The following is a 130,550-nucleotide window of genomic DNA, read 5'->3' as shown; positions in this document are numbered from 1 at the left end:
ATCATTTCATTAGTCAATCATAATCATATCCTTTGCAATACATAATCATACTGTATCGTTTAATCAGTCTATCATAACAATAACGTTTTTCTATACATAACCTTATCGTATCATTTTATCAATTTATCATAACCATAGTGTTTTCTATATATAAACTTATCGTTTCGTTTTATCAGTCTATCATGATCATAACGTTTTTCTAGCCTTATCGTATTGTTTTATCAGTTCATCATAACCATAACATTTTCTACACATAACCTTATCGTATCGTTTTATCAATTTATCAGGATCATATCCTCGTAGTCATATCGTTTCCATATGCATATCCTTAGTCATATCGTTTCCCAATGTATCCTAAATCATATCGTGTCATGAACATATACTAGTCTTATCATTGCAGGAACGTACCCTAATTATATTGTATCATGAACGTATCCTAGTCATACCGTTACAGGGATGTATCCTATTCATACCATTACAGGAATGTATTTTAACCATATCAATCTATCAATCTATCATAATCTTATCCTTTTCTATACATAACCGAACCATATCGTTATATCAATCATATCTTAGTCATATCATTACATTACGTTTATCGCATCCTTCTCGTATCCTATCTCACACATATCATTGAACACATCATAACGTAAAAGTTATCATATCATTCACATATCATAATACATACATAACATATCATAGTCATATTAATTCATAAACAATTCACACATATCAAATCTATGATACGTGCAGAACCACAAAGCACGTGTCAGCATCAAATATAACCATGTCGGTAGTAAGATCATTTACTTCGTTAGCTTAGGTTGGTGTCACCAATTTTTCCTTAATAAAAGTTCGATTTTGTCATTTGTATCAAAGTCAACATATGTGAACTTATGACATTAATTTCAAGTTCAATTCTCTCTATTTTACAATACTCCATGTGTTAGACTTCATAGGAGTACGGAAACTTTGTTTTGGAATATATATATATATATATATATATATTTTATTAAAGATTTCATTTTCTATAATTAGGGATGTTTGTTTAGAAGATATAATTATTATATTCTCTACTCTTGGCTCAAAAGTACCTTTTTTATGGCATATTATCTTAGATTCTTATTCTTATAAATTAATCACCAATATCATCTGTTGCTTGAATCACATAAAATTTTTAAAAAATAGTTTAATCATCTCAAAATCTTATATTTTGTGTAATTTTTTCCTTTCTATTTTGTGTTTACATTTTTTTTCCCTAATTTTTTTCTCTCTCGCATGACCATGACATTGTCGTTAGAGGAGGGGTTGAGGAGAGATATTTGGAGGAGTCGTGAGAAATGGGAGGGAGAGATGAGTTTATGAGCGATCCCAATATTTTTCTCCCCAAATAAATATGTAATTTTTTTTTGTCTATTTTTCTTTTATGTTTTTCTTAAGTTTATGAGCGATTTCCGAATATTTTTCTCTACTCAATCTTAAAATTCAACCGTTAAGACTCAATAAAATCTAGGGAGTTTTATCTCGATAGGAAAAATCATGTATTTAATACTTCTTTGGGAGTCGGGTATTACGAGTACGTATGGAAATATGATATAAAAAGCATGTTATGAAAGTTTTAGAATTGAAATGAGCTGATTTGAGGGATGAAAAACATATTAAACCGTTATAATGCTTAGTTGTCAAGAGTATGATAAAATAAACCTATAATTGAACGAAATTGAAAGTATGACTAGATATCCATATTTAGATTACTATACCATGTCCCCTTTTACGATAAGTTCGTGCATGTGATAATTATGTTTTAATATGGGGACGATTACGGATTTGCCAACTATCCTCAAATTGAATGACATTTTAGAACTGACTATGATTTTCTTGTTTGGGGGCTTGTAGGGGTTTATTAGTTAATTCCTAAAGTGAACCTATGTGGATCGATAGAGGTCTGTAATAGTATCCTTATGAGGTTGTTATGAGTTGGTAGGATTAGGATTAAGCCGTGCAAAATGCAAGAACCCTATGTGAACTTTATGAGCACTTTATGGGTATCGTTAAAGAATCTGACATCACCCTTTAATCCTGATCTTGTTTAGTGAGAATAAGGGACTACATAAGTAGATGAAAGCTGACTAGATTAAGGATTGCAACCTCCATTATGATGCTTACATTACAATACTAACTAAGGAGACGCCAACTAAATCCTACTAGAGAATTTGAGAACAATACATATGGAGGTATAATAAGAATGATATTGGAACTGATGTTGGGTCACACCTTGAGAACCTATGAGATCTGGTGGTGGTGGTGGTGATAATTTTCGTTTTTTTCCTAAGTTTACGTGAACCAATTAAACCAGGGAGATAGCTTAGGAAAGTTTATAACTTAAGAACAAACTCTTGAGTATGAACAAGACACCGAACGAATGAACAAATGAACAAATAAAAAAGAAAAAGATTTAAGAATAAACTATGAACTACAAATAAGCAACAGAGATGAAGTAGTCGAAGTGAGGGCTTAACGAATTACTACACTTCAGAGATCATAATAGATTGATATCTTGTAAAAATGGTAAAGACATTTTCTTTTATTGTATAACCTATTTAGGAAATAGAGAGAATTTTTTAATGGAAATCGAGCAAATTTTGGTTGAAAGTAAAGCATTTCCAAACGAGAATTGTAATTGAACTAGCGTTTAGACTATTACAAGGTCATTGAATTTTTCAAGGAAAATATTATCACACATAAAAGTTCAATGGTGCATAATCCTAGCTTGTTTGCTTCCGTTCATAATCTACCGTAAATCTTTTAAAAGAAAAGGTTGGAGGCACTCATTCAAGTGCTTTTGACATAGACGGTGAACAAATAACACAAATTTAAAGTTTAAATGATTGGCTCGTAGTCAATCACATATGTATTGTTTGTTATATACTTGTGCAATATGGAACACATCATGAACTCCTGAGGGGACTGAGGGTAATTATAATCGGTATGCTACCAGTTCAATCTACACTAGTTTCTCTCATAGGCTAATAAAGTAAAGATTTAACGTGACATGATTAATGAACAATGGAATGCAACATGAATATGAGAATATAATAGAAAACTACCATAAAATTTTGCACGATTTTATAAAATTCAATAACATAACGAAAATTAATGTAAAAACATATATATGTACATGTGTTCAATTTGTTCCTAAAGGAAGGAACATGACCGATGTACAAAAGATGTATATGATATGATAGACTACAAAAATAAATGGACCCGACATATGCCTTGAGTTAACACGCTTTTGTGGCTATTGAGCTCTCGAGTACTTCTCGCCTCATCCAACAATATCATACACCTGGAAGAAAAAATTGTCGAAAGGATGAGGATATAAATATACCCAGTAATCAATCTATTTGTAGATTCTTGTGGCATACATGGTCAGACCACTTCTAACTCAAAAATCGTTCATGAAACTAGTTAGAAAACTCATTTAGAAATTCTAGGAATTGGTTTGAGAGAAAATAGTGTATCATAACTCTCGAATTTAGAAGAAATTCGAGAAGAGAAATACAAATATTAAGAGTTTGAATCTTGAGTTCTAGGAACTCTCATCACTCATTCTTGTCTTTAAACATTCTCCACAACTTTTTATTTATAGATGAAACTTGCTCATCTTGGATCATTCTAGAGTCGTGCTAAATTTTAACTCGAAGTTTCTGAATTGTCTGTTGCAAATATCTACTCAGCTCACGGTACTACCTACCTTTATTTTAAATATTAGCAATTGGATCTAACGAACCTCGAGTCTTCTTTAATATACTCAAATTTCAGTTCAATCAAATAGTTAGATCTTATGATATGAGCAATTTTGTGCAGCTTGTCAATTCTAAAATCGAATATACGACAAATATAATGCAAGGGCCATTTTCATAATTATCTTGAACTTCATAGACATTTTTGTAATTTTATTTTTAATTTTTTTTTTTTGAACATTTTATTCTAAAACTCAGTTTTAGTATTTTTTTTCCTTCAACATTTTAAAATTCCTTCTCAAGGAAATTAAAATTCAATTCTTTCTCCATAAAATATTAAAAATCCAAGAAATTTCTTAAAAAATTAGAAAAATGATTTTTTTTTCTTTTTTTATTCTTATTCTTTAGGCTTATTATTTACTTTCCATTTCCAATTCCAATGTCTTTGGATCCTTAGGAAACTTTATTAAAGCATTGAAAATATCTTTCTTGGGCCGGTTGACCATCTGTGGGTCTCTTAATTCTTCATTTGGATCTCTCGCTCTTTCTCAAGTGCCTTAAATTACTCAGATGTTACAACTACCTTGTCTTCCTCCATTCATTCTATTCCAACTTCATATAACTTATTTGAATCTCCACCATAATTTAACATCATGTCATGTTCCCCACAGTGCTTGGTAGCCACAAAGGTAGTCTTAACTTAAAAGGAAATGACACAAAGTAAGGCTACACAAACACGAGAATAAAAGACCTTTCATATTGCACCAACGATTTTCCCCTTTTCTTACGACTTCATCGTGTACGACATACGAAGGGTTTTTCATCAAAGAGACATAAGAACAAGAATTTGGATGTTAATTAACTTATTCTCAATAGTGTTTATTCCTTAGAAAAGTCTTTAAAAATAGCTTCTTTGCCTTAGAGATTGTAACTAATCTATTGTTGAGAAGCTGGGTTCTGGGGGCTCAATTACTCTACAATTAGTTTATCACTTGCAAAAGAATGACCAATTGGAGTTAAGCCAAAGGAGTAAAGAACGTCCCGGTTCTGCTCTCTATAATCACCATTTATAAGCTGTCTTTTCTTTCCTTTCTTCTCTTGACTCTTCCATGAAATTACTATTGGGTTTGAATCTTGTGAAATCTCACTTTTTAGTTTTATTGTGAAATCCCACCTTGGTTGGATAGGAACAAACCATTCCTTATAGGTATGTCCAAGTGGTTAAGGAGGAATTCTGCTATTAACTACTTTTTAGCTTTATTCTGAGACCCCACATTATTGGGATAGAGAATAAATATTTCCTTATATAAGGGTGTAAATATGTCAAGTGTGAAACCACATCTCGAACCAATCATTCCTTATACTTATATAAGGGGTGTGCACAGGTTCAAATCTTGTTGTTAACGACTTTTTAGCTTTGGACAGGAAATGAATCATTCTTATACAAAGGGTATCAAGGGAATGAATTATTCTTATACAAGGGTTCTGAATATGTCTGAGTGGCTATTGAAAACTTTTTAGCTTTATTGTGAGATCTCACATATGTTGAATAGGGAACGAATCGTTCTTTATATAAAAGGTGTTAATATGTCTGGTTAAGGAGACATACTCGAAATCTATTGGCCTTTGCCTACACAGGTTTGAGTCCTCTTGTTGATGACTTTTTAGCTTTACTGTTAAATCTTTGATGACTTTTTAGCTTTATTCTTAAATCCCACATCTGTGGGAGAACAAGTCATTCCTTATATAAGGGGTGTTAATATGTTTGACGGGTTAAGGAGGAGATCCCACATCGATTAGATAGGGAACAAATCATTCCTTATATGAAGGTGTCACTACTAATCTTTTGAGCTATGCCTGCCCAGGTTAGAATCTTGTTGTTGATGACTTTTAGCTTTATTGTAAGATCCCACATTGGTTGAATAGAGAATGAATCATTCCTTATATGAGGGGTGTCAATATGTCCGAGTAGTTAAGGAGACAGACTTAAAATTTGTTGGGCTATGCCTGTGCAGGTTCGAATCCTGGTTGACGATTTTTTAACTTTATTTGAAATCTCACATGGAGACAGACTCGGGCTATGTACATTCTTTATGTACATTCTTTATATAAGGGTGTCAATATAGGTTTGAGTACATTCTTTATATAAGGGTGTCAATATAGGTTTGAGTACATTCTTTATGTAAGGGTGTCAATATAGGTTTGAGTCCTCTTGTTGATGACTTTGTTTTTAAATCCCAAATCGAGTGGTTAAGGAGACATATTTCAAATCTGTTGGGCTATGCCTACGTAGGTTCGACCCCACATCCCTTGAATAGGGAACAAATCATTCTTTATATATGGATGTCAATATGTCTGAGTGGTTAATGAGACATTCTTAACATGTAGGGTCCTCTTGCCGATGACTTTCAAATCGGTTGAATAGGGAACGAATCATTCTTTATATGAGGGAGTCAATATGTAGGTTTGAAATATGTAGGTTTGAGTCCTCTTGTTCATGACTTTTTTTTTTTTTTTAAATCCCAAATCGGTTGAATAGGGAACAAATCATTCTTTATATAAGGGTATCAATATGTCTGAGTGGTTGAGGAGACATTCTTTATAGTCAATATGTAGGTTTGAGTCCTCTTGTTGATGACTTTTTTTTTTTTTTTTTTTTTTTTTAAAATCCCGAATCGGTTGAATAGGGAACGAATTATTCTTTATACAAGGGTGTCAATATGTCTGAGTGGTTAAGGAGATAGACTTGAAATCTTTTGAGCTATGTCAGCCCATGTTTGAATCCTGTTGTTAGGAATAGGAATAAGTAGAAGCGAGAACCACCTAAATAGAGGAATCGATTGTATTTCGTCCTTTGTTCTCCACAGCAACTGGGGATAAAAAAGCACCAAATTTGATGACTTATTAAGGGAAAGACGAAGTAAGAGCATGCTATTAAAGACATTGCAAGATATGTAGGGAAGACCTCCGTTGATTGTGTACAAATAAAATACGAGTCCAAAGGTAGGGTAAGAAAGGGTTTAGCTAATGGAGATATTAACTCTTCCGGGAACCAGTAACGCGTAAACCATGTCAAACCAAGACCGATCAATATCCGAATGAAATGGATTCGAGTGTCAATATGTCTGAGTGGTTAAAGAGATAGACTTGAAATCTTTTGAGCTATGTCTGCCCAGGTTTGAATCCTGTTGTTGATGACTTTTTAGCTTTATTGTAAGATCTCACTTCGATTGAATAGAGAATGAATCATTCCTTATACGAGGGGTGTCAATATGTCCGAGTGGTTAAGGAGATAGACTTGAAATCTGTTGGGCCCTTTATTTGAAATCCGACATGGGTTGAACAAGAAACGAATCATTTTTTATATAAGGTGTGTTAATATGTCTGAGTGGTTATGTAGACAAACTCGAATTTGTTGTTGACGATTTTTTATCATTCTTTATTTGACCAATCCCACATGGGTTGAACAAGAAACGAATTAATATATTGAGATAGTTAGATCAACCTAGGGAATGAATCATTTCTTATATAAGGGGTGTCAATATGTCCGAGTGGTTAAGGGGATAGATTTGAAATCTGTTGGTCTATGCGCGTTCGAATCCTACTCTTGACAAGAATTTGGAACGCAAACCCTTTACCGTTTCCTAACTAGACATGACCGTATGATCTCATAACTCATTGCCATTTTTCGGAGGGTTGGTGGGTTGATCATTACGGATGTCATACTTGAGGTCTATTGCTAAGGAGATATTTGTTTTGTGTCAGATCCTAGATTAACATTTATGTAAATCACCAAAGGCTCGATCCACGATTAAAGAAGAAGAAAAATAAAACTGGCTGCTAGGATTCAAGCCTAGGTCTTCACGACCACAACATGGAATTCTCACCACTAGACTACAACCACTTTGTGTTTTTGCCCATCATTCATCGTAAACTAGCTCCAAAGAGCTCATTTATCAACTAGTCATTTAATAACAACGTTGATCTTATTTTGACTGTTCATGATTTAAGGATAAACCAGCCAACTTCTAATTGTCTCCACATCAAATTGTTCATACTGTGAGGCCCATCTTGACAGTTTATTCATACTGTGAGAGCCCATCTTGACAGTTTAAAGTTAAGCTTAAACTAGTAAACCTTTTATCATTTCATACATAGTAACATGGTCGTATTATCTCGTAACCCACTAACATGTGTAATTTTTAAGAAACAATTGCAAAAAAATTACTTCATTACGCTCAATTCACTTCCAAATGTTGGGATCCAAGCCTAGGTCTGCACGACCACAACTTGGATCCTCACCACTAAAATACTACATCTACTTTGATATTTAGTCCATCATTTAATATAAATGTTGATCTCGTCTTGAGGGTCCACGATTAAAAATAAGCTAGCAAGTCCCTAATTATCTCCACAATATGTTGTTCATTTTAACAATGAAAAACAAATATAGGTGCTGGGATTTGAGCACAAGTTTTACCATTATTCATTATAATCTAGGCCCTTCGGGCTCATTTGTCATCTCATAATTTAATACCAATGTTGATCTTATGGTGGCAGTTTACAATTAAGGATAAGCTAGCAAGCTCCTAATTGTCTCAACATTATATATTATTCATTTCATATAGGAATAGAATACTATGAGAGTCTAGGGCTTATTGTTTCTCTCGCTCTTTCTGGCCATCTTTCATCATAATCTAGCTCTTGGGAGGAAGCATCATGGAGGTACTTGGTCGATGGGGCGACATAGAGGTGACTTGGAGGGCAACATGGTAATGACTAAGAGGCTTGGAGGGGTTATATGTTAGTTACTTGGAGGAGGATCGAAGAAAAGACATGGTTCTAACTTAAAAGAGGTTGATGTGGCCACTTGGAGGACGTGACATGGAGGCAACTAGAAAGAAAGAGATATGATGGTGACTTAGAGTTGGGTTGGGGGATCCAACATGACTATGACTTAAGAAGTTGATGTGGTGATATGAATGTGACTCGTAGGAGGTTAATATGGTTGTGAAGAGAGGCGGGTTCTTATTCCAATCAGCTCATCTTCACCGTGACTCTTGATTCATGGAAGAAATTTAGACCATTCGTTATAAAAGCCTCCTCACTAGAGATAATTGCAAAAATGGGAAAGAAACTTCGATGATGCTTACATTTTCTCTTATTCTATAACCTATCTATTAGATTAATAATGTGATGAGACCCAACAAGTACGTTACTTATGGAGTATTTTTATACTCACCATTTCAATTTAAAATAATTGTATGTCAAACCCATTTGCCTATTAAGATTCCTTTTGTATTTAATTGTGGTGGTGTTTGTCTCTATTTTGATTTAAATTTTACCTCATTTTCTTTTATTTTCTTTTAATTTATCTTATATTTTCTTTTGGTCTTTGTATTTTTATCACGGTCCAAGTATGGAACCCTAAAAAATTGTGTTGTGACATTTCTCCACATAGATTAATCTTTCATTCAACTGGAGCGGCTCGTAGTCAATCACGTATGTATTCTTTGTTATATACTTGTGCAATATGGAATACATCATGAATTCCTAAAGGGACTAAGGGTAATTCTAATCGGTATGCTACCAGCTCAATCTACTCTAGTTTCTCTGATAGGCTAATAAAGTAAAGGCTTAACATGACATGATTAATGAACTATGCAATGCAACATGAATGTATTCTTTAAAAAACTAATGTAAAATTTTGCGAATACAATAGAAAACTACCATAAAATTTTGCGCGATTTTAAAAAAAATTCAAAAATATAACGAAAGTTAATGTAAAAACATATACATGTAAATGTGTTCAATTTGTTCCTAAAAGAAGGAACATGACCAATATACAAAAGATGGATATGATATGACAAACTACAAAAATAAATGGACAAAACATACGCCTTGGGTTAACACCCTTCTGTGGCTACTGAGCTCTCGAGTACTTCTCGCCTCATCCAACAACATCATACACGAGGAAGAAAAAATTGTCGAAAGGGATGAAGATATAAATATACCCAGTAATCCATCTATTTGTAGACTCTCATGGCATACATGTTCAAACCACTTTTAACTCAAAAATCCATCATGAAACTAGTTAAAAAACTCATTTACAAAGAGTCGGTACCCGCCTCGACTTTAGTACTGCCTTTCACCCCCAAACAGATGGACAAACGGAGCGTTTAAACCAATTCTAGAGGACATGCTACGCGCTTGCGTACTAGATTTAAGGAAAGTTGGGATTCCAAACTTCACCTGATGGAATTCTCGTATAACAATAGTTTCCAAGCAACTATTGGAATGGCACCGTTTGAGGCTCTGTACGGGAAACGGTGTAGGTCCCCACTATGTTGGGACGAGGTAGGAGAGAGAGAATTAGTAGGACCCGAGTTGGTTCGACTCACCAATGAGGCTGTCAAGAAAATTCGAGCGAGGATGCGTACCGCTCAAAGTAGACAGAAAAGCTACGCCGATGTAAGGCGTAAAAGCCTGGAGTTTGGGTGAGGGACCCAGTATTCCTCAAGGTGGCACTTATGAAAGGTGTGTTAAGATTCGGACATAAGGACAAGTTAAATCCTAAATTCATTGGACCATTTGAGATCCTAGAGCGAGTTGGTCCGGTAGCGTATAAGTTAGCCTTACCTCCAGCCCTCTCAGGAGTACATGATGTATTTCACGTGTCGATGCTGAGGAAGTACATCACGGATCCTATCCACGTAATAGACTACGAACCACTCCAACTCAATGAAGATCTGAGCTACGAGGAAAAACCAGTAATAATCTTAGCTAGAGAAGTAAAAACCTTACGCAACAGGAGCATTGCGTTCGTTAAGGTACTGTGGCGGAATCACCACAGTGAGGAAGCCACGTGGGAGCGTGAGGACGAAATAAGAGAGAAATACCCCGAGTTGGTACAAGAGTTTGAGACTTTCGAGGACGAAAGTTCTTTTTAGGGGTAGATAATGTAACGACCCGGGAAAGAAAGAAAAAAAATATATAATAAAAAATAAATAAAAAATAAAATAAATTAAAAAAATTAAAATTAAAAACTCAGTCGCCGGAAAACCCGCGAGTTTTCCGGCGACCGCCGAGTTTCGCAGAACCCATGCGAAACGATGGCCACAGCACGCCCAGCCCTCAGCCCACGACACCCAGCATCTTCAGAACACCTGCAAAGGGAGAAAAGATAGAAAATTTCTAGAGAGAGAGAGAGATTTCGGACAAACGTCGGCGAGTGTCCAGTTTCTCTGACGAGCCCTCAAACCACCCTCAAACCGACATCAAACGACTTGTTACCCTCATGAGAAGGATCCCTAACGAAAGCATAATAACTCAGGGTGTGCTTTGTGTTATTTCGTAAGCGTCGTCGTCGGTAACCGAGGTCGGAAAATTAGGTTTTCGTAATCGTTCTTAGATCTGTGGCTTTTAGGAGCTTTTAGGCCGCAAAACTCCTAGAAAAGAAAGAAGGACGACGAACAAAGAGAAAAAGGGTAGAAAGAGGACCGAAATCGGCAACGGAAATGCCGCGGGAAGGAGAGAGAAAGCTCACCGGAAAATCGGTCGAAGTCGGGTAAGGAAGACGAGATCCACGGATCCGGGTCAACCCGAACCCAAAACCCGAGAGAGCCAGCCCATTCCTCCCTTGGCCTCTGCCTTCGGCCCAGCCCAACTACAGCGGCCCAAACCTCAAACTAGCCCAAAAGCGCTACGGTTCAGTTGAACCAACCCAGACTAGACCCACGGTCCAATTGAGCCGGCCTGCAAACCAAACACTTGCGGCCCAGCCCAGTAAGCCGAGGCCCAATGATTAGTCTTGGCCCAGTAGCCTTCCACAGCCTGCGACCCGAACCACGAACCGAACCGGACTGCAACCCGCGCTTCGACCCGACACTACCGCTCGACGTGACTCTCTCTGCTGCCGCCACGTGTCACACAGCGGCGCAGGCAGTCCCTCGGCTTGACTCGGCGCAAACGGCTTGGGCTCCCTCCAGTGATGCTCCGGCGGCTCCTCCGGTGGCTCCAGTGGCTGTTCGGCTCGGCTCACCTGTTTTTAGCCCGGTTTCCACTATTTCGACCCTCCCGGATCTGTTTTCGGCCCCGATTAAGGTACCCGAGGCCATTTTAGAGCTGTATTTCACATTTATTAAATTATAGGTAAATTAATTGTGAAATACTAACAGAAAGTGGTGAACGGTGTGATAGGAAACAAACCCCAGCGATGTAGGAAGCAGCTCTCACGGAACGGGAGCTTACGTTTAGTTATTTAGGGAGTACTTCGGCCAAGGCCAACCAAGTAAGTGGCCTTACTATAGGATAGGCTAAATAAATTGCATGAGTTATGATGATGTGTGGATTATGATGCTTGATGACATGTGCAGTACATACATATTTTGTTGAGTGATGCTTGATATGATTTTGTTGAGTGATGCTTGATATGATTGACGCACGTTGTGGCATTATGATGAACATGATGATTGCATGATTGTTACCTTAATATGATGATGTTTTTCCATATTGAGCATGCTAGATGATGATGAGTGCCATATTGCATCATGTCGTTAGATCGACATAGGACACAACCCTAAGAGCATGAAAATGATATTAATATAAATATCCACGAGTATGCGTTACCTAGAGTAACAAAGAGATGAGACTAGAGGGTTGTGTCAGAAGAGACATTACGATGGATTTAGAGGGACCTCATGCATTTTGTATGTTCATAAGCATACGGCTACTTCCCCTAGAGATGAGGAGTGCGGACGCGCACCTTATGATGAGCGTGAATGCGCACAGGTGTGAAAGCACACAGATGAGGGTGTTCATGAGGCGCATGACACTATGGGGTTCCGCTGACCTCCGGACGTCGCTACAGATTAGCTTAACCAGAGGGTCCAGGGGGTGTGCGAGCCCCCTGGGGACTCACACTCGCACGTGTGAATCGTGTGTAGGGAAGTACTACACATCCAATTTGTCCAAGACTGGAGGCCACCCCTAAGATGATTAGAGATAGGTCCCTATTCATGATTGTATGTGTTTGCATTAGCATGGCCCCTATAGTGGGGTCACTTACTGAGTATTTCTGCTTAGTGCATAGGATAGTTGCATATTTAAAATTCCTAGTCTTGGTTAGGATAGGGCGTTTGCATTTTATTCATTTATATTAATTAATTTGTAATCGTTTTATTTTATAAAACTTCAGCACGATGTTTGAAACACGTAAGTCCGGCAGTGTTTTCCAATGTTTTAATGTATTCTGAAGTTTTAAATTTTTCTGCTAATAAAGATGAGCATGCTTAGATTTTTATTCTGCATTAGAAATGAGTATGAGACGTTAGTGGCGACTCTAGATATGTGGAAATTTAGGGTCGTTACAGGCTAATAAAGTAAAGGCTTAACATGGCATGATTAATAAACTATGCAATGCAACATGAATGTATTCTTTAAAAAACTAATGTAAAATTTTGCGAATACAATAGAAAACAACCATAAAATTTTGCGCGATTTTAAAAAAATTAAAAAATATAACGAAAGTTAATGTAAAAACATATACATGTAAATGTGTTCAATTTGTTCCTAAAAGAAGGAACATGACCGATATACAAAAGATGGATATGATATGACAGACTACAAAAATAAATGGACAAGACATACGCCTTGGGTTCACACCCTTCTGTGGCTACTGAGCTCTCGAGTACTACTCGCCTCATCCAACATCATACACGAGGAAGAAAAAATTGACAAAATGGATGAAGATATAAATATACTGAATGCATCTATTTGTAGACTCTCATGGCATACATGGTCAAACCACTTTTAACTCAAAAATCCTTCATGAAACTAGTTAGAAAACTCATTTACAAAGTGTGGGAATTGGTTTGAGAGAAAATAGTGTTTCAGAACCCTCCAATTTAGAAGAAATTAGAGAAGAAAAATACAAAAATTAAGAATTTGAATCTTGAGTTCTAGGAACTCTCATCACTCCATTCTTGTCCGTAAACATTGCCCACAACTTTTTATTTATAGATGAAACTTGCAACGTCTTGGATCATTCTAGAGTCGTACTAAATTTTAACTCGAAGTTTCTGAACTGTCTGTCGAAAATATCTACTCAGATGACGGTGCAACCTACCTTTATTTTAAATGTTAGCAGTTGGATCTAAGGAACCTCCCGTCTTCTTGAATATACTCAAATTTCCGTTCAATCCAATGGTTAGATCTTATAATATGAGCAATTTTGTGAGCATTTTCATAATTATCTTGAAATAATTTTATTTTTAATTTTTTTAAAATATTTTATTCTAAAACTCCTTAAAATTCCTTCTAAAAAAATTAAAAATTCAATTCTTTCTCCATAAAATATTAAAAATCCAAGAAATTTCTTTAAAAATTAGAAAAATGATTTTTTTTTATTCTTTATGCTTATTATTTATTTTCCAATGTCTTTGGAACCTTAGGAAACCTTATTAAAGAATTGAAAATATTTTCGGCGAGTTGAACCATCCTTGGATCTCTTAATTCTTCATTTGGATATCTCACTCTTTCTCGAGTGCCTTAAATTACTCAAATGTTACAACTACCTTGTTTTTTTATCTTGTACAACACACGAGGTCTCGAGTGCCTTAAATTGCCCGTTGAACCATCCTTGGGTTTCTTAATCCTTTCATATTGCACCAACGATTTTCTCCTTATCTTATGACTTCATTGTGTACAACATACGAAGGGTCTTTCATCAAAGAGACATAAGAACAAGAATTTGGATGTTAATTAACTTATTGTCTATAGTGTTTAATCTACAACTTCCTTAGAAAAGTCTTTAAAAATAGCCTCTTTGCCTTGGAGATTGTAACTCATCTATTGTTGAGAAGCTGGGTGCTCGGTGCTTAATTACTCTACAATTAGTTTATCACTTGCAAAATAATGACCAACTAGAGATAAGCCAAAAGAGTAAAGAACGTCCAGCTGCTGCTCTCGATAATCACCATTTATAAGTTGCATCACTTTCCTTTCTTCTCTTGACTCTTCCATGAAATTACTATTGGGTTTGAATCCTGTGAAATCTCACTCTTTAGCTTTATTATGAAATCCCACATCGGTTGGATAGAGAACGAATCATTCCTTATATAAGTATGTCCGAGTGGTTAAGAAGGAATTATGCTATTAACGACTTTTTAGCTTTATTGTGAGATCCCACATTAGTGGGATAAAGAATGATTCTTTCCTTATATAAGGGTGTCGATATGTCAATTGTGAAATCCCACATCTCGAACCAATCATTCCTTATACTTATATATGGGGTGTGCATAGGTTCAAATCTTGTTGTTGACGACTTTTTAGCTTTGGATAGGAAACGAATCATTCTTATACAAAGGGTATCAATATGTCCGAGTGGTTGACGAGACTTTTTAGCTTTATTGTAAAATCTCACATCAGTCATTCTTATACAAGAGGTGTGAATATGTCTGAGTGGCTATTGTGAGATCTCACATCGGTTAAATAGGGAACGAATCATTGTTTATATAAGGGGTGTCAATATGTTTGAGTGGTTAAGGAGACATACTCGAAATCTATTGAGCTTTTCCCACAAAGGTTTGAGTCCTGTTCTTGATGACTTTTTAGCTTTATTGTTAAATCTTTGATGAGTTTTTAACTTTATTTTTAAATCTCATATGGGTTGGAGAATGAGTCATTCCTACATAAATCAAACATATCTTTGGTTGAGCAAATACTTGAGTGAGAAACAGCATGGGGCTCATATGGAAGCCTCCCTGGTGATGTTTCTAGGTGAGGGCAAACGAGCAACAACATCTTCCTCAATCCCACACTCATTTGTTCCTCTTTTTAGAATTCCCTTTGTACCCGCCTGTTCAGTTAATTCAATAGCTTTTTTCATTGCGTTGCGAAATGAAACTCTATTATGTAATTGTCCGATTCAATAGAAGCCCAAAGAGATGAATAGGGTCCCAAATAACGAGAGATATGTAAAAAACAGGTCCGTACGCCTATTCCTAATCCTAAATGGCTTGAAGTAGTCATCCTAGAAGTTTAAATTTAAATGCATTGTAGACAGGATAGAAAAATGTTAATATGTCCGAGTGGGTAAGAAGGAGATCCCACATCAATTAAATAGGGAACGAATCATTCCTTATATAAGGGTGTCAATATGTTTGAGTGGTTAAGAAAATATACTTGAAATTTGTTGGGCTATGCCTGCGCAGGTTCGAAGCTGCTATTATGAGATCCCACATCGGTTGAATACGGAATGAATCATTTCTTATATAAGGGGTGTTAATATGTCTGGGTGGTTAAGAAGGAGATCCTTCCCACATCGGTTAGATACGGAACAAATCATTACTTATATAAGGGTGTCAATATAAACGAGTCATTCCTTATATAAGGGGTGTTAATATGTCTGAGTGGTTAAGGAGCAGATCCTTTCCACATCGGTTAGATAGGGAAAGAAGTAAATGGAATGACTTGGAATGAAATTCCACTAGTTGGGGAAGAAGTAAATGGAATGACTGGGGAAGAAGTATATGGAATGACTAGGGAAGTAATATGTCTGAGTGGTTAAGGAGCAGATCCTTTCCACATCGGTTAGATAGGGAAAGAAGTAAATGGAATGACTGGGGAAGAAGTAAATGGAATGACTAGGGAAGTAATATGTCTGAGTGGTTAAGGAGCAGATCCTTTCCACATCGGTTAGATAGGGAAAGAAGTAAATGGAATGACTAGGGAAGTAATATGTCTGAGTGGTTAAGGAGCAGATCCTTTCCACATCGGTTAGATAGGGAAAGAAGTAAATGGAATGACTAGGGAAGTAATATGTCTGAGTGGTTAAGGAGCAGATCCTTTCCACATCGGTTAGATAGGGAAAGAAGTAAATGGAATGACTGGGGAAGAAGTAAATGGAATGACTAGGGAAGTAATATGTCTGAGTGGTTAAGGAGCAGATCCTTTCCACATCGGTTAGATAGGGAAAGAAGTAAATGGAATGACTTGGAATGAAATTCCACTAGTTGGGGAAGAAGTAAATGGAATGACTTGGAATGAAATTCCACTAGTTGGGGAAGAAGTAAATGGAATGACTGGTGAAGAAGTAAATGGAATGACTTTCTGAGTGGTTAAGGAGCAGATCCTTTCCACATCGGTTAGATAGGGAAAGAAGTAAATGGAATGACTTGGAATGAAATTCCACTAGTTGGGGAAGAAGTAAATGGAATGACTAGTGAAGAATGACTGGAGAAGAAGTAAGTGGAATGACTGGAGAAGAAGTAAATGGAATGACTAGGGAAGAATGACTGGAGAAGAAGTAAATGGAATGACCAGTGAAATTCCACTAGTTGGGGAAGAAGTAAATGGAATGACTAGGGAAGAATGACTGGAGAAGAAGTAAATGGAATGACTAGGGAAGAATGACTGGAGAAGAAGTAAATGGAATGACTAGGGAAGAATGACTGGGGAAGAAGTAAATGGAATGACTTGGAATGAAATGACTGAGGAAGAAGTAAATGGAATGACTTGGAATGAAATGACTGGGGAAGAAGTAAATGGATGGGAATGCTAGGTGGGGAAGAAGTAAATGGAATGACTTGGAATGAAATGACTTGGGAAGAAGTAAATGAAATGAGAGGGGAAGAAGTAAATGGATGGGAATGCTAGGTGGGGAAGAAGTAAATGGAATGACTTGGAATGAAATGATTGGAGAAGAACTATGAAATTGTTAGATAAAACCTTTGTTTTTTCTTATTTAGATTCACACGTTTACATTTAATTCTCCGTTTAACCATTTGACAAACAAGTCGAATGGATTAGCGAATTCTTAGACGGCAATTTTCTAGGAAGTGGCACAGATTCAGTTGGCCACTCTCCACCCATTTTTAGGATAGGTTATATTTAGATAGGAAATCTGTTCACAAGATTTAACAACCTGATTTTGAAGAGCAGGCAAACTTTCCGTCCTTCTCTCTGTTATTTTACGCATTTTATCTTTCTTCCAACAACCTCTTGTCGACAATTTCCTGACCGAAAAGAAAGGATTTCCGATTATTGAAATCCAACAAGTGGTATCAGAGCCAAGTTGAAGCCATCGGTGTATATCATTGCGGAGGAGCCATCCTATCAACAATCAAGTTGAATAGCTCAAGTGGTTAGAGTGTCGACCTAACAACACACAGGTCTCAAGTTCGAGTAGAAGAAAATGCAAAGTGCAAAAATAAGCACATCGTGGGGTCCTCCATCCCGAGCAGGCTTGCTCACTCCTCCACGCCGCCGCCAAGTGCCGGCATCTCCATCACCACCACGAAGAGGCGGACGTCGTGATGACGGGCGTTGAGCGAGTGATCGGAAGACAACGACCGTCGTCGTTCAGTATCCGATATTGACAAGGTCCAACTAAAATGAGTGGACCTTGTTGATGTGCGTCAACCTACAGGCGCAAGGGTTATGGCACGCTATCGAGCCAGAGGAAGGAGAAATGATTGAGTATCGGGGAGGATTGATTGGCGTTTGTCGCCATATTTACGATCTGTGCCCCCAGAGATGCGTAAAATAACAGAAATTAGAATACCCCAAAGAAATCATCAACCTCGTAGCAAACTAGTATTAAGTGAGATTTCTAAAGAAGCTACTGATAAAACAACAAGAGTTATTGATCAAGCTGGTCCTTCAACAAGTTGTTGATGGAGCTGACACTTCTGGTCAATCACATCCTTCTCAAGAGTTGTTGACGTAGTGGGAGGGTTATAACTCAACCCGAATGATGAAGATATTGTCTACCAACACAATTCCAAATGAAAGATTTGGGAGAGGCTCAGCTTGTTCTTGGAATCCAAATTGTTCGGAATCGCAAGAACAAAACACTAGCATTGTCTCAGGCATCGTACATCGACAAAATGTTGATTCGATATAAGACGCAGGACTCCAAGAAAGGATTATTACCTTTGAGGCATGGAGTTCATTTGTCGAAGGAACAAAGTCCTAAGACACCTCAAGAAGTTGAGGATATGAGACACATTCCCTAGGCATCAGCGGTCGGCAGTCTGATGTATGCCATGCTATGTACCCAACCCGACATATGCTATGCTGTGGGAATTGTCAGCAGATATCAGTCCAATCCAGGACGTGCTCATTGGACTATCGTTAAGAATATCCTCAAGTATCTTATGAGAACGAGGGACTATATGCTAATGTACGATGCTAAGGATCTGATCCTTACAGGGTACACTGACTCAGATTTTCAGACCGATGTAGATTCGAGGAAATTCACATCAGGATCTGTCTTCACTCTGAACGGAGGAGCAATAATATGGAGAAGCATAAAGCAAGGTTGCATTGCTGATTCCACCATGGAGGCTGAGTATGTTGCTGCTTGTGAAGCAGCGAAAGAATCTGTATGGCTTAGGAAGTTCTTAACTGATTTGAAAGTCGTTCCAAATATGCATCTTCCCGTCACTCTTTATTGTGATAACAGTGGAGCAGGTGCAAATTCAAAAGAACCAAGTAGCCATAAGCGAGGAAAACATATTGAGCGCAAATACCATCTCATAAGGGAGATTGTGCAACGAGAAGATGTGATCGTCACACAGATAGCTTCAGAGCACAACATTGCTGATCCATTTAGCCCCTCACGGCTAAAGTGTTTGAAGGGCACCTAGTGAGTCTAGGACTACGAGTTATGTAATCTAGGGCAAGTGGGAGAAAAGACATGAGTATGTGATGCCCTAGTTCATTGTATTTCTCTCTACTCAATGTTATAAAACCCCACTAGAGTTTTAGTCCAAGTGGGAGTTTGTTGGGTTTTATGTCCTAAAACTCATAGTTTGTAAACAAAAACATATTCTATTTTCAATAAAGTTATTATTGTTATTTATTCAGTAAAGATTGTTATTGAATAAAGTGAACTTTACGATCATTAATCTAAATCCAATAAACTAAGAACACTCTGGCTATAGTATGATTACTTGAACTATATGTAGAGACATAAGAGTGGATCAAGTTCAAGTATATAGTCAAAATGATCTATAGTATAATGATAAGGCTGAGTACCTTATTCTGGGGACACTATGGATGCGGCCCACTTTTGTATATGATATAAACAATGTGATCACTAAATTGTACATGTGGAGACATGTGAGTGGGGGCGTCCTATGCAATGAGTATTGCATAAGATTGGACCATAAAGAAAACCACTCTCACTTTATAATGTCGTTTACTGTTGAGACTGATTTTCTTTTCATTCGATAACCTAGGTAACTCGGTTTTAATCCTGAGCTAACCATGAACTCCTGTTTATTCGGAATTATCCTTAGATTTGCATGGGTGAGAGTGGCTCTAGTTCGCCGACTCAATAGGCCTCCCATTTCAGGGGTAAGACTGGGTGAATGACTGGGGACGTGGGGTGCAAGATGGAATTCACTCCTACCCACTTTTAGGGATAGATGAAAGCTAGTTCCCTTAAGCACTGACTCCAGGTCTTGAACAAGGGGCCCCACCCTCTCATTGGCCTGAGAGGGATTCGGTTTACTGGTTGGACCACAAACCAATTGTTCATTAGAGGATCAGTGAGACATAAGGAACAAGAAGTAACTTTAGGGGTAAAACGGTAAATTGACCCAGCTCTAGTTACGAACACCTGTGAAGGATCGACTTACTAATCATGGTTATATCAAATGGACAAAAATATATCTATAGTGAGGGGAGTGCAACTACTAGGCTATAGTGGAGTGTCCTAGTAGTTAACGAATGTTGGTTAACAAGGTTAATGAGTTTAGCCGGTTAATCTTGGATCGTTGGAGCCTTGATCTATAGGTCCATTAGTTCCCTTTGGTAGCTCATATCGGACTAAACCATAGAATAGTGTAATGAGTGAGTTCGAAGTGTTCGAATTCAAATTAGGGAATATGCGCTACATATATACGATATATTTAACCGCAGTTTTGTTTTATTTACGAATTAAACAAAAGGAGAGAATCTGATATAATTAAATAAGATTTAAATATCTTAATCAATTATACGTGGGAATTGATTGGGATTGACATTTGAATTAATATTAAATATTAATTAAATAGTTTAATTAATCATTTAATGTTACTTTAATTTAAGATTCATTATTCAAATTAATTGTTGAATTAAAATGAAGAAAGTCAAAATGTTGACTTCATTTAATGGAAAAATCCATGTTTGAGTTAGTGGAATTTTGAGGTGTCAAAATTTAGTGAACTCAAACTTGCATGTTTGCCACATAATCCTAAGCATTTGAGTGGAATTTTGAGTGTCAAAATTTGGTGATCTCAAATTTGCATGAACATGCAAACATACTCTATAAATAGAGTGATCATGGTACATGGAAGGTCTCCCTTTGGAAAAAAAACCTTGAGAAAAACCTCTCACAAACTCTATCTATATATACTAAATCCCTCCCAAGTTTAGTCACTCACCCGATTCCACAATCTTGTTCTAAGGCTGGAGAATAGTGGAGAAGACACTAGTGGTGGTTTGAAACCAGTTCGTGAGGAAAAAGAAACTTGAGCGACAAAAGGTTAGTATTCAAACTCATTGAGTTTTAATGCTTTTGAACATGCTAGCTAATTTACTATAATTGATGTACTTAGAGCGCCTAAGATCCAAATTGCTTCCGCATGTGTTATATTAACACCAAGTTCTACGTCACCTTCATCAATGATTTTAGCAGGAAGGTGTTTATTTATTTCCTGAAACAAAAGTTAGATGTGTTTGCCACCTTTAAGAAGTGGAAAGCTGAAGTTGAAAATCAGACTGACTTGAAGATCAAATGCTTGAAGTCTGACAATGAAGAAGAATACGAAAAGTCAAAAGTATTTTGTGTAGTTGAGGGAATTAGATTAACGAGGATAGTTCCTAGGTAAAGCAAGACAATATGGTGTTGGTGAAAGGTGGAACAGAATATTGAATGAGCGAGCAAGGAGTCTGAGGTTCATTCTAGATTGTCAAAAACATTCTGAGCTGATGTTGTAAATACAATAGCCTACTTGATAAATAGAGGGTCGTCAGTACCCTTGCGGTTCAAGTTGCCAAAAGAGGTATAGATAGGAAAAGAACTCAAGTACTCTCACTTGAGAACTTTTCGTTGCACTGCGTATGTTTGTGTTGATCCAAAGAAGAGTTACAAGCTTGATGCTAAGGCTATTAAGTGCTATTTCATAGGCTATGATTTTAATATGTTCGGGTACAAGTTTTGAGACGTCAAGAACTAAAGAAAATCTTGAGACACTGTAACTTGACTTTTGATGAAAATGTCATGTACAAGGACAAAGACAAGAAAGGTTCTCGGAGAATAAAGCTGGGAATTGAGGTTGAGCTACAGAACAATTCACAGTGTTGTTGTAGTAGATACTTGAGAAACTGAGCTACGTGGATACTTTCTTGGATGATTTGTGGTTTTTTTTTTTTTTTTTTTTTTTTCTCCAAAATTCATAAAATTTCTCTAATAGGTCATAATTCAAATAAAATTAGGGTTAGTATCAAAATTGAGATGAAAAACAGACACATGGAGGTCTAACAGAGCAAAAGGAGGACACTAACACGACAACATGCATACAAAAGGCGTCACACACATGGCTCTCATGCGCAAGTACCACGCGGCCAAGGGAAGAAAAGTCATACTAGCTAGGCAACACAAGGCACGCGCTAATTCGACCATTCGACTCCTGTGCATGTGTTTGATCTTTGGTAGTGTAAGGATTTCTTGCAATTTTCCTAGTGGTGACATGGGGTGCGTTTACACTGTCACACCTGTGCGGTTTGGTTTCTATGATCAATTTGGTTAATGGGTCATGCTTACCTACCTACCTTGACACCTCAACTAGTCGTGCAATCACACAACACGTGGCGCACCATCTCTCACCGAGATAAATATGTCCTTTCTATCCCAATCAACTCCAAATTCCTTCACAAAACTTGTACAAAACCCCTCCAATAACAACATACTAAAACTTTAGAAAAGCTCTAGAATTCGAAGGAAAATCAAAATTTAGAAGTCAAAAAGCTTACCTTTGGTTCTTCGTTGATTATTGACAGATTTGAATAAATCAAAAGCCAGAATGGTTCTCCCAAAGCCACTAAGCATTTCTTGTGGAGGAACTCAGATAAAATTCTAAGCAATTTTCTCTTCTACCCCAAATTCAGCCTATTACACGATTCAAGGCCTATTACATGGTGTTCCAAATTCTGGCTCTCCCAAAGCCACTAAGCATTTCTTGTGGAGAAACTTAGATAAAATTCTAAGCAATTTTCTCTTTTACCCTATCTTGAAATTCAGCCTATTACACGATTCAAGGCCTATTACATGGTGTTCCAAATCTTCCAACTAGACCTATTACATGATCCAAGGCCAAGAAGATTCAATAAGCATTCCTTCTTCATCTACAAAATTGGATAGGCTAGGTTCAACCATCATTTAATGTGTTACGAGTTGATTCGATTGAGAAAGGATCATTTGGAGCTCCATAAGTGAATATTTGCATGGTTGTTTGAAAACTTTATTTATTATTTTTAATTTCATAAAGCGTCATTTCATGAGTTGTTTGAAAACTTTATTTATTACTTTTAATTTCATAAAGTTTGTAATGGTGAAATTGACATTGGAGATTTGAGGGGATTGAGATTAAACCACAGCCACTAACTTCTTTTATGGGAGACAATAAATACCCACAAATTATTATCTAAAAATTAGATTTATGATGAATGAAAATGATCTCTCAAGTTGAGACGTTCTCCCTTAGAAATCTGAGAATCATCTTTGTTATTTATAAGTTTCAAGCCATTCTTGTGATAGATTGCACCCAAGTCATTCAATCAAGCCTTAATCAAGTTTGATTGTAGAGTGGCTCAATTGAGGACAAGGTTCCAAATCTTGCTTCTACATCTTTGATTGTAAGAGGTAATCTAATTCTAGCCTTATCACTTGGTTGATTCGAATTTTGTATGAGGTGGTGTTAATTTCTTTGATCCAAGGATTCTTGCTTGAGCAAAAGCTTGGATTATTGGGCTGAGGAATAGGGTTGCCTTATCATCTTTCAAGCAAAACACAGAATGAATTCAAAAGCTGAGTATGAGATGGTGGAAACAAAAATAATACAAGTTGAGAATGTTTTATGCCCTGTATGGGGCACTAAAGTACTTGTTTGCTCTCTAGAAGAGAATGGAAGAAATAAAGAAGTCAGTGGAACATGGTCTTATATATGTCAAAGCTTGGATTAATCACAAAGCAGTCAGAAACATCATTGTTGACTTTAGAGCCACCCACAACTTCATGATGGAGATCAAAGCAAAATACTTGTACATCCTTTGGCATCGAGAGATAGAAAAGAGGAAGGTCCTCAATTCGACAACTTTACCTGTCTTAGGAGTTGTAAGTAGAACTCTTGATATGAACCAAGGCATCAATCATGCAATATTTACTACTTCAAGGAAGATTTTATGAAAATGTTTTTCAAATTATCACGGGTTGCAATATATGCCACACTAAAGAATAATCAAGCTTAATTTATTCTAAGATGCTTACAACTTTTGGGTAATTACTTCATGAAACTCCATTTCACTTTCAAATGGTTTGTGTTTCTTTTAAGAACATATTTAATTCGAAAATAAAAAATAAGTAAAACTAATATTTTTTTAGAATTAATAAATAAATGTGACTACTAAGATGGAAGCCCTAGCTCAACGTGAAATTCTCAACACTATATTGCAACTAGTTTGATATTTAGCCAATCATTCATCATTTGTTACCAACGTTGATCTTGTCTTGACGGCTAATGATTAAGAATAAACAAGAAAACTTCTTATTTTCTCCACATCATATTGTTCATAATGTGAGATCTCATCTTGACGGTTTAAAGTTAAGCACAAAAATTAGCAAATACTTTAACGTTTCCTACATAACTCATTGACATTTTTCAGAGGGTTGGGTGGGTTGTGAACTCTACTTGAGGTGGAACAAGGACCATAGTGTATCATTACAAATGTCATACTTTAGGTCTGATGTTTGTGTCAGATCCTAGATTAAAATTTATGTTAATGTTATTGATAATTAGAAAACAAATGTGGTTCTCACCATATTCACCCAAAAAAGAAAAAAGAAAAATAAATATGGCTACTGAGATTCGAGCCTAAGTCTCCAGAAACACAACAATTTATGTGAATGTTATTGATAATTAGAAAACAAACGTGGTTCTCACCATACTCACCCAAGGCTCCTGAAGAAAAAAGAAGAAAGAAAAATAAATATGGCTCGTGTCATTCCCTTAAATTAAGGGGTGTTAATGTTTTTAATTTTACTGTGAAATCACACATAGGTTGAACAAGGAACGAACCAATATGTCTGGGTTTTTAATTTTATTGTGAAATCACACATCTCTTGAACAAGGAAGGACTCATTCCTTAAGGTATCACGGGTGTCATTCCTTATATAAGGGGTGTTAATGTTTTTAATTTTATTGTGAAATCACATATCGGTTGAACATGGAACGAACCATTCCTTATTCCTTATATAAGGGGGTGTTAATATGTCTGAGTTTTTAATTTTATTGTGAACTCACACATTGGTTGAACAAGGAACGAATCATTCCTTATTCATTATAGAAGGGGTGTTAATATGTCTGAGTTTTTAATTTTATTGTGAAATCACACATCTCTTGAACAAGGAAGAACTCATCCCTTATTCCTTATATGAGGGGTGTCAATCATTCCTTATTCCTATTATAAGGGGTGTTAATATGTCGGAGTGGTTAAGGAGACAGACTTTAAATCTATTGGGCTATGCCTGCCATGTTTGAATCGAGTGGTTAAGGAGACAGACTCGAAATCTGTTGGGTTATGCCTGCGCAGGTTCAATTCTTGCTATTGACGAGTTTTGTTTAGTTTTATTGTGAAATCAAACATCCGTTGAACAAGAAACGAATCATTCTTTATATAAGGGTGTCAATATGTCCGAGTGGTTAAGGAGACACACTCGAAATCTGTTGGGCTGTGCACTTCTATTGAAATGTGAACAAGGAATGAATCGTTCTTTATATAAGGGTGTCAATATGTCCACTCCTATGCCTGCGCAGGTTCAAAAATGAACCTGCTGTTGATGAATTGTGAACAACGTGTGAATATGTCCACTCCTATGCCTGCGCAGGTTCAAATCCGATGAACAACGAATGAATCATTCTTTAAATAAGGGAGTCAATATGTTCGAGTGGTTAAGGAGACATTCTTTAAATAAGGGTGTCAGTATGTTCGAGTGGTTAAGCAGACAGACTCGAAATCTGTTGGGCTGTGCACTTCTATTGAAATCTGAACAAGGAATGAATCATTTTTTATATAAGGTGTCCGGTTTGATATCTCACATCGGCTGAACAAGGAAAGAATCATTCCTTATATAAGGTCGTTGTATGTCCGAGTCGTTAAGGAGATAGACTTAAAATCTGTTGGGCTATGCTTACGCAGGTTCGAATCCTGCTGTTCTCGAATTCTTAGTAGTTCGAGTACTGATTCTTTTAGCTGTATTGTGAAATCTCACATCATTTGAACAAGGTACGTTGAGCTATGCCTACGCAGGTTTGAATAATTCTATTGAAATCTCACATCGGTTGAAGAAGGAACAAAGAGAAGGAACAAATCATTCTTCATATAAGGGTGTCAATATGTTTGAGTGGTTAAGGAGACAGACTTGAAATCTGTTGGGCTATGCCTGTGTAGGTTCGAATCCTACTGTTGACGAGTTTTTAGTAGTCTGAGTGGTTAAGGAGATAAACTCAAAATGGGGCTATACACACAGACAGAAAGGAACAAAGAGAAGGAACAAATAAATCATTCTTCATATAAGGGTGTCAATATGTTTAAGTGGTTAAGGAGACACACTTGAAATCTGTTGGGCTATGACGCCTGTGTAGGTTCGAATCCTACTGTTGACGAGTTTTTAGTAGTCCGAGTGGTTAAGGAGATAAACTCGAAATGGGCTATACGCACACAATTTAAATCTTGCTGTGGGTTGGGTGGGTTATGAACTCTACTCAAGGTGGAACAAGGACCATAGTACATCGAATGTCATACTTGAGGTCTATTATTTGTATTTTTTGCTTTTGAGTACATTGAATGTCATACTTAGGTTTATTGTTTGTATTTTTTGCTTTTGAGTTATACTAACATGGTTGATTTGTAGCTAAAAGCTAAGGAGATAAATGTTTTTGTGTCAGATCCTAGATTTAACATTTATGTGAATATTATTAGAAAACAAATGTGGCTCTCACCACAAAACTCTGCCACTTTGATATCCACCCAAGGCTCAGTCCACGATTAAAGAATAAAAAAAAATAAATGTGGTTGTTGGAATTTGAGCCCAGGTCTCCACGGCCAGAACGTGGAATTCTCACAACTAAACTACATTCACCTTGTTTTCTATCCCATCATTTATCGTAAACAAGCCCCAAAGGGCTCATCTATCGACTAACAGTTCATGATTTAAGGATAAATCAACAAACTTTTAATTGTCTCCACATCAAATTGTTCATACTGTGAGAGCCCATCTCGAGGTTTTAAAGTTAAGCTTAAACTAGTAAACTCTTTATCATTTCATACATAGTAACATGATCGTATTATCTAGTAACCCACTGACATGTGTAATCCATTGAAAAAAAAAAAAAGGACATGTGTAATCCATTGAAAAAAAAAAAAAAAACTACTTCTTTCTGCTATTCACTTTCAATTGTTGGGATTCAAGCCTAGGTCTACACAACCACAACTTGGATCCTCACCACTAAACTATAACATCTACTTTGATATTTAGTCCATCATTTAATACCAAAATTGATATGGTCTTGAGGGTCCATGATTAAAGATAAGCTAGCAAGTCCCTAATTATCTCCATAATATATTATCCGTTATAATAATGAAAAGAAAAATATGTCTAGGATTCGAGTCCAAGTTTTACCATTATTTATTATAATCTAGGCCCCTGGGCTGATATGTCATCTCATCATTTAATACCAATGTTGATCTTATTCTGGCAGTTCACAATTGAAGAGAAGCTAGCAAACTCCTAATTGTCTCAACATTATGTTGTTCATTTCATATAGGAATAGAACACTATGAGAGCCTAGGGCTTCTTGTTTCTCTAGCTCTTTCTGGCCATCATTCTTGGGAGGAAGCATCATGGAGGTACTTGGTTAAGGGGGCAACATAGAGGTGACTTGGAGAGGCAACATGGTAATGACTAAGAGGCTTGGAGGGGTTATATGTCGGTTACTTGGAGGAGGATTGAAGAAGAGACATGGTTCTAACTTAAAACGGTTGATGTGGCAACTTGGAGGATGAGACATGGAGTCAACTAGGAGAAACAGATATGATGGTGACTTGGAGGAGGGTTGGATCCAACATGACTATGACTTAAAGAGGTTGATGTTGTGACATGACTGTGACTTGTAGGAGGTTGATGCGTCACTTAGAGAAGGAGATAATATGAAGGTGACTAAGAGGATGTGACATGTCGATTACTTAGAGAATGCTTAGGGGGAGGGTAGAGAAGAAAGAAGAAAGAAAGAAATAAAAAAAAAATAATAAAATAGTCGGCTGGCGAGCGGCGGAGGGCGGCGACAGGCGCCAAACACGCGTCGACCATCAGCTAGAGCAACGCAGCTCCAGCGAGGCGTTGACACGTGTCGCCTGCAAGCCGGGCCAAACCGCAACGCCAGTCGAGCCGACCGGACCGGCCGACCCGTGACTACGCGGAGGCGGGCGCGCGTGCAGCCTGCGACTGGCTCCTTCCCGCACGCGTGACCATGCACTCCCAGCGCGTTGCTGGCGCGTGAGCGTGCGTGGGACGGCCAATTTGGCCCGGTTTCTTTCTGCTTGGCCGATTTTTGTCCCGGTTCCAGTTCTAATACTATTTTTACGTGATAGGGACCTAATTAAAGAAATTAGTATTTTTGGACACCTCACGGGCAAAGAAACGGTAGAACAAGGGCACGTGTCAACCAAGTAAGTCACCACCCGGTATTTCGGAAGAAATACTTGTAGGATTCGCTTGGATTGCATGCATGCTAGTAGTTTTGCTTCAGATTAGCTCTCCATGTAAATTATTGGTCAGATTAACTGTTATGATTGTATTGAGTGAATTACATGAATGTTGCTATATGCTTTATGCTTCCGCTGTATGTATGCATGCATTTAATTTATGTTGGAATTGTGTATTCCGTGTTTCGGGTGCTTGATAGACGACTTCGCCCCATTGAGCGCGAACTTCGTGCTCTAGGTGCTTGATGGAGGTCATCGCGCCGTTGAGCCGGTATGTCTAGTTTGCGGGAATTATATAGTATGATGTTAGAAGACGGTTGCATGCACACTCTGTTAATTGCTAGGGCCCATTTCTATGATAAGCTTAGGGAATTATTGTTAGGAGCGATATGTCGCTCCAGCCAGATTTAATTTCCCCCTAGGAACTTAGCAGTTTACCATGGTAAGAAGGTACCTCGGAGTGTTCATAGATTCTAGCGTGAGAACGGTATCTATAGCTTCGTGGGAGGACCAAGGGTCCCTGATCAGTCCTTACTGCTCTTAGCCATTTGGCATGGAAAATGTGTCCCCACGTCGTACAGCCCATTAGCTGCCTGGGAACGGGTTGGGTCGCGCCCCCCATAGGGGCAAGCCCCAAGGGACTAAGATTAGAACCAGATGTCCTAGAACCGAAGTAGGAAACTGTTGGAATTCTGTTAAACTAAGATGCAAAGAGAGACTACAACTAGGTGGCTTACTTAGTATAATTTTTATACTCATTCCTTTCTACTTTTTTTGTCAGGTGCCGGTCTCAGTGGAGGAGCGTTCGAGAGCTGTGCGGTCACAGAGGGGGTCGTTCCGGAGCGTCAGTCCCTTTTCGGTCTTCTAGAGTCTTTTGCGAATTCCTTTTAGATTTGTATTTTATTTTCTTTTTGTAAACTTAAATCCTCTTTTGAAATATTTTAATTTTATTTGATTTTCATCTTTTTATTTCACTCTTCTTTTTATTTTATTTTCTTTTTGTTTGTTTTCGATTTTATCTTTTTAGTCATGATTCGGTTTTTCGAAGCCACGAAAATCGGGTCGTGACAAATTGTTCTAGTATAGAGAGTCGTACACCTCTGTGACTCATCTCGACGACACGCCTCGCCGCGACCAGGTATGCATTCTAACCCTGTTTAGTAGGATATGAGTGGTTGCAAGGCTGTAAAAATTTGATGTTTGTCTTGGGAAAGTGGTATCTATGATTACGCTTTAGAGTGTTTAATAGTGAATGTTCACTCTATTACTGTCGATGTTGGATTTCAGTTATTGTGAGGAGGCCGAGAGGGTTCACGTTATAACTTACTGGCCTTAGGAAGACAAAGGGGTGACTTCGCAAAGTGCGTGACGTCCAACCCATAGAAATGTATATCATACCTTCTAAGGTCTAGTAAGAGATGGTATACCTATGGCTCAGCCTCCCATGACCATAATTCTAGATGTCAAGCATGCTTCCTTTGTGACCACACTGTAGGCCTAGACAATATAGAATATGCCTTAAGCAGACCACATAGTAGACCCAGATAAAGTTCTTACAGACAAGGGTAACCACTATAGGAGTTATGCACCCTTCAAGCAACCCAATTTCATAAGTGAGTTTGGTTAAGTTGGAGGTCGAGAAATAAGATTCACCAACATTGAGAGTGAAGCTATGGAGGACATGGCTTCAAGGTCGGTTGGAATCTTCACGAGCTAAGTTTCAGTTATGGACTTCCAAAAGCATGATGTACGCTTAATGCCACTCAAGAGATATGGAGTGCAGGATATTCCTATTGATGGATCAACCAATAGAGAACAAGTCGCTTTGGACCTTGGTAGAATGGACAAAGTCTAAATGCAGAACGTGGTCATTAGAACCAAAAAAAAAAAAATAATAATAATAAAATAATAATGATGATAATAATAATAGTAATAATAATAAAGAAAGAGTTCTAATCTATCCTTTGGTCAGGATAGGCATGCTCACAAAGTAAAGGACGTAGAATCGTCAAGGTAGTCCGGTGAACCTCGGGGTCGAGAACAACAGAAAAAGAGGTCAAGCTATGGTCACGCTATCGCCATCTGGAGAGAGAAAATCTAGATGTGTGTTCGTGAGAACCTACCCTCGTATAGGTCACCCAAATTACAAAGAGCAGGATTTTAGCTACACACATGAGTGTGACGCCGTACTTATAAAGCATGCTCAGACAGAGGTAGAACTCCTAGACAACGGTATGCTAAAGACCACCAGAAGGTAGTGAGACGGTAACTAGTAACCAGGAAAGACTAGCAGAGACATGATACGTCTTAGAGAATACACTGACATAGCATCCTCAAAATCTGAGGGAGGCTAGCTACCTAACAAGAGTCTTCAGAGAGTTCCCTAAAATATGGTACAAGAACTTGAAAGGTTCACGTGATCGAAAAAACCAGTAATGAGAAATCATTACGAGAGGAGACGTGACTAGCTCAGTCATAAAGATACTGCAAACCCCTAGGCTAGGTACCACGTAGTCCAAGATAGTCGTGTATTGGTGGCGTCTCATAGAGAGATACCGACCATATTAGCTTGGCGTAAGAAACCTCTAGGCGTTTAATGAAAGTATGACGAACCGGTGAAACCCAAGGGGCAAGCCCCAAGGGACTAAGATTAGAACCAGATATCCTAGAACCGAAGTAGGAAACCGTGGGAATTCTGTTAAACTAAGATGCGAAGAGAGTCTACAAGTAGGTGACTTACTGAGTATAATTTTTATACTCATTCCTTTCTACTTTTTTTGTCAGGTGCCGGTCGAGGTGGAGGAGCTTTCGAGAGCTATGCGGTCATAGAGGGGGTCGTTCCGAAGCATTCGAGAGCTGTTCGGTCATAGAGGTGGTCGTTCCGGAGCGTCAGTCCCTTTTCGGTCTTTTGGAGTCTTTTGCGAATTCCTTTTAGATTTGTATTTTATTTTCTTTTTGTAAACTTAAATCCTCGTTTGAAATATTTTAATTTTATTTGATTTTCATCTTTTTATTTCACTCTTCTTTTTATTTTATTTTCTTTTTGTTTGTTTTCGATTTCATCTTGTTAGTCACGATTCGGTTTTTCGAAGCCTCGAAAATCGGGTCGTGACAGTTAAATTGGATTACTCTACATAACAGATCTATCTTGAGATTACTGATGGAAAGTTCACCTGCCAACCTCCCATGAATGATGAGTAGACAAGTACACATCATACTACACACAAGAGAGAGAATTCTACGACGTCATGCCTCAACCCAAGTCACCGTTTTTACACTACACAGGCAAAGCTAGCTACCTTAAGTCAAAGAACAGAAGAGTTCACCCTAAAGAGACTTGTCGCTTGACATATCCACGATGCCAGGAAAGGGTGAACCACCTCCTGTGAACCTAAAGTGGGTTCCTGGGCAACTTAAGTAACATTGAAACTTCAAGACAGCCCCAGATGCCTAGATAGCAGTAGAGACTAGGCCTGAACATTCTAGAGCTCCGAGTAAAACTCGTGCATACCTGCTAGATTAAGAATGTGTTGAGACCCAACAAGTAGGATGCTTACTGAGTATTTTTATACTCACCATTTCTCCATTCTTTTTCAGGTGTTCGTATGTTGTTAGTTGAGGTTGAGGGGTGTTCGAGAGTTGTGCGGTCACAGAGTGGGTAATTTTGGAGAATCGATCTATCTTTATGTTTTGAGTCATTTGTACTTCAATTTGTAATTGTATCTCAAACCCATTTCGATATTAAAATAAATTTGAACAGCACCATCCTCTAATGAGATTCGTTTTTTATTTAATTGTGGTGTTGTTTGTCTCTATTTTGATTTACATTCTACCTCATTTATCTTTTATTTTATTTTACTTTATCTTATACTTTCTTTTGGTCTTTGTCTTTTTATCCCCGTCGGAGTTTCGAAGCCTAAACAATTGGGTTGTGACATTTCTCCACATAGATTAATCTTACCTCCAACCGGAGCGGCTCCTAGTCAATCACGTGTGTATTGTTTGTTATATACTTGTGCAACATGGAACACATCATTTACTCTTGAGGGGACTCAGGGTAATGCTAATCGGTATGCTACCAGTTCAATCAACTCTATTTTCTTTAATAAGCTAATAAAGTAAAGGCTAAACATGACATGATTAATGAGCTATGCAACGCAACATGAATGTATTCCATGAATGTATGAGAATAGGACAGAAAACTACCATAAAATTTTGTGCCATTTTAAAACATTCAATAACACAACGAAAATTAATATAAAAACATATACATGTATATGTGTTCAATTTGTTCCTAAAAGAAGGAACGGGACCGAGATACAAAAGATGTATATGATATAACAGACTACAGAAATAAATGGACAAGACATACGCCTTGGGTCAACACCCTTCTGTGGCTACCTAGCTCTCAAGTACTTCTCCCTCATCCAACAACATCATACACCTCGAAGAAAAAATGGTCAGAAGGATGAGTATATAAATATAACCTGTAAGTAATTTATTTGTAGGCTCTCATTGCACACTCTCCCCACTTTTAATTCGAAAATCCTTCATGAAACTTGTTAGAAAACTCATTTTAGAAGATGTACAAATTGGTTGGAGAGGAAATAGTGTATCATATCCCTCGAATTCAGAAGAAATTCGAGAAGAAAAAAAAAAAAAAAAGAAGAGCTTGAATCTCGAGTTCTAGGAACTCTCAAAACTCATTCTTGTCCCAAAACATTGCCCACAACTTCTTATTTATAGATGAAGTTTGCATTGTCTTTGATCATTCTAGAGTCGTACTAAATTTTATCTCCAAGTTTCTGAACTGACTGTCGAAAATATCTATTCATATGACGGTGCTACCTACCTTTATTTTAAATATTCGTTCTTGGATCTAAGGAATCTCGAGTCTTCTTGAAAATATTCAAATTTCGGCTCAATCTAATGGTTAGATCTTATCATATGAGCGATTTTGTGCAGCTTATCAATTCTAAAATCGAATATGCTAGGAGCATTTTCATAATTATCTTTATCTTCATACCATTTTAGTATTTTTTTTATTTTAACATTTTATAATAAAACTCCAAACTTTTTGGTAATTTTTTTTACCCCTTTTAGTAATTTTTTCTTCTTCAACCTTTTAAAGTTCCTCCTCCAAAAAAACAAAAAAAAAAAAAAAAAAAAAAATTCAATTACTTCCCCACGAAATATTAAAATCGAAAAAGTTTCTTAAACGATTAGAAAATTGATTTTTTTATTCTTTATGCTTATTATTTTATTTTTTCCAATGTTTTTGGATCCTTATGAAACCTTATTAAAGGGTTGAAAATATTTTCGTTGGGCCCTTTGAACCATCCTTGAATCTCTTACTTCTTCTTTTTGATATTTCACTTTTTCTAGAGTGCCTTAACTTACTTGGATGTTATAACTACCTCGTCTTCCTCCCTCCCTTCTATTTTAACTTATTTATTGGAATCTCACCAATTTAACATCATGTCATGTTCCTCACATAGTGCTTGATAGCCACAAACCTAGTCATAACTTAAAGGAAATGATACAAAGTAAGGCGACGCAAACACAAGAATGAAAGAGACAGCGCAGGTTCGAATTCTGTTGTTGAATCATTCCTTATATAAGGATAGCCTACGAGGTGTCAATATGTTTGAGTGCTTAAAGAGACAGCGCAGGTTTGAATTCTGTTGTTGAATCATTCCTTATATAAGGATAGCCTGTGCATCATTCCTTATATAAGGGGTGTTAATATGTCTAGACTTGAAATCAGGTTTGAATCTTGCAACAAATTTTTAGCTTTATTGTGAAATCTCAAATCGGTTGAACAAGGAATGAATCATTCGTTATGTAAGGGGTGTTAAAATGTCTGATTGGTTAAGGAGGCAGACTCGAAACTGTTGGACTATGCCTGCTTAGGTTCGAATTGACGAATTTTTTAGCTTTATTGTGAAATCACACATCGGTTGAATAAGGAACGAATAATTCTTTATATAGGGGTGTCAATATGTCCGAGTGGTTAAGAAAACAGACTCGAAATTTGTTGGGCTATGCCTGCGTAGGTTCGAATCTTACTGTTGATGAAGTTTTGTTTAGTTTTATTGTGAAATCATACATCCGTTGAACAAGAAAAGAATCATTCTAATCGAGTTCTTTGTTCGATATTTGAGGATTTGAGGATTTATCAATCTATTGGCACGACTAAGTTTTTTGAGCATAAGCTCTCATGGCTTTGTTTTGGGCTCGTTTTTTGTTCGATATTTGAGGATTTGAGGATTTACCAATCTATTGGCACGACTAAGTTTTTTGAGCATGTTTTTTGTTCGATATTTGAGGATTTGAGGATTTACCAATCTATTGGCACGACTAAGTTTTTTGAGCATAAGCTCTCATGGCTTTGCTTTGGGCTTCCCTAAAAGGCCGTGCACTTCTATTGAAATCTGAACGAGGAAAGAACCATTCTTTATATAAGGTGTCCAGTTTGATATCTCACATCGGCTGAACAAGGAAAGAATCATTCCTTATATAAGGGTGTCAGTATGTCAGAGTGGTTAAGGAGATAGACTTGAAATTTGTTGAGTTATGCTTGCGCAGGTTCAAATCCTGCTGTTCTCAAATTCAAAGTAATCCGACTAGTTATTCTTTTAGCTTTATTGTGAGAATCGACGAATTTTTTTAGCTTTTAGTAGTCTGAGTAGTTAAGGATCTGTTGGGCTATGGTTGCTAAGGTTCGAATTCGTATAGTTGAATTTTTTTAGCTTTACTGTGAAATCACACATCGGTTGAACAACAAGGAACAAATAATTCTTTATATAAGTGTGTCAATATGTCCGAGTGGTTAAGGAGACAGACTCGAAATCTTTTGGGCTATGCTTACGCAGGTTTGAATAATTCTATTGAAATCTCACATCGATTGAATAAGGAACAAATCATTCTTCATATAAGGGTGTCAATATGTCCGAGTGGTTAAGGAGACAAATTTGAAATCTGTTGGGCTATGCTTGCGCGTAGGTTCGAATCCTACTGTTGACTTTTGTTGATGAGTTTTTAGTAGTCCAAGTGGTTAAGGAGACAAACTCGAAATCATCTAGTTTAAATTTTGTTGTGGGTTGGGTGGGTTATGAACTCTACTCGAGATGGAACAAGGACCATAGTACATCGTTATGAATGTCATACTTGAGGTTTATTGTTTGTATTTTTTGCTTTTGAGTTATACTAGCATGGTTGATTTGTAGCTAAAAGCTAAGGGTATAAATGTTTTTGTGTCAGATCCTAGATTTAACATTTATGTGAATGTTATTGAAAATTAGAAAACAAATGTGGCTCTCCTGCAAAACTCTGCCACTTTGATATCCACCCAAGGCTCAGTCCACGATTTAACATTTATGTGAATGTTATTGAAAATTAGAAAACAAAAGGCTCAGTCCACGATTTAACATTTATGTGAATGTTATTGAAAATTAGAAAACAAATGTGGCTTTCCTGCAAAACTCTGCCTTTGATATCCACCCAAGGCTCAGTCCACGATAAAAGAATAAAAAATAAAAAAAAATAAATGTGGCTGCTAGAATTCGAGCCCAAGTCTCCACAGCCACTATGTGGAATTCTCACCACTAAACTACAACCACCTTGTTTTCAAGTGCATCATTCATCGTAAACAAGCCCCAAAGGGCTCATCTATCGACTTACAATTTGTTGATTTATCCATGTTGAGGTTTTAAAGTTAAGCTTAAACTAGTAAACCCTTTATCATTTCATACATAGTAACATGATCGTATTATCTGGTAACTCGCTTAAACTAGTAAACCCTTTATCATTTCATACATAGTAACATGATCCTATTATCGGGTAACCCACTGACGTGTGTAATCTTTAAGAAACCATTGCAAAAAAAAAAAAAAAAAAAAAACAAAAAAAAAAAAAAAACAAAATTACTTCTTTCTGCTCAATTCACTTTCAATTGTTGGGATTCAGCCAAGGTCTACACAACCACAACTTGGATCCTCACCACTAAACTACAACATCTACTTTGATATTTAGTCCATCATTTAATACCAACATTGATCTGGTCTTGAGGGTCCATGATTAAAGATAAGCTAGCAAGTCCCTAATTATCTCCATAATATATTATTCGTTATAATAATGAAAAGAAAAATATGTCTAGGATTCGAGTCCAAGTTTTACCATTATTTATTATAATCTAGGCCCTTGGGTTGATATATCATCTCATCATTTAATACCAATGTTGATCTTATTCTGGCGGTTCACAATTGAAGAGAAGCTAGCAAACTCCTAATTGTCTCAACATTATATTGTTCATTTCATATAGGAATAGAACACTATGAGAGCATAGGGCTTCTTGTTTCTCTAGCTCTTTCTGGCCATCATTCTTGGGAGGAAGCATCATGGAGGTACTTGGTTAAGGGGGCGACATAGAGGTGACTTGGAGAGGAAACATGGTAATGACTAAGAGGCTTGGAGGGGTTATATGTCGGTTACTTGGAGGAGGATTGAAGAAGAGACATGGTTCTAACTTAAAATGGTTGATGTGGAAACTTGGAGGACGAGACATGGAGTCAACTAGGAGAAACAGATATGATGGTGACTTGGAGGAGGGTTGGATCCAACATGACTATGACTTAAAGAGGTTGATGTTGTGACATGATTGTGACTTGTAGGAGGTTGATGCGTCACTCAGAGAAGGAGATAATATGAAGGTGACTAAGAGGATGTGACATGTCGATTACTTAGAGAATACTTGGGGGGGAGGGTAGAGAAGAAAGAAGGAAGAAAGAAAAAAAGAGTCAGCCAGCGAGCGGCGGAGGGCGACGAGAGGCGCCAGACACGCGTAGACCATCGGCTGGAGCAACGCAGCTCCAGTGAGGCATCGACACGTGTCGCCTGCAAGCCGGGTCGAACCGCAATGCAAGCCGAGCTAACCACACCGACTCAGACCGGCCGACCCGCGACTACGCGGAGGCGGGCGCACGTGTAGCCTGCGACTGGAGCCTTCCCGCGCGCGTGACCACGCACTCCCAGTGCGCTGCTGGCGCGTGAGCGCGCATGGGACGGCCAATTTGGACCGGTTGCTTTTTGCTTGGCCGATTTTTGTCCCAGTTCTAGTTCTAATACTATTTTTACGTGAATAGGGACCTAATTTAAAGAAATCAGTATTTTTTGACACCTCACGAGCAAAGAAACGCTAGAAAAAGGGCACGCGTCAACCAAGTAAGTCACCACCCGATATTTCGGAAGAAATACTTGTAGAATTTGCTTGGATTGCATGCATGCTAGTAGTTTTGCTTCAGATTAGCTCTCCATGTAAATTATTGGTCAGATTAACTGCTTTGACTGTATTGGATGAATTACATGAGTGTTGCTGTATGCTTTATGCTTCGGCTGTATGTATGCATGCATTTAATTTATGTTGGAATTGTGTATTCCGTGTTCCGGGTGCTTGATGGACGAATTCGCCCCATTGAGCGCGAACTTCATGCTCTAGGTGCTTGATGAAGGTCATCGTCTTGTTGAGCCAGTATGCCTAGTTTGCGGGAATTATATAGTATGATGTTAGAAGACGATTGCATGCACACTCTGTTAATTGCTAGGGCCCATTTCTATGATAAGCTTAGGGAATTATTGTTAGGAGCGATATGTCACTCCAGCCAGATTTAATTTCCCCCTAGGAACTTAGCGGTTTACCACGGCAAGAAGGTACCTCGGAGTGTTCATAGATTGCTAGCGTGAGAACGGTATCTATAGCTTCGTGGGAGGACCAAGGGTCCCTGATCAGTCCTTACTGCTCTTAGCCATTTCCCATGAGAAATGTGTCCCCACGTCATACAGCCCATTAGCTGCATGGGAACGGGTTGGGTCGCACCCCCATAGGGGGACTATATGGGCATAGGGGTATTCAACACACCCCTAGGCTAGGTACCACGTAGTCCCAGATAGCCATGTAGAGGTAGCGTCTCATAGAGAGATACTGACCATATTAGCTTGGCGTAAGAAACCTCTAGGCGTTTAATGAAAGGACAACGAATCGTTGAAACCCAAGGGGCAAGCTCCAATGGACTAATATTAGAACTATATGTCCTAAAATCGAAGTAGGAAACCGTTGGAATTCTGTTAAACTAAGATGCGAAGAGAGCCTACAAGTATGTGGCTTACTGAGTATAATTTTTATACTCATTCCTTTCTACTTTTTTTGTCAGGTGCCGGTCGAGGTGGAGAAGCGTTCGAGAGCTGTGCGGTCACAGAGGGGGTCGTTCTGGAGCGTCAGTCCCTTTTCGGTCTTCTGGAGTCTTTTGCGAATTCCTTTTAGATTTGTATTTTATTTTCTTTTTGTAAACTTAAATCCTCTTTTGAAATATTTTAATTTTATTTGATTTTCATCTTTTTATTTTATTTTCTTTTTGTTTTTTTTCGATTTCATCTTTTTAGTCACGATTCGGTTTTTCGAAGCCTCGAAAATTGGGTCGTGACAGATTTTTATTAGAGCAGTCGGGTTTTAGATTCTGTAGACTTTTTCTAGGATAGAGAGTCATACACCTCTGTGACTCAGCTTGACGACACGCCTCGCCGTGACTAGGTATGCATTCTAACCCTGTTTAGTAGGATATGAGTGGTTGCAAGGCTCTAAAAATTTAATGTTTGTCTTGGGAAAGTGGTATCTATGATTACGCTTTAGAGTGTTTAATAGTGAATGTTCACTCTATTACTGTCGATGTTGGATTTGAGTTATTGTGAGAAGGCCGAGAGGGTTCACGTTATAACTTACTGGCCTTAGGAAGACAAAGGGGTGACTTCGCAAAGTGCGTGATGTCCAACCCATAGAAATGTATATCAGACCTTCTAAGGTCTAGTAAGAGATGGCATGCCTATGGCTCAACCTCCCATGACCATAATTCTAGATGTCAAGCATGCATCCTTTGTGACCACACTGTAGGCCTAGACAATATAGAATATGCCTTAGGGTAGACCACATAGTAGACCCAGACAAAATTCTTACAGACAAGGGTAACCACTATAGATGTTATGCACCCCTCAAGCAACCCAATTTCATAAGTGAGTTTGGTTAAGTTGGAGGTCGAGAAATAAGATTCACCAACACTGAGAGTGAAGCTATGGAGGACATGGCTTCAAGGTCGGTTGGAATCTTCACGAGCTAAGTTTCAGTTATGGACTTCCAAAAGCATGATGTACGCTTAATGCAATCAAGAGATATGGAGTGCAGGATATTCCTATTGATGGATCAAACAATAGAGAACAAGTCGCTTTGGACCTTGGTAGAAAGGACAAAGTCTAAATGCAGAACGTGGTTATTAGAACCAAAAAAAAAAAAATGATGATAATAATAATAGTAATAATAATAAAGAAAGAGTTCTAATCTATCCTTTGTTCAGGATAGGCATGCTCACAAAGTAAAGGACGTAGAACCGTCAAGGTAGTCTGGTTGACCTCGGGGTCGAGAACAACAGGAAAAGAGGTCAAGCTATGGTCACGCTATCGTCGTGTGGAGAGAGAAAATCTAGATGTGTGTTAGTGAGAACCTACCCTCGTATAGGTCACCCGGATTACAAAGAGCAGGATTTGAGCTACACACATGAGTGTGACGCCGTACTTGTAAAGCATGCTCAGACAGAGGTAGAACTCCTAGACAACGGGATGCTAAAGACCACAAGAAGGTAGTGAGACGGTAACTAGTAACCAGGAAAGACTAGCAGAGACATGATACGTCTTAGAGAATACACTGACATAGCATCCTCAAAATCTGAGGGAGGCTAGCTACAAAACAAGAGTCTTCAGAGAGTTCCCTAGAATATGGTAGAAGAACTTGAAAGGTTCACGTGATCGAAAAAACCAGTAATGAGAAATCATTACGAGAGGAGACGTGACTAGCTCAGTCATAATGATACAGCATGAGTTAGCCTGAGTGAACGCAAAGGACTCATGCAAGGATCCCTTACTACCAAAAGAGCCCGTACGCAAAGGACTCATGCAAGGATCCCTTACTACCAAAAGAGCCCGTACGTAGCTCAAATGAGTATTAATACTCAAACGAACTACGTGACGGGGCATCTCGTATGAGGAAAGACCTGTGTTAACCAAATGAGATGCAATTACGAGGCCATTTTTGGTGAAGTAGTAAGGACCGCAAGGGTCCCAACAAGGTTAGGATACCTCCTATGAGGATCAAAGAGAGGAACATGTTGAAGACTGCCTTCTAGAGTCATGAGGAAGGTGAGTTTACTGATAAGCCCTTTCGACCCGACCAATGCCTTGTGAAAGTGTAAGATTACAAAAGTCGAAGGTTCATAAGATTCTCTTGCTATCATCATTGTAGTCGTCTTTGACGATATGACAATGAACACTTGAGGAAGGTTCTGGTGGTGTTATGAACATATCAATCATGCGCTAAGATCTCCTAAGTGCTAGTGTTGGCTGTCTGAGATGACAACCGAAGTTATGTGGTGTCAAGCGGAGAATTCATCGTAGACACCAATAAGATTGAAGGAGCTATGAGGTGGCCAAAACTGACCACAGTCACTAAGGTACGAAGTTTTTTGAAATCTTTTGAAAGACTCGTACGTGATATTTCTAGGATCTCTGTAGCACCTACACGAATACCAGCAGACGAACAGAGTTTCCAGGAACTTAAGCAAAGGTTGGTGACTGCATCAATTCAAGGTGGGCTAGACAACCTTGTAACGTATAGAGATGCCTCATGTAAGGGCTTAGGGTGCATGCTTATGCAGAATGGTAAGGCAGTAGCTTATGCTTCAAGAAAGCGGAAAGAGTACGAACAAAATTACCCTACTCATGACCTTGAACTAGCAGCAGCCGTGCTTGCCATGAAGACATGGCAACATTACTTGCATGGAGAAAAGTGCAAGCATACACTGACTAAAGAGCCTCGAGTAGTTGGTCGTGCAGATGAATGACACAGACCGTTCATACATCTGCAATGATCACCAAGCAAGGGAAGTTACAAGATGAAATGAAGAACGCTAAAAAAAAAAAAAAAACTGGGGTTGGAGTTAATTGTGATATCGCTAAGATAGCACAGATGACCATGCAACCCACTTTATGAAAACGTGTCTTTGATGCCCAGAGATCTGATGAACACCTCAACAAAGTGTGGAGTCAGACTGGGGCGGAAAAAAAAAAAACAACTAGGTATTCTATCTCCTCAGACGGGGTCCTACAGTGGCAAGACATTTTAGCTGATGCCCACAATACATCTGATACGTTCCACCGAGGATGTACGAAGTTATCTGAAGAGATGCTATTGGTGGCTTGGGAATGAAGAGAGACATGGCGGGTTTCGTAAGACGATGCTGATAGCAGGTTAAGACATCAAGATAGGGCCCAACAAGATTGCTACAACCCTTAAATGGGAAGTAGTGAGTGTGGGTTTTATATCGGGTTTGCCAAAGACTAAACAGACTTGTAACGTGATTTGGATAGTTGGGGTAGACCAACCAAGACAACTCACCTCATCCCAAGTGAGACCACTTATCGAGTAGATCGATGAGATAAGTTATATGTCAAAGAGGTAGTACGCCTATACGGGTACTAGTCCCTATTGGGTCAGACCAAGACGCGAAGTGTTGGTATGAAAGAGCGACCACCTTACTAAAAGTCTCGTGGGAGTAACCACCTTAATGAAGAGGCAACCTGAGAACGTAAAGAAGACGGGAGAGGGGCCTGTCCCAAACTCTTCCAAGAGACGCCAACTTTCGGGGACGAAAGTTTCTAAGGGGGGGAGAGTTTGTAATACCCGAAGAAAGAGAAATAGAAATAGAAAAAGAAAAAAAAAAGGAAAAGTCGAGGGATATTTGCCCCTCCAACCACCTAAGGGGTCCAAATTAAAGCCCATCCAGAGTCCTGCAAAAGAAAAATAGTGAGAGAAAGGGTTAGAGAGAACCTAGAGAGAGGAAAAGGGATGAACCGCCGGAAGACTCACTGAAAACTACCGTCGGAGTCTATTCCGATGAAGATCATGATACAAGGAGGTGAAGATCATGATGCAGGGAGACTTTCTTGGAAGGGAAAAGAGAATGTGGGTGGCCGGAGTCCCATTTTTCATCAAGAAATTGGAAAACCCGCAAGGTAAGGATCTTGAACGTTTTCTCAGATCTACGGTTTTTCTTTGTGAATCAAGATCTGAATCTTGATATATTCATCTAGGAACAACTCTTTGCATGTTCTGTGAAGAAGTATGGCCGAGATCTCAACCTGAAGGTGGAGATCTGAGAGTCGTTTGAGAACGGTGAGCGAACTATCGACGTTCTTAACTCGTCCGGTAGTCAAGCAAAATTTAAAAAAAATACGAGGACGTAGCCCGTACCACGATCTAAAACATTACCGAAGGAATTATGTCGATCTAATTTACGGATCAAAAGATATGAAAATCGGAAAAGAGGACTGTGTTTCGGTTTTCAGAGGGCAGAGAAGAAAGAAGAAAGAAAGAAAAAAAAAGAGTCGGCCGGCGAGCGGCGGAGGGCGGCGACAGGCGCCGGACATGCGTCGACATTCGGCTGGAGCAACGCAGCTCCAGCGAGGCGTCGACACGTGTCGCCTACAAGCCGGGCCGAACCGCAACACGAGCCGAGCCGACCGGACCGGTTGACCCGCGACTACGCGGAGGCAGGCGCGCGTGCAACCTGCGACTAACGCCTTCCTGCGCGTGACCACACACTCCCAGCGCGCTGCTGGCGCATGAGGACGCGTGGGACGGCCAATTTGGCCCAGTAGCTTTCTGTTTGGCCGATTTTTGTCCCAGTTCTAGTTCTAATACTGTTTTTATGTTAATAGAGACCTAATTTAAAGAAATCAGTATTCTTGGACACCTCACGGGCAAAGAAACGCTACAAAAAGGGAATGCGTCAACCAAGTAAGTCACCACCCGGTATTTAGGAAGAAATACTAGTAGGATTCGCTTGGATTGCATGCATGCTAGTAGGTTTGCTTCAGATTAGCTCTCCATGTAAATTATTGGTCAGATTAACTGTTATGACGGTATTGGGTGAATTACATGAGTGTTGCTGTATGCTTTATGCTTCGGCTGTATGTATGCATGAATTTAATTTATGTTGGAATTGTGTATTCTGTATTCCGGGTGCTTGATGGACGAATTCGCCCCATTGAGCGCGAACTTCGTGCTCTAGGTGCTCGATGAAGGTCATCGTCCCGTTGAGCCGGTATGCCTAGTTTGCAGGAATTATATAGTATGATGTTAGAAGACAATTGCATGCACACTCTGTTAATTGCTAGGGCCCATTTCTATGATAAGCTTAGGGAATTATTGTTAGGAGCGATATGACGCTCCAGCCAGATTTAATTTTCACCTAGGAACTAAGCGGTTTACCACGGCAAGAAGGTACCTCGGAGTGTTCATGGATTGCTAGCATGAGAACGGTATCTATAGCTTCGTGGGTCCCTGATCAGTTCTTACTGCTCTTAGCCATTTGGCATGGAAAATGTGACCCCACGTCGTACAGCCCATTAGCTGCATGGGAACGGGTTGGATCGCGCCCCCCATAGGGGAACTATATGGGCGTACGGGTATTCAGCACACCCCTAGGCTAGGTACCACGTAGTCCCAGATAACCATGTAAAGGTAGCGCCTCATAGAGAGATACCGACCATATTAGCTTGGCGTAAAAAACCTCTAGGCATTTAATGAAAGGACGACGAACCGGTGAAACCCAAGGGGTAAGCCCCAAGGGACTAAGATTAGAACCAGATGTCCTAGAACCGAAGTAGGAAACCGTTGGAATTCTGTTAAACTAAGATGCGAAGAGAGCCTACACTTAGGTGGCTTACTGAGTATAATTTTTATACTCATTCCTTTCTACTTTTTTTGTCAGGTGCCGGTCAAGGTGGAGGAGCGTTCGAGAGCTGTGCGGTCATAGAGGGGGTCATTCCGGAGCTTCAGTCCCTTTTCGGTCTTTTAGAGTCTTTTGCGAATTCCTTTTAGATTTGTATTTTATTTCCTTTTTGTAAACTTAAATCATCTTTTGAAATATTTTAATTTTATTTGATTTTCATCTTTTTATTTCCCTCTTCTTTTTATTTTCTTTTCTTTTTGTTTGTTTTCGATTTCATCTTTTTAGTCACGATTCGATTTTTCGAAGTCTTGAAAATCGGGTCGTGACAGTTAAATTGGATTACCCTACATAACAGATCTATCTTGAGATTGGCAATGGAATCATGTGGGTAATCTTAGTACCCCCAACCAACCAACCAACCAACAAACCAACCGTAGGTGACTATATATTACTGAAGGAAAGTTCACCCGCCAACCTCCCATGAATGATGAGTAGACAAGTAGACATCATACTACCACACAAGAGAGAGAATTCTACGACGTCATGCCTCAACCCAAGTCACCGATTTTATACTACACAGGCAAAGCAAGCTATTAAGTCAAAGAATAGAAGAGTTCACCCTAAAGAGACTTGTCGCTTGACATATCCACGATGCCAGGAAAGGGTGAACCTCCTCCTGTGAACCTAAAGTGGGTTCCTGGGCAGCTTAAGTAACACTTGAAACTTCAAGACAACCCCAGATGCCTAGATAGCAGTAGAGACTAGGCCTGAACATTCTAGAGCTCGGAGTAAAACTCGTGCATACCTGCTAGATTAAGAATGTGTTGAGACCCAACAAGTAGGATGCTTACTGAGTATTTTTATACTCACCATTTCTCCATTCTTTTTCAAGTGTTCGCATGTTGTTAGTTGAGGTTAAGGGGTGTTCGAGAGTTGTGCGGTCACAGAGTGGGTAATTCTGGAGAATCGATCTATCTTTATGTTTTGAGTCATTTGTACTTCAATTTGTAATTGTATCTCAAACCGAGTTCTCTATTTAAAATAAATTTGAACAGCACCATCCTCTAATGAGATTCGTTTTTTTTTAATTGTGGTGTTGTTTGTCTCTATTTTGATTTAAATTCTACCTCATTTATCTTTTATTTTATTTTACTTTATCTTATACTTTCTTTTGGTCTTTGTCTTTTTATCACGGTCGGAGTTTCGAAGCCTAAAAAATTGGGTTGTGACATTTCTCCACATAGATTAATCTTTCCTCCAACCGGAACGGCTCCTAGTCAATCACATGTGTATTGTTTGTTATATAATTGTGCAACATCGAACACATCATGAACTCTTGAGGGGACTGAGGGTAATGCTAATCGGTATGCTACCAGTTCAATCTACTCTATTTTCTCTAATAGGCTAATAAAGTAAAGGCTAAACATGACATGATTAATAAACTATGCAACGCAACATGAATGTATGAGAATAGGATAGAAAACTACCATAAAAATTTTGCACGATTTTAAAACATTCAATAACACAACGAAAATTAATATAAAAACATATACATGTATATGTGTTCAATTTGTTCCTAAAAGAAGGAACGGGACCGAGATACAAAAGATGTATATGATATAACAGACTACATAAATAAATGGACAAGACATACGCCTTGGGTCAACACCCTTCTGTGTCTACCTAGCTCTGAAGTACTTCTCGCCTCATCCAACAACATCATACACCTCGAAGAAAAAATTGTCGGAAGGATGCGTATATAAATATAACCAGTAAGCAATCTATTTGTAGGCTCTCATTGCACACTTTGCGCACTTTTAATTTGAAAATCCTTCATGAAACTTGATAGAAAACTCATTTTAGAAGATGTACAAATTGGTTGGAGAGGAAATAGTGTATCATACCCCTCAAATTCAGAAGAAATTCGAGAAGAAAAAAAATAAAAAGAGCTTGAATCTCGAGTTCTAGGAACTCTCAACACTCGATTCTTATCCCAAAACATTGCCCACAACTTATTTATAGATGAAGCTTGCATTGTCTTTGATCATTCTAGAGTCATACTAAATTTTAACTCCAAGTTTCTGAACTGTTTGTCGAAAATATCTACTCATATGACGGAGCTACCTACCTTTATTTTAAATATTCGTTGTTGGATCTAAGGAATCTCGAGTCTTCTTGAACATATTCAAATTTCGGCACAATCCAATGGTTAGATCTTATAATATGAGCGATTTTGTGGAGCTTGTCAATTCTAAAATCGAATATGCTAGGAGCATTTTCATAATTATCTTTAACTTCATACCATTTTAGTATTTTTTTTTTTTACCCTTTTTAGTAATTTTTTCTTCTTCAACATTTTAAAGTTCCTCCTCCATAAAAAAAAAATTAAAAAAAAAATTTCGATTCCTTCCCCACTAAATATTAAAATCCAAGAAGTTTCTTAAACGATTAGAAAATTGATTTTTTTTATTCTTTATGCTTATTATTTTATTTTTTCCAATGTTTTTGAATCATTATGAAACCTTATTGAAGGGTTGAAAATATCTTCTTTGGCCCTTTGAACCATCATTGGATCTCTTACTTCATCTTTTTGATCTTTCACTTTTTCTGGAGTGCCTTAACTTAGTTGGATGTTACAACTACTTCGTCTTCCTTCGTCCCTTCTATTCTAACTTACTGATTGGAATCTCATCAATTTAACATCATGTCATGTTCCTCACATAGTGCTTGGTAGCACAAACCTATTCATAACTTAAAGTAAATGACACAAAGTAAGGCGACATAAATACAAGAATGAAAGACCTTTCATATTCCACCAACGGTTTTCCCTTTTTCTTATGACTCCATCGTGTACAACATAGGAAGAACTTACTAAGGGTCTTTCATCAAAGAGACATAAGCTAAGTCATCAAAAAATTCCAAAGACAAGGCTACGACATTAAACACTTCAAGAATTTGGATGTTAATTAATTTGTTGTCAAGAGTGTTTAATCTACAATTTCCTTAGAAAAGTCAACCCATCTACGGTCGAGTAGTTGGGGTTCCTGAGGCTTACTTACTCTCCTATTAGTTTATCAATTGGCTTACTTACTCTCCTATTAGTTTATCAATTGCAAAAGAATAACCAACGGTAGCTAAGCCAAAAGAGTAAAGAACATCTAGTTGTTGCTTTCGATAATCACCATTTATAAGTTGTCTTTTCTTTTCTTTCTTCTCTTGATTCTTCCATGAAATTACTATTGTGTTATTGAATCCCTACGAAATTCAACTTTTGAGCTTTATTGTGAAATCTCACATCGGTTGGACAGGAAACGAATCATTCCTTATATAATTATGTCCGAGCGGTTCAGGAGGAATTGTGCTCACATTGGTTGGGTAGGGAACAAATAATTCCTTATATAAGTATGTCTGAGAGGTTAAGGAGGAATTTTTCTATTGACGACGTTTTAACTTTATTGTGAGATCCCACATCAGTGGGATAGAGAATGAATCTTTTCTTATATAAGCGTGTCAATATGTTTGTGTTGTTAAGGACAGACTTGAAATCTGTTGGGTTTTGCTTGCAGAGGTTCAAATCTTGTTGTGATGACTTTATTTAGCTTTATTGGGAAATCCCACATCTCGAACGAAACGATTTTTTTAACTTTGGACAGGGAACGAATCTCCGAGTGGTTGACGAGGAATTCTGCTATTGGTGATTTTTAGCTTTGTCGAGAAGGGGTGTCAATATGTCCTAGTGGTGGCGACTTTTTAGCTTTGTTAAGAAGGGGTGTCAATATGTCCGAGTGGTTAAAGAGGAATTCTGTTATTGGCGATTTTTAGCTTTGTTGTGAAATCCCACATCATCAGTTGAATAGGAAATGAATCATTCCTTATACAAGGGTTGTCAACATGTCTAAGTGGTTAAGGAGATAGACTAGAAATCTATTGGGCTTTGCCCACGGAGGTTTGAATCCTGTTGTTCACAACTTTTTAGCTTTATTGGGAAATCCCACATCTCGAACGAAACGACTTTTTTAACTTTGGACAGGGAACGAATCTCCGAGTGGTTGACGAGGAATTCTGCTATTGGTGATTTTTAGCTTTGTCGAGAAGGGGTGTCAATATGTCCTAGTGGTGGTGACTTTTTAGCTTTGTTAAGAAGGGGTGTCAATATGTCCGAGTGGTTAAAGAGGAATTCTGTTATTGGCGACTTTTTAGCTTTGTTGTGAAATCCCACATCATCAGTTGAATAGGAAATGAATCATTCCTTATACAAGGGGTGTCAATATGTCTAAGTGGTTAAGGAAACGAATCATTCCTTACATAAGGGGTGTCAATATGTTCGAGGGATTAAAGAGACAGCGCAGGTTCGAATTCTGTTGTTGAATCATTCCTTATATAAGGATAGCCTACGGGGTGTCAATATGTTTGAGTGCTTAAAGAGACAGCGCAGGTTCGAATTCTATTGTTGAATCATTCCTTATATAAGGATAGCCTACGGGCGTAGGTGTTAATATGTTTGAGTGCTTAAAGAGACAGCGCAGGTTCGAATTCTGTTGTTGAATCATTCCTTATATAAGGATAGCCTACGGGGTGTCAATATGTTTGACTGCTTAAAGAGACAGTGCAGGTTTGAATTCTGTTGTTGAATCATTCCTTATATAAGGATAGCCTGCGCATCATTCCTTATATACTTGAAATCAATATGTCCAAGTGGTTAAGGGAAACGAATCATTCCTTACATAAGGGGTGTCAATATGTTCGAGTGGTTTAGAAGACAACACAGGTTCGAATTCTGTTGTTGAATCATTCCTTATATAAGGATAGCCTTTGCATCATTCCTTATATAAGGGGTGTTAATATGTCTAGACTTGAAATCAGGTTTGAATCTTGGGACAAATTTTTAGCTTTATTGTGAAATCTCAAATCGGTTGAACAAGGAATGAATCATTCCTTATGTAAGGGGTGTTAAAATGTCTGAATGGTTAAGGAGGAAGACTCGAAATCTGTTGGACTATGCCTGCTTAAGTTCGAATCGACGATTTTTTTAGCTTTATTGTGAAATCACACATCGGTTGAACAAGGAACCAATAATTCTTTATATAGGGGTGTCAATATGTCCAAGTGGTTAAGGAGACAGACTTGAAATCTATTGGGCTATGCTTGCCTGTTGACGAATTTTTAGCTTTATTGTGAAATCTGACATCGGTTGAACAAGGAATGAATCGTTCATATAAGGGTGTCAACATGTTAGAATGGTTAAGGAGATAGACTCGAAATCTATTGGGCTATGCCTGCGTAGGTCGAATCCTGCTGTCAATATGTGTGAGTGATTCATTCCATTCTTGAGCGGTTAAGGTATCAGGGGTGTCATTCCTTATATTAAGGGGTGTTAATGTTTTTAATTTTACTGTGAAATCACATAGGTTGAACAAGGAACGAACCAATATGTCTGAGTTTTTAATTTTATTGTGAAATCACACATCTCTTGAACAAGGAAGGACTCATTCCTTAAGGTATCACGGGTGTCATTCCTTATATAAGGGGTGTTAATGTTTTTAATTTTATTGTGAAATCACATATTGGTTGAACAAGGAACGAACCATTCCTTATTCCTTATATAAGTGGGTGTTAATATGTCTGAGTTTTTAATTTTACTGTGAAATCACACATCGGTTGAACAAGGAACGAATCATTCCTTATTCATTATAGAAGGGGTGTTAATATGTCTTGAGTTTTTAATTTTATTGTGAAATCACACATCTCTTGAACAAGGAAGGACTCATCCCTTATTCCTTATTCCTTACATAAGGGGTGTCAATCATTCCTTATTCCTTATATAAGGGGTGTCATTCCTTATTCTTATATAAGGGGTGTTAATATGTCGGAGTGATTAAGGAGACAGACTTTAAATCTATTGGGCTATGCCTGCCATGTTCGAATCGACGAATTTTTTAGCTTTATTGGGAAATCACACATCGGTTGAATAAAGAACGAATAATTCTTTATATAAGGGTGTCAATATGTCCGAGTGGTTAAGGAGACAGACTTGAAATCTGTTGGGCTACGCCTGCATAGGTTTGAATCCTACTGTTGATAAGTTTTGTTTAGTTTTATTGTGAAACGCGTATGTCCGAGTGGTTAAGGAAGTGTCCGGTTTGATATCTCACATCACCTGAAGAAGGAAAGAATCATTCTTTATATAAGGGCGTTAGTATGTCCGAGTGGTTAAGGAGATAGACTTACAATCTGTTGGGCTATGCTTGCGCAGGTTCGAGTCCTGCTGTTCTTGAATTTTTATTAGTCCGAGTAGTTATTCTTTTAGCTTTATTGTGAAATCTCACATCATTTGAACAAGGAACGAATCATTCCTTATGAATTTTTAATCGACGAATTTTTGTAGCTTTTAATAGTCCGACTAGTTAAGGATCTGTTGGGCTATGGCTGCTAAGGTTCGAATTCGTATAGTCGAATGTTTTTAGCTTTATTGTGAAATCTCATATCGGCGACAAATTTGTTAGCTTTACTGTGAAATCACACATCAGTTGAACAACAAGAAACAAATAATTCTTTATATAAGTGTGTCAATATGTCCCAATGGTTAAGGGGAAGTAATCATTCTTTATGTAAGGGGTGTCAATATGTCCGAGTGGTTAAGGAGACAGACTCGAAATCTGTTGGGCTATGCCTACGCAGGTTTTAATAATTCTATTGAAATCTCACATCGGTTGAACAAGGAACAAATCATTCTTCATATAAGGTGTCAATATGTCCGAGTGGTTAAGGAGACAGACTTGAAATCTGTTGGCTATGCCTGCGTAAGTTCGCTATGCGCACAGTTTAAATCTTGCTATGGGTTGGGTGACTTATGAACTCTACTCGAGGTTGAACAAGGACCATAGTACATCAATGTCATACTTGAGGTCTATTATTTGTTTTTTTTGCTTTTGAGTTATTGGCTAAAAGCTAAGGAGATAAATGTTTTTGTGTCAGATCCAAGATTAACATTTACGTGAATGTTATTAAAAATTAGAAAACAAATGTGGCTCTAACTCCAAAACTCTGCCACTTTCAAATGGTTACAAATTTTGGGTAATTACTTCATCAAACTCCATTTCACTTTCAAATTGTTTGTGTTATTTTTAAGAACATATCTAATTCGAAAATAAAAAATAAGTAAAACTAATATTTTTGAGAATTACAAACCAAAGGTGACTACTATGATTCAAGTCTAGCTCAACGTGAAATTCTCACTAGTTTGCAACTAGTTTGATATTTAGCCCATCATTGATCACAATCTAGTCTTTTGGGGCATTCCTATCAACTCTTAAGCATAAAAACTAGCAAACCCTTTATCATTTCCTACATAGTAACTAGACATGATCGTATCATCTCATAACTCTTTGGCATTTTTCGGAGGGTTGGGTGGGTTCTAAACTCTACTTGAGGTGGAACAAGGACCATAGTACATCGTTATGAATGTCATACTTGAGGTTTATTGTTTGTATTTTTTGCTTTTGAGTTATACTAACATGGTTGATTTGTAGCTAAAAGCTAAGGATATAAATGTTTTTGTGTCACATCCTAGATTTAACATTTATGTGAATGTTATTGAAAATTTGATATCCACCCAAGAATAAAAATAAATAAATGTGGCTGCTGGGATTCGAGCCCAAGTCTCTACGGCCACAATGTGGAATTCTCACCACTAAACTACAACCACCTTGTTTTCTATACCATCATTTATTGTAAACAAGTCCCAAAGGGCTCATCTATCGACTAACAAACTTTTAATAGTCTCCACATACTGTGAGAGTCCATCTTGAGGTATTAAAGTTAAGCTTAAACTAGTTAACCCTTTATCATTTCATGCTTAAATTAGTAAACCCTTTATCATTTCATACATAGTAACATGATCGTATTATCTGGTAACTCGCTTAAACTAGTAAACAAAAAAAAAAAAAATTACTTCTTTCTACTATTCACTTTCAATTGTTGGGATTCAAGCCTAGGACTACACAAGAACAACTTGGATTCTCACCGCTAAACTACTACATCTACTTTGATATTTAGTCCATCATTTAATACCAACATTGATCTTGTCTTGAGGGTCCATGATTAAAGATAAGCTAGCAAGTCCCTAATTATCTCCATAATATATTATCTGTTATAATAATGAAAAGAAAAATATGTCTAGGATTCGAGTCCAAGTTTTACCATTATTTATTATAATCTAGGCCCCTAGGCTGATATGTCATCTCATCATTTAATACCAATGTTGATCTTATTCTGACAGTTCACAATTGAGGAGAAGCTAGCAAACTCCTAATTGTCTCAACATTATATTGTTCATTTCATATAGGAATAGAACACTATGAGAGCCTAGGGCTTCTTGTTTCTCTAGCTCTTTCTGGCCATCATTCTTGGGAGGAAGCATCATGGAGGTACTTGGTTAAGGGGGCGACTTAGAGGAGATTGGAGAGGCAACATGGTAATGACTAAGAGGCTTGGAGGGGTTATATGTCGGTTACTTGGAGGAGGATTGAAGAAGAGACATGGTTCTAACTTAAAAAGGTTGATATGGAAACTTGGAGGACGAGACATGGAGTCAACTAGGAGAAACAGATATGATGGTGACTTGGAGGAGGGTTGGATCCAACATGACTATGACTTAAAGAAGTTGATGTTGTGACATGACTGTGACTTGTAGGAGGTTGATGCATGACTTAGAGAAGGAGATAATATGAAAGTGACTAAGAGGATGTGACATGTTGATTACTTAGAGAATGCTTGCGGGGAGGGCAGAGAAGAAAGAAGAAAGAAAGAAAAAAAAATAGTCGGCCGGCGAGCGGCGGAGGGCGGCGACAGGCGTCGACCATCGGCTGGAGCAATGCAGCTCCAGCGAGGCGTCGTCACGTGTCGCCTGCAAGCTGAGCCGAACCGCAACGCGAGCTGAGCCGACAGGACTGACCCGGACCGACCGACCAGCGACTACGCGGAGGCGGGCGCGCGTGCAGCCTGCGACTGGCGCCTTCCCGCGCGCGTGACCACGCACTCCTAGCGCGCGTATTTTATTATAACCAAAAAAAAATAAAATAAAATAATGATGTTAATAATAATAGTAATAATAATAAAGAAAGAGTTCTAATCTATCCTTTGGTCAGGATAGGCATGCTCACAAAGAAAAGGACGTAGAACCGTCAAGGTAGTCCGGTGAACCTCGGGGTCGAGAACAATAGGAAAAGAGGTCAAGCTATGGTCACGCTATCGTCGTCTGGAGAGAGAAAATCTAGATGTGTGTTAGTGAGAACCTACCCTCGTATAGGTCACCCGGATTACAAAGAGTAGGATTTTAGCTACACACATGAGTGTGACGCCGTACTTGTAAAGCATGCTCAGACAGAGGTAGAACTCCTAGACAATGGGATGCTAAAGACCACCAGAAGGTAGTGAGATGGTAACTAGTAACCAGGAAAGACTAGTAGAGACATGATACGTCTTAGAGAATACACTGACATAGCATCCTTAAAGTCTGAGGGAGGCTAGCTACCAAACAAGAGTCTTCAGAGAGTTCCCTAGAATATGGTTAGCCTAGGTTCACATGATCGAAAAAACTAGTAATGAGAAATCATTACGAGAGGAGACGTGACTGGCTCAGTCATAAAGATACTGCATGAGTTAGCCTAGGTGAACGCAAAGGGCTCATGCAAGGATCCTTTACTGCCAAAAGAACCCGTACGTAGCTCAAATGAGTATTAATACTCAAGCGAACTACGTGACGAGGCGTCTCGTATGAGGAAAGACTTGTGTTAACCAAATGAGATGCAATTACAAGGCTATTTTTGGTGAAGCAGTAAGGACCGCAAGGGTCCCAACAAGGTCAGGATACATCCTATGAGGATGAAAGAGAGGGACATGTTGAGGACTGCCTTCTAGAGTCATGAGGAAGGTGAGTTTACTGATAAGCCCTTTCGACCCGACCAATGCCTTGTGAAATTGTAAGTTTACAAAAATCGAAGGTTCATAAGATTCTCTTGCTATCATCATTGTAGTCGTCTTTGACGATATGACAATGAACACTTGAGGAAGGTTCTGGTGGTGTTATGAACATATCAATCATGCGCTAAGATCTCCTAAGTGCTAGTGTTGGCTGTCTGAGATGACAACTGAAGTTATGTGGTGTCAAGCGGAGAATTCATCGTAGACACCACTAAGATTGAAGTAGCTATGAGGTGGCCAAAACTGACCACAGTCACTAAGGTACGAAGTTTCTTGAAATCTTTCGAAAGACTTGTACGTGATATTTCCAGGATCTTTGTAGCGCCTACACGAATACCAGCAGTCGAATAGAGTTTCCAGGAACTTAAGCAAAGGTTGGTGACTACATCAATTCAAGGTGGGCTAGACAACCTTGTAACGTATAGAGATGCCTCATGTAAGGGCTTACAGGGCATGCTTATGCAAAATGGTAAGGCAGTAGCTTACGCTTCAAGAAAGCGGAAAGAGCACGAACAAAATTACCCTACTCATGACCTTGAACTAGCAGCAGCCGTGCTTGCCATGGAGACATGGCAACATTACGAGCATGGAGAAAAGTGCAAGCATACACTGACTAAAGAGCCTCGAGTACCTGGTCGTGCAGATGGAATGACACAGACCGTTCATACATCTACAATGATCACCAAGCAAGGGAAGTTACAAGATGAAATGAAGAACGCTAAAAAAAAAAAAAAATCGGGGTTGGAGTTAAAACCCAACAGATATCGCTAAGATAGCACAGATGACCATGCAACCCACTTTATGAAAACGTGTCTTTGATGCCCAGAGATCTGATGAACACCTTAACAAAGTGTGGAGTCAGACTAGGGCGGAAAAAAAAAACTAGGTATTCTATCTCCTCAGACGGGGTCCTACAGTGGCAAGACTGCTTGTGTGTTCCCCGAGACGAGGAAATCCTAAAAGAAATTTTAGCTGAAGCCCACAATACATCTGATACGTTCCACCGAGGATGTAAGAAGTTATCTGAAGAGATGGTAATTGTGGCTTGGGAATGAAGAGAGACATGGCGGGTTTCGTAAGACGATGCTGCTAGCAGGTTAAGGTATCGAGATAGGGCCCAACAAGATTGCTACAGCCCTTAAATGGGAAGTAGTGAGTGGGTTTTATCTCGGGTTTGCCAAAGACTAAACGGACTCGTAACGTGATTTGGATAGTTGGGGTAGACCAACCAAGACAACTCACCTCATCCCAGGTGAGACCACTTATCGAGTAGATCGACGAAATAAGTTATATGTCAAAGAGGTAGTACGCCTATACGAGTACCAGTCCCTATTTGGGTCAGACCAAGACGCGAAGTGTTGGTATGAAAGAGCGACCACCTTAGTAAAAGTCTCATGGGAGTAACCACCTTAATGAACAGGCAACCCGAGAACGTAAAGAAGACGGGAGAGGGGCCTGTCCCAAACTCTTCCAAGAGACGCCAACTTTCAGGGACGAAAGTTTCTAAGGGGGGGGGGGGGGAGAGTTTGTAATACCCGAAGAAAGAGAAATAGAAATAGAAAAAGAAAAAAAAAAGGAAAAGTCGAGAGAGGAGAAAATAGGTATATTTGCCCCTCCAACCATCTAAGGGGTCCAAATGAAACCCCATCCAGAGTCTTGCAAAAGAAAAATAGTGAGAGAAAGGGGTAGAGAGAATGTAGAGAGAAGAGAAGGGAAGAACTACCGTCGGAGTCTATTCTGGTGAAGATCATGATGCAAGGAGGTGAAGATCATGATGTAGGGAGACTTTCTTGGAAGGGAAAAGAGAATGTGGGTGGCCGGAGTCCCATTTTTCATCCAGAAATCGAAAAACCCGCAAGGTAAGGATCTTGAACATTTTCTCAGATCTACGGTTTTCCTTTGTGAATCAAGATCTGAATCTTGATATATTCATCTAGGAACAACTCTACGCATGTTCTGTGAAGAATTTTGGCCGAGATCTCAACCTGAAGGCGGAGATCCGAGAGTCCTTTGAGAACGGTGAGCGAACTTCCGACGTTCTTAACATGTCCGGTAGTCAAGCAAAAATTACAAAAAATATACGAGGACGTAGCCCATAACACGATCTAAAACTTATCGAAGGAATCATGTCGATCCGATTTACGGATCGAAAGATATGAAAATCGGAAAAGAGGACTGTGTTTCGGTTTTCAGAAGGCAGAGAAGAAAGAAGAAAGAAAGAAAGAAAGAAAAAAAAGAGTCGGTCGGCGAGCGGCGGAGGGCGGCGACAGGCGCCGGACAAGCGTCAACAATCGGCTGGAGCAACGCAGCTCCAGTGAGGCGTCGACACGTGTCGCCTACAAGCTGGGCCGAACTGCAACGCTAGCTGAGCCGACCGGTCGACCCGCGACAACGTGGAGGCGGGCGCGCGTGACTGGCCCGCGTGCAGCCTACGACTGGCGCCTTCCCGCGCGCGTGACCACGCACTCCCAGCGTGCTGTTAGCGCGTGAGTGCGCGTGGGACGGACAATTTGGCCCGGTTGCTTTCTGTATGGCCGATTTTTGTCCCAGTTCCAGTTCTAATACTGTTTTTACGTGAATAGGGACCTAATTTAAAGAAATCAGTATTTTTGGACACCTCACGGGAAAAGAAACGCTAGAAAAAGGGCACGCGTCAACCAAGTAAGTCACCACCCGGTATTTAGGAAGAAATACTTGTAGGATTCACTTGGATTGCATGCATGCTAGTAGTTTTGCTTCAGATTAGCTCTCCATGTAAATTATTGGTCAGATTAACTGTTATGACTGTATTGGGTGAATTACATGAGTGTTGCTGTATGCTTTATGCTTCCGCTGTCTGTATGCATGCATTTAATTTATGTTGGAATTGTGTATTCCGTGTTCCGAGTGCTTGATGGACGAATTCGCCTCATTCAGCGCGAACTTCATGCTCTAGGTGCTTGATGGAGGTCATCGCCCCGTTGAGCCGGTATGCCTAGTTTGCGGGAATTATATAGTATGATGTTAGAAGACGATTGCATGCACACTGTATTAATTGCTAGGGCTCATTTCTATGATAAGCTTAGGGAATTATTGTTAGGAGCGATACCCCTAGGCTAGGTACCACGTAGTCCCAGATAGCCACGTAGAGGTAGCGCCTCAAAGAGAGATACCGACCATATTTAATAAAAGAACGACGAACCGGTGAAACCCAAGGGGTAAGCCCCAAGGGACTAAGATTAGAACCAGATGTCCTAGAACCGAAGTAGGAAACCGTGGGAATTCTGTTAAACTAAGATGCGAAGAGAGCCTACAAGTAGATGGCTTACTGAGTAAATTTTTTATACTCATTCCTTTCTACTTTTTTTGTCAGGTGTCGGTCGAGGTGGAGGAGCGTTCGAGAGCTGTGCGGTCACAGAGGGGGTCGTTCTGGAGTGTCAGTCCCTTTTCGGTCTTTTGGAGTCTTTTGCGAATTCCTTTTCGATTTGTATTTTATTTCCTTTTTGTAAACTTAAATCCTCTTTTGAAATATTTTAATTTTATTTGATTTTCATCTTTTTATTTCACTATTCTTTTTATTTTCTTTTCTTTTTGTTTGTTTTCGATTTCATCTTTTTAGTCACGATTCGGTTTTTCGAAGACTCGAAAATCAGGTCGTGACAGTTAAATTGGATTACCTTACATAACAGATCTATCTTGAGATTGGCAATGGAAACATGTGGGTAATCTTAGTACCCCCCAACCAACCAACCAACCATAGGTGACTATATATTACTGAAGGAAAGTTCACCCGCCAACCTCCCATGAATGATGAGTAGACAAGTACACATCATTCTACCACACAAGAGAAAGAATTCTACGACGTCATGCCTTAACCCATGTCACCGGTTTTACACTACATAGGCAAAGCAAGCTACCTTAAGTCAAAGAATAGAAGAGTTCACCCTAAAGAGACTTGTCGCTTGACATATCCACGATGCCAGGAAAGGGTGAACCACCTCCTGTGAACCTAAACTGGGTTCCTGGGTAGCTTAAGTAACACTTGAAACTTCAAGACAGCCCCAGATGCCTAGATAGCAGTAGAGACTAGGCCTAAACATTCTAGAGCTCAGAGTAAAACTCGTGCATACCTGCTAGATTAAGAATGTGTTGAGACCCAACAAGTAGGATGCTTACTGAGTATTTTTCTACTCACCATTTCACCATTCTTTTTTAGGTGTTCGCATGTTGTTAGCTGAGGTTGAGGGGTGTTCGAGAGTTGTGCGGTCACAGAGTGCGTAATTCTGGAGAATCGATCTATCTTTATGTTTTGAGTCATTTGTACTTCAATTTGTAATTGTATCTCAAATCCATTTCTCTATGTAAAATAAATTTGAACAGCACCATCCTCTAATGAGATTTGTTTTTTATTTAATTGTGGTGTTGTTTGTCTCTATTTTGAGTTAAATTCTACCTCATTTATCTTTTATTTTATTTTACTTTATCTTATACTTTCTTTTGGTCTTTGTCTTTTTATCGCGGTCGGAGTTTTGAAGCCTAAAAAATTGGGTTGTGACCATTTCTCCACATAGATTAATCTTTCCTCCAACCGGAGCGGCTCCAAGTCAATCACGTGTGCATTGTTTGTTATATACTTGTGCAACATGGAACACATCAATGTACTCTATTTTCTCTAATAGGCTAATAAAGTAAAGGCTAAACATGACATGATTAATGAACTATGCAACGCAACATGAATGTATGAGAATAGGATAGAAAACTACCATAAAATTTTGCGCGATTTTAAAATATTCAATTACACAACGAAAATTAATATAAAAACATATACATGTATATGTGTTCAATTTGTTCCTAAAAGAAGGAACGGGACCGAGATACGAAAGATGTATATGATATAACCGACTACATAAATAAATGGACAAGACATATGCCTTGGGTCAACACCCTTCTGTGGCTACCTAGCTCTCAAGTACTTCTCGCCTCATCCAACAACATCATACACCTCCAAGAAAAAATTGTCGAAAGGATGAGTATATAAATATAACCAGTAAGCAATCTATTTGTAGGCTCTCATTGCACACTCTGCCCACTTTTAATTCGAAAGTCCTTCCTGAAACTTGTTAGAAAATTCATTTTAGAAGATGTACAAATTAGTTGGAGAGGAAATAGTGTATCATACCCCTCGAATTCAGAAGAAATTCGAGAAGAAAAAGAAAAAAAAAGAGCTTGAATCTCGAGTTCTAGGAACTCTCAACACCCGATTCTTGTCCCAAAACATTGCCCACAACTTCTTATTTATAGATGAAGCTTGCATTGTCTTTGATCATTCTAGAGTCGTACTAAATTTTAACTCCAAGTTTCTGAACTGTCTGTCGAAAATATCTACTCATATGACGGTGCTACCTACCTTTATTTTAAATATTCGTTGTTGGATCTAAGGAATCTCGAGTCTTCTTGAACATATTCAAATTTCGGCTCAATCCAATGGTTAGATCTTATAATATGAGAGATTTTGTGCAGCTTGTTAAATCTAAAATCGAATATGCTAGGAGCATTTTCATACTTATCTTTAACTTCATACCATTTATTATTTTTTTTTAACATTTTATTCTAAAACTCCTAATTTTTTATAAATTGTTTTTTACCCTTTTTAGTAATTTTTTTCTTCTTCAACATTTTAACGTTCCTCCTCCATAAAAAAATAAAAAATAAATAAAAAATTCAATTCCTTCCCCCACCAAATATTAAAATCCAAGAAGTTTCTTAAACGATTAGAAGATTGATTTTTTTTTTATTCTTTATGCTTATTATTTTATTTTTTCCAATATTTTTGGATCCTTATGAAACCTTATTAAAGGGTTGAAAATATCTTCTTTGGGCCCTTTGAACCATCCTTGGATCTCTTACTTCTTCTTTTTAATCTTTCACTTTTTCAGGAGTGCCTTAACTTAGTTGCTTCTATTCTAACTTACTGATTGGAATCTCATCAATTTAACATCATGTCATGTTCCTCACATAGTGCTTGGTAGCCACAAACCTAGTCATAAATTAAAGTAAATGACACAAAGTAAGACGACATAAACACAAGAATGAAAGACCTTTCATATTCCACCAACGGTTTTCCCTTTTTCTTTTGACTCCATCGTGTACAACATAGGAAGAACTTACTAAGGGTCTTTCATCAAAGAGACATAAGCTAAGTCACCAAATAGTTCCAAAAACAAGGCTACGACATTAAACACTTCAAGAATTTGGATGTTAATTAACTTGTTGTCAAGAGTGTTTAATCTACAACTTCCTTAGAAAAGTCTTTAAAAATAGCCTGTTTTCCTTAGAGATTGTAACCCATCTACGGTCGAGAAGTTGGGGTTCCTGGAGCTTACTTACTCTCCTATTAGTTTATCAACTGTAAAAGAATAACCAACGGTAGCTAAGACAAAAGAGTAAAGAACATCTAGTTGTTGCTTTCGATAATCACCATTTATAAGCTGTCTTTTCTTTTCTTTCTTCTCTTGATTCTTCCATGAAATTACTATTCTGTTATTGAATCCTACGAAATTCAACTTTTGACCTTTATTGTGAAACCTCACATCGGTTGGACAGGAAACAAATCATTCCTTATATAATTATGTCCGAGTGGTTCAGGAGGAATTCTACTCACATTGGTTGGATAGGAGACAAATAATTCCTTATATAAGTATGTCCGAGAGATTAGGGATGAATTTTGCTATTGACGACTTTTTAGCTTTATTGTGAGATCCCATATCAGTGGGATAGAGAACGAATCTTTTCTTATATAAGCGTGTCAATATGTTTGAGTTGTTAAGGAGACAGACTTGAAATCTGTTGGGTTTTGCTTGCGAGGTTCAAATCTTGTTGTGATGACTTTATTTTGCTTTATTGGGAAATCCCACATCTCGAACGAAATGACTTTTTTAACTTTGGACAAGGAACGAATCTCCGAGTGCTTGACGAGGAATTCTGCTATTGGCGATTTTTAGCTTTGTCGAGAAGGGGTGTCAATATGTCCTAGTGGTGGCAACTTTTTAGCTTTGTTTAGAAGGGGTGTCAATATGTCTGAGTGGTTAAGGGAAACGAATCATTCCTTACATAAGGGGTGTCAATATGTTCGAGGGATTAAAGAGACAGCGCAGGTTCGAATTCTATTGTTGAATCATTCCTGATATAAGGATAGCCTGTTGAACACAACTCACTGTGGGAAACACTCGCACTCTTTATTAACACCGATCGAGAAGAGAATACAAGACACTTTGTAGAATACTACTGCTTTTTATTGTTTTTGGATTTCTTTGATGAATAACCTAGGTAGGGTGGAGGGGTATTTATACTGTAGGCTACGCAATCTGAATCTAGACCTAACAAATCTGAATCTTTTTCCTAAAATATCTATATCTCTTTCTCCTAAAATCTCGAGGTATTTTTCCTAAATCTCTACTAAAATAAATATATGATGGGCTCGTACAATTATTGGGCTTGACTCTATTGGGCTAGTGATGATATTTCAACACTCCCCCTCAGCACTAGTCCTCGTTCGTTGCACCATGTTGAGCTGACAGCGAAAACTCTCATGTTTGCTAGTATTCAGCCCTTTTGTAAACAAGTCTGCCACTTGGTCATCTGTCTTAATCTGCTGCATCTCGATTTCTTCCTTTAGAACCTTCTCTCTAATGAAATGGTAGTGCACCTCCACATGCTTTGTTTTAGCATGAAACACCAGATTTTCTGCTAGGCAAATCGCAGATTGGTTGTCGCAAAGAAGTGATATTGGATAGTCAATTTCCTGGTGCAAATCTTCCATCAAGAGTTTCAACCATGTACTTTCTTGAGCTACTCCAGCCGCTGCTCTATACTCTGCTTCTGTAGTTGATAATGATACTGTTGGTTGTCTCTTGCTACACCAAGAAATTGTTCCCGAACCAAACTTGAACACATACCCAGTGGTTGACCTCCGAGTATCGTGGTCTCCTGCATAGTCAGCATCACAGTATCCAACTAGCTTGCAGTCTTTGCTTCTTTTGTACAAAAGACCATAGGTGATTGTACCTTTGACATATCTCAAGATCCGTCGAGCTGCATTCAGATGAGGCTTCTTTGGACTTTGCATGTATCGACTCATAACCCCAACTGCATAAGAGATATCAGGCCAAGTTAAAGTTAGGTAGATAAGACTACCTAATAGTTGTCGGTATGTTGTTTCATCGTTCAACTCTTTGCCTTCATGTGCATAAATCTTGGCATTTGTCTCCATCGGTGTTGAAACTTGCTTGCACTCTAACATGTTGAACTTCTGAAGCATATCTCTTGTATACTTTTGTTGGCAGAGAAACGATCATTCATCTGTGCGATCAACTTCTAGGCCTAAGAAGTGTTTAAGCTCTCCTAGCTCTTTTATCTGAAAGCGTACTGATAAATTTTCTCTTGTTTGATAAATTTCTCTTTCGTCGTCCCCGGTGAAAATCAAATCGTCCACGTAGACCAACACAATTGTCAAATTTCCTTCTCTTTCTTTTATGAATAGGCTTGAGTCTGCATGCGCAACTGAATAACCACTTTGGGTAAGAAATTCAGCAATCTTACCATACCAAGCTCTAGGTGCTTGCTTCAGTCCATAAAGAGCTTTTCTAAGCTTGCATACATAATTAGGATTAGCTGCACTCTCAAATCCCTTTGGTTGGTTCATATAAATCTCCCTGTCTAACTCTCTGTGTAAGAAGGCAGTCTTCACATCCATTTGCCACAGTTTCCAATCTTTACTTGCTGCGAGTGCTAGGAGGACTCGTACGGTAGTAATCTTTGCCACTGGACTGAATGTTTCATCATAGTATAGTCCATATTGTTGAGAAAATCCTCGAGCCACGAGTCGAGCCTTGCATCTCTCGATTGATCCATCCGGTCGACGCTTTATTTTGTAGACCCACTTGCAAGAGATGGGTTTGACATCTCCTAGTCTTGGCACTAGTTCCCAAGTTTGATTCTGCTCCAAGGCTATAATTTCTTCCTCCATCGCTTTCTGCCAAACCGAGTTTTGTGATGCTTCTTCATATGTCTCTGATTCGTAAACTCTATCTTCTACAATAGCTGCATTTGCATACTTAGGATTTGGCCTTCGGATTCTATTTGATCGCCTAAGTTGTTGATGTGTCGTTTCATTTTTATCAGATTCGCTTGATTGAGTCACCTCTTGCTTGTCAATATCAATGTCACTTGGATTTTAAGGTGCATCGACATTTGATTAAATTTGTGTAGTTTGCTCCCCCAGCTTCCGTTGTAGAATTTCTTCGATGTTTGAATCTGGTAAGACTTTCTTCTCCGAGGACCACCATGTAGATGCTTCATCAAAAACAACATCTCTTGATGTATAGTATTTTCCACTTGTTGGATCACAGCACCTCCATCCTTTTCTTTGATTGTCGTATCCAACAAATACACACTTGACTGCTTTCTTGTCAAACTTGCTACGTAGATGGTCAGGCACAAATACATAGCAAACACAACCAAATACTCGGAAGTAACTAACTATAGGTTTCATATCCCATAGTATCTCAAATGGTGAGACGAACCCTAGCTTTGGTTGAGGAAGTTTGTTGATCACATGGGCAGCAGTTCGCATAGCTTCAGCCCAAAATCTTCCTGGAACGTTCTTTACGTGTAACATGCTTCGACAGATTTCTGCAAGGTGTCGATTCTTTCTTTCTGCTACACCATTTTGTTGTGGCGTGTTGGCACATGTAAATTGACGTCGTATCCCACACTCGTGTAAATATTGATCGAACTCATCTGACGTGTATTCTCCGCCATTGTCTGAACGTAGACAACGAATCTTCGCTCCTACTTCTCCTTCGACCATCATCTTGAATTCTTGAAACTTTGAGAACGTGTCAAACTTTTCTTTCATAAAGAAAATCTACACATATCTTGAGTAGTCATCAATAAATGTCACCATATACCGCATTCCACTGATCGATGCTTGTTTGACTGGGCCGAACAAATCAGAGTGAACTCTAATGGTTTCTTTGCTTTGAAACTTGACTCTTTGTATGGTAATTGATGAGCTTTACCATATTAACATCCAGCGCAGACAACGTCTGTTTTGACTTCAAGTTGAGGTAGACCTTTGAGCATAGATTTCTCCATAATCAGCTTCAACTTATGGTAGCTAATATGTCCCAATCTTGCATGCCATAGATCTGTCGTCTCATTCTTTTGGGTCTTGCCAACATAGGCAGATTCTGCAGATAGGACGTAGACAGACTCCACTCTTCGTCCTTCTATTGTTGGCTTTCCTATTATCTTAACATCTTGATGAACTTTTACATCATCTGGCCCAAATAAGACGTAGCTTCCTGATGTTGTTAGTTGTGACACTGACAACAAGTTCTTCTTTATACCCGGTACATGATAAACATTATGTAGCGACATTGTATCAAACTTATTGCCAGGCATGATTGTCGTATTGCCGATTTGAGCAATTGATAACTGTGTGTTATTTGTTGTGCGTACCATACAACTTCCTTTGCAGTCTTTCTTGTCTTACAATTTTCTCTGATCGCCAGTCATGTGGTTTAAACATCATGAATCAACGATTCAGTCATTCTCATAGTTGATATGGTCTTCCATTGTCGCCATGAGTGCTAGCTCGTCTTCTTCTATGGGACATAGTACCTCTGCATCCCATTCATCTTCTATCTTCTTTTTGGATATCGCCGCATTGCTTTCAATAGACATTTTCCTGGACCAACAATCTCTAGACATGTGGCCCTTTTTCCCGCAATTATAGAAAATACCTCCAAATCTCTTTTCTTGGAAACTCTTGTTGTCGTTCTTCTGAGCTCTCTCAGGTTGTGAAGTTCCTTGGTGGCTTCTTCTTTTGTCACCATTGTATTCACATTTGGTAGACGGCCTATTATTGCTCCGACTTTCACTTGTGTAGAGTGCTTCTTCTGCACCCTTCAATGTGATGCCTCCCATTTGTTTAGCCATGGCTTCTTGGCTGGCGAACAAATTTTCGAACTCTACAAGTGATGGTTGAGTGGGCCATCCTTGTACAGCAGTAATGAAGCTTCGATATTCCGGTCGCAATCCGTGGATTATAATCCTCTTCATTTGAGATTCTACAATGGCGGACTTTAAGTCTAGTTCAGTAATCTCCCGACAGTTCGATTTAACCTTGTGGAAGTACTGAGCAATCGTCATGTCACGTTGTGAAATTGACAACAACTCATTCTCCAGAAGTTGTAGCCTCGTATCATTCTTCTTTGAGAACAACATCACAAACGTGTCCCATGCTTCTTTCGGTGTCTTGTCATCCCAAATATGTTCTAACATCTCTTCTCCGATGGTGGTCTTCAAGGCAAACATTGCTTTGCCTGGTTTGATTCTCCATTTGCGCAAGGCGCCGTTAGAATCATCCTCTGGCGGCGTAGTTTCGCACCTGCCAATGATCTCCCAAAGATCATGTCCTTGTAAATAGGACATCATGCATGTTGCCCACGTGTTGTAGTTGTTGTTGCTGAGTTTCTTGATTCCTCCATGATTTGGAAATCACCCATCGTGTTGGTCATACCTCAGTAATACCAAACAAGCTCTTTCGACACAAGACTTGCAGAGTCACAGACTTCTCACGACACAAAAGAAACTCACTCACCACTAATCTCAAGAAATCGTCTCTGATGTGGAAGATCAGACAGAGCTGCAACCACAGAGCATACTAAGGATTCCAAGAGATCAGATAACCTACACTAACCTCGCTCTGATACCATGTTAGACGAACACGACTCTCCACAATGGTATGATATTGTCCACTTTGAGCATAAGCTCTCATGGCTTTGCTTTGGGTTTCCCGAAAAGGCCTCATACCAATTGCGTTAGTATTCCTCACTTATAAACCCATGATCATTCCCTAAACTAGCCGATGTAGGACTTCCATCATCCAACACCTCCTCTCGAACAAAGTGTGCCTCCCCTTAATCGAGGCTCGACTCCTTCCATCATCCAACACCTCCCCTCGAACAAAGTGCGTCTCCCCTTAATCGAGGCTCGACTCCTTTGGAGTCTTAGTCATTTTTTACTGCCTTCGAGGAGGGGCTTGGCTCCTTTTCTTTAGGAGTTCTTTGTTCGATATTTGAGGATTTGAGGATTTACCAATCTATTGGCACGACTAAGTTTAGGGCATGGCTCTGATACCAAATGTTGAACACAACTCACTGTGGGAAACACTCGCACTCTTTATTAACACCGATCGAGAAGAGAATACAAGACACTCTGTAGAATACTACTGCTTTTTATTGTTTTTGGATTTCTTTGATGAATAACCTAGGTAGGGTGGAGGGGTATTTATACTCTAGGCTACCCAATCTAGACCTAACAAATCTAAATCTAGACCTAACAAATCTGAATCTTTTTCCTAAAATATCTAGATCTCTTCCTCCTCAAATATCGGGGTATTTTTCCTAAATCTCTACTAAAATAAATATATGATGGGCTCGTACAATTATTGGGCTTGACTCTATTGGGCTAGTGATTATATTTCAACATAGCCTATGGGGTGTCAATATGTTTGAGTGCTTAAAGAGACAGCGCAGGTTTGAATTCTGTTGCTGAATTATTCCTTATATAAGGATAGCCTGCGCATCATTCCTTATATACTTGAAATCAATATGTCCAAGTGGTAAGGGAAATGAATCATTCCTTACATAAGGGGTGTCAATATGTTCGAGTGGTTAAGGAGACAACACAGGTTCGAATTCTGTTGTTGAATCATTCCTTATATAAGGATAGCATGTGCATCATTCCTTATATAAGGGGTGTTAATATGTCTAGACTTGAAATCAGGTTTGAATCTTGCGACGAATTTTTAGCTTTATTGTGAAATCTCAAATCGGTTGAACAAGGAATGAATCATTCCTTATGTAAGGGGTGTTAAAATGTCTGAATGGTTAAGTGTTAGGATCGCACAACAACGCACACGCTCGATCTAGATGATCACAAAGAGAAGGATAGAGAGAATTGCAAGGAGAACTCTGGCTAAAAGGATTTTTTATTGATGACTTCAGGCATGTACAACAAGAGAGTACAGAGAATAGAAAAGTACATTTCAAAGCTTTACTAGACGGGATATATATATGGTTCAGTCTACTAAATATAGTTTTACCAGATTTAACCATCTACTATATATAGCTATGTACCATATATAGCTTTACCGGATATAGCTTCACCATATATGGCTTTACCAAATATAGCTTTACCGGATATAGCCATTGACCAAGCTATAAATACAGGGAGCAGACTCCATAACTCAACAATTCTCCCACTTGGAGACTGATCCTACACCATACCAATTAGGGCTTTGCATAGCTTTAATTTTCCAACATCAACACATTTTGTCAACATGTCTGCTGGATTCTTTGCACCCTCTATCTTCTCCAAACACATATCGCCTTCTTCCACTAACCTGCAAGTGAAATGGTACCGTCTTCTAATGTGTTTTGTCCTTGAATGATAGACTGGGTTTTTCACCAACTGTATGGCACTCTGACTATCTGTATAAAGGATCTTCTTGCACTGCTTCCGGCCTAATTCTTCTAGATAGTCTGTCATCCATATCATCTCCTTTCCAGCTTCAGCTATGGCCACGTACTCAGCTTCAGTAGATGAAAGAGCAACGCATTTCTGAAGCTTAGACATCCAACTCACTGCTGTTCCATCTATAGTGTAGATGTACCCAGATGTGCTCTTGCTGGAGTCTACATCTCCACTCAGATCAGCATCCACAAAACCTTGCAGAACTACTTTGCCATTGCCATAACAAAGTGTAGTATTGGATGTACCTCTCAGATATCTCAGAAGCCACTTCACAGCTTCTCAATGTTCCTTCCCTGGATTTGCCATGTACTTGCTAACAACTCCCACTGCATGTGTTATGTCAGGTCTAGTGCAGACCAATAGCATACATCAAACTCCCAACTGCAGAAGCGTATGGAACTGATGCCATGTGCTCACGTTCCTCAACTGTCTTGGGAGATTGCCCCTTTGACAATTTAATATGATTTGCCAAGGGGGTAGTCCTGGGTTTAGCGTTATTCATCTTGAATTTGGACAACACCTTCTCAATGTACTGCTCTTGGGATAGATTTAATGTGCCAGCAGATCTATCTCGAGAAATCCTCATCCCAAGGATCTGCTTTGCTGCACCTAAATCTTTCATCTCAAATACTGAAGACAAGCTTGCCTTCAGGTGGTTTATCTCCCTCATACTTGATCCAGCAATTAGTATATCATCCACATACAGGAGTAGAAACACATAAGAATCAGTGTATTTCTTGAGGTAGCAACACTGATCCTTTTCACTTCTGTGGAAACCACTCTTGCTCATGAAGGAGTCAAACTTCTTGTACCATTGTCTCGGTGCTTGTTTCAGTCCATACAAGCTCTTATTGAGCTTACACACCATGTGCTCCTTGCTTGGAGCTGCAAATCCTTCGGGTTGTTGCATATAGATCTCCTTATCTAGATCTCCATGTAAAAATGCCGTTTTTACATCCATTTGCTCAAGGTGCAAATTCTCCGATGCAACAATACTCAGTAGAATTCGGATAGTAGTTAAAGGATATTCACAAAGAAAAGGCATTGATTATGCTGAGATCTTTTCTCCAGTTGTGAAATTCTTGGTTGACTAGATCAGTCTCCAAGTGGGAGAATTGTTGAGTTATGGAGTCTGCTCCCTGTATTTATAGCTTGGTCAATGGCTATATCCGGTAAAGCTATATTTGGTAAAGCCATATATGATGAAGCTATATCCGGTAAAGCTATGTATGGTACATAGCTATATATAGTAGATGGTTAAATCTGGTAAAACTATATTTAGTAGACTGAACCATATATATATCCCGTCTAGTAAAGCTTTGAAATGTACTTTTCTTTAATTCTCTAACAGTCTTTGTGAAGCTAACTCGTTTATGTTTGCTCATAACAAAGTTCTCACAAGGACTCATAACAATCTCCGCATCAAATACACCTTGTTCATAGCCGACGATTTTTCGTACATATTCGACAGCGTCTTCAACAGACCTGACGTTGTCTTCTCCTTGATAATGTTGAACGCCACGTTTCTAGATAGCGTCAACTGGATCAGCCCCAAGGCTTATCAATTCTTGAGCTTCCACTGTTTCGTGGTCATGGTATCCGGCTTCACCCCCAACAGAGGTTCGTGAAGATCTTTCTGGTACAGATAATCTTCAATCTGCATCTTCCAGAAACCGAAATCGGATCCATCGAACTTCTCAATTCCAATCTTTGAACTTTCCATCTTCACAGATCGTGGTGAATTTCGCCTGGCTATGACTTCCGCCTGGCTCTGACTTCCGCCTGGCTCTGAAACCAGTTGTTAGGATCGCACAACAACGCACACGCTCGATCTAGATGATCACAAAGAGAAGGATAGAGAGAATTGCAAGGAGAACTCTGGCTAAAAGGATTTTTTATTGATGACTTCAGGCATGTACAACAAGAGAGTACAGAGAATAGAAAAGTACATTTCAAAGCTTTACTAGACGAGATATATATATGGTTCAGTCTACTAAATATAGTTCTACCAGATTTAACCATCTACTATATATAGCTATGTACCATATATAGCTTTACCGGATATAGCTTCACCATATATGGCTTTACCAAATATAGATTTACCGGATATAGCCATTGACCAAGCTATAAATACAGGGAGCAGATTCCATAACTCAACATTAAGGAGGCAGACTCGAAATCTGTTGGACTGTGTCTGCTTAGGTTCGAATCGACGAATTTTTTAGCTTTATTGTGAAATCACACATCGGTTGAATAAGGAACGAATAATTCTTTATATAGGGGTGTCAATATGTTCGAGTGGTTAAGGAGACAGACTCGAAATCTGTTGGGCTATGCCTGTGCAGGTTCGAATCCTGCTGTTGACAAGTTTTGTTAAGTTTTATTGTGCGCAGGTTCAAATCCGAACTTGCTGTTCGAGATAGACTTGAAATCTGTTGGGCTATGCTTGCGCAGGTTGGAGATAGACTTGAAATCTGTTGGGCTATGCTTGCGCAGGTTGGAGATAGACTTGAAATCTGTTGGGCTATGCTTGCGCAGGTTGGAGATAGACTTGAAATCTGTTGGGCTATGCTTGCGCAGGTTGGAGATAGACTTGAAATCTGTTTGTCTATGCTTGCGCAGGTTCGAATCCTGTTGTTCTCGAATTCTTTGTAGTCCGAGTAGTTATTCTTTTAGCTTTATTGTGAAATCTCACATCATTTGAACAAGGAACGAATCATTCCTTACGAATTTTGAATCGACGAATTTTTTTAGCTTTTAGTAGTCCGAGTAGTTAAGGATCTGTTGGGCTATGGCGGCTAAGGTTCGAATTCGTATAGTCGAATTTTTTTAGCTTTATTGTGAAATCTCACATCGGCGACAAATTTGTTAGCTTTACTGTGAAATCACACATCGGTTAACAACAAGGAACAAATAATTCTTTAGATAAGTGTGTCAATATGTCCCAATGGTTAAGGGGAAGGAATCATTCCTTATGTAAGGGGTGTCAATATGTCCGAGCGGTTAAGGAGACAGACTCGAAATCTGTTGGGCTATGCCGACGATGGTTTGAATAATTCTATTGAAATCTCACATAAGTTGAATAAGGAACAAATCATTCTTCACATAAGGGTGTTAATATGTCTGAGTGGTTAAGGAGACAGACTTGAAATCTCTTGGGCTATGCCTGCGCGTAGGTTCGAATCCTACTGTTGACGTGTTGATGAGTTTTTAGTAGTCCAAGTGGTTAAGGAGACAAACATCTGTGGGCTATGCGCATAGTTTAAATTTTGTTGTGAGTTGGGTGGGTTATGAACTCTACTCGAGGTGGAACAAGGACCATAGTACATCGTTATGAATGTCATACTTGAGGTTTATTGTTTGTATTTTTTGCTTTTGAGTTATACTAACATGGTTGATTTGTAGCTAAAAGCTAAGGATATAAATGTTTTTGTGTCAGATCCTAGATTTAACATTTATGTGAATGTTATTGAAAATTAGAAAAACAAATGTGGCTAAACTCTCCCACTTTGATATCCACCCAAGGCTCAGTCCACGATTAAAGAATAAAAAAAAAAAAATGTGGTTGCTGGGATTCGAGCCCAAGTCTCCATGGCCACAACGTGGAATTCTCACTACTAAACAATAGCCACCTTGTTTTGTATCCCATCATTCATCGTAACCAAGCCCCAAAGGGCTCATCTATCGACTAACAGTTCATGATTTAAGGATAAATCAACAAACTTTTAATTGTCTCCACATCAAATTGTTCATACTGTGAGAGTCCATCTTGAGGTTTTAAAGTTAAGCTTAAACCCGTAAACCCTTTATCATTTCATACATAGTAACATGATCGTATTATCTTGTAACTCGCTTAAACTAGTAAACCCTTTATCATTTCATACATAGTAACATGATCCTATTATCGGGTAACCCACTGACGTGTGTAATCTTTAAGAAACCATTGCAAAAAAAAAAAAAAAAAAAAAAAAAAAAAACAAAATTACTTCTTTCTACTCGATTCACTTTCAATTGTTGGGATTCAAGCCTAGATCTACACAAACACAACTTGGATCCTCACCACTAAACTACAACATCTACTTTGATATTTAGTCCATCATTTAATACCAACATTGATCTGGTCTTGAGGGTCCATGATTAAAGATAAGCTAGCAAGTCCCTAATTATCTCAATAATATATTATCCGTTATAATAATGAAAAGAAAAATATGTCTAGGATTCGAGTCCAAGTTTTACCATTATTTATTATAATCTAGGGCCCTGGGCTGATATGTCATCTCGTCATTTAATACCAATGTTGATCTTATTCTGGCAGTTCACAATTGAGGAGAAGCTAGCAAACTCCTAATTGTCTCAACATTATATTGTTCATTTCATATAGGAATAGAACACTATGAGAGCCTAGGGCTTCTTGTTTCTCTAGCTCTTTCCGGCCATCATTCTTGGGAGGAAGCATCATGGAGGTACTTGGTTAAGGGGGAGACATAGAGGTGACTTGGAGAGGCAACATGGTAATGACTAAGAGGCTTGGAGGGGTTATATGTTGGTTACTTGGAGGAGGATTGAAGAAGAGACATGGTTCTAACTTAAAACGGTTGACGTGGCAACTTGGAGGACGAGACATGGAGTCAACTAGGAGAAACAGATATGATGGTGACTTGGAGGAGGGTTGGATCCAACATGACTATGACTTAAAGAGGTTGATATTGTGACATGACTGTGACTTGTAGGAGGTTGATGCGTGACTCAGAGAAGGAGATAATATGAAGGTGACTAAGAGGATGTGACATGTCGATTACTTAGAGAATGCTTGGGGGAGGGTAGAGAAGAAAGAAGAAAGAAAGAAAAAAAAAAAGAGTTGGCCGGCGAGCGGCAGAGGGCGACGACAGGCGCCGGACACGCGTCGACCATCGGCTGGAGCAATGCAGCTCCAGTGAGGCGTCGACACGTGTTGCCTGCAAGTCGGGCCGAACCACAACGCAAGTCGAGCCGACCGGACCGACCCGGACCAGCCATCCCGCAACTACGCGGAGGCGGGCGCGCGAGCAGCCTGCGACTGGCGCCTTCCCGCGCACGTGACCACGCACTCCCAGCGCGCTGCTGGCGCGTGAGCGTGCGTGGAACAGCCAATTTGGCCTGGTTGCTTTCTGCTTGAACAATTTTTGTCTCAGTTCCCGTTCTAATACTATTTTTATGTGAATAGGGACCTAATTTAAAGAAATCAGTATTTTTGGACACCTCACGGGCAAAGAAATGCTAGAAAAGGGGCACGCATCAACCAAGTAAGTCACCACCCGATATTTAGGAAGAAATACTTGTATGATTCGCTTGGATTACATGCATGCCAGTAGTTTTGCTTCAGATTAGCTCTCCATGTAAATTATTGGTCAGATTAACTGTTATGACTGTATTGGGTGAATTACATGAGTGTTGTTGTATGCTTTATGCTTCGGCTGTATGTATGCATGCATTTAATTTATGTTGAAATTGTGTATTCTGTGTTCCAGGTGCTTGATGGACGAATTCGCCCCATTGAGCGCGAACTTCGTGCTCTAGGTGCTTGATGAAGGTCATCGCCCGTTGAGCTGGTATGCCTAGTTTGCGGGAATTATATAGTATGATGTTAGAAGACGATTGCATGCACACTCTGTTAATTGCTATGGCCCATTTCTATGATAAGCTTAGGGAATTATTGTTAGGAGCGATATGTCGCTCCAGCCAGATTTAATTTTCCCTAGGAACTTAGCGGTTTACCACGGCAAGAAGGTACCTCAGAGTGTTCATAGATTGCTAGCGTGAGAACGGTATCTATAGCTTCGTGGGAGGACCAAGGGTCCCATGAACTTTTAAATCATCTGGCCCAAATAAGACGTAGCTTCCTGATGTTGTTAGTTGTGACACTGACAACAAGTTCTTATTTATACCCGGTACATGATAAACATTATGTAGCGACATTGTATCAAACTTATTGCCAGGCATGATTGTCGTATTGCCGATTTGAGCAATTGATAACTGTGTGTTATTTGTTGTGCGTACCATACGACTTCCTTTGTAGTCTTTCTTGTCTTACAATTTTCTCTGATCGCCAGTCATGTGGTTTGAACATCATGAATCAACGATTCAGTCATTCTCATAGTTGATATGGTCTTCCATTGTCGCCATGAGTGCTAGCTCGTCTTCTTCTATGGGACATAGTACCTCTGCATCCCATTCATCTTCTATCTTCTTTTTGGATATTGCCGCATTGCTTTCAATAGACATTTTCCTGGACCAACAATCTCTAGACATGTGGCCCTTTGTCCCGCAATTATAGAAAATACCTCCAAATCTCTTTTCTTGGAAACTCTTGTTGTCGTTCTTCTGAGCTCTCTCAGGTTGTGAAGTTCCTTGGTGGCTTCTTCTTTTGTCACCATTGTATTCACATTTGGTAGACGGCCTATTATTGCTCCGACTTTCACTTGTGTAGAGTGCTTCTTCTGCACCCTTCAATGTGATGCCTCCCATTTGTTTAGCCATGGCTTCTTGGCTGGCTAACAAATTTTCGAACTCTACAAGTGATGGTTGAGTGGGCCATCCTTGTACAGCAGTAATGAAGCTTCGATATTCCGGTCGCAATCCGTGGATTATAATCCTCTTCCTTTGAGATTCTACAATGGCAGACTTTAGGTCTTGTTCAGTAATCTCCCGACAGTTCGATTTAACCTTGTGGAAGTACTGAGCAATCGTCATGTCACGTTGTGAAATTGACAACAACTCATTCTCCAGAAGTTGTAGCCTCGTATCATTCTTCTTTGAGAACAACATCACGAACGTGTCCCATTCTTCTTTCGGTGTCTTGTCATCCCAAATATGTTCTAACATCTCTTCTCCGATGGTGGTCTTCAAGGCAAACATTGCTTTGCCTGGTTTGATTCTCCATTTGCGCAAGGCGCCGTTAGAATCATCCTCTGGCGGCGTAGTTTCGCACCTGCCAATGATCTCCCAAAGATCATGTCCTTGTAAATAGGACATCATGCATGTTGCCCACGTGTTGTAGTTGTTGTTGCTGAGTTTCTTGATTCCTCTACGATTTGGAAATCACCCATCGTGTTGGTCATACCACAGTAATACCAAACAAGCTCTTTCGACACAAGACTTGCAGAGTCACAGACTTCTCACGACACAAAAGAAACTCACTCACCACTAATCTCAAGAAATCGTCTCTGATGTGGAAGATCAGACAGAGCTGCAACCACAGAGCATACTAAGGATTCCAAGAGATCAGATAACCTACACTAACCTCGCTCTGATACCATGTTAGACGAACACGACTCTCCACAATGGTATGATATTGTCCACTTTGAGCATAAGCTCTCATGGCTTTGCTTTGGGTTTCCCCAAAAGGCCTCATACAAATCGCGTTAGTATTCCTCACTTATAAACCCATGATCATTCCCTAAACTAGCCGATGTAGGACTTCCATCATCCAACACCTCCTCTCGAACAAAGTGTGCCTCCCCTTAATCGAGGCTCGACTCCTTCCATCATCCAACACCTCCCCTCGAACAAAGTGCGTCTCCCCTTAATCGAGGCTCGACTCCTTTGGAGTCTTAGTCATTTTTTACTGCCTTCGAGGAGGGGCTTGGCTCCTTTTCTTTAGGAGTTCTTTGTTCGATATTTGAGGATTTGAGGATTTACCAATCTATTGGCACGACTAAGTTTAGGGCATGGCTCTGATACCAAATGTTGAACACAACTCACTGTGGGAAACACTCGCACTCTTTATTAACACCAATCGAGAAGAGAATACAAGACACTCTGTAGAATACTACTGCTTTTTATTGTTTTTGGATTTCTTTGATGAATAACCTAGGTAGGGTGGAGGGGTATTTATACTCTAGGCTACCCAATCTAGACCTAACAAATCTAAATCTAGACCTAACAAATCTGAATCTTTTTCCTAAAATATCTAGATCTCTTCCTCCTCAAATATCGGGGTATTTTTCCTAAATCTCTACTAAAATAAATATATGATGGGCTCGTACAATTATTGGGCTTGACTCTATTGGGCTAGTGATGATATTTCAACATAGCCTATGGGGTGTCAATATGTTTGAGTGCTTAAAGAGACAGCGCAGGTTTGAATTCTGTTGCTGAATTATTCCTTATATAAGGATAGCCTGCGCATCATTCCTTATATACTTGAAATCAATATGTCCAAGTGGTAAGGGAAATGAATCATTCCTTACATAAGGGGTGTCAATATGTTCGAGTGGTTAAGGAGACAACACAGGTTCGAATTCTGTTGTTGAATCATTCCTTATATAAGGATAGCATGTGCATCATTCCTTATATAAGGGGTGTTAATATGTCTAGACTTGAAATCAGGTTTGAATCTTGCGACGAATTTTTAGCTTTATTGTGAAATCTCAAATCGGTTGAACAAGGAATGAATCATTCCCTATGTAAGGGGTGTTAAAATGTCTGAATGGTTAAGGAGGCAGACTCGAAATCTGTTGGACTGTGTCTGCTTAGGTTCGAATCGACGAATTTTTTAGCTTTATTGTGAAATCACACATCGGTTGAACAAGGAACGAATAATTCTTTATATAGGGGTGTCAATATGTCCAAGTGGTTAAGGAGACAGACTTGAAATCTATTGGGCTATGCTTGCCTGTTGACGAATTTTTAGCTTTATTGTGAAATCTGACATCGCTTGAACAAGGAATGAATCGTTCATATAAGGGTGTCAATATGTTCGAATGGTTAAGGAGATAGACTCGAAATCTATTGCGCTATGCCTGCGTAGGTCGAATCCTGCTGTCAATATGTCTGAGTGGTTTCATTCCATTCTTGAGCGGTTAAGGTATCGGGGCTGTCATTCCTTATATTAAGGTGTGTTAATGTTTTTAATTTTACTGTGAAATCACACATAGGTTGAACAAGGAACGAACCAATATGTCTGAGTTTTTAATTTTATTGTGAAATCACACATCTCTTGAACAAGGAAGGACTCATTCCTTAAGGTATCACGAGTGTCATTCCTTATATAAGGGGTGTTAATGTTTTTAATTTTATTGCGAAATCACATATCGGTTGAACAAGGAACGAACCATTCCTTATTATATAAGGGGATGTTAATATGTATGAGTTTTTAATTTTACTGTGAAATCACACATCGGTTGAACAAGGAACGAATCATTCCTTATTCATTATAGAAGGTGTGTTAATATGTCTGAGTTTTTAATTTTATTGTGAAATCACACATCTCTTGAATGAGGAAGGACTCATCCCTTATTCCTAATATAAGGGGTGTCAATCATTCCTCATTCCTTAGATAAGGGGTGTCATTCCTTATTCCTTATGAAAGGGGTGTTAATATGTTGGAGTGGTTAAGGAGGCAGACTTTAAATCTGTTGGGCTATGCCTGCCATGTTAGAATCGACGAATTTTTTAGCTTTATTGTGAAATCACACATCGGTTGAATAAGGAACAAATAATTCTTTATATAGGGGTGTCAATATGTCCGAGTGGTTAAGGAGACAGACTCGAAATCTGTTGGGCTATGCCTGCGCAGGTTCGAATCCTGCTGTTGACGAGTTTTATTGTGCGCAGGTTCAAATCCGAACCTGCTGTTCGAGATAGACTTGAAATCTGTTGGTCTATGCTTGCGCAGGTTCGAATCCTGTTGTTCTCGAATTCTTTGTAGTCCGAGTAGTTATTCTTTTAGCTTTATTGTGAAATCTCACATCATTTGAACAAGGAACGAATCATTCCTTACGAATTTTGAATCGACAAATTTTTTTAGCTTTTAGTAGTCCGAGTAGTTCGACAAATTTTTTTAGCTTTTAGTAGTCCGAGTAGTTAAGGATCTGTTGGGCTATGGCGGCTAAGGTTCGAATTCGTATAGTCGAATTTTTTTAGCTTTATTGTGAAATCTCACATCGGCGACAAATTTGTTAGCTTTACTGTGAAATCACACATCGGTTAACAACAAGGAACAAATAATTCTTTAGATAAGTGTGTCAATATGTCCCAATGGTTAAGGGGAAGGAATCATTTCTTATGTAAGGGGTGTCAATATGTCCGAGCGGTTAAGGAGACAGACTTGAAATTTGTTGGGCTATGCTTGCGCAGGTTGGAGATAGACTTGAAATTTGTTGGGCTATGCTTGCGCAGGTTGGTTGGGCTATGCTTGCGCAGGTCGGAGATAGACTTGAAATTTGTTGGGCTATGCTTGCGCAGGTTGGTTGGGCTATGCTTGCGCAGGTTGGAGATAGACTTGAAATCTGTTGGGCTATGCTTGCGCAGGTTGGAGATAGACTTGAAATCTGTTGGTCTATGCTTGCGCAGGTTCGAATCCTGTTGTTCTCGAATTCTTTGTAGTCCGAGTAGTTATTCTTTTAGCTTTATTGTGAAATCTCACATCATTTGAACAAGGAACAAATCATTCCTTACGAATTTTGAATCGACAAATTTTTTTAGCTTTTAGTAGTCCGAGTAGTTAAGGATCTGTTGGGCTATGGCGGCTAAGGTTCGAATTCGTATAGTCGAATTTTTTTAGCTTTATTGTGAAATCTCACATCGGCGACAAATTTGTTAGCTTTACTGTGAAATCACACATCGGTTAACAACAAGGAACAAATAATTCTTTAGATAAGTGTGTCAATATGTCCCAATGGTTAAGGGGAAGGAATCATTCCTTATGTAAGGGGTGTCAATATGTCCGAGCGGTTAAGGAGACAGACTCGAAATTTGTTGGGCTATGCCTACGATGGTTTGAATAATTCTATTGAAATCTCACATAAGTTTTACCATTATTTATTATATTCTAGGCCCTTGGGCTGATATGTCATCTCATCATTTAATACCAATGTTGATCTTATTCTGGCAGTTCACAGTTGAGGAGAAGCTAGCAAACTCCTAATTGTCTCAACATTATATTGTTCATTTCATATAGGAATAGAACACTATGAGAGCCTAGGGCTTCTTGTTTCTCTAGCTCTTTCCGGCCATCATTCTTGGGAGGAAGCATCATGGAGGTACTTGGTTAAGGGGGAGACATAGAGGTGACTTGGAGAGGCAACATGGTAATGACTAAGAGGCTTGGAGGGGTTATATGTTGGTTACTTGGAGGAGGAGGATTGAAGAAGAGACATGGTTCTAACTTAAAACGGTTGACGTGGCAACTTGGAGGACGAGACATGGAGTCAACTAGGAGAAACGGATATGATGGTGACTTGGAGGAGGGTTGGATCCAACATGACTATGACTTAAAGAGGTTGATATTGTGACATGACTGTGACTTGTAGGAGGTTGATGCGTGACTCAGAGAAGGAGATAATATGAAGGTGACTAAGAGGATGTGACATGTCGATTACTTAGAGAATGCTTGGGGGAGGGTAGAGAAGAAAGAAGAAAGAAAGAAAAAAAAAAGAGTTGGCCGGCGAGCGGCAGAGGGCGGCGACAGGCGCCGGACACGCGTCGACCATCGGTTGGAGCAATGCAGCTCCAGTGAGGCGTCGACACGTGTCGCCTGCAAGCCGGGCCGAACCGCAACGCAAGTCGAGCCGACCGGACCGACCCGGACCAGCCATCCCGCAACTACGCGGAGGCGGGCGCGCGAGCAGCCTGCGACTGGCGCCTTCCCGCGCACGTGACCACGCACTCCCAGCGCGCTGCTGGCGCGTGAGCGTGCGTGGAACAACCAATTTGGCCTGGTTGCTTTCTGCTTGAACAATTTTTGTCTCAGTTCTAGTTCTAATACTATTTTTATGTTTATAGGGACCTAATTTAAAGAAATCAGTATTTTTGGACACCTCACGGGCAAAGAAATGCTAGAAAAAGGGCACGCGTCAACCAAGTAAGTCACCACCCGGTATTTAGGAAGAAATACTTGTAGGATTCGCTTGGATTACATGCATGCCAGTAGTTTTGCTTCAGATTAGCTCTCCATGTAAATTATTGGTCAGATTAACTATTATGACTGTATTGGGTGAATTACATGAGTGTTGTTGTATGCTTTATGCTTCGGCTGTATGTATGCATGCATTTAATTTATGTTGAAATTGTGTATTCTGTGTTCCGGGTGCTTGATGGACGAATTTGCCCCATTGAGCGCGAACTTCGTGCTCTAGGTGCTTGATGAAGGTCATCGCCCGTTGAGCTGGTATGCCTAGTTTGCGGGAATTATATAGTATGATGTTAGAAGACGATTGCATGCACACTCTATTAAATGCTAGGGCCAATTTCTATGATAAGCTTAGGGAATTATTGTTAGGAGCGATATGTCGCTCCAGCCAGATTTAATTATCCCTAGGAACTTAGCGGTTTACCACGGCAAGAAGGTACCTCAGAGTGTTCATAGATTGCTAGCGTGAGAACGGTATCTATAGCTTCGTGGGAGGACCAAGGGTCCCATGAACTTTTACATCATCTGGCCCAAATAAGACGTAGCTTCCTGATGTTGTTAGTTGTGACACTGACAACAAGTTCTTCTTTATACCCGGTACATGATAAACATTATGTAGCGACATTGTATCAAACTTATTGCCAGGCATGATTGTCGTATTGCCGATTTGAGCAATTGATAACTGTGTGTTATTTGTTGTGCGTACCATACGACTTCCTTTGTAGTCTTTCTTGTCTTACAATTTTCTCTGATCGCCAGTCATGTGGTTTGAACATCATGAATCAATGATTCAGTCATTCTCATAGTTGATATGGTCTTCCATTGTTGCCATGAGTGCTAGCTCGTCTTCTTCTATGGGACATAGTACCTCTGCATCCCATTCATCTTCTATCTTCTTTTTGGATATTGCCGCATTGCTTTCGAGGTGGAACAAGGACCATAGTACATCGTTATGAATGTCATACTTGAGGTTTATTGTTTGTATTTTTTGCTTTTGAGTTATACTAACATGGTTGATTTGTAGCTAAAAGCTAAGGATATAAATGTTTTTGTGAAGCTAAGGATATAAATGTTTTTGTGTCAGATCCTACTGCAAAACTCTGCCACTTTGATATCCACCCAAGGCTCAGTCCACGATTAAAGAATAAAGAATAAAGAAAAATAAATGTGACTACTGGGATTCGAGCCCACGTCTCCACAGCCACAACATGGAATTCCCACCACTAAACTACAGCCACCTTGTTTTCTAGTGCATCATTCATCGTAAACAAGCCCCAAAGGGCTCATCTATCTGGTAACTCGCTTAAACTAGTAAACCCTTTATCATTTCATACATAGTAACACGATCGTATTATCTGGTAACCCACTGACATGTGTAATTTTTAAGAAACCATTGCAAAAAAAAAACAAAAAAAAACAAAATTACTTCTTTCTACTCAATTCACTTTCAATTGTTGGGATTCAAGCCAAGGTCTACACAACCACAACTTGGATCCTCACCACTAAACTACAACATCTACTTTGATATTTAGTCCATCATTTAATACCAACATTGATCTGGTCTTGAGGGTCCATGATTAAAGATAAGCTAGCAAGTCCCTAATTATCTCCATAATATATTATTCGTTATAATAATGAAAAGAAAAATATGTCTAGGATTGGAGTCCAAGTTTTACCATTATTTATTATAATCTAGGCCCCTGGACTGATATGTCATCTCATCATTTAATACCAATGTTGATCTTATTCTGGCAGTTCACAATTGAGGAGAAGCTAGCAAACTCCTAATTGTCTCAACATTATATTGTTCATTTCATATAGGAATAGAACACTATGAGAGCCTAGGGCTTCTTGTTTCTCTAACTCTTTCTGGCCATCATTCTTGGGAGGAAGCATCATGGAGGTACTTGGTTAAGGGGGCGACATAGAGGTGACTTGGAGAGGCAACATGGTAATGACTAAGAGGCTTGGAGGGGTTATATGTCGGTTACTTGGAGGAGGATTGAAGAAGAGACATGGTTCTAACTTAAAAAGGTTGATGTGGCAACTTGGAGGACGAGACATGGAGCCAACTAGGAGAAACAGATATGATGGTGACTTGGAGGAGGGTTGAATCCAACATGACTATGACTTAAAGAGGTTGATGTTGTGACATGACTGTGACTTGTAGGAGGTTGATGCATGACTGAGAGAAGGTTGATGCATGACTTAGAGAAGGAGATAATATGAAGGTGACTAAGAGGATGTGACATGTCCATTACTTAGAGAATGCTTGGAGGAGTGACATGACTATGAATTAGAGGAGATGTATAGTAACTTTAAGGAGAAGGGTAGGAGGTGACTCCTAGGAGGAGACAATGATAGAATGGAGGATAAGGAAATTTAGTTGTTTACCATAATTTTCTCCATAATTCTTACTTACTATAAGTTTGGGTGAGTTTCAACTAGTAGGTGGAGGATTTTGAATGACTTGTTTCAAGAAAGAAAAGATTGGCCACAAAAAAGAATATAAGACTCATCTCCCTAGTAGATTTTTTTCTCAAAATTAGTTGATACACAAAGGGCTTTTTTACTCGATTTCTTGATAGTATGCACGTGGTAAGCCATTTTTTGGCCTGTTTGACCCTCATTCAACTACTTTTGTCTCGATTTTGATCTAGCCCTAATTATACTTGGATCAAGATCCACTAGAGACATTTTAGAAAAGTTAGAGTTTCTAACACGCAGAAAAGCTAGCTCAAGAAGGCATACATCATCCATGTAAGTAGCGAACAAAACTTTAGACAAGTAATAATTGCAAGGATCACTAGGACGTGCTAGCATGCAAACCTTTCTTATCTTAAATGGCTAGAAAATGCATGTTCAAGACTTCAAAAGGGAAATTTTTCATAAGAATGAATTGTATGTATAATATGAAAAATTATCGTTATACCCCTAGGATAAGATTTTTTTATTCATGTTGTTTTCAAGACTATAATACGAGTTGGGCAATATGGATGAGTAAGCTATATAAGATGTAAGAAAGTATCAAAATACTTCTATGATAACATTTGTGATGAATTGTGCTTTAAATTTTTTTCTAGGATGGACTATTGTGATCTGTGCTCCATGTGATTGATCGTTATAATCTCATCATTGAGATTGTTTATTTGCATGAATGTTTTAGTTTATGTTTTTAGTGATTTATGTGATTGATAGGATACCTCCCTTATAAGCTTGCACAAATGTTTAAATTATGTAAACCATGCTCTAGGTGATCGACACGATAATCTCCCTGGCGAAGCATACACAAGAGAACCAAGCTAAGACTAAGGCACTAGAGCTAAAGTGATTGCAAGTTGCCCTAAGTCAGTACATTTTCGGTAGATCCTATACCCTAGGATCATGAGCGGGTGATCATAGGAATAGACCTGTGTGCACCTGGAGAGTAGATTAGTTCAAGGAGTTAGTCATAGTCGTCCCAGAAAAGAGAGACAAGGTTTAAACCGACTAGATGCCCTTAAGAACCAAGTAGAGCTCCAAGTATGTACGGTGTCACTAGTTTAATGATGGCATAAAAGTCTCTGCTACCCTTTCCCCTCTTATAGCCATATTTTCAAGTTTTTACTATGATACGCCTACAACCGAGTCAGCCATGGACTGATTAGGGTTGTGTGACCTGATAGTTAAATTGGATTACCCTACATAACAGACCTATCTTGAGATTGGCAATGGAATCATGTGGGTAATGTTAGTACCCTCAACTAACCAACCAACCATAGGTGACTATATATTACTGAAGGAAAGTTCACCCGCCAACCTCCCATGAATGATGAGTGGACAAGTACACATCATACTACCACACAAGAGAGAGAATTCTACGACGTCATGCCTCAACCAAGTCACCCGTTTTACACTATACACGCAAAGCAAGCTACCTTAAGTCAAAGAACAGAAGAGTTCACCCTAAAGAGACTTGTTGCTTGACATATCCACTATGCCAGGAAAGGGTGAACCACCTCTTGTGAACCTAAAGTGGGTTCCTGGGCAACTTAAGTAACACTTGAAACTTCAAGACAGCCCAGATGCCTAGATAGCAGTAGAGACTAGGCTTGAACATTCTAGAGCTTAGAGTAAAAATCGTGCATACCTGCTAGATTAAGAATGTGGTGAGACCCAACAAGTAGGATGCTTACTAAGTATTTTTATACTCACCATTTCTCCATTCTTTTTCAGGTATTCATGTTGTTAGTTGAGGTTGAGGGGTGTTCGAGAGTTGTGCGGTCACAGAGTGGGTAATTCTGGAGAATCGGTCTCTCTTTATGTTTTGAGTCATTTGTACTTCAATTTGTAATTGTATCTCAAACCCATTTCTCTATTTAAAATAAATTTGAGTAGCACCATCCTCTAATGACATTCGTTTTTTATTTAATTGTGGTGTTGTTTGTCTCTATTTTGATTTAAATTCTACCTCATTTATCTTTTATTTTATTTTACTTTATCTTATACTTTCTTTTGGTCTTTGTCTTTTTATCCCAGTCGGAGTTTCGAAGCCTAAAAAATTGGGTTGTGACATTTCTCCACATAGATTAATCTTTCCTCCAACCGGAGCGGCTCCTAGTCAATCACGTGTGTATTGTTTGTTATATACTTGTGCAACATGGAACACATCATGAACTCTTGAGGGGACTCACGGTAATGCTAATCGGTATGCTACCAGTTCAATCTACTCTATTTTCTCTAATAGGCTAATAAAGTAAAGGCTAAACATGACATGATTAATGAACTATGCAACGCAACAGGGATGTATGAGAATAGGATGGAAAACTACCATAAAATTTTGCTCGATTTTAAAACATTCAATAATACAACGAAAATTAATATAAAAACATATACATGTATATGTGTTCAATTTGTTCCTAAAAGAAGGAACGGGACCGAGATACAAAAGATGTATATGATATAATAGACTACAGAAATAAATGGACAAGACATACGCCTTGGGTCAACACCCTTCTGTGGCTACCTAGCTCTCAAGTACTTCTCGCCTCATCCAACAACATCATACACCTCGAAGAAAAAATTGTCGGAAGGATGAGTATATAAATATAACCAGTAAGCAATCTATTTGTAGGCTCTCATTGCACACTCTGCCCACTTTTAATTCGAAAATCCTTCATGAAACTTGTTATAAAACTCATTTAGAAGATGTACAAATTGGTTGGAGAGGAAATATGTATCATACCCCTCGAATTCAGAAGAAATTCGAGAAGGAAAAAAAAAAGAGCTTGAATCTCGAGTTCTAGGAACTCTCAACACTCGATTCTTGTCCCAAAACATTGCCCACAACTTCTTATTTATAGATGAAGCTTGCATTGTCTTTGATCATTCTAGAGTCCTACTAAATTTTAACTCCAAGTTTCTAAACTGTCTATCAAAAATATCTACTCATATGACGGTGCTACCTACCTTTATTTTAAATATTCGTTGTTGGATATAAGGAATCTCGAGTCTTCTTGAACATATTCAAATTTCGGCTCAATCCTATGGTTAGATCTTATAATATGAGCGATTTTGTGCAGCTTGTCAATTCGAAAATCGAATATGCTAGGAGCATTTTCATAATTATATCTAACTTCATACCATTTTAGTATTTTTCTTTTAACATTTTATAAAAAACTCCAAACTTTTTGGTAATTTTTTTTTTATCCTTTTTAGTAATTTTTTCATTCTTCAACATTTTAAAGTTCCTCCTCCATAAAAAAAAAAAAAAAGAAAAAAAAATTAAAAATTCAATTCCTTCCCAACGAAATATTAAAATCCAAGAAGTTTCTTATGATAAGAAAATTGATTTTTTTAATTCTTTAGGCTTATTATTTTATTTTTTCCAATGTTTTTGAATCCTTATGAAACCTTATTAAAGGGTTGAAAATATCTTCTTTGGCCCTTTGAACCATCCTTGGATCTCTTACTTCTTCTTTTTGATCTTTTACTTTTTCTGGAGTGCCTTAACTTACTTGGATGTTACAACTACCTCGTCTTCCTCCCTCCCTTCTATTCTAACTTATTTATTGGAATCTCATCAATTTAACATCATGTCATGTTCCTCACATAGTGCTTGGTAGCCACAAACCTAGTCATAACTTAAAGTAAATGACACAAAGTAAGGCGACGCAAACACAAGAATCAAAGACCTTTCATATTCCACCAACGGTTTTCCCTTTTTCTTATGACTCCATCGTGTACAACATAGGAAAAACTTACTAAGGGTCTTTCATCAAAGAGACATAAACTAAGTCATCAAAAAGTTCCAAAGACAAGACTACGACATTAAACACTTCAAGAATTTGGATGTTAATTAACTTGTTGTCAAGAGTGTTTAATCTACAACTTCCTTAGAAAAGTCTTTCAAAATAGCCTGTTTGCCTTATTGATTGTAACCCATCTACGGTCGAGAAGTTGGAGTTCTTGGGGCTTACTTACTCTCCTATTAGTTTTTCAAGTGTAAAAGAATAACCAACGGTAGCTAAGCCAAAAGAGTAAAGAACATCTAGTTGTTGCTTTCGATAATCACCATTTATAAGCTGTCTTTTCTTTTCTTTCTTCTCTTGATTCTTCCATGAAATTACTATTGTGTTATTGAATCCTACGAAATTCAACTTTTGAGCTTTATTGTGAAATCTCACATCGGTTGGACAGGAAACGAATCATTTCTTATATAATTATGTCTACGTGATTTAGGAGGAATTCTGCTCACATTGATTGGATAGGGAACAAATAATTCCTTATATAAGTATGTCCGAGAGGTTAAGGAGGAATTTTGCTATTGACGACTTTTTAGCTTTATTGTGAGATCCCACGTCAGTGGGATAGAGAATGAATCTTTTCTTATATAAGCGTGTCAATATGTTTGAGTTGTTAAGGAGACAGACTTGAAATCTGTTGGGTTTTGCTTGCATAGGTTCAAATCTTGTTGTGATGACTTTATTTAGCTTTATTGGGAAATCCCACATCTCGAACCAAACGACTTTTTTTAACTTTGGACAGGGAACGAATCTCCGAGTGGTTGACGAGGAATTCTGCTATTGGCGATTTTTAGCTTTGTCGAGAAGGGGTGTCAATATGTCCTAGTGGTGGCGACTTTTTAGCTTTGTTGAGAAGGGGTGTCAATATGTCCGAGTGGTTAAAGAGAAATTCTTCTATTGGTGACTTTTTAGCTTTGTTGTGAGATCCCACATCATCAGTTGAATAGGAAATGAATAATTCCTTATATAAGGGGTGTCAACATGTCTAGTGGTCAAGGAGATAGACTAAAAATCTATTGGGCTTTGCCCACGGACGTTTGAATCCTGTTGTTCACAACTTTTTAGCTTTATTGTTAAATCCCACATCCGTTGGATAGTAAACAAATCATTCCTTATATAAGGGGTGTCAATATGTCTGAGTGGTTAAGGGAAACGAATCATTCCTTACATAAGGGGTGTTAATATGTTCGAGGGATTAAAGAGACAGTGCAGGTTCGAATTCTGTTGTTGAATCATTCGGGGTGTCAATATGTTTGACTGCTTAAAGAGACAGCGCAGGTTTGAATTCTATTGTTCAATCATTACTTATATAAGGATAGCTGCACATCATTCCTTATATACTTGAAATCAATATGTCCAAGTGGTTAAGGGAAACCAATCATTCCTTACATAAGGGGTGTCAATATGTTCGAGTGGTTAAGGAGACAACACAGGTTCGAATTCTGTTGTTGAATCATTCCTTATATAAGGATAGCCTATGCATCATTCCTTATATAAGGGGTGTTAATATGTCTAGACTTGACATCAGGTTTGAATCTTGCGACGAATTTTTAGCTTTATTGTGAAATCTCAAATCGGTTGAACAAGGAATGAATCATTCCTTATGTAAGGGGTGTTAAAATGTTTGAATGGTTAAGGAGGCAGACTCGAAATCTGTTGGACTACAACTGCTTAGGTTCGAATCGATGAATTTTTTAGCTTTATTCATATCGGTTGAACAAGGAACGAATAATTCTTTATATAGGGGTGTCAATATGTCCAAGTGGTTAAGGAGACAGACTTGAAATCTATTGGGCTATGCTTGCCTGTTGACGAATGAATGAATCGTTCATATAAGGGTGTCAATATGTTCGAATGGTTAAGGAGATAGACTCGAAATCTATTGGGCTATGCCTGCGTAGGTCGAATCCTACTGTCAATATGTCTAAGTGGTTTCATTCCATTCTTGAGCGGTTAAGGTATCAGGGGTGTCATTCCTTATATTAAGGGGTGTTAATATTTTTAATTTTACTGTGAAATCACACATAGGTTGAACAAAGAACGAACCAATATGTCTGAGTTTTTAATTTTATTGTAAAATCACACATCTCTTGAACAAGGAAGGACTCATTCCTTAAGGTATCACTTGGTGTCATTCCTTATATAAGGGGTGTTAATGTTTTTAATTTTATTGCGGAATCACATATCGGTTGAACAAGGAAGGAACCATTCCTTATTATATAAGGGGGTGTTAATATGTCTGAGTTTTTAATTTTACTGTGAAATCACACATCGGTTGAACAAGGAACGAATCATTCCTTATTCATTATAGAAGGTGTGTTAATATGTCTGAGTTTTTAATTTTATTGTGAAATCACACATCTCTTGAACGAGGAAGGACTCATCCCTTATTCCTTATTCCTCATATAAGGGGTGTCAATCATTCCTTATTCCTTATATAAGGGGTGTCATTCCTTATTCCTTATATAAGGGGTGTTAATATGTCGGAGTGGTTAAGGAGACAGACTTTAAATCTGTTGGGCTATGCCTGCCATGTTCGAATTGACGAATTTTTCAGCTCTATTGTGAAATCACACATCGGTTGAATAAGGAACGAATAATTCTTTATATAAGGGTATCAATATGTCCGAGTGGTTAAGGAGACAGACTCGAAATTTGTTGGGCTATGCCTGCGCAGGTTTGAATCTTGCTGTTGATGAGTTTTGTTTAGTTTTATTGTTAAATCATACATCCGTTGAACAAGAAACGAATCATCCCTTTTGTCCGAGTGGTTAAGGAGACACACTCGAAATCTGTTGAGTTGTGCACTTCTATTGAAATGTGAACAAGGAATGAATCATTCTTTATATAAAGGTGTCAATATGTCCACTCCTATGCCTGCGCAGGTTCAAATCCGAACCTGTTGTTGATGAATTGTGAACAACGAATGAATCATTCTTTAAATAAGGGTGTCAATATGTCCACTCCTATGCCTGCGCAGGTTCAAATCCGAACCTGCTGTTGATGAATTGTGAACAACGTGTCAATATGTCTGCTTAGGTTCGAATCGACAAATTTTTTAGCTTTATTGTGAAATCACACATCGGTTGAATAAGGAACGAATAATTCTTTATATAGGGGTGTCAATATGTCCAAGTGGTTAAGAGACAGACTTGAAATCTATGGGGCTATGCTTGCCTGTTGACGAATTTTTAGCTTTATTGTGAAATCTGACATCGGTTGAACAAGGAATGAATCGTTCATATAAGGTGTCAATATGTTTGAGTGGTTAAGGAGATAGACTCGAAATCTGTTGGGCTATGCCTGCGTAGGTTCGAACCAATATGTCATCGGTTGAACAAGGAACGAATCATTCCTTATTCATTATAGAAGGGGTGTTAATATGTCTGAGTTTTTAATTTTATTGTGAAATCACACATCTCTTGAACAAGGAAGGACTCATCCCTTATTCCTTATATAAGGGGTGTCAATCATTCCTTATTCCTTATATAACAGGTGTTAATATGTCGGAGTGGTTAAGGAGACAGACTTTAAATCTGTTGGGCTATGCATGCCATGTTCGAATCGACGAATTTTTTAGCTTTATTGTGAAATCACACATCGGTTGAATAAGGAACGAATAATTCTTTATATAAGGGTGTCAATATGTCCGAGTGGTTAAGGAGACAGACTCGAAATCTGTTGGGCTATGCCTGCGCAGGTTTGAATACTGCTGTTGACGAGTTTTATTGTGAAATCATACATCCGTTGAACAAGAAACGAATCATTCTTTATATAAGGGTGTCAATATGTTCGAGTGGTTAAGGAGACACACTCAAAATCTGTTGGGCTGTGCAGTTTTATTGAAATGTGAATAAGGAATGAATCATTCTTTATATAAGGGTGTCAATATGTTCACTCATGTGCCTACGCAGGTTCAAATCCGAACCTGCTGTTGATGAATTGTGTACAATGAATGAATCATCTTTAAATAAGGGTGTCAATATGTCCACTCCTATGCCTGCGCAGGTTCAAATCCGAACCTGCTGTTGATGAATTGTGAACAACGTGTCAATATGTCCACTCCTATGCCTGCGCAGATTCAAATCCGAACCTGCTGTTTATGAATTGTGAACAACGAATGAATCATTCTTTAAATAAGGGTGTCAATATGTTCGAGTGGTAAAGGAAACAGACTCGAAATCTGTTGGGCTGTGCACTTCTATTGAAATCTAAACATGGAACGAATCATTCTTTATATAAGGTGTCCGGTTTGATATCTCACATCGGCTGAACAAGGAAAGAATCATTATTTATATAAGGGCGTCAGTATGTCTGAGTGCTTAAGGAGATAGACTTGAAATCTATTGGGCTTAGTTTGCGCAGTTTCGAATCCTGCTGTTCTCGAATTCTTAGTAATCCGAGTAGTTATTCTTTTACTATGACAAATTTGTTAGCTTTACTGTGAAATCATACATCGGTTGAACAACAAGGAAAAATAGGAATCATTTCTTATGTAAGGGGTGTCAATATGTCCGAGTGGTGTAAGGGGACAGACTCGAAATCTGTTGGGCTATGCCTACGCAGGTTTGAATAATTCTATCGAAATCTCACATCGGTTGAATAAGGAACAAATCATTCTTCATATAAGGGTGTCAATATGTCCGAGTGGTTAAGGAGAAAGACTTGAAATCTGTTGGTCTATGCCTGCGTAGTTAAAATCTTGTTGTGGGTTGGGTGGGTTATGAACTCTACTCGAGGTGGAACAAGGACTAGAATGTCATACTTGAGGTCTATTATTTGTATTTTTTGCTTTTGAGTTATATTAATATGGCTGATTTGTAACTAAAAGCTAAGGAGATAAATGTTTTTTGTTTTTGTGTCGGATCCTAGATTAACATTTACATGAATGTTATTAAAAATTAGAAAACAAATGTGGCTCTAACCCCAAAACTATGCCACTTATAGATGGTTACAAATTTTGGATAATTACTTCATCAAACTCCATTTCACTTTCAAATGGTTTTTGTTATTTTTAAGAACATATCTAATTCGAAAATAAAAATAAGTAAAACTAATATTTTTTAGAATTAAAAACCAAATGTGACTACTATGATTCAAGCCTAGCTCAACGTGCAACTAGTTTGATATTTAGCCCATCATTGATCAAAATCTAGCAAACCCTTTATCGTTTCCTACATAGTAACTAGACATGATCGTATCATCTCATAACTCATTGGCATTTTCCTGAGGGTTGGGTGGGTTCTAAACTCTACTCGAGGTGGAACAAGGACCATAGTACATCGTTATGAATGTCATACTTGAGGTTTGTTGTTTGTATTTTTATCATCTCATAACTCATTGGCATTTTCCTGAGGGTTGGGTGGGTTCTAAACTCTACTCGAGGTGGAACAAGGACCATAGTACATCGTTATGAATGTCATACTTGAGGTTTGTTGTTTGTATTTTTTGCTTTTGAGTTATACTAACATGGTTGATTTGTAGCTAAAAGCTAAGGATATAAATATTTTTGTATGAGATCCTAGATTTAACATTTATGTGAATGTTATTGAAAATTAGAAAACAAATGTGGCTCTGACCGCAAAACTCTGCCACTAGGATTCGAGCCCAGGTGTTCATGGTCACAACATAGAATTCTCACCACTAAACTACAACCACCTTGTTTTCTAGCCCATCATTCATCGTAAACAAGACCCAAAGGGCTCATTTATCCATGTTGAGGTTCTAAAGTTAAGCTTAAACTAGTAAACCCTTTATCATTTCTTACATACATGATCGTATTATCTAGTAACCCACTGACATGTGTAAAATTAAGAAACCATTTAAAAAAAAAAAATTACTTCTTTCTACTCAATTAACTTTCAATTGTTGGGATTAGAGGAGGGTTGGATCCACTATGACTTAAAGAAGTTGATGTTGTGACATGACTGTGACTTGTAGGAGGTTGATGCGTGACTCAGAGAAGGAGATAATATGAAGGTGACTAAGAGGATGTGACATGTCGATTACTTGGAGAATGCTTGGGGGGAGGGCAGAGAAGAAAGAAGAAAGAAAGAAAAAAAAAAAAAAGGAGTCGGCCGGCGAGGGGCGGAAGGCGGCGACAGGTGCCGGACACTCGTCGACCATCGGCTGGAGCAATGCAGCTCCAGCGAGGCGTCGACACGTGTCGCCTCCAAGCCGGGCCGAACCGCAACGCGAGCCGAGCCGACCGGACCGACCCGGACCGGCCGAGCTACGACTACGCGGAGGCGGGCGCATGTGGGATAGCCAATTTGGCCCGGTTGCTTTCTGTTTGGCCGATTTTTGTATCGGTTCCAGTTCTAATACTATTTTTACGTGAATAGGGACCTAATTTAAAGAAATCAGTATTTTTGGACACCTCACGGGCAAAGAAAAGCTAGAAAAAGGGCACGCATCAACCAAGTAAGTCACCACCCGGTATTTAGGAAGAAATATTTGTAGGATTCGATTGGATTGTATGCATGCTAGTAGTTTTGCTTTAAATTAGCTCTCCATGTAAATTATTGGTCAGATTAACTATTATGACTGTATTGGGTGAATTACATGAGTGTTGCTGTATGCTTTATGCTTCCGCTGTATGTATGCATTCATTTAATTTATGTTGGAATTGTGTATTCCGTGTTCAGGGTGCTTAATGGACGAATTCGCCCCATTGAGCGCGAACTTCGTGCTCTAGGTGCTTGATGGAGGTCATCGCCCCGTTGAGCTGGTATGCCTAGTTTGCGGGAATTATATAGTATGATGTGAGAAGACGATTGCATGCACACTCTATTAATTGCTAGGGCCCATTTCTATGATAAGCTTAGGGAATTATTGTTAGGAGCGATATGTCGCTCAAGCCAGATTTAATTTTCCCCTAGGAATTTAGCGGTTTACCACGGCAAGAAGGTACCTCGGAGTGTTCATAGATTGCTAGCGTGAGAACAGTATCTATAGCTTCGTGGGAGGACCAAGGGTCCCTAATCAGTCCTTACTGCTCCTAGCCATTTCGCTTGGGAAATGTGTCCCCACGTCGTACAACCCATTATCTACATTGGAACGGGTTGGGTCGCGCCCCCCATAGGAGGACTATATGGGCGTTGGGGTATTCAGCACACCCCTAGGCTAGGTACCACGTAGTCCCAGATAGCCATGCAGAGGTAGCGCCTCATAGAGAAATACCGACCGTATTAGCTTGGCGTAAGAAACCTTTAAGCGTTTAATGAAAGGACGACGAACCGGTGAAACCCAAGGGGCAAGCCCCAAGGGACTAAGATTAAAACCAGATGTCCTAGAACCGAAGTAGGAAACCGTGGGAATTCTGTTAAACTAAGATGCGAAGAGAGCCTACAAGTAGGTGGCTTACTGAGTATAATTTTTATACTCATTCCTTTCTACTTTTTTTGTCAGGTGCCGGTCGAGGTGGAGGAGCTTCGAGAGCTGTGCGGTCACAGACGGGTCGTTCAGAAGCGTTAGTCCATTTTCGGTCTTTTAGAGTCTTTCGCGAATTCCTTTTAGATTTGTATTTTATTTCCTTTTTGTAAACTTAAATCCTCTTTTGAAATATTTTAATTTTATTTGATTTTCATCTTTTTATTTCACTCTTCTTTTTATTTTCTTTTCTTTTTGTTTGTTTTCGATTTCATCTTTTTAGTCACGATTCGGTTTTTCGAACCCTCGAAAATCGGGTCGTGACAGATTGGTATCAGAGCAGTCGGGTTTTAGATTCTGTAGACTTTTTCTAGGATAGAGAGTCGTACACCTCTGTGACTCAGCTCGACGACACGCATCGCCGCGACCAGGTATGCATTCTAACCCTAGTTAGTAGGATATGAGTGGTTGCAAGGCTGTAAAAATTTGATGTTTGTCTTGGGAAAGTGGTATCTATGATTTCGCTTTAGAGTGTTTAATAGTGAATGTTCACTCTATTACTGTCGATGTTGGATTTGAGTTATTGTGAGGAGGCCGAGAGAGTTCACGTTATAACTTACTGGCCTTAGGAAGACAAAGGGGTGACTTCGCAAAGTGCGTGACGTCCAACCCATAGAAATGTATATCAGACCTTCTAAGGTCTAGTAAGAGATGGTATGCCTATGGCTCAGCCTCCCATGACCATAATTCTAGATGTCAAGCATGCCTCCTTTGTGACCACACTGTACACTGTAGGCCTAGACAATATAGAATATGCCTTAGGGCAGACCACATAGTAGACCCAGACAAAGTTGTTACAGACAAGGGTAACCATTATAGGAGTTATGCACCCCTCAAGCAACCCAATTTCATAAGTGAGTTTGGTTAAGTTGGAGGTCGAGAAATAAGATTCACCAACATTGAGAGTGAAGCTATGGAGGACATGGCTTCAAGGTCGGTTGGAATCTTCACGAGCTAAGTTTCAATTATGGACTTCCAAAAGCATGATGTACGCTTAATGCCACTCAAGAGATATAGAGTGCAGGATATTCCTATTGATGGATCAACCAAGAGAGAACAAGTCGCTTTGGACCTTGGTAGAAAGGACAAAGTCTAAATGCAGAACGTGGTTATTAGAACAAAAAATAAAATAAAATAAATAAATAATGATGATAATAATAATAGTAATAATAATAAAGAAAGAGTTCTAATCTATCCTTTGGTCAGGATAGGCATGCTCACAAAGTAAAGGACGTAGAACCGTCAAGGTAGTCCGGTGAACCTCGGGGTCGAGAACAACAGGAAAAGAGGTCAAGCTATGGTCACGCATCGCCGTCTGGAGAGAGAATCTAGATGTGTGTTAGTGAGAACCTACTCTCGTATAGGTCACACGGATTACAAAGAGCAGGATTTTAGCTACACACGTGAGTGTGACGCCGTACTTGTAAAGCACGCTCAGACAGAGGTAGAACTCTTAGACAATGGGATGCTAATGACCACCAGAAGGTAGTGAGATGGTAACTAGTAACCAGGAAAGACTAGCAAAGACATGATACGTCTTAGAGAATACACTGACATAGCATCCTCAAAATCTGAGGGAGGCTAGCTACCAAACAAGAGTCTTCAGAGAGTTCCCTAGAATATGGTACAAGAACTTGAAAGGTTCACGTGATCGAAAAAACCAGTAATGAGAAATCATTACGAGATGAGACGTGACTAGCTCAATCATAAAGATACTGCATGAGTTAGCCTAGGTGAACACAAAGGACTCATGCAAGGATCCCTTGCTGCCAAAAGAGCCCGTACGTAGCTCAAATGAGTATTAATACTCAAGCGAACTACGTGACGGGGCATCTCGTATGAGGAAAGACCTGTGTTAACCAAATGAGATGCAATTACGAGGCCATTTTTGGTGAAGCAGTAAGGATCGCAAGGGTCCCAACCAGGTCAGGATACCTCCTATGAGGATCAAAGAGAGGGACATGTTGAGGACTGCCTTCTAGAGTCATGAGGAAGGTGAGTTTACTGATAAGCCCTTTCGACCCGACCAATGCCTTGTGAAAGTGTAAGTTTACAAAAATCGAAGGTTCATAAGATTCTCTTGCTATCATCATTGTAGTCGTCTTTGACGATATGACAATGAACACTTGAGGAAGGTTCTGGTGGTGTTATGAACATATCAATCATGCACTAAGATTTCCTAAGTGCTAGTGTTAGCTGTCTGAGATGCCAACCGAAGTTATGTGGTGTCAACCGGAGAATTCATCGTAGACACCGCTAAGATTGAAGTAGCTATGAGGTGGCCAAAACTGACCACAGTCACTAAGGTACGAAGTTTCTTGAAATCTTTCGAAAGACTCGTACATGATATTTCCAGGATCTCTGTAGCGCCTACACGAATACCAGCAGGCGAACAAAGTTTCCAGGAACTTAAGCAAAGATTGGTGACTGCATCAATTCAAGGTGGGCTAGACAACCTTGTAACGTATAGAGATGCCTCATGTAAGGGCTTAGGGTGCATGCTTATGCAGAATGGTAAGGCAGTAGCTTACGCTTCAAGAAAGCGGAAAGAGCACAACAAAATTACCCTACTCATGACTTTGAACTAGCAGCAGCCGTGCTTGCCATGAAGACATGGAAACATTACGAGCATGGAGAAAAGTGCAAGCATACACTGACTAAAGAGCCTCGAGTACTTGGTCGTGCAGATGGAATGACACAGACCGTTCATACATCTGCAATGATCACCAAAAAAGGGAAGTTACAAGATGAAATAAAGAATGCTAAAAAAAAAAAAAAATGGGGTTGCAGTTAATGGTGATATCGCTAAGATAGAACAGATGACCATGCAACCCACTTTATGAAAACGTGTCTTTGATGCCCAGAGATCTGATGAACACATTAACAAGTGTGGAGTCAGACTGGGGCGGAAAAGAAAAAAAACAACTAGGTATTCTATATCCTCAGATGGGGGCCTATAGTGGCTAGACTGCTTGTGTGTTCCTCGAGACGAGAAAATCCTAAAAGACATTTTAGCTGAAGCCCACAATACATCTGATACGTTCCACCGAGGATGTACGAAGTTATCTGAAGAGATGCTATTGGTGGCTTGGGAATGAAGAGAGACACGGCGGGTTTTGTAAGACGATGCTGCTAGCAGGTTAAGGCATCGAGATAGGGCCAACAAGATTGCTACAGCCCTTAAATGGGAAGTAGTGAGTGTGGGTTTTATCTTGGGTTTGCCAAAGACTAAACAGACTCGTAACGTGATTTGGATAGTTGGGGTAGACCAACCAAGACAACTCAACTCATCCCAGGTGAGACCACTTATCGAGTAGATCGATGATATAAGTTATATGTCAAAGAGGTAGTACACCTATACGGGTACCAGTCCTTATTGGGTCAGACCAAGACGCGAAGTGTTTATGAAAGAGCGACCACCTTAGTAAAAGTCTCATGGGAGTAACCACCTTAATGAACAGGCAACCCGAGAACGTAAAGAAGACGGGAGAGTGGCCTATCCCAAACTCTTCCAAGAGATGCCAACTTTTGGGGACGAAAGTTTATAAGGGTGGGAGAGTTTGTAATACCCGAAGAAAGAGAAATAGAAATAGAAAAAGAAAAAAAAAAGGAAAAGTCGAGAGAGGGGCAAATAGGAAACACCTAAGGGGTCCAAATGAAACCCCATCCAGAGTCCTGCAAAAGAAAAATAGTGAGAGAAAGGGGTAGAGAGAACCTAGTGAGAGGGGAAGGGATGAACCGCCGGAAGACTCACCGAAAACTACCGTCGGAGTCTATTCCGGTGAAGATCATGATGCAAGGAGGTGAAGATCAGGATGCAGGGAGACTTTCTTGGAAGCGAAAAGAGAATGTGGGTGGCTGGAGTTTCATTTTTCATCAAGAAATCGGAAAACCCGCAAGGTAAGGATCTTGAACGTTTTCTCAGATCTACGGTTTTCCTTTGTGAATCAAGATCTGAATCTTGATATAATCATCTAGGAACAACTCTACGCATGTTCTATGAAGAAGTTTGGCCGAGATCTCAACCTGAAGGCGGAGATCCGAGAGTCGTTTGAGAACGGTGAGCGAACTTCTGACGTTCTTAACTCGTCCGATAGTCAAGAAAAAACTACAAAAAAAATACGAGGACGTAGCCCGTAACACGATCTAAAACTTTGCCGAAGGAATCATGTCGATTCGATTTACGGATCGATAGATATGAAAATCGGAAAAGAGGACTGTGTTTCGATTTTAAGAGGGCAGAGAAGAAAGAAGAAAGAAAGAAAAAAAAAACAAGAGTCGGCTGGCTAGCGGCGGAGGGCGGCGACAGGCACCGGACACGCGTCGACCATCTGCTGGAGCAATGCAGCTCCAGCGAGGCATCGACACGTGTCGCCTGCAAGCCAGGCCGAACCTCAACGCGAGCCGAGCTGACCGGTCCGATTGGGACCGGCCGACCCATGACTACGCGGAGGAGGGCACGCGTGGCTGGCGCGCGTGCAACCTACGACTGGCGCCTTCCCGCGCGCGTGAGCGCGCTTGGGACGGCCAATTTGGCCCGGTAGCTTTCTATTTGGCCAATTTTTGTCCCAGTTCTAGTTCTAATACTGTTTTTAAGTGAATAGGGACCTAATTTAAAGAAATCAGTATTTTTGGACACCTCACGGGCAAAGAAACGCTAGAAAAAGGGCACGCGTCAACCAAGTAAGTCACCACCCGGTATTTAGGAAGAAATACTTGTAGGATTCGCTTGGATTGCATACATGCTAGTAGTTTTGCTTCAGACTAGCTCTCCATGTAAATTATTGGTCATATTAACTATTATGACTGTATTCGGTGAATTACATGAGTGTTGCTGTATGCTTTATGCTTCCGCTGTATGTATGCATGCATTTAATTTATGTTGGAATTGTGTATTCCGTGTTCCGGGTGCTTGATGGACGAATTCACCCCATTGAGCGCGCACTTCGTGCTCTAGGTGCTTGATGGAGATCATCGCCCCGTTGAGCCGGTATGCCTAGTTTGCGGGAATTATATAGTATGATGTTAGAAGACGATTGCATGCACTCTCTGTTAATTGCTTGGGCCCATTTCTATGATACGCTTAGGGAATTATTGATAAGAGCGATATGTCGCTCCAGCCAGATTTAAATTCCCCCTAGGAACTTAGCGGTTTACCATGGCAAGAAGGTACCTCGATATGTTCATAGATTGCTAGCGTGAGAACGGTATCTTTAGCTTCGTGGGAGGACCAAGGGTCCCTGATCAGTCCTTACTGCACTTAGCCATTTCGCATGGGAAATGTGTCCGCACGTCGTACAGCCCATTAGTTGCATGGGAACGGGTTGGGTCGCGCCCCCCATAGAGAGACTATATGGGCGTAAGGGTATTCAGCACACCCCTAGGCTAGGTACCACGTAGTCCCAGATAGCCATGTAGAGGTAGCGCCTCATTGAGAGATACCGCCATATTAGCTTGGCGTAAGAAACCTCTAGGCGTTTAATGAAAGAATGACGAACTGGTGAAACCCAAGGGGCAAGCCCCAAGGGACTAAGATTAGAACCAGATGTCCTAGATACGAAGTAGGAAACCGTGGGAATTCTGTTAAACTAAGATGCGAAGAGAGCCTACAAGTAGGTGGCTTACTAAGTATAATTTTTATACTCATTCCTTTCTACTTTTTTTGTCAGGTGCTGGTCGAGGTGGAGGAGCGTTCGAGAGCAGTGCGGTCACAGAGGGGGTCGTTCAGGAGTGTCAGTCCCTTTTCGATCTTTTGGAGTCTTTTGCGAATTCCTTTTAGATTTGTATTTTATTTCCTTTTTGTAAACTTAAATCCTCTTTTGAAATATTTTAATTTTATTTGATTTTCATCTTTTTATTTCACTATTCTTTTTTTTTTTTCTTTTCTTTTTGTTTGTTTTCGATTTCATCTTTTTAGTCACGATTCGGTTTTTCGAAGCTTCGAAAATTGGGTCGTGACATTTAAATTGGATTACCCTACATAACAGATCTATCTTGAGATTGGCAATGGAATCATGTGGGTAATCTTAGTACCCCCAACCAACCAACCAACCATAGGTGACTATATATTAGTGAAGGAAAGTTCACCCGCCAACCTCCCATGAATGATGAGTAGACAAGTACACATCATACTACCACACAAGAGAGAGAATTCTACGACGTCATGCCTCAACCCATGTCACTGGTTTTACACTACACAAGCAAAAGCAAGCTACCTTAAGTCAAAGAATAGAAGAGTTCACCCTAAAGAGACTTGTCGCTTGACATATTCACGATGCCAGGAAAGGGTGAACCACCTCCTGTGAACCTAAAGTGGGTTCCTGGGCAGCTTAAGTAACACTTGAAACTTCAAGACAGCCCCAGATGCCTAGATAGCAGTAGAGACTAGGCCTGAACATTCTAGAGCTCAGAGTAAAACTCGTGCATACCTGCTAGATTAAGAATGTGTTGAGACCCAACAAGTAGGATGCTTACTGAGTATTTTTATACTCACCATTTCTCCATTCTTTTTTAGGTGTTCGCATGTTGTTAGTTGAAGTTTAGGGGTGTTCGAGAGTTGTGCGGTCACAGAGTGGGTAATTCTGGAGAATCGATCCATCTTTATGTTTTGAGTCATTTGTACTTCAATTTGTAATTGTATCTCAAATCCATTTCTCTATGTAAAATAAATTTGAACAGCACCATTCTCTAATGAGATTCGTTTTTTATTTAATTGTGGTGTTGTTTGTCTCTATTTTGATTTAAATTCTACCTTATTTATCTTTTATTTTATTTTACTTTATCTTATACTTTCTTTTGGTCTTTGTCTTTTTATCGCCGTCGGAGTTTCGAAGCCTAAAAAATTGGGTTGTGACATTTCTCCACATAGATTAATCTTTCCTCCAACCGGAGCGGCTCCTAGTCAATCACGTGTGTATTGTTTGTTATATATTTGTGCAACATAGAACACATCATGAACTCTAGAGGGGACTGAGGGTAATGCTAATTGGTATGCTACCAGTTCAATCTACTATATTTTCTCTAATAGGCTAATAAAGCAAAGGCTAAACATGACATGATTAATGAACTATGCAAAACATGACATGATTAATGAACTATGCAACGCAACATGAATGTATGAGAATAGGATAGAAAACTACCATAAAATTTTGCGCGATTTTAAAACATTCAATAACACAATGAAAATTAATATAAAAACATATACATGTATATGTGTTCAATTTGTTCCTAAAAGAAGGAACGGGACCGAGATACAAAAGATGTATATGATATAACCGACTACATAAATAAATGGACAAGACATACGCCTTGGGTCAACACCCTTCTGTGGCTACCTAGCTCTCAAGTACTTCTCGCCTCATCCAACAACATAATACACCTCGAAGAAAAAATTGTCGAAAGGATGAGTATATAAATATAACCAGTAAGCAATCTATTTGTAGGCTCTCATTTCACACTCTGCCCACTTTTAATTCGAAAATCCTTCATGAAACTTGTTAGAAAACTCATTTTAGAAGATGTACAAATTGGTTGGAGAGGAAATAGTGTATCATACCCCTCGAATTTAGAAGAAATTCGAGAAGAAAAAAAAAAGAGCTTGAATCTCGAGTTCTAGGAACTCTCAACACTCGATTCTTGTCCCAAAACATTGCCCACAACTTCTTATTTATAGATGAAGCTTGCATTGTTTTTTATCATTCTAGGGGTGAATCATTCCTTATATAAGGATAGCCTACGGGGTGTCAATATGTTTGAGTGCTTAAAGAGACAGCGCAGGTTTGAATTCTATTGTTGAATCATTCCTTATATAAGGATAGCCTGCGCATCATTCCTTATATACTTGAAATCAATATGTCCAAGTGGTTAAGGGAAACGAATCATTCCTTACATAAGGGGTGTCAATATGTTTGAGTGGTTAAGGAGAAAACACAGGTTCGAATTCTGTTGTTGAATCATTCCTTATATAAGGATAGCCTGTGCATCATTCCTTATATAAGGGGTGTTAATATGTCTAGACTTGAAATCAGGTTTGAATCTTGCGACGAATTCTTAGCTTTATTGTGAAATCTCAAATCGGTTGAACAAGGAATGAATCATTCCTTATGTAAGGGGTGTTAAAATTTCTGAATGGTTAAGGAGGCAGACTCGAAATCTGTTGGACTATGCCTGCTTAGGTTCGAATCGACGAATTTTTTAGCTTTATTGTGAAATCACACATCGGTTGAACAAGGAACGAATAATTCTTTACATAGGGGTGTCTATGTCCAAGTGGTTAAGGAGACAGACTTGAAATCTATTGGGCTATGCTTGCCTGTTGACGAATTTTTAGCTTTATTGTGAAATCTGACATCGGTTGAACAAGGAATGAATCGTTTATATAAGGGTGTCAATATGTTCAAGTGGTTAACGAGATAGACTCGAAATCTCTTGGGTTATGCTTGTGTAGGTTCGAATCTTGCTGTCAATATGTCTGAGTGTTTTCATTCCATTCTTGAGCAGTTAATATTTGTAATTTTATTGTGAAATCACATATCGGTTGAACAAGGAACGAATCATTCCTTATTCATTATAGAAGGGGTGTCAATATGTCTGAGTTTTTAATTTTATTGTGAAATCACACATCTCTTGAACAAGGAAGGACTCATCCCTTATTCCTTATATCTTATATAAGGGGTGTCAATCATTCCTTATTCCTTATATAAGGGGTGTTAATATGTGAGTGGTTAAGGAGACAGACTTTAAATCTATTGGGCTATGCCTGCCATGTTCGAATCGACAAATTTTTTAGTTTTATTGTGAAATCACACATCGGTTGAATAAGGAACGAATAGTACTTTATATAAGGGTGTCAATATGTCCGAGTGGTTAAGGAGACAGACTCGAAATCTGTTGGGCTATGCCTGCGCAGGTTTGAATCTTGTTGTTGAGGAGTTTTGTTTAGTTTTATTGTGAAATCATTCTTTAAATAAGGGTGTCAATATGTCCACTCCTAATGTCTGCACAGTTCAAATCCGATCCTGCTGTTGATGAATTTGTTTGATATCTCACATCGGCTGAACAAGGAAAGAATCATTCTTTATATAAGGGCGTCAGTATGTTCGAGTGGTTAAGGAGATAGACTTGAAATCTATTGGGCTATGCTTGCGCAGGTTCGGATCCTGCTGTTCTCGAATTTTTAGTAGTCCGAGTAGTTATTCTTTTAGCTTTATTGTGAAATCTCACATCATTTGAACAAAGAACGAATCATTCCTTACGAATTTTGAATCGACGAGTTTTTGTAGCTTTTAGTAGTTCGAGTAGTTAAGGATCTGTTGGGCTATGGCTACTAAGGTTCGAATTCGTATAGTCGAATTTTTTTAGCTTTATTGTGAAATCTCCCATCGGCGACAAATTTGTTAGCTTTACTGTGAAATCACGCATTGGTTGAACAACAAGAAACAAATAATTCTTTATATAAGTGTGTCAATATGTCCCAATGGTTAGGGGGAAGGAATCATTCCTTATGTAAGGGGTGTCAATATGTCCGAGTGGTTAAGGAGACAAACTCGAAATCTGTTCGGCTATGCCTACGCAGGTTTGAATAATTCTATTGAAATCTCACATCGGTTGAACAAGGAACAAATCATTCTTCATATAAGGGTGTCAATATGTCCGAGTGGTTAAGAAGACAGACTTGAAATCTATTGGGCTATGCCTGCGTAGGTTTGAATCCTACTATTGACGAGCTTTTAGTAGTCCGAGTGAATGGTTACAAATTTTGGGTAATTACTTCATCAAGCTCCATTTCACTTTCGAACCAAATGTGACTACTATGATTCAAGCCTAGCTCAACGTGAAATTCTCACCACTAGTTTGCAACTAGTTTGATATTTAGCCCATCATTGATCAAAATCTAGTCTTTTGGGGCATACCCATCAACTCTTAAGCATAAAAGCTAGCAAACCTTTTATCGTTTCCTACATAGTAACTAGACATGATCGTATCATCTCATAACTCATTGACATTTTTTGGAGGGTTGGGTGGATTCTAAACTCTACTCGAGGTGGAACAAGGACTATAGTACATCGTTATGAATGTCATACTTGAGGTTTATTGTTTGTATTTTTTGCTTTCGAGTTATACTAACATGGTTGATTTGTAGCTAAAAGCTAAGGATATAAATGTTTTTGTGTCAGATCCTAAATATAACATTTATGTGAATGTTATTGAAAATTAGAAAACAAATGTGGCTCTCACCGCAAAACTCAAAATAAATGTGGCTGCTGGGATTTGAGCCCAGGTCTCCACGGCCACAACGTGGAATTCTCACCACTAAACTACAGCCACCTTGTTTTCTAGCCCATCATTCATCGTAAACAAGCCCCAAAGGGCTCATCTATCGACTAACAGTTTGTTGATTTATCCATCTTGAGGTTTTAAATAAATGTGACTTAAACTAGTAAACCCTTTATCATTTCATACATAGTAACACAATCGTATTATCTGGTAACCCACTGACATGTGTAATTTTTAAGAAACCATTGCAAAAAAAAAAAAAAAACAAAAAAACAAAATTACTTCTTTCTACTCAATTCACTTTCAATTGTTGGGATTCAAGCCTAGGTCTAGGCAACCACAACTTGGATCCTCACCACTAAACTACAACATCTATTTAGTCCATCATTTAATACCAACATTGATCTGGTCTTGAGGGTCCATGATTAAAGATAAGCTAGCAAGTCCCTAATTATCTCCATAATATATTATCCGTTATAATAATGAAAAGAAAAATATGTCTAGGATTCGAGTCCAAGTTTTACCATTATTTATTATATTCTAGGCCCTTGGGCTGATATGTCATCTCATCATTTAATACCAATGTTGATCTTATTCTGGCAGTTCACAGTTGAGGAGAAGCTAGCAAACTCCTAATTGTCTCAACATTATATTGTTCATTTCATATAGGAATAGAACACTATGAGAGCCTAGGGCTTCTAGCAAACTCCTAATTGTCTCAACATTATATTGTTCATTTCATATAGGAATAGAACACTATGAGAGCCTAGGGCTTCTTGTTTCTCTAGCTCTGTCTGGCCCTCATTCTTTGGAGGAAGCATCATGGAGGTACTTGGTTAAGGGGGCGACATAGAGGTGACTTGGAGAGGCAACATGGTAATGACTAAGAGGCTTGGAGGGGTTATATGTCGGTTACTTCGAGGAGGATTGAAGAAGAGACATGGTTCTAACTTAAAAAGGTTGATGTGGGAACTTAGAGGACGAGACATGGAGTCAACTAGGAGAAACAGATAGGATGGTGACTTAGAGGAGGGTTGAATCCAACATGACTATGACTTAAAGAGGTTGATGTTGTGACATGACTGTGACTTGTAGGAGGTTGATGCGTGACTCAGAGAAGGAGATAATATGAAGGTGACTAAGAGGATGTGACATGTCGATTACTTAGAGAATGCTTGGGAGGAGGGACATGACTATGAATTAGAGGAGGTGTATACCGTAACTTTAAGGAGAAGGGTAGGAGGTGACTCATACGAGGAGGCAATGATAGAATGGAGGATAAGGAAATCTAGTTGTTTACCATAATTTTCTCCATAATTCTTACTTAGTATAAGTTTGGGTGAGTTTCAAACTAGTAGGTGGAGGATTTTGAATGAATAACTTATTTCAAGAAAGAAAAGATTGGCCAGAAAAAAGGAATATAAGACTCATCTCCCTAGTAGATTTTTTTCTCAAAATTAGTTGATACACAAAGGGCTTTTTTTTACTCGGTTTCTTGAGGGTTTGATGGAGAGGATTTTAGTCTGGGGCTTCAATTTCAAGGAAAATAACTAAATAAAGGTTTGCTTCATTTTGATGAGTCAAAACCTATTTTTTCTCCTATTAAATTATCCCTCATTAGTGGATGGTTTTAAGTGGTTCTTGTTCCAATCCACTCATCTTCACCCTTGATTTATGGAAGAAATTTAGACCATTCCTTATGAAAGCCTCTTCACTAGAGTTAATTGCGAAAATGGGAAAGAAATTTAGATGGTGCTTAACTTTTTCTCTCATTCTAGAATCTATCTAGAGAAATTTGTAGTGGAAACGGAGAAAATTTTGGTTGAAAGTTGAGAATTTCCCATAGCTTATAACATTTCTTTTTTTAAAAAAATTCAAAGTATTTTCTCACTCACGTCATCTATTTTGCTCAAATTTGACCGGAGGCTCAAGCATATGCCCATATTGTGGGCGAGGTGCGAATTTCACACGTCGGACTTAGTCGCTGGGTTAGAAAAAGTGTCGCTCAATCGCCGTCCCTCTGTTGCGATTGTGCGATTGTGACAGTATGCATGTGGTAAGCCATTTTTTTGGCCTGTTTGTCCCTCATTCAACTACTTTTGTCTCGATTTTGATCTAGCCCTAATTATACTTTGATCAAGACCCACTAGAGACATTTTAGAAAAGTTAGAGCCTCTAACACACAGAAAAGCTAGCTCAAGAAGGCATACATCATCCATGTAAGTAGCGAACAAATCTTTAGACAAGTAATAATTGTAGGGATCACTAGGACAAGTAATAATTGTAGGGATCACTAGGACGTGCTAGCATGCAAACCTTTCTTATCGTAAATGACTAGAAAATGCATGTTCAAGACTTCAAAAGGGCAATTTTTTATAAGAATGCATTGTATGTATAATATGAAAAATTATTGTTATACCCCTAGGATAAGATTTTTTTGATTCATGTTGTTTTCAGGACTATAATACGAGTTGGGCAATATGGATGAGTAAGCTATATAAGATGTAAGAAAGTATCAAAATACTTCTATGATAAGATTTGTGATGAATTGTGCTTTAAATTTTTTTCTAGGATGGACTATTGTGATCTGTGCTCCATGTGATTGATCGTTATAATCTCATCATTGAGATTGTTTATTTGCATGAATGTTTTAGTTTATGTTTTTAGTCATTTATGTGATTGATAGGATACCTCCCTTATACGCTTGCACAAATGTTTAGATTATGTATACCATGCTCTAGGTGATCGACAGGATAATCTCCCTAGCGAAGCATACACAAGAGAACCAAGCTAAGACTAGGGCACTAGAGCTAAAGTGATTGCAAGTTGCCCTAAGTCAGTACATTTTCGGTAGATCCTATACCCTAGGATCATGAGCGGGTGATCACAGGAATAGACCTGTGTGCACCTGGAGAGTAGATTAGTTCAAGGAGTTAGTCATAGTCGTCCCAGAAAAGAGAGACAAGATTTAATCCGACTAGATGCCCTTAAAAACCAAGTAGAGCTCCAAGTATGTATGGTGTCACCAGTTTAATGATGGCATAAAAGTCTCCGCTACCCTTTCCCCTCTTATAGCCATATTTTCAAGTTTTTACTATGATACACCTACAACTGAGTCAGCCATGGGCTGATTAGGGTTGTGTGACCTGATAGTTAAATTGGATTACCCTACATAACAGATCTATCTTCAGATTGGCAATGGAATCGTGTGGGTAATCTTAGTACCCCCAACCAACCAACCATAGGTGACTATATATTACTGAAGGAAAGTCACCCGCCAACCTCCCATGAATGATGAGTAGACAAGTACACATCATACTACCACACAAGAGAGAGAATTCTACGACATCATGCCTCAACCCAAGTCACTGGTTTTACACTACACAGGCAAAGCAAGCTACCTTAAGTCAAAGAACAGAAGAGTTCACCCTAAAAAGACTTGTCGCTTGACATATCCACGATGCCAGGAAAGGATGAACCACCTCCTGTGAACCTAAAGTGGGTTCCTGGGCAGCTTAAGTAACACTTGAAACTTCAAGACAGCCCCAGATGCCTAGATAGCAGTTGAGACTAGGCCTGAACATTCTAGAGCTTATAGTAAAACTCGTGCATACCTGCTAGATTAAGAATGTGTTGAGACCCAACAAGTAGGATGCTTACTGAGTATTTTTATACTCACCATTTCTCCATTCTTTTTTAGGTGTTCGCATGTTGTTAGTTGAAGTTTAGGGGTGTTCGAGAGTTGTGCGGTCACAGAGTGGATAATTCTGGAGAATCGGCCTCTCTTTATGTTTTGAGTCATTTGTACTTCAATTTGTAATTGTATCTCAAACCCATTTCTCTATTTAAAATAAATTTGAACAGCACCATCCTCTAATGAGATTCGTTTTTTATTTAATTGTAGTGTTGTTTATCTCTATTTTGATTTAAATTCTACCTCATTTATCTTTTATTTTATTTTACTTTATCTTATACTTTCTTTTGGTCTTTGTCTTTTTATCACCGTCGGAGTTTCGAAGCCTAACAAATTGGGTTGTGACATTTCTCCACATAGATTAATCTTTCCTCCAACCGGAGCGGCTCCTAGTCAATCACGTGTGTATTGTTTGTTATATAATTGTGCAACATGGAACACATCATGAACTCTTGAGAGGACTCAGGGTAATGCTAATCGGTATGCTACCAATTCAATGTACTCTATTTTCTCTAATAGGCTAATAAAGTAAAGGCTAAACATGACATGATTAATGAACTATGCAACGCAACATGAATGTATGAGAATAGGATAGAAAACTACCATAAAATTTTGCACGATTTTAAAACATTCAATAACACAACAAAAATTAATATAAAAACATATACATGTATATGTTTTCAATTTGTTCCTAAAAGAAAGAACGGGACCGAGATACAAACGATGTATATGATATAATAGACTACAGAAATAAATGGACAAGACATACGCCTTGGGTCAACACCCTTCTGTGGCTACGTAGCTCTCAAGTACTTCTCGGCTCATCCAACAACATCATACACCTCGAAGAAAAAATTGTCGGAAGGATGAGTATATAAATATAACCAGTAAGCAATCTATTTGTAGGCTCTCAGAAGAAATTCGAGAAGAAAAAGAAAAAAAAAGCTTGAATCTCGAGTTCTAGGAACTCTCAACACTCGATTCTTGTCCCAAAACATTGCCCACAACTTCTCATTTATAGATGTAGCTTGCATTGTCTTTGATCATTCTAGAGTCGTACTAAATTTTAACTCCAAGTTTCTGAACTGTCTGTCGAAAATATCTACTCATATGACGGTGCTACCTACCTTTATTTTAAATATTCGTTGTTGTATCTAAGGAATCTGGAGTCTTCTTGAACATATTCAAATTTTGGCTCAATCCATTGGTTAGATCTTATGATATGAGAGATTTTGTGCAACTTGTTAAATCTAAAATCGAATATGCTAGGAGCATTTTCATACTTATCTTTAACTTCATACCATTTAGTATTTTTTTTTTAACATTTTATTCTAAAACTCCAAATTTTTATAAACTTTTTTTTACCCTTTTTAGTATTTTTTTTCTTCTTCAACATTTTAACGTTCCTCCTCCATAAAAAAAATAAAAAATAAAAAATAAAAAATAAACAATTCAATTCCTTCCCACCGAAATATTAAAATCCACGAAGTTTCTTAAACTATTAGAAGATTGATTTTTTTTATTCTTTATGCTTATTATTTTATTTTTTCCAATGTTTTTAGATCCTTATGAAACCTTATTAAAGGGTTGAAAATATCTTCTTTTGGCCCTTTGAACCATCCTTGGATCTCTTACTTCTTCTTTTTGATCTTTCACTTTTTGTGGAGTGCCTTAACTTAGTTGGATGTTACAACTCCCTCGTCTTCCTCCCTCCCTTCTATTCTAACTTACTGATTGAAATCTCATCAATTTAACATCATGAGTTCCTCACATAGTGCTTAGTAGCCACAAACCTAGTCATAACTTAAAGTAAATGACACAAAGTAAGGCGACATAAACACAATAATGAAAGACCTTTCATATTCCACCAACGGTTTTCCCTTTTTCTTATGACTCCATCGTGTACAACATAGGAAGAACTTACTAAGGGTCTTTCATCAAAGAGACATAAGCTAAGTCATCAAATAGTTCCAAAGACAAGGCTACTACATTAAACACTTCAAGAATTTGGATGTTAATTAACTTGTTGTCAAGAGTGTTTAATCTACAACTTCCTTAGAAAAGTCTTTAAAAATAGCATGTTTGCCTTAGAGATTGTAACCCATCTACGGTCGAGAAGTTGGGGTTCCTGGGGCTTACTTACTCTCCTATTAGTTTATCAACTGCAAAAGAATAACCAACGGTAGCTAAGCCAAAAGAGTAAAGAACATCTAGTTGTTGCTTTCGATAATCACCATTTATAAGCTGTCTTTTCTTTTCTTTCTTCTCTTGATTCTTCCATGAAATTACTATTGTGTTATTGAATCCTACGAAATTCAACTTTTGAGCTTTATTGTGAAACCTCACATTGGTTGGACAGGAAATAAATCATTCCTTATATAATTATGTCTGAGTGGTTAAGGAGGAATTCTGCTCACATTGGTTGGATAGGGGACAAATAATTCCTTATATAAGTATGTCCGAGAGATTAAGGAGGAATTTTGCTATTGACGACTTTTTAGCTTTATTGTGAGATCCCACATCAGTGGGATAGAGAATGAATCTTTTCTTATATAAGCGTGTCAATATGTTTAAGTTGTTAAGGAGACAGACTTGAAATCTGTTCGGTTTTGCTTGCAGAGGTTCAAATCTTGTTGTGATGATTTTATTTTGCTTTATTGGGAAATCCCACATCTCGAACGAAACGACTTTTTAAACTTTGGACAGGGAACGAATCTTCGAGTGGTTGACGAGAAATTCTGCTATTGGCGATTTTTAGCTTTGTCGAGAAGGGGTTTCAATATGTCCTAGTGGTGGCGACTTTTTAGCTTTGTTGAGAAGGGGTGTCAATATGTCTGAGTGGTTAAGGGAAACGAATCATTCCTTACATAAGGGGTGTCAATATGTTCGAGGGATTAAAGAGACAGCGCAAGTTCGAATTATGTTGTTGAATCATTTCTGATATAAGGATAGCCTACGGGGTGTCAATATATTTGAGTGGTTAAAGAGACCGCGCAGGTTTGAATTCTGTTGTTGAATCATTCCTTATATAAGGATAGCCTGCGCATCATTCCTTATATACTTGAAATCAATATGTCCAAGTGGTAAGGGAAACGAATCATTCCTTACATAAGGGGTGTCAATATGTTCGAGTGGTTAAGGAGACAACATAGGTTCGAATTCTGTTGGTGAATCATTCCTTATATAAGGATAGCCTGTGCATCATTCCTTATATAAGGGGTGTTAATATGTCTAGACTTGAAATCAGGTTTGAATCTTGCGACGAATTTTTAGCGTTATTGTGAAATCTCAAATCGGTTGAACAAGGAATGAATCATTCCTTATGTAAGGGGTGTTAAAATTTCTGAATGGTTAAGGAGGCAGACTCAAAATCTGTTGGACTATGCCTGCTTAGGTTCGAATCGACGAATTTTTTAGCTTTATTGTGAATCACACATCGGTTGAACAAGGAACGAATAATTCTTTATATAGGGGTATCAATATGTCCAAGTGGTTAAGGAGACAGACTTGAAATCTATTGGACTATGCTTGCCTGTTGACGAATTTTTAGCTTTATTGTGAAATCTGATATCGGTTGAACAAGGAATGAATCGTTCATATAAGGGTGTCAATATGTTCGAATGGTTAAGGAGATAGACTCGAAATCTATTGCGCTATGCCTGCGTAGGTCGAATCCTGCTGTCAATATGTCTGAGTGGTTTCATTCCATTCTTGAGCGGTTAATATGGGGTGTTAATATGTCGGAGTGGTTAAGGAGACAGACTTTAAATCTGTTGGGCTATGCCTGCCATGTTCGAATCGACGAATTTTTTAGCTTTATTGTGAAATCACACATCGGTTGAATAAGGAACGAATAATTCTTTATATAAGGGTGTCAATATGTCCGAGTGGTTAAGGAGATAGACTCGAAATCTGTTGGGCTATGCCTGCGCAGGTTCGAATCTTGCTGTTGATGAGTTTTGTTTAGTTGTATTGTGCGCAGGTTCAAATTCGAACCTGCTCTTGGAGATAGACTTGAAGTTCGAATCCTGTTGTTCTCGAATTCTTAGTAGTCCGAGTAGTTATTCTTTTAGCTTTATTGTGAAATCTCACATCATTTGAACAAGGAACGAATTTTTTTAGCTTTTAGTAGTCCGAGTAGTTAAGCCAATCATTCCTTACAAATTTTGAATCGACGAATTTTTTTAGCTTTTCGTAGTCCGAGTAGTTAAGGATCTGTTGGGCTATGGCTTCTAAGGTTCGAATTCGTATAGTTGAATTTTTTTAGCTTTACTGTGAAATCACACATCGGTTGAACAACAAGGAACAAATAATTCTTTATATAAGTGTGTCAATATGTCCCAATGGTTAAGGGGAAGGAATCATTCCTTATGTAAGGGGTGTCAATATGTCCGAGCGGTTAAGGAGACAGACTCGAAATCTGTTGGGCTATGCCTACGCAGGTTTGAATAATTCTATTGAAATCTCACATCGGTTGAACAAGGAACAAATCATTCTTCATATAAGGGTGTCAATATGTCCGAGTGGTTAAGGAGACAGACTTGAAATCTGTTAGGCTATGCCTACGTAGGTTCGAATCTTACTGTTGATGTGTTGATGAGTTTTTAGTAGTCCGAGTGGTCAAGGAGACAAATATCTGTGGGCTATGCGCATAGTTTAAATTTTGTTGTGGGTTGGGTGGGTTATGAACTCTACTCGAGGTCGAACAAGGAGCATAGTACATGGTTATGAATGTTTGTATTTTTTGCTTTTGAGTTATACTAACATGGTTGATTTGTAACTAAAAGCTAAGGATATAAATGTTTTTGTGTCAGATACTAGATTTAACATTTATGTGAATGTTATTGAAAATTAGAAAACAAATGTGGCTCTCACTGAAAAACTCTGCCACTTTGATATTCACCCATGGCTCAGTCCACGATTAAAGAATAAAAAAAATAAATGTGGCTGCTGGGATTCGAGCCCAAGTCTCCATGGTCACAACGTGGAATTCTCACTACTAACTACAGCCACCTTGTTTTCTATCCCATTATTCATCGTAAACAAGCCCCAAAGGGCTCATCTATCGACTAAAATCAACAAACTTTTAATTGTCTCCACATCAAATTGTTCTGTGAGTCCATATTGAGGTTTTAAAGTTAAGCTTAAACTAGTAAACCCTTTATCATTTCATACATAGTAACATGATCGTATTATCTAGTAACTCGCTTAAACTAGTAAACCCTTTATCATTTTATACATAGTAACATGATCCTGTTATCAGGTAACTCACTGACATGTGTAATTTTTAAGAAACCATTGCAAAAAAAAAAAAATAATAATAAAATAACAAAATTACTTCTTTCTACTCAATTCACTTTCAATTGTTGGGATTCAAGCTTAGATCTACACAACCACAACTTGGATCCTCACCACTGAACTACAACATCTACTTTGATATTTAGTATATCATTTAATACCAACATTGATCTGGTCTTGAGGGTCCATGATTAAAGATAAGCTAGCAAGTCCCTAATTATCTCCATAATATATTATCCGTTATAATAATGAAAAGAAAAATATGTCTAGGATTCGAGTCCAAGTTTTACCATTATTTATTATAATCTAGGCCCCTAGGTTGATATGTTATCTCATCATTTAATACCAATGTTGATCTTATTCTGGCAGTTCACAATTGAGGAGAAGCTAGCAAACTACTAATTGTCTCAACATTATATTGTTCCTTTCCTATAGGAATAGAACACTATGAGAGCCTAGGGCTTCTTGTTTCTCTAGCTCTTGGCCATCATTCTTGGGAGGAAGCATCAGGGAGGTACTTGGTTAAGGGGGCAACATAGAGGTGACTTGGAGAGGCAACATGGTAATGACTAAGAGGCTTGGAGGGGTTATATGTCGGTTACTTGGAGGAGGATTGAAGAAGAGACATGGTTCTAACTTAAAACGGTTGATGTGGCAACTTGGAGGACGAGACATGGAGTCAACTAGGAGAAACAAATATGATGGTGACTTAGAGGAGGGTTGGATCCAACATGACTATGACTTAAAGAGGTTGATGTTGTGACATAACTGTGACTTGTAGGAGGTTGATGCGTGACTCAGAGAAGGAGATAATATGAAGGTGACTAAGATGTGACATGTCGATTACTTAGAGAATGCTTGGGGGGAGGGTAGAGAAGAAAGAAGAAAGAAAGAAAAAAAATAAAGAGTCGGTCGGCGAGCGGCGGAGGGCGGCGACAGGCGCCGGACACTCGTCGACCATCAGCTGGAGCAACGCAGCTCCAGTGAGGCGTCGAAAAATGTCGCCTGCAAGCCGGGCTGAACCGCAACGCAAGTCGACCCGCGACTACGCGGAGGCGGGTGCGCGTTCAGCCTGCGACTGGCGCCTTCCCGCGCGCATGACCACGCACTCCCAGCGTGCATTTGGCGCGTGAGCGCGCGTGGGACGGCCAATTTGGCCCGGTTGCTTTCTGCTTGGCTGATTTTTGTCCCGGTTCCAGTTATAATACTATTTTTATGTGAATAGGGACCTAATTTAAATAAATTAGTATTTTTAGACACCTCACGGGCAAAGAAACGCTAGAAAAAGGGCACGCGTCAACCAAGTAAGTCACCACCCGGTATTTAGGAAGAAATACTTGTAGGATTCGCTTGGATTGCATGCATGCTAGTAGTTTTGCTTCAGATTAGCTCTCCATGTAAATTATTGGTCAGATTAACTATTATGACCATATTGGGTGAATTACATGAGTGTTGCTGTATGCTTTATGCTTCCGCTGTATGTATGCATGCATTTAATTTATGTTGGAATTGTGTATTCCGTGTTCCGGGTGCTTGATGGACGAATTCGCCCCATTGAGCGCGAACTTCGTGCTCTAGGTGCTTGATGAAGGTCATCTTTCCGTTGAGCCGGTATGCCTAGTTTGCGGGAATTATATAGTATGATGTTAGAAGAAGATTGCAACTCTATTAATTGCTAGGGACCATTTCTATGATAAGCTTAGGGAATTATTGTTAGGAGCGATATGTCGCTCCAGCAAGATTTAATTTCCCCCTAGGAACTTAGCGGTTTACGACGGCAAGAAGGTACCTCGGAGTGTTCATAGATTGCTAGCGTGAGAACGGTATCTATAGCTTTGTGCGAGGACCAAGGGTCCTTGATCAATCCTTACTGCTCTTAGTCATTTCGCATGGGAAATGTGTCCCCACGTCGTACAGCCCATTAGCTGCATGGGAATGGGTTGGGTCGCACCCCCATAGGGGGACTATATGAGCGTAGGGGTATTCAGCGCACCCCTAGGCTAGGTACCACGTAGTCCCAGATAGCCATGTAGAGGTAGCGCCTCATAGAGAGATACCGACCATATTAGCTTGGTGTAAGAAACCTCTAGGCGTTTAATGAAAGGACGACGAACCGGTGAAACCCAAGGGGCAAGCCCCAAGGGACTAAGATTAGAACCAGATGTCCTAGAACCGAAGTAGGAAACCGTGGGAATTCTGTTAAACTAAGATGCGAAGAGAGCCTACAAGTAGGTGGCTTACTGACTATAGTTTCTATACTCATTCCTTTCTACTTTTTTTGTCAGGTGCCGCTCGAGGTGGAGGAGCGTTCGAGAGCTGTGCGGTCACAGAGGGGGTCGTTCCGGAGCGTCAGTCCCTCTTCGGTCTTTTGGAGTCTTTTGCGAATTTCTTTTAGATTTGTATTTTATTTCCTTTTTGTAAACTTAAATCCTCTTTTGAAATATTTTAATTTTATTTGATTTTCATCTTTTTATTTCACTCTTCTTTTTATTTTATTTTCTTTTTGTTTCTTTTCAATTTCATCTTTTTAGTCACGATTCGATTTTTCAAAGCCTCGAAAATTGGGTCGTGATAGATTAGTATCAGAGCAGTCGGGTTTTAGATTCTATAGACTTTTTCTAAGTTAGAGAGTCGTACACCTTTGTGACTCAGCTCGACGACACGCCTCGCCGCGACCAGGTATGCATTCTAACCCTGTTTAGTAGGATATGAGTGGTTGCAAGGCTGTAAAAATTTGATGTTTGTCTTGAGAAAGTGGTATCTATGATTACGCTTTAGAGTGTTTAATAGTGAATGTTCACTCTATTACTGTCGATGTTGGATTTGAGTTATTGTGAGGAGACCGAGAGGGTTCACTTTATAACTTACTGGCCTTATTAAGACAAAGGGGTGACTTCGCAAAGTGCGTGACGTCCAACCCATAGAAATGTATATCAGACCTTCTAAGGTCTAGTAAGAGATGGTATATCAGACAAAGTTCTTACAGACAAAGATAACCACTATAGGAGTTATGCACCCCTCAAGGAACCCAATTTCATAAGTGAGTTTGGTTAAGTTGGAGGTCGAGAAATAAGATTCACCAACATTGAGAGTGAAGCTATGGAGGACATGGCTTCAAGGTCGGTTGGAATCTTCACGAGCTAAGTTTCAGTTATGGACTTCCAAAAGCATGATGTATGCTTAATGCCACTCAAGAAATATGGAGTGCATGATATTCCTATTGATGGATCAACCAATAGAGAACAAGTCGCTGTGGACCTTGGTAGAAAGGACAAAGTCTAAATGCAGAATGTGGTTATTATAACCAAAAAAAAAAAAAAAATAATGATGATAATAATAGTAATAATAATAAAGAAAGAGTTCTAATCTATCCATTGGTCAGGATAGGCATGCTCACAAAGTAAAGGACGTAGAACCGTCAAGGTAGTCTGGTGAACCTCGGGGTCGAGAACAACAGAAAAAGAGGTCAAGCTATGGTGACGCTATCGCCGTCTGGAGTGAGAAAATCTAGATGTGTGTTAGTGAGAACCTACCCTCGTATAGGTCACCTGGATTACAAAGAGCACGATTTTAGCTACACACATGAGTGTGACGCCGCACTTGTAAAGCATGCTCAGACAAAGGTAGAACTCCTAGACAACGGGATGCTAATGACCACCAGAAGGTAGTGAGATGGTAACTAGTAACCAGGAAAGACTAGCAGAGACATGATACGTCTTAGAGAATACACTAACATAGCATCCTCAAAATCTGAGGGAGGCTAGCTACCAAACAAGAGTCTTTAGAGAGTTACCTAGAATATGGTACAAGAACTTGAAAGGTTCACGTGATCGAAAAAACCAGTAATGAGAAATCATTACGAGAGGAGACGTGACTAGCTCAGTCATAAAGATACTGCATGAGTTAGCCTAGGTTAACGCAAAGGACTCATGCAAGGATCCCTTACTGCCAAAAGAGCCCGTACGTAGCTCAAATGAGTATTAATACTCAAGCGAACTACGTGACGGGGCGTCTCGTATGAGGAAATACCTCTGTTAACAAAATGAGATGCAATTACGAGGCCATTTTTGGTGAAGCAGTAAGGACCGCAAGGGTCCCAACAAGGTCAGGATATCTCCTATGAGGATCAAAGAGAGGGACATGTTGAGGACTGCCTTCTAGAGTCATGAGGAAGGTGAGTTTACTGATAAGCCCTTTCGACCTGACCAATGCCTTGTGAAAGTGTAAGTTTACAAAAATCGAAGGTTCATAAGATTCTCTTGCTATCATCATTGTAGTCGTCTTTGACGATATGACAATGAACACTTGAGGAAGGTTCTGGTGGTGTTATGAACATATCAATCATGCGCTAAGATCTCCTAAGTGCTAGTGTTGGCTGTCTGAGATGACAAACGAAGTTATGTGGTGTCAAGCGGAGAATTCATCGTAGACACCACTAAGATTTAAGTAGCTATGAGGTGGCCAAAACTGACCACAGTCACTAAGGTACGAAGTTTCTTGAAATCTTTTGAAAGACTCGTACGTGATATTTCCAGGATCTCTGTAGCGCCTGCACGAATACCAGCAGGCGAACAGAGTTTCCAGGAACTTAAGCAAAGGTTGGTGACTGCATCAATTCAAGGTGGGCTAGACAACCTTGTAACGTATAGAGATGCCTCATGTAAGGGCTTAGGGTGCATGCTTATGCAGAATCGTAAGGCAGTAGCTTACGCTTCAAGAAAGCGGAAAGAGCACGAACAAAATTACCCTACTCATGACCTTGGACTATTAGCAGCCGTGCTTGCCATGAAGACATGGCAACATTACGAGCATGGAGAAAAGTGCAAGCATACACTGACTAAAGAGCCTCGAGTTCTTGGTCGTGCAGATGGAATGACACATACCGTTCATACATCTACAATGATCACCAAGCAAGGGAAGTTACAAGATGAAATGAAGAACGCTAAAAAAAAAAACCGGGGTTGGAGTTAATGGTGACATCGCTAAGATAGCACAGATGACCATGCAACCCACTTTATGAAAACGTGTCTTTGATGCCTAGAGATCTGATGAACACCTTAACAAAGTGTGGAGTCGACTGGGGCGGAAAAAAAAAAACAAACAACTAGGTATTCTATCTTCTCAGACGGGGTCCTACAGTGGCAAGACTGCTTGTGTGTTCCCCGAGACGAGGAAATCCTAAAAAACATTTTAGCTGAAGCCCACAATACATCTGATATGTTCCACCGAGGATGTACGAAGTTATCTGAAGAGATGCTATTGGTGGCTTGGGAATGAAGAGAGACATGGCGGGTTTCGTAAGATGATGCTGCTAACAGGTTAAGGCATCGAGATAGGGCCCAACAAGATTGCTACAGCCCTTAAATGAGAAGTTGTGAGTGTGGGTTTTATCTCGGGTTTGCGAAAGACTAAACAGGCTCGTAACGTGATTTGGATAGTTGAGGTAGACCAACCAAGACAACTGACCTCATCCCAGGTGAGACCACTTATTGAGTTGATCGATGAGATAAGTTATATGTCAAAGAGATAGTACGCCTATATGGGTACCAATCCCTATTGGGTCAGACTAAGACGCGAAGTGTTGGTATGAAAGAGCGACCACCTTAGTAAAAGTCTCGTGGGAGTAACCACCTTAATGAAGAGGCAACCCGAGAATGTAAAGAAGACGGGAGAGGGGTCTGTCCCAAACTCTTCCAAGAGACGCCAACTTTCGGGGACGAAAGTTTTTAGGGGGGGAGAGTTTGTAATACCCGAAGAAAGAGAAATAGAAATAGAAATAGAAAAAAAAAAAAGGAAAAGTCGAGAGATGCGAAAATAGATATTTGCCCCTCCAACCACCTAAGGGGTCCAAATCAAACCACATCCATAGTCCTGCAAAAGAAAAATAGTGAGAGAAAGGGGTAGAGAGAACCTAGAGAGAGGAGAAGGGATGAACCTCCGGAAGACTCACCGAAAACTACCGTCAGAGTCTATTCCGGTGAAGATCATGATGCAAGGAGGTGAAGATCATGATGCAGGGAGACTTTCTTGGAAGGGAAAAGAGAATGTGGGTGGCCGGAGTCCCATTTTTCATCAAGAAATCGGAAAACCCACAAGGTAAGGATCTTGAACGTTTTCTCAGATCTAAGATTTTCCTTTGTGAATCAAGATCTGAATCTTGATATATTCATCTAGGAACAACTCTACTCATGTTCTGTGAAGAAGTTTGGCCGAGATCTCAACAAGAAGGCAGAGATCCGAGAGTCATTTGAGAACGGTGAGTGAACTTTCGACGTTCTTAACTCGTCCGGTAGTCAAGCAAAAATTACAAAAAAAAAATAGGAGGATGTAGCCCGTAACACGATCTAAAACTTTGCCGAAGGAATCATGTCGATCTGATTTACGGATCAAAAGATATGAAAATCGGAAAAGAGGACTGTGTTTCGGTTTTCCGAGGGAAGAGAAGAAAGAAGAAAGAAAGAAAAAAAAAAAGAGTCGGCCGGCGAGCGGCGGAGGGCGGCGACAGGCGCCGGACATGCGTCGACCATCGGCTGGAGCAACGCAGCTCCAGTGAGGCATCGACACGTGTCACCTACAAGCTGGGCCGAACTGCAATGCGAGCCGAGCCAACTAGACCGACCCAGACCGGCCGACCCACGACAACGCATAGGCGGGCGCGCGTGCAACCTCTGACTGGCGCCTTCCTGCGCGTGTGACCACGCACTCCCAGCGCGCTACTGGCGCGTGAGCGCGCGTGGGACAGCCAATTTGGCCCGGTAGCTTTCTGTTTGGCTGTTTTTTGTCCCAGTTCCAGTTATAATACTAATTTAAAGAAATCAGTATTTTTGGACACCTCACGGGCAAAGAAACGCAAGAAAAAGGGCACGCGTCAACCAAGTAAGTCACCACCCAGTATTTAAGAAGAAATACTTGTAGGATTCGCTTGGATTGCATGCATGCTAGTAGTTTTTCTTCAGATTAGCTCTCCATGTAATTTATTGGTCAGTTTAACTGTTATGACTGTATTGGGTGAATTACATGAGTGTTGCTGTATGCTTTATGCTTCCGATGTATGTATTGCATGCATTTAATTTATGTTGGAATTGTGTATTCCGTGTTCCGAGTGCTTGATGGACGAATTCGCCCCATTGAGCGCTAACTTCGTGCTCTAGGTGCTTGATGAAGGTCATCTTCCCGTTGGGCCGGTATGCCTAGTTTGTGGGAATTATATAGTATGATGTTAGAAGAAGATTTCATGCACACTCTGTTAATTGCTAGGGCCCATTTCTATGATAAACTTAGGGAATTATTGATAGGAGCGATATGTCGCTCCAGCCAGATTTAATTTCCCCCTAGGAACTTAGCGGTTTACCACGGCAAGAAGGTACCTCGGAGTAATCATAGATTGCTAGCGTGAGAACGGTATCTATAGCTTCGTGGGAGGACCAAGGGTCCCTGATCAGTCCTTACTGCTCTTAGCCATTTCGCAGGGGAAATGTGTCCCCACGTCGTACAGCCCATTAGCTGCATGGGAACGGGTTGGGTCGCGCCCCCCATAGGGGGACTATATGGGCGTAGGGGTATTCAGCACACCCTTAGGCTAGGTACCACGTACTCCCAGATAGCCATGTAGAGGTAGCGCCTCATAGAGAGATACCGACCATATTAGCTTGGCGTAAGAAACCTCAAGGCGTTTAATGAAAGGAAGACGAACCGGTGAAGCCCAAGGGGCAAGCCCCAAGGGACTAAGATTAGAACCAGATGTCCTAGAACGGAAGTAGGAAACCGTGGGAATTCTGTTAAACTAAGATGCGAAGAGAGCCTACAAGTAGGTGGCTTACGGAGTATAATTTTTATACTCATTCCTTTCTACTTTTTTTGTCAGGTGTCGGTCGAGGTGGAGGAGCGTTCGAGAGCTGTGCGGTCACAGAGGGGTAGTTCCGGAGCGTCAGTCCCTTTTCGGTCTTTTGGAGTCTTTTGCGAATTCCTTTTAGATTTGTATTTTATTTCCTTTTTGTAAACTTAAATCCTCTTGTGAAATATTTTAATTTTATTTGATTTTCATCTTTTTATTTCACTCTTCTTTTTATTTTCTTTTCTTTTTGTTTGTTTTCGATTTCATCTTTTTAGTCACGATTCGGTTTTTTGAAGTTTCGAAAATCGGGTTTGGATTACCCTACATAACAGATCTATCTTAAGATTGGCAATGGAATCATGTGGGTAATCTTAGTACCCCCAACCAACCAACCAACCGTAGGTGACTATATATTACTGAAGGAAAGTTCACCTGCCAACCTCCCATGAATTATGAGTAGACAAGTACACATCATACTACCACACAAGAGAGAGAATTCTACGACGTCATGCCTCAACCCAAGTCACTGGTTTTACACTACACAGGCAAAGCAAGCTACCTTAAGTCAAAGAACAGAAGAGTTCACCCTAAAGAGACTTGTCGCTTAACATATCCACGATGCCAGGAAAGGGTGAACCACCTCCTGTGAACCTAAAGTAGGTTCCTGGGATGCTTAAGTAACACTTGAAACTTCAAGACAGCCCCAGATGCCTAGATAGCAGTAGAGACTAGGCCTAAACATTCTAGAGCTCAGAGTAAAACTCGTGCATACCTGCTAGATTAAGAATGTGTTGAGACCCAACAAGTAGGATGCTTACTGAGTATTTTTATACTCACCATTTCTCCATTCTTTTTCAGGTGTTCGCATGTTGTTAGTTGAAGTTGAGGGGTGTTCGAGAGTTGTGCGGTCACAGAGTGGGTAATTCTGGAGAATAGATCTATCTTTATGTTTTGAGTCATTTGTACTTCAATTTGTAATTGTATCTCAAACCCATTTCTCTATTTAAAATAAATTTGAACAGCACCATCCTCTAATGAGATTGATTTTTTTATTTAATTGTGGTGTTGTTTGTCTCTATTTCGATTTAAATTCTACCTCATTTATCTTTTATTTTATTTTACTTTATCTTATACTTTTTTTTGGTCTTTGTCTTTTTATCCCGGTCGGAGCTTCGAAGCCTAAAAAATTGGGTTGTGACATTTCTCCACATAGATTAATCTTTCCTCCAACCAGAGCGACTCCTAGTCAATCTCGTGTGTATTGTTTGTTATATACTTGTGCAACATGGAACACATCATGAACTCTTGAGGGGACTCACGGTAATGCTAATCGGTATGCTACCAGTTCAATCTACTCTATTTTCTCTAATAGGCTAATAAAGTAAAGGCTAAACATGACATGATTAATGAACTATGCAACGCAACAGGGATGTATGAGAATAGGATAGAAAACTACCATAAAATTTTGCGCGATTTTAAAACATTCAATAACACAACGAAAATTAATATAAAAACATATACATGTATATGTGTTCAATTTGTTCCTAAAAGAAGGAACGGGACCGAGATACAAAAGATGTATATGATATAACAGACTACATAAATAAATGGACAAGACATACGCCTTGGGTCAACACCCTTCTGTGGCTACCTAGCTCTCAAGTACTTCTCGCCTCATCTAACAACATCATACACCTCGAAGAAAAAATTGTCGGAAGGATGAGTATATAAATATAACCAGTAAGCAATCTATTTGTAGGCTCTCATTGCACACTCTGCCCACTTGTAATTGGAAAATCCTTCATGAAACTTGTTAGAAAACTCATTTTAGAAGATGTACAAATTGGTTGGAGAGGAAATAGTGTATCATACCCCTCGAATTTAGAAGAAATTCGAGAAGAAAAAAAAATAAAAAGAGCTTGAATCTCGAGTTCTAGGAACTCTCAACAGTCGATTCTTATCCCAAAATATTGTCCACAACTTCTTATTTATAGATGAAGCTTGCATTGTCTTTGATCATTCTAGAGTCATACTAAATTTTAACTCCAAGTTTCTGAACTGTGTGTCGAAAATATCTACTCATATGACGGAGCTACCTACCTTTATTTTAAATATTCGTTGTTGGATCTAAGGAATCTCGAGTCTTCTTGAACATATTCAAATTTCGGCACAATCCAATGGTTAGATCTTATAATATGAGCGATTTTGTGGAGCTTGTCAATTCTAAAATCGAATATGCTAGGAGCATTTTCATAATTATCTTTAACTTCATACCATTTTAGTATTTTTTTTTTATTTTACCCTTTTTAGTAATTTTTTCTTCTTCAACATTTTAAAGTTCCTCCTCCATAAAAAAAAAAATAAAAAAAAATAAATTAAAAATAAATTAAAAATTCAATTCCTTCCCCACGAAATATTAAAATCCAAGAAGTTTCTTAAACAATTAGAAAATTGATTTTTTTTATTCTTTATGCTTATTATTTTATTTTTTCAAATGTTTTTGAATCCTTATGAAACCTTATGAAACCTTATTAAAGGGTTGAAAATATCTTCTTTGGGCCCTTTGAACCATCCTTGGATCTCTTACTTCTTCTTTTTGATCTTTCACTTTTTGTGGAGTGCCTTAACTTAGTTGGATGTTACAACTCCCTCGTCTTCCTCCCTCCCTTCTATTCTAACTTACTGATTGGAATCTCACCAATTTAACATCATGTCATGTTCCTCACATAGTGCTTGGTAGCCACAAACCTAGTCATAACTTAAAGTAAATGACACAAAGTAAGGCGACACAAACACAAGAATGAAAGACCTTTCATATTCCACCAACGGTTTTCCCTTTTTCTTATGACTCCATTGTGTACAACATAGGAAGAACTTACTAAGGGTCTTTCATCAAAGAGACATAAGCTAAGTCATTAAAAAGTTCCAAAGACAAGGCTACGACATTAAACACTTCAAGAATTTGGATGTTAATTAACTTGTTGTTAAGAGTGTTTAATCTACAACTTCCTTAGAAAGGCTTTAAAAATAGCCTGTTTGCCTTAGAGATTGTAACCCATCTACGGTCGAGAAGTTGGGGTTCCTGGGCTTACTTACTCTCCTATTAGTTTATCAATTGGCTTACTTACTCTCCTATTAGTTTATCAATTGCAAAAGAATAACCAACGGTAGCTAAGCCAAAAGAGTAAAGAACATCTAGTTGTTGCTTTCGATAATCACCATTTATAAGCTGTCTTTTCTTTTCTTTCTTCTCTTGATTCTTCCATGAAATTACTATTGTGTTATTGAATCCTACGAAATTCAACTTTTGAGCTTTATTGTGAAATCTCACCTCCGTTGGACAGTAAACGAATCATTCCTTATATAATTATGTCCGAGTGGTTCAGGAGGAATTCTGCTCACATTGGTTGGATAGGGAACAAATAATTCCTTATATAAGTATGTCCGAGAGGTTAAGGAGGAATTTTTCTATTGACGACTTTTTAGCTTTATTGTGAGATCCCATATCAGTGGGATAGAGAATGAATCTTTTCTTATATAAGCGTGTCAATATGTTTGAGTTGTTAAGGAGACAGACTTGAAATCTTTTGGGTTTTGCTTGCATAGGTTCAAATCTTGTTGTGATGACTTTATTTAGCTTTATTGGGAAATCCCACATCTCGAACGAAACGACTTTTTTAACTTTGGACAGGGAACGAATCTTCGAGTGGTTGTCGAGGAATTCTGCTATTGGCGATTTTTAGCTTTGTCAAGAAGGGGTGTCAATATGTCCTAGTGGTGGCGTCTTTTTAGCTTTGTTAAGAAGGGGTGTCAGCAGCTTCCTCATTTCTCTGCTGTGTATCAGAAGTTTCTTGGGAATGGCTGTCACCTTGTTCTGCAATTTTTTCTCCCCCGCTGGGTATTTTTTTTTTCACTTCTCAACTCTATTGCTTAAAATTGCTCTTTTTCTTCTCTTTTTGGTGTTTCGGTGTCTGCTGGCAGCTTTCCCAGAGGCCTATTTCGTAACTCAGTTGCTAATTGACCTACTTGAACTTCCAAATTTCGCAATGAGGCTTGTTGACTTTGTATCACGGCATCATTTTTAGCCATATATTCCTTTATTAGGCTCTCAATAGATGTTCCCGATGTGTATTGAGCTTGGGTAATTCCTTTCCCTTGGGTGTTGACTTGTTGAGAACTATAAGCCAATTGATTTTGTAATCCAAAACCCGGAGGGTAATTTGCTTTAGGTGGCATTTGTTGGTTGTATGAGCCTTGTCCCTTCCATGAGAAATTTGGATGATTTCTCCACCCCGGATTATAAGTATTTCAGAAGGGGTTATTTTTTGGGTTGCCTTGACTAGCTTGATTCCCGACATAGAAAATTGAGGTCGGATTTCTTGGACATTGATCAAAGGTGTGTTCCTCTCCACAATATACACAAGATTTGGCAGCTGTCTGGTTAATTACAGCAGCTGTATGGATTGGTGCTTTGATCATGGAGTCTTGCCCCAATGCTAGATTTTGTAAAATATTAGTCACCGAAGCTAGTTGAGCATTGAAAGAAGACAAAGCATCAACTTCAAGTACTCCTCGAGTCTTCCTTCCTGGGTTGCTTCTCACATCGGCCCATTGAAAATTGTTAGATGCTATTCTCTCTAAAATTTCATATGCTTCATTGTATGTCTTTGACAAAATGGCTCCATTGGCGGAAGCATCAACTACCTGTTTAGTAGCAATATTTAATCCATTGTAGAAAGTCTCCATTTGTATACAATGAGGTAATCCATGGTGAGGACACTTTCTAAGCATCTCCTTAAATCTCTCCGAAGCTTCACTTAGTGTCTCATCTTCAAACTGTTGAAAAGCAACAATCTCATTTCTGAACCGTGCATTTCTAGTGGGTGGGAAATATTTGATCAAAAAATTTTCTGCTAGACTATTCCACGAATCAATTGTTCCCAGTGCTAAGTTATTCAACCATGATTTAGCACCATCCCTCAATGAATATGGGAATAAGTTCAGTCTAATCACGTCTTTATCAACTCCCTGAAATCGAAATGAGTCACTAACTCCCAAAAATGACTTTAGATGTAGGTGGGGATCTTCAGACGGTAGTCCATGAAATTGCCCAATGGTTTGCAACATTTGAAACATCACGGGCTTTAGCTCAAACGTGGTTGCTTGCATTTCGGGTCTAATAATGCACGGATTTAGCTCTTCCACAGCTGAGTGTGCATATGCTCAGATCGCTCTTTCTCTGTCATCTGCTAAATAAATGGCATTGGCAGTAATTCTCTCTTGATTAGCCATCATTGCTGAATTTTCAAACTCCCGATTCAACTGGGCTCCAAGTTCTATTTGCTGTATATTCTGTTCTGTCATTTTCTTTTTCTCCTTCAACCTTCGTCTAAATGTTCTCTCTATTTCAGGATCCAAAATAAATTCCAAACCCGTAGGTGGGTTCATACACAGAATTCTGCAGCAGTAAACTCAATTCTTCGGCAGTAAATACAGCAGTAGAAAATTCAGCTTCCTATGACTTCTTTTTGGCTCCAACTCACGAAAATCTACAAGTAAAATAACCAAATTAGGTTCCCCGGCAACGGCGCCAAAAACTTGATCGCTTGTGGATGTATATAATAAAATGATGTAAAATTCACAAGAATAAGTGCAAGTATACACTATCACAAGTAGCAAGTAATAAGTAAATTATCGATTCCACAGGGAACCTATCTTTTTGGTTAATTTTATTGCTGGAAATTTAAGTGAGTTTTTGGATAACATTCGAATGAGTGTTGGAGATTTTAACTATTTAAACAAAACTAAAACAGAGTGCCACTGCTGTCGAAATACAGAAAATGATGAGAAAATCAACTATAATGAGGAAGGTTCGGCTAAGAGAGATTAAATAGATAAGTTGTTGAGTTTGGTGGTAGATTTTAGTTCCTTTTAATAGATTCTCAAGCCCACTTCCGAGGGTCATGAATGGTGATTATTTCCATAATCGTTGTAATTTCTATTAACAAGGCTCTAGGAGAAGAATTATTCCTAACCCTTCTATTATCCTTCAAGTCTCCTTGCTATGGAACTAGAGTATTAAAGAGGATTTCATTGCTCCCTCTCTTCTCCCGAATAAGAGAACAACTATGTATGTAAAATAGCTAATTAAACATACATGTAAATCATTAACAACAACTCTTTAATAAACTAAAATCATACGTTAAACATACTTAAACTATATAAAACTCTCTCGCCTCCCCTATTAAGTTTAGCTCTCCATACAAACTGAATTAAAAAGAGGAATCCGCATCTTCAGCATGTAAAATTGATGGAATAAGAAAAGAGAATAAGGAAATAGAGAGTTATCCCGGTTTGTTGCCATTCGTCAATGGAAGTTCCCTTCTCTTGAGCTCTCACGTCCACCTCTTTTCCCTAATCAATCCTTGTCGGTCTCCTTTTCCTTCTGCTGTCAACAGCTGCTGGATTAGGGTTTTCATCTTCTCTTCTGGTTTCACAGCAGTTCACTGCAGCAGAGGCTGCTGCTGTGTAATTCGATTTTCTCCCAAAAAATGTGGCTCCCCTCCTCTTGGTCTTCCTTTTCCTTTTATATTGAGCATGGGTTCCCCTTTAGGGCTGAAAAAGAATAAGTAATCCACATAGGATGTTCCTCGTTGGGTAGTCAATGACCCACTTGGACTGATGATGTGGATTTAAAATTTCCATGTCATCCCCCATTTGTTTCCAAATTTGCTACTCCCACATGCCTTAGCATAAATGTCTGAAATTTTACCATATAACTCAATTAAATATACAATTAAGATCGATTTATACCAAATCATTTTTTTTTTTTATGTTAGACTGCAACAAACGATTTCATGCTCACTAAGTAGAATAAATGGGGTAATAACTGAGAAAATGGTGAATAAGAGTGCAATATTAACTACAAAAAAGACTTGATATAACTCTACTTTTAGAGAGTTATCATCGAACGAAACGACTTTTTTTAACTTTGGACATGGAACGAATCTCCGAGTGGTTGACGAGAAATTATGCTATTGGCGATTTTTAGCTTTGTCGAGAAGGGGTGTCAATATGTCCTAGTGGTGGCGACTTTTTAGCTTTGTTAAGAAGGGGTGTCAATATGTCCGAGTGGTTAAAGAGGAATTCTGCTATTGGCGACTTTTTAGCTTTGTTGTGAAATACCACATCATCAGTTGAATAGGAAATGAATCATTCCTTATATAAGGGGTGTCAACATGTCTAAGTGGTTAAGGAGATAGACTAGAAATCTGTTGGGCTTTGCCCACAGAGGTTTGAATCCTGTTGTTCACAACTTTTTAGCTTTATTGTTAAATCCCACATCGGTCGGATAGGAAACAAATCATTCTTATATAAGGATAGCCTACGGGGTGTCAACATGTTTGACTGCTTAAAGAGAGAGCACAGGTTTGAATTCTGTAATCATTCTACGTAAGGGGTGTCAATATGTTCGAGTGGTTAAGGAGACAACACAGGTTCGAATTCTGTTGTTGAATCATTCCTTATATAAGGATAGCATGTGCATTCCTTATGTAAGGGGTGTTAAAATGACTGAATGGTTAAGGAGGCAGACTCGAAATTTATTGGACTACGACTGCTTAGGTTCGAATCGACGAATTTTTTAGCTTTATTGTGAAATCACACATCGGTTGAACAAGGAACGAATAATTCTTTATATAGGGGTGTCAATATGTCAAAGTGGTTAAGGAGACAGACTTGAAATCTATTGGGCTATGCTTGCCTCTTGACGAATTTTTAGACTTGAAATCTATTGGGCTATGCTTGCCTCTTGACGAATTTTTAGACTTGAAATCTATTAGGCTATGCTTGCCTGTTGACGAATTTTTAGCTTTATTGTGAAATCTGACATCGGTTGAACAAGGAATGAATCGTTCATATAAGGGTGTCAATATGTTCGAATGGTTAAGGAGATAGACTCAAAATCTATTGGGCTATGCCTGCGTAGGTCGAATCTTGCTGTCAATATGTCTGAGTGGTTTCATTCCATTCTTGAGCGGTTAAGATATCAGAGGTGTCATTCCTTATATTAAGGGGTGTTAATGTTTTTAATTTTACTGTGAAATCACACATAGGTTGAACAAGGAACGAACCAATATGTCTGAGTTTTTAATTTTATTGTGAAATCACACATCTCTTGAACAAGGAAGGACTCATTCCTTAAGGTATCACGGGTGTCATTCCTTATATAAAGGGTGTTAATGTTTTTAATTTTATTGCGAAATCACATATCGGTTGAACAAGGAACGAACCATTCCTTATTATATAAAGGGGTGTTAACATGTCTAAGTTTTTAATTTTACTATGAAATCACACATCGGTTGAACAAGGAACGAATCATTCCTTATTCATTATAGAAGGTGTGTTAATATGTCTGAGTTTTTAATTTTATTGTGAAATCACACATCTCTTGAACGAGGAAGGACTCATCCCTTATTCTTTATTCCTCATATAAGGGGTGTCAATCATTCCTTATTCCTTATATAAGGGGTGTCATTCCTTATTCCTTATATAAGGGGTGTTAATATGTCGGAGTGGTTAAGGAGACAGACTTTAAATCTGTTGGGCTATGCCTGCCATGTTCGAATCGACGAATTTTTCAGCTCTATTGTGAAATCACACATCGGTTGAATAAGGAACGAATAATTCTTTATATAAGGGTATCAATATGTCCGAGTGGTTAAGGAGACAGACTCAAAATTTGTTGGGCTATGCCTGCGTAGGTTCGAATCTTGTTGTTGATGAGTTTTGTTTAGTTTTATTGTTAAATCATACATCCGTTGAACAAGAAACGAATCATCCCTTATGTCCGAGTGGTTAAGGAGACACAAGGAATGAATCATTCTTTATACAAAGGTGTCAATATGTCCACTCCTATGCCAAGTTCAAATCCGAACCTGCTGTTGATGAATTGTGAACAACGTGTCAATATGTCCACTCCTATGCCTGCGCAGGTTCAAATTCGAACCTACTGTTGATGAATTGTGAACAACGAATGAATCATTCTTTAATAAGGAGACACACTCGAAATCTATTGGGCTGTGCACTTCTATTGAAATGTGAACAAGGAATGAATCATTCTCTATATTAGAGTGTCAATATGTCCACTCCTATGCCTGCGCAGGTTCAAATCCGAACCTGCTGTTGATGAATTGTGAACAACGAATGAATCATTCTTTAAATAAGGGTGTCAATATGTCCACTCCTATGCCTGCGCAAGTTCAAATCCGAACCTGCTGTTAATGAATTGTGAACAACGGATGAATCATTCTTTAAATAAGGGTGTCAATATGTGCACTCCTATGCCTGCACAGGTTCAAATCCAAACTTTCTGTTGATGAATTGTGAACAACGTGTCAATATGTCCACTCCTATGCCTGCGCAGGTTCAAATCCAAACCTGCTGTTGATAAACTGTGAACAACGAATGAATCTTTCTTTAAATAAGGGTGTCAATATGTTCGAGTGGTTAAGGAGACAGACTCGAAATCTGTTGGGCTGTGCACTTCTATTGAAATCTGAATAAGGAACGAATCATTCTTTATATAAGGTGTCCGGTTTGATATCTCACATCGGTAGAACAAGGAAAGAATCATTCTTTATATAAGGGCGTCAGTATGTCCGAGTGGTTAAGGAGATAGA

General features: G+C 38.9%; 12 non-coding genes and 3 pseudogenes across 12 annotated transcripts; 11 read left to right on the top strand and 4 right to left on the bottom strand.

Moving 5' to 3' along the window:
* The first annotated feature begins 26,398 nt into the window (after nucleotides 1-26,398).
* Nucleotides 26,399-26,480, top strand: TRNAS-UGA (transfer RNA serine (anticodon UGA)). Its single transcript has one exon. It is a non-coding gene; the product is annotated as a tRNA-Ser (tRNA).
* Nucleotides 26,481-35,714: 9,234 nt separating this feature from the next.
* TRNAS-UGA (transfer RNA serine (anticodon UGA)) lies at nucleotides 35,715-35,798 on the top strand. The gene has a single exon. It is a non-coding gene; the product is annotated as a tRNA-Ser (tRNA).
* A 14,803-nt stretch (nucleotides 35,799-50,601) lies between these two features.
* Nucleotides 50,602-50,683, top strand: TRNAS-UGA (transfer RNA serine (anticodon UGA)). The gene has a single exon. It is a non-coding gene; the product is annotated as a tRNA-Ser (tRNA).
* An 11,401-nt stretch (nucleotides 50,684-62,084) lies between these two features.
* On the bottom strand, nucleotides 62,085-62,831 carry LOC147791177 (secreted RxLR effector protein 161 pseudogene; annotated as a pseudogene).
* Nucleotides 62,832-62,912: 81 nt separating this feature from the next.
* Nucleotides 62,913-66,132, bottom strand: LOC147791176 (uncharacterized; annotated as a pseudogene).
* A 4,316-nt stretch (nucleotides 66,133-70,448) lies between these two features.
* Nucleotides 70,449-70,530, top strand: TRNAS-CGA (transfer RNA serine (anticodon CGA)). The gene has a single exon. It is a non-coding gene; the product is annotated as a tRNA-Ser (tRNA).
* Nucleotides 70,531-71,277: 747 nt separating this feature from the next.
* Nucleotides 71,278-71,361, top strand: TRNAS-UGA (transfer RNA serine (anticodon UGA)). The gene has a single exon. It is a non-coding gene; the product is annotated as a tRNA-Ser (tRNA).
* Nucleotides 71,362-77,659: 6,298 nt separating this feature from the next.
* TRNAS-CGA (transfer RNA serine (anticodon CGA)) lies at nucleotides 77,660-77,741 on the top strand. Its single transcript has one exon. It is a non-coding gene; the product is annotated as a tRNA-Ser (tRNA).
* A 12,236-nt stretch (nucleotides 77,742-89,977) lies between these two features.
* TRNAS-CGA (transfer RNA serine (anticodon CGA)) lies at nucleotides 89,978-90,059 on the top strand. The gene has a single exon. It is a non-coding gene; the product is annotated as a tRNA-Ser (tRNA).
* A 13,351-nt stretch (nucleotides 90,060-103,410) lies between these two features.
* TRNAS-UGA (transfer RNA serine (anticodon UGA)) lies at nucleotides 103,411-103,492 on the top strand. Its single transcript has one exon. It is a non-coding gene; the product is annotated as a tRNA-Ser (tRNA).
* Nucleotides 103,493-104,023: 531 nt separating this feature from the next.
* Nucleotides 104,024-104,095, bottom strand: TRNAH-GUG (transfer RNA histidin (anticodon GUG)). Its single transcript has one exon. It is a non-coding gene; the product is annotated as a tRNA-His (tRNA).
* A 7,516-nt stretch (nucleotides 104,096-111,611) lies between these two features.
* TRNAS-CGA (transfer RNA serine (anticodon CGA)) lies at nucleotides 111,612-111,693 on the top strand. The gene has a single exon. It is a non-coding gene; the product is annotated as a tRNA-Ser (tRNA).
* Nucleotides 111,694-112,247: 554 nt separating this feature from the next.
* TRNAS-UGA (transfer RNA serine (anticodon UGA)) lies at nucleotides 112,248-112,329 on the top strand. Its single transcript has one exon. It is a non-coding gene; the product is annotated as a tRNA-Ser (tRNA).
* A 12,849-nt stretch (nucleotides 112,330-125,178) lies between these two features.
* On the bottom strand, nucleotides 125,179-126,318 carry LOC147791166 (uncharacterized; annotated as a pseudogene).
* On the top strand, nucleotides 125,633-125,738 carry LOC147791167 (small nucleolar RNA R71). Its single transcript, XR_015422549.1, has one exon. It is a non-coding gene; the product is annotated as a small nucleolar RNA R71 (small nucleolar RNA).
* Nucleotides 126,319-130,550: the final 4,232 nt, after the last annotated feature.

The sequence above is a fragment of the Cucurbita pepo genome, chromosome 9 (assembly GCF_057944985.1).
Source record: "Cucurbita pepo subsp. pepo isolate OVF chromosome 9, ASM5794498v1, whole genome shotgun sequence".
NCBI lineage: Eukaryota > Viridiplantae > Streptophyta > Magnoliopsida > Cucurbitales > Cucurbitaceae > Cucurbita > Cucurbita pepo.
The sequence above is the reverse complement of the archived record's forward strand: the minus strand, read 5'-3'. Positions and strand labels throughout refer to the sequence as shown.